This window comes from Archocentrus centrarchus, chromosome 18 (genome assembly GCF_007364275.1).
Source record: "Archocentrus centrarchus isolate MPI-CPG fArcCen1 chromosome 18, fArcCen1, whole genome shotgun sequence".
Lineage (NCBI taxonomy): Eukaryota > Metazoa > Chordata > Actinopteri > Cichliformes > Cichlidae > Archocentrus > Archocentrus centrarchus.
In genome coordinates this window covers 7,540,932-7,685,110 of record NC_044363.1, presented here as the reverse complement: position 1 = coordinate 7,685,110, position 144,179 = coordinate 7,540,932, and the positions used below count along the sequence as shown (strand labels likewise).

Genomic DNA, 144,179 nt, shown 5'->3' with positions numbered 1-144,179 from the left:
CACTAAAACTTCCAAAATGTTCAACTTTTTTGCTTTCCAGTCTGCAGAATATTTGACAGAAATTCTTGGGGCTCATGAATATTCTTTTGTTTGTTTGTTTTGTTTTACCTTTGTTTTGTTTTTTTGTGTTTTGTTTGTAGTTTGTTGTTTTGGGGGTTTTTTTGACACCTGAGATGATCTTTTGTGTTCTTTTTGGATGCCTTTTTTGTCCAGTTTCTTTCTTTTTCTTGAATCATGAACTCTTAACTGAGACAAGTGAGGCGTGCAGAACTAAAATTCACACACATATTCATACAAGTGCTTTTTTTTTACACACACACACAAACTTTTTATCCAGAACTAAGTTGTGTCATCTTCTGGTATGTGGAGGAAATAACTAATTTATGAAATCAACATCAAATTGTTTCTTATTATTTCCTGATGACCATTAGCTAATTAGCACCATTAGATAATTTGATTGTCTGTGATTCTAAGTTTTTTGTCTTACAATACAAAAGGCCTTGAGGCGACTGCTTGAAGTGATTTGGCGCTATGTAAATAAAATTGAATTGCATTTAATTGAATTGTGATTGTTGTCACAACCTGATTTATTTATAAGGCCATGAATGATGGGTGGGCACACAGTAGTTTTAAAAAACTCATTCATAACTTATATTTAGGTAACTTAAATACTAAAGAATGTGGTTTAAAATCCAGTAGGGTTAGTGGTGTAGGGTGTGCTTGAGTGTGGAGATGTTTGCAAATGCTATAAGGTGCAGAAAACAACATGAACAAAAAATTACAAACAACTACAGTACAATGGCAGAGAGCAGGAGGCAAAAAAAAAAGGGCCAGCTTTTATTTAACAGCTTTATGGTCTGGGATGGCAGGGCCGAGCTGTTCCCAGTTGGCACCCACAAGAAAATTGAAACGCATAAGAAAATTTGAGAGTAAAGGGCAGGAGCCGTCACATTAAACTGCATGTTATGAATTTATTTCTCTCTGAATGAGTCTGTTTTTATGGACTGCCTTAGCATCATTTTTTCAATGCGTGATAGCAGAATTTGAGATTCTGTGTTACCTTGTGATAGGTTCAGATCATTTTAAAAACTCAGAGAACAAACACACAACTCTTTTGAACTTGCGCAAGGAGGAGAGATCCGTTCCTTGAACTCAGCTCTCAGCTGAGCGGAAGTTGTCTGTCCCGGCGAACTGCTTCCTGCGCAGCGCTTTTATTCGGATTTTCACAATAAGATCACGTGGGTTACATCAAACACAGTTTACAGCATGTAATAAACAACATTCTTGGCTTTTTCCTTACCATATATGGTCGTAAGCATACTGTGACATGTGCGCATGTAACATGGCGTATACGAGACACGTATCCTATATGTGTTCTCTGCAGGCTGAGAGCAGCCTGCAGGTAACTACAACTTCCTTTGTAAGAAATACCACCACGTGTTCCCATTTCAAACATAAAAACAACAGTATCATATGCACATAAAACAACTTATAGAAAATATACAAACAGAAGATATGATAATTTATAATAAACAGAATGGAATTTATACCATAACTCCAACACCTTGTGCCTTGTTTAGTATGAAGTAATTCATTTATTAGTTGAGTTGAACTATTTCCACTTACAATGCAACTAATGTCCAAGTAACGAAGTTGGAGTGGGGATAGTGACTAATTATGTAATTATAATTATGTAGACTTCAATTTAAGAATACTCTTTTGCATGTACATGTTATTTTAACACAACAAAAATGGTGTATATTAAAATTTTTTTGAATTGCTAAAAAACATTTCCTGAGTCAACCATCCATTTCCCCAAAATCTGAAACACAAAACCCCAGAGTTTTCTGTCAAAATGAAACCATCACTACAAAATTCGGTTGCCTGTGTACAAAACCAAAACCTGCAGTCAGATCACGCACACAGCAAGTAAAAAATATATTCAAACAAACCATCTGTTACACACTACATCAAATAATTTAAGACAGCATCCAGGGCATGTAGTCAAAAGAAAATATTTATTTCAAGTGTGTACAGTGAAATACTGACATAGAGTGACATGACAGTGCTGAATGTAGACAAATAAAAATAAAAATCAATAGCAAATGAAAAGCACAGCACTATAGGACACAGATTCAGCCTGCACCATCATGTCTGTGTGAGTGGTCCAGCCACATCACAGGCAATTTGTTTGTTGTCAAATCGAGCCTTGACAGGACTCTACAGTAACATCGTCACAAGTGTGTTCCATTGCCTCCAATATATTCTCCCTGGTGTAGGGCTGGTGGTCAAACATCTTCCACCCCCACACAGAGAAAAACTCCTCTATTGGACTGAGGAATGGGTTATAAGGGGGATGGGGCGCTGGTTGTTTGCGAACCACTCGCATGTCTGGACGGCAGGGTGAAACTTCACACTGTCCCAAACTCTGACGTATACAGGAAGCACTGGTTGCTGATCCAGCTGTTCACACACACCCATGGAATCCTGTAGACCAGGAAGAGGTGTCTGGTGTTGTATGACCCCAGGTTAGCATGACCATGGAGGACCCCCCCCCCCCAAGTTACCAATGGCTGCACAGAGGCTGAGATTGCCACCCCGCTGGCCAGGGACTCCTACATGTGTAAAAAGGGAGATCCTGCCAACCGCATGTGTTCATTGTTTAATTTTCAGAAAGGGGGAGTGCACTTACTAATGTATATTGTCAGTGTATATTGCATTGTAATGAACATCACAGTACTTGAAGTGTGGCATACTGTGTGTCAGATGTTGTACAGCATGGAACAGTGCATGTCCTGATGATTGGGTTGCTCAGATTGGGTTGGACTCTTTGTCCTGCTTCCCTCATTGTCATCCCATGGATATGATATGATTTACAATGGCTGCCCACATCTCATTGGTGATGACAGTTCTCGGTCACCCTCATCCCCTTCCTCCTTGTATGTCACCTCTCACATGCACTCTTCCTCCTCTGCCTCTCTGGATGTGTCTGTCGATTGTAGATGCACATGTGACACCTGCACACTAAACTGTTATCCTGCCCAGTTGGTCTGTTCATATCTTTGGACACGTGTGTTGAATTGTGAGTTGCTGTGTGTAATAGATGACAGCAGTGTTGTAGTTGTGTTTACAACTCCAACATGCAACAGGGGAACATGCAGCATGGTCCAAAAGAGTGATGTTATTCTCCTGGAAGAAGTCCTTTGTCAGGCGGGCATTGTGAACTGCAGCATTGTCCTGTTGAAAAACCCAATCATTACCACACAGACGAGGGCCCTCAGTCATGAGGGATGCCCGCTGCAACATCTCCACATAGCCAGCTGCTGTTTGACACCCCTGCACAACCTGAAGCTCCATTGTTCCATTGAAGGAAAACGCACCACAAATCATGATGCCCCCCCCCCCCCCCCCCCCCCCCCCCCCCCCCACTGTGCTGTGCAGAAAACATCTCAGGTGGGATCTCCTTGTCATGCCAGTAATATTGGAAGGCATCAGGACCATCAAGGTTAAATTTTTTCTCATCAGAGAAGACAACTTTCTTCCACCTTTCAGTGTCCCATGTTTGGTGCACCCTTGCAAAGTCCAAACGGGCAGTTTTGTGGTGTTGAAGAAGACGTGGCCTTTGAAGATGTTTTTTGTTTCTGAAACCCTTCCCTCGCAGATGCTGTCTGATGGTTATTGGGCTGCAGTCAGCACCAGTAATGGCCTTAATTTGGGTAGAGGATCGTCCCGTGTCTTGACAGACAGCCAATCGGATCCTGCGGCTCAGTGCTGGTGAAATTTTTTCGGGTCTACCACTTGACATTTTTGTTCCATAACTCTCAGGATCATTTAAAAAATGCAAAATGACTGTCTTACTGCATCCAACCTCAGCAGCGATGGCACGTTGTGAGAGGCCTTGCTTATGCAGCTCAACAATCCTACCACGTTCAAAGTCTTGACTTGCTCTAGCTCTTGACGGAGACGGTCGCATTCCTCCTCTCTCCCTGCCCTCCCCATCTCTCCGCTTGCTGCTTGCTGTGAGAGCGTCTCTTACAGTGACGTGCAGTCAGGGGAGGCAGGTGAGGCACGGCCTCACCTGTCATCGTGGAAATATAAAATTAAAAAATAAATTAAATGGTTATATTCATTCAGTGATTTGTATTTTAAAGTTCTTTTCCATTTAACTACACCATTTTTAGATTAGTTTTTTCAAAATCGCTGAATTTTCGCATTTGCCGGTCAAATACTAAGAGACGAACGGTGAGGCACCAGCCCGGCGAGCCGCACCACGGATTGCGCAATCCGTGGTGCGGCTCAGTATAGTCATTGCCAATGACTACTAACTGTGCTGGCATGCTATGCAGTGAGACCGGATTACTTTCCCTTTGCATGTGGCTATTAAAATGTTCTAACACTTTTACTATATGAACTAAATTTCCATATTTTAGCTGGTGTATATAATGCACAGTTTTTTTTTTGTTTTTTTCATTAACAACTGTATGTGTGTGTAATGCATTCTTGTGTTGAGCGATCATGAAACTGCTGCGAAGAGACACTAGGTGAGACACGCAGTTCTCGTGCCTCATGGTAGGGGGCGCTGGTGATCCCAGGGACTCTACGACTCCTCGGCGGCAAGCTACCATAAACAGTTAGCAAGGCCAGTTAGTTTTTCCTGTTGCTTGGCCTTATGTTTAACATGGAAGATTACATAACTCAACTGAAAGAATTTTCTAAACTGGACTTTCAATCGAAGCAGAAGATAATAATTAAAGGAAGACCAACACCGGAGCTAAAAGGTTTGCTTCAGACTATGTTAATGTTAAACAAAACAACTGTTGCCAATCAAATGGTGAATAAGCTATATGTTTGTAAATCTGATGTGATGACGTCAGTGCCTCACCAGTCACGACCCTCACCGCACGTCACTGGTCTCTTACACACTGTCCGAATAAGAATAAGACTGAGAGCAACATGGATCTGAAAAACTGGGCCTTCACCACCACTGATCGAATTTTTTCCACTATGAGATCGGGGAAAGAGGAGCCTGCGTGTCCGAGTGGAACAGGATACGTCATCGATTCTTGGAGTTCGTGGAGACCTGTGTGCTTCTCAGCCCTCGAGGTCGAAGACGTGGAAGACGCCTACATATTTGGCCATTTGGTAGCGGTATCTTTTCTGTTTGGGCTCAGAGGATACCTGATTTACCGGGAAATTAAGAAAATCTGGGCGGCAGTTCAACATCTGCAGAGGCTGCCGACTCAGGTGGACGGGCTGTCCAGAGCCGTACAGACTCAGACTCAAAGCCTGTTGGACCTGAGCCGTAGAGTCCCACCCTAGTTGGTGGGTAGAACGTGCTCGCAGGCGAGAGGGGTTCGATCTGGAGATAAGGTTCAGTTCTGAACGGCGAGGACGGTAACTAATGAATTTGGAATATTGGATAACTGAATGGTTCCCCAGTGAGACTGAAGGCTGTTGAAAAAACAAGCAGCCTGTTCCAAAACAATATCTGCATTATCAGGAATTCGGCTCCCTAGCCGGCCTTGGCTGGCAACCATATCTCTCCAGGGCTATGTGTGACGGTCGCTCTCCCCCCTCAGCCCTCTCTGTGATTTGTGAAGCTGGAGCTGGTGTACCACGGCCACTGATGAACTTCCATGACTATCAGCGAACTGTTTTGGCTAGGAGCTGGCATCTGGGCTCCACAATGCCCCCACCCTCTCGTCTCCGTCTGCATCCCCTCCTGACCCTGACCCTACCCACCATACTGCTATCCTGGCTTTATATGTGCAATATGCTTTTGCTGAGGTGTTTTTTGGAACCTCGTAAGAAGAAGAAGAAGAAGAAGAAACAGCCTTTATTGTCCCACAGAGGGGAAATTTGGGTGTAACAGCAGCCGCAGTTATTATAAATATAAATAAAGATATAATAATTCACACTATTAAGAAAAGAATATATATAAAATCAACAAACAATATTAACCTTAATACTACTAATAATAACACTATATACAATGTACATGATGTGCCTGTGTGTTGAACCTTAACAGGCCGGACTATTTACAGTATATTATATATTATCCTACATTGTGTAGGCTATTGTGGTTTTTGTTGGGAGCAGTGATGGTTATAAAGTCTTACAGCTGCTGGGAGGAAGGATCTGCGGTAACGCTCCTTTGTGCATTTAGGATGCAGCAGTCTGTCACTGACTGCTGCATCCTAAATGCATGGGATGGGAGACCTTGTCCATCAGTGATGTTATTTTGGTCAGAGTCCTTCTGTCTCCCACCACCTGCACTGAGTCGAGAGGACATCCTAGGACAGAGCTGGCTTTCCTGATGAGCTTGTCTATCCTCTTCCTCTCAGCTGTAGACAAGCTGCTGCTCCAACATACTGCTGCATAGAAGATGGCTGATGCCACCACAGAGTCATAGAAGGTCTTCAGGAGTGTCCCCTGCACTCCAAAAGACCTCAGCCTTCTCAGCAGGTAGAGTCTGCTCTGACCCTTCCTGTAGAGCGCATCAGTGTTATGAGTCCAGTCCAGTTTATTGTTTAGGTGAACACCCAGGTACTTATAAGAGTCCACTATCTCAATGTCCACTCCCTGGATGTTCACCGGTGTCCGTGTGGTGGGTCTGCGCCTGCGGAAATCCACCACCAGCTCCTTGGTTTTAGCGGCGTTGATCAGGAGGTGGTTCCGCTGGCACCAGTCCACAAAGTCCTGAGTCCACTGTCTGTACTCTGAGTCATCCTCACCTGTGATGAGGCCAACTATGGCAGAGTCGTCAGAGAACTTCTGCAGATGGCAGTGTGGGGAGTTGATGGAGAAGTCTGCAGTGTAGAGGGTGAAGAGGAACGGTGCCAGCACAGTTCCCTGTGGGGCCCCCGTACTGCAGACCAGCCTGTCAGAGACACAGCCCTGTGTCCTCACGTACTGTGGGCGGTCAGTGAGGTAGTCCAGTATCCACTCGGAGATGTGGTGGTCCACTCCTGACAGTTCCAGCTTGTCTCTCAGAAGTCCTGGCTGGATGGTGTTAAAAGCACTGGAGAAATCAAAGAACATGATCCTCACAGTGCTTCCAGGCTTCTCCAGGTGGGTCAGAGCTCGGTGCAGGAGGTAGATGATGGCGTCATCCACCCCGATGCCAGGCCGGTAGGCGAACTGCAGCGGGTCCAACGAAGACGACACCATGAGGCGTAGATGGTTGAGGACCAGCCTCTCGAGGGTCTTCATTAGATGCGATGTCAGGGCTACCGGCCTGTAGCTGCTAAGATCCTTTGGATGTTTGGTCTTTGGTACCGGTACCACACAGGAGGTCTTCCACAGTTGTGGTACTTTCCCCAGCTTCAAGCTCAGGTTGAACATGTATCCCATGATGCCACACAGCTGATCTGCGCAGCACCTCAGGAGCCTGGAGCTGATGCCGTCTGGACCAGCAGCCTTTCGCACCTTGATCTTACGTAGCTCCTTCCTCACATGATGAGTTGAGAGGGACAAGATGGAGGTGGGGGATGGGGGTTGTGAGATGGAGTCCTCAGAAGTGAAGGGGGTGGGTGATGGCTGAGAGCTGAGAGGTGTGAGGTCCCAAGAAGAAGAAAGGTTGGCAGTCATTAAAGATGGTGGGGCTGACAGCAGGGGGGACTGGGCTGGGGGAGGGGTGGGTGGCTGGTCAAACCTGTTAAAGAACTGGTTCAGGTTGTTCACCCACTCTAAGTCTCCCACAACCCTAGGGCTTGGTTTGTGGCCTGAAATTGAGTTCAAACTCCTCCAAACCCCACTGATGTTGCTCTGCTGTAGCTGGTCCTCCATCTTCTTCCTGTAGATGTTTTTTCCATCCCTGATTTTCCTTCTCAGATCCTTCTGCACGGCTCTCAGCTCCTCCTTATTTCCTGATCTAAAGGCTCTCTTCTTCTCCTTCAGGAGAGCCTTTATTTCAGAGTTGATCCAGGGTTTGTTGTTTGAAAAACACCGTACTCTCCTGGTGGGCACAGTGTTTTCCACGCAGAAATTGATGTAATCAGTGATGCAGTCCGTGATGCTGTCGATGTCCTCCCCATGAGGGGCACAAAGCTCTTCCCACACAGTGGAGCTAAAGCAGTCTCTCAGAGCTTCTTCAGTCTCCTCAGACCATTTCTTCACTGTGTGTGTCACAACTGGTTCTCTGTGTACCAAGGGTTTGTACACAGGCTGGAGATGAACCAGGTTGTGATCTGAGCCCCCCAGGGGAGGCAGAGGTGATGAGCTGTATGCCTCCTTGATGTTGGCATACAGTAGATCCAGTGTGTTGGTATTCCTGGTGTGGCAGGTGACATACTGGGTGAAGGTGGGGAGAGTGGAGGACAGGGAGACGTGGTTAAAGTCCCCTGAGATCAGAAAGAGGGCCTGTGGGTGCTGTGTTTGGAGTCTGCTGGTAGTAGCATGGAGGACATCGCAGGCTGCAGCAGCGTTAGCAGAGGGCGGCACATACACAGTTATCACAATAACATGTGAAAACTCCCGAGGAAGATAGTACGGCCTCAAGCTAACAGCGAGCAGTTCAATGTCCTTACTGCAGAGCGTCTCTTTGATGGTTAGATGTCTGGAGTTGCACCATCTATCGTTCACAAACACAGCCAGACCCCCGCCCCTCTTCTTACCACTCTCCTTGGTTCTGTCGGCACGGATCAAATGAAAGCCGTCCATGTTTATGTGTGAGTCCGGGGTTAGCTCGGTTAGCCACGTCTCCGTCAGGCACATGAGGCTGCTCTCCCGGTAGCTCCTTTGATGTCGCGTTAGCGCCGCCAGCTCGTCCACTTTGTTGGGAAGAGATCTCAGGTTTCCCATGATGATGGACGGGATGACGGGCCTGTACCTTCTCCCCTGGCAACGACGACCTATGCCCGCACGTCTCCCGCGTCTCTTCCTTCTCAGTTCGCGGGGAATATCGAGTCGTTCTGCAGGAGTAGGCACAGCGGAGCTCCCGATGGAGATCAGCTGGTCCCGAGAGTAAACAATAGGAGCGTGGCCACTCTCGCAGTCTCCAAACATAAACACCATAAAAAGGGTAAATAAAAACAAAGTTTTCCAGAAAAAAGTCTGCTCCATCATGAGGAAAAAGAGCAGAAGATACAGAAACACAAAAACACATCTAATACTAAACAAAATGAGAAAAAACACGGAATGAGTGCGGAGCTGCTGAAACTGGCTGCCTGCTCGCGCGGCGCCGGAAGTAAGGTGTTCATTATGAACACAGTTTGAGATGATTTTTTTGAACCTACCTATCCCAGTGTATCTCTTTCTGTCTTCTGCTAAAGGTAGTGCCGTTGAGAAACGGATGCATGACCTCAGACATCTGTCCTCCCCTTCTGTGTTGTTTGTTTTTGGATGGGTGTTCTGTTAAGTGCAATTTCCCCATTGTGGGACTAATAAAGGCATTCTTGATTCTTGATTCTTGATTGAAAGTCAGTGAACTTTTTTGCTTTTGCCATCAGGAGGTCTTGAGAGTGTAAAGACTTGACAGAAAATGACATGGAATCCAAATTTTTGCACAGCTTTTGGCTTTTAAACGCTACGGTCTTAAATTTTTGATCAGCTGAAAAAATCCTGTTTGAGTGTAAATGCAGTTTTCAATAAATTCCCTGCTCAAAAGTTTTTGTCTCTTGTGCCGATTTCTTCTTTTAGCTTTGTAAAGCTCTACTTACGTAGAACCTTCTTAAGATCCAATAGTGCAAAATGCAAATTCTTGCAATTTTTTAACTGGTCTTAAGATTTTGATCAGGAGTGTATATACACGCACATACACACACACACACACACACACACACACACACACACACACACACACACACACACACAATCTTGCTGTGTTATGTTTTGATATATGTGTGTGTGTCTGTGTCATAAAACATACTCAGTAATAAGGGTGAAAAGCAGCAACCATGCCCCCGGGACCTAGAGGTAAACAGGGAAAGACCTAGGGGACCCGGGCCATCCACAGCCCACCCGCACCCGTACCCCTTTTCCACTGCCGGTGCCAGTGCTGTTCCCAAAAGAACCGGCAAAAAGCTTGGGAACCAGCCTGTGTTTCCACCGTGCTTGCAAACCACTCCTTTACATATGAGTGTCCTCGTCTGGACACAGAAGCCGAAGAGTGCAAACATGCTCCCCTTTCTTGTGCTGCGAACACATTTTACGGTCCAAACAAACTACTGCAGCATCTGTGTGCAGCACAGAAGTAAACACAGACAGAAAATACGAGCAAGACGACAAGTACACACTTTGCATCCTTTAATCTGTGATATGAGCTAACACAAAGCAGCAAGTTCAGCCTTAGAGCCCAACCTAATACACAGCCATGAAAATTGTTTCACTTTTCTCATGTAATACACATGTAATATGGTAGAAAACGTAATGTTGAGGTGGCAGAGTCACGCCCTTCTGCCGCTTTCGTCAGGCGTTCTTGGTTTCAGACCAGCTAGCTTGTGGGGCTCGAGTTGAACCACTGAACGGTTCAAATACTGGCACCGGCACCGAAACCCCGTCGTTGGAAAAGCGGCCCCTGGAAGTCAGGAGACCTGTGGCCCAAGACATTGGGCCACACACCCCGGGACACACAGGCACCCACATCCCAGGGGAGATAGCAACAATCAGTGGGGAGCGACAGGGAGGGTTAACTCCCGGGTGACACGTACCACAAGGGCCAAGACTCAGTAAGCCACAGGCCCAGCCCCAACTGTACACATGCACACACATATATACCAGTCGCACGCTCCTGCACACAGTCACAGACCTTACATGGACAAACAGGTATCAGCGCAGAGCCAGCAGTAACGAGAAGCAGCCAACCCAGTCCCGAACCAATAGCCAGACCACATCCCAGGCAGGGCAAAAAAAAAGACCCTACATGTGTGTGATGTGTTGTTTGATTGAGTGGGAGGAGGAGTTTAGTGTCTTTTGTTGTGTTTTTTTTTTCTCATTTTATTCATTGCACTTTTTACGGAAATATAAAGTATTAGACTGGTGTGTGTAATAAGTGGGTAATTTACAGCAGAGGGCAGAATAGTTCTACTTTTTTGTGTTTGTGAGACAGGAGAGAGAAAAAGGAAAGAATCCAGTGATCAAATAAACTGTGTCAGATATTTATCAAACATATCAAAAATCCTGGATAAATGTTCACGGTGAATATATAAGAAAAGAACAAGACCTGACAACAAATGCAGATGGCATCTAACCAGCTCGAGTGGTGATAAAAAATGAACAAAAATACAGAGTATGTATATGAGTAGTATATGTATAGAAGTGCAATAAAATACTCAGGGGGATTCAATAGTGCCGGAAGATAGCAGTGTATATCTTGTGCTCAGCAACAGTGGCTCTTCATTCTGACAGTTAAACACATGGGTTGAAAAAAACCCTGAAAGTGGCTGTGGCTTGTATGCTGCTCAGGAAAAGGAAGCACTACCCTGTCACTTCCATTGTATTTGACTTTTATTCAGTCAAATGGTGAGACACATGTGAGGTACAACATGGAGGTCACAGCGCGCTGCATCAAACTGAGTGAGTACTGATCTTAATTTGCATCTGAATCAACATCAAAATAAAAACCCTGTGTGTGTGTGTAATATACTTTTTTACACCAGTCAGATTTATTTATTTTTTCATCAACATCAACAACTATAGGTGAGTGTACACTAAGAGATTACTGAGTTAATTTTATGTGACCTCAGATTTAGGGGTAGTACAGTAGTGTAAGGGTTAACTCTGTTGCCTTAAAGCAACACACCTCTGGTACATCAGATGAAAAACACTGGGAAGCACTGATGCAGTTATCTCTAATGTACCTTTTTTTGTCTCTACAGTGGTGAAAATACTGTTGCTGCTCATGATTCCAGACCAGAAATATTGTACATATGCTGAAAAATGTAAGTGCAGGTTTGTTAATCAAATGGCCTTTCTGGTCACAATATTAGGTACACCTTTCTTGTTCCTGGTTGAATCCTCTTTTGCCTTCAGAACATTTTGAATTCTTTATGACATAGTTTCAACAAGCTGCTGGAAATAGTCCACAGAGATGTCAGTCCACACTGACATGACAGCATCGTGCTGCTGCTGCAGATTTGTTGACTGCACATCTACAGTATGATGTAAATCTCACGTTTTCCCACATCCAAAGGTGCTCCATTAGATTGAACTCTGGTGACTCTGGAGGTCATTTGAGTCAAACTGGTTCCTTGAACCAGTTTGAGATGGTCTGAGCATTATGACATGGCAGGTTCTCCTGCTGGAAGCAGCCATCTCTAGATGGGCACACTTTGGTCATGAAGCGATGGACAATATTCAGGTAGACTGTTGCATTTAAATGTTGATCATCTGGCACTAAGGGCCCCAGAGTGTACCAAAAAATATCCCCCATACTATTCCACTGTGCCCTTTTGGCACGATGACACATTCAAATGTTTCTGTATATGACTGATCTTTCCCTTTTCATGCTAATGTTTAAAAAAAAAAAAAAAAAAAAAAAAGGTTTGTTGTATTTTCATTGTCCTTTAGTTGCAAGTGGCTGACCGACCTTAAATTCACTTAAAAAAAAAGAGTGTATATCAAATGTCAGAAATAATCTTTTCACCTCTATTTATTTATTCTTGTGTGTGCAGTAGAAGGAGCTCATCTTCATGTTCATCCAAATACACTGCAGTTCTTTGAATATGACTCCATCTCATTAAACTGCATGGGCTTTCATGGCCCAGCAGAATGGAGAGTGATCAAAAAGCTCGCCTTAAATTCAACTCAGTGGGAAACATCAACAAGAACCTTGGACATTAAACCTGCCATTACATCAGACAGTGGAGAATACTGGTGTGAAAATGAAGATGGAGAGAAAAGCAAGTCTGTCACCATCACTATCACTAGTAAGTTTGGTAAACAGTAATTTCATATTTTTCAAAACTTTTTATATGCAGCTAAAGCTCCAGAAAAAATCAAGATGGGCTCCAATTAAAGATGTTTTTCCAGTCATCTTCACTTTGATTAGATTCACATGTGGACTTCATTATACATGGAATAAAAAAAAAGGTTCTTCGCAGTCTTTGTGATTTTGAATGATGTACTATCACCTGTTTTCAGATGTGACAGTAGTATTACATATGATATAATTGTTGTTTTCAAGGTGGTGATGTGATCCTAGAGATTCCTGCCTTTCCTGTCATGGAGGGAGATGATGTCACTTTGAGCTGTAGAAAAGAAGGAATTTCCTCCAATCTCGCAGCTGATTTTTATAAAGATGGCCACCACATTGAGACTGGATATGCAGGAAAGATGACAATTTACAATGTTTCCAAATCTAATGAAGGACTGTACAAATGCAGCTTTTCTCAGTCTCAAGGGAAATCGTTAGAGAGCTGGCTGGCTGTAAGGGGTGAGAAACCATCCTTTAACACAATAAACATATAATATATATATAAAAAAATACTATTACTATTTTTGTAATACATAGTGGTGCTTTGAGCTAAATATGTCAGCATTCAAACATGCAACATGCAACAGTTTACCAGTTAATGTTTAGTGGAGCTAATAACATTATTATTATTTTAAATTAAGTCACAAAACTTGTGTTAAATGAAACAAGAGACAAAGTTATTGCAGTTCATCCTCTGGAGACCATGGATGTCTGTGCCAGAGCCAATGTTTGTGACATCTCAGTAACAAAAAAGTTGTTGATAGTTATTGATTTATTTGATCTAGTTGAAAAAACAAACACTGTCTTTACTTGGGTCAAAGTAATATACATCATATTGCTATCCACAGATATAGTTGTCATACAAATAAGCAAACTAATTTATTGTATATTTACTGCATCGGCAGCATATATTTCTCCCACATCTCCAGAGACTGAAAAAGAGATTCCACAAGAGAGCTCTCCATCCAGGTCCACTGAGATCTCCATCCTGTTGCCAGCTCTTTTCATCCTTTTGGCTGTGGCTGTGCCAGCAGTGGTGGGACTGTTTTACTGCCAGGAAGACACAGGTTTGTTTGTTTGTTTGATTTGATTTTTTTATTTTTCTTGCCAAGAATTTCAAGTTGCATAGAAAAGTATATAAAAATAATGTTCACCTTAGATACCAGAAGAAGTTGAGTGCTCACTTTAGATGCACATATAAAGTTGGTCTAATGTAACACTATCCCAGTATCTCTGGCATATCTATCTATCTATCTATCTATCTATCTATCTATATATATATATATATATATATATATATATATATAAACTTTATATGAGAGAGCAAAATCATGAGTAGGAAAAGAAAAAGACACAATGGGAGATTATGATTTTAGATTTGTGGGGGTAATTATTTTCAAAAATCAGGCAGATGTGGTAGTTTCTCATTGGTTCTTACTATTTTCTTTTTTATCTAGGAGCAAGCTTTTCCTCTGTCATGACAGTAGTAGGTGAGTAATTCATAACAGTAAACCACACTGCATACCATTGTTATATAATTTATTTAGGCAAGATAATGGGATCATTAGTATTCATCTCTACTGCTACACGGATTTGATTCTCAGTTGACTAAATTACAATAAAAAAGCAGCACCATTAGAGTTATTTAAACTAAGAATTTATTGGAATCTTCCAACTTTACTCTGGTGAGTAGACTAAAAGTATTTGTACAGGTTACTATTTAGTGTACATATTAATTTTGCAAGTTTCTTTCTATCACCAAATACTAATTCTGTAAAAACATTAATGTTTTTATTTATTTATTTATTTCAGTGTATGAAAATATCCAGGTGTGTGATCTGCACATGGCTACCTATGACAATGACACGAAATACAAAAAGAAAAGAGGTACTATTTTGTTTATATTGTATCTGAGAAAACTATGGACATTTTAACTTACAGACTTCTGTCACAGTGTAATGCATAACTTATAGTGTTCTGTATTTGATTATGTTCTACTTGATAGCTCACTGACAAAAGAGTACAGAGCATATTAAATATGCTACAATGTAACTGATTTAGTTGTAGTCCTAAAATGGGCATGAACTTGTCTAGGATGAACCTCACTGACAGGTAAAGACCCATGACTGTAGTTTTCCACCTTAGAAAGATCCTTCAAAGGACTGTTACTGTGAATTGGTGCTAGATTAATAAAATGTAATTCAGTTAAAATATCCAGTTAACAAGCATTAACCAAAATATTGCACAAGAAAAAGAATTAAACAATTAAAACAATAATAAGAACAAAACATACAGAATGCCAAGGAATAAAAACAGGTTCACAAACAGATTTTGAAAATGTTGAGTGATGCTCAGATCATAATGTGAAGGAGCAGGTCATCCCAAAGTCTAGGGTTACAGCAAAGGTCCAGATCTCCTCTGTGCTTTAATCTGCTTCTTGGTACAACCAGAAGTATCTGGTTTGCTGAACTCAGTGACCTTTTAGGAATGTGCATAATTAAAAGATCGGGAAGGTAAGGAAGCTCTAGCCAATTGAATGAGTTTAAAACAGACAACAAAATCTTAAAATTAATCCTAAAATGCCCTGGCAGCCAGTGCAAACAAGCTAAAATAAATATTGTCTAGAATGTGCCCAAAGCAAAGATTATTGCAATAGTCAATCATTCATGAAATGAAGAAATGAATTATTCTTGAAGTCCATGAAGGAGCTGAAGGCTGTTTCTTAACCTCGGCACGTCCCTCAGCTGTTAGAAACTATCTCTGACAGCAGCTTTTATTTGTTTCTTTAATGTAAAAGAAGGTCTGAATAGAACCGCTTCTGTTTTTTGTTCATTCACATTCAGATTAGTGTCATCCACAATTTTATATCAGCAAGACAACAAGCAAGGTCTTCAAAGAGGTTGTTATATTATTTTTGAGGGGTGCATATATTTTTGAATCATTTGCATAACAGTGAAATGAAATATCAAATATTTTGATAATTGATCCTGATGGAAGCATATAAAGTGAAAAGAGTACTGGATCAAGATTAGACCCTTAGGGGACTCACATATGAGTGCAGCAGATGATGAAACACCTGCCAGTCTGACAGAAAATATTCTGCCTGTTAAATATGATTTAAATCATTCAAGAGCAGTTCCTGTAATGCCCAAACCACCATGATCTGACTGAATCTATTCAACATGACTCACTGTTCAGTTCTTAGTTCATTAGCTTTGAAGTAAGAGCTTCAAGTATCTTACAGCATCTTTTTAAAGATGGTAAACTTGGTAAAACAGCAGCTGAACAGCCTTGTTCTGTCTGTATCTGTTCATGCACCCAAAGATGCTTTTTTCAAGACACTATATGCTTTTAAATACACTCGCTGTGGTCAGCTATTATTACAAGTGCGCATCTAAATACAGATAAGTTTGAGTTGAGTAAGCTGAGTGGCAGATGTTTGACACTAAACAATGGAAACAGGAAATAAACTGTCAGTTAATGCAAGAAACCTCAAGAAGTGTGATAACAATATCATTTTGATAAGTGATTAAAGATTTAGTTTATTTAAATCATCACCATAGAGAGCAAAACTGTAAAAATAAAAGTACTATATAAACAAGGTTATAAAGTTTTGCTTGTTTGTTTTGCCTAAATTTATACAACTTCAAGTCTACAAACTTAAGTGTTAAGGCAAAAATATCAGATCCAATCAGAAACAGACTATTTTGAAAGACAGAGAGAGCACAGAGGTATGTGTCAATTATGACATATGTTTTTAATTTACAATCTTTTTGAATACAGTATACAAACAACAGGGCGTGTATGAATGATGGGTGATATTATATGAGACATTTTTCCAAGGCCAACTTTAAATGTATGTAAAGTGCAGTGAATGGTCATTCTATGATGTCCTGTTGGTGTTATCTTCATATATAATACTAAATTAATATATTATACTAAAATCTGCATTTCTGTTTGTCTTTCAGGTTAGAGACAACACATCTGACTTCAGGACGAGCTGTTGTGTGACTTTTTACAACTCCTATGGCAAGTTTTCTTATTCTGGGGATAAAAAACAATGTCCTGTTTAAAATATCTATCTTTGTTATGTTTAATGTATCTGTTAGCTCAAATATCTGGTCAGTCCTACATGCATTAAGTGGATCTAAGTATTATTAAATCAAATATATTTCTGTGATCCAGTTATGTATTTAGGTGACATATAAAATGCACATGTATTATTTAGAAAACAATAAAATTAATTTTTAGATCTTTAATTTAAAAAGTCAAATTCTTTAACAATATGAAAACAGCAGATAGGAAAGCGATATTTTTAAATTGATCAATTATCAAGACTTTTTTTTTAAAAACTTGAAAAGGAACAAACCATTACATTTTATTATATTTCAAACTATATGAGCTCCAGCTTTACAGTATCAGTTTTTTTATTTATAGCTGGTGGTTGTTTTGCATTAACTGATGTTACCTGTTCTGCGGTTACTGCTAATATAACCATTAGACTTCAGCTTAACCTGAAGTAGAGATGCAATGTGACACGTAACTGTATAGCTGTATCTTAATAAGATAGTAGAATAACATAATGCTCTCTGTGACCTGCCCTCTAAAGGCCAAACAATGTTTGTGAGGAAAAAATATGTAAATCTGTTTTTCAGAATTTTGAATTATGAAAACCTGTGAGTCCTCTGCATCTCTGTGTGTTGATTAACCGATAAAATAAAAAGTGTGAATTCACATTTGAATACTTTTGTACTCTCAAAGATATGCAGGCTTCTCTTTTTGTACTTGTGCCTCTGACCATCTTAAGAAATGAAGGTGTGCAGTGGGTGAATTTGGAGGCAGGCTGAAGTCTGTTTCCATTGCACTGTTGCTTCTTCACAGTCACCTTTCTGACTTTCTCAGAAAGGTTGCACTCACTGTCCAAATCAAAACACCTTAACACAATGAAACTGTTATCATGTGATGCCTGTAAAATAATGTTTGTCATGTGATTGATATTAGAAAATGCTTTTGGGTAAATGTATATATATGTGTGTGTGCAGGTCCACAAATGCTGCTTTTGCTTCTGCACGTGTTTCTTGTCTCTTACAAATAAAGTAAATATTTTTTTAAAAAGACTGTGTCTCTTGCCAAATCACCATGCAAGGAATATGCCTTAATGTTTAAATAAGTCTGTGTATGTGGTCAGTTTTTGATTTACATCTCCCTCATATTTGTGTGTACCGAAGAGAAATAACTCCATAGTGGCTTTGTTATTTAGGGAAATCGAGATATTCAGTGTGAGCAGTAAGAGGTTTTGCTTCAGTTGTCTTGGTAAGATGAAGTCTGTCTACTGTACCAGGTAATTTTCAATAGAGGGTATAAAAGGACTGCTCTCCAGCTGTTTATTCATGACTCTGGGTGAGAGAGGAGAAAACCAGGGGATAGTGTCACCACTGTATGAACATTAAAGGTCTTAACGATTTGCAAATCAATGTGCATGTCAGTGCAACAGCACTGATTTTGATTGTTATGCAATGGTACAGTTTCTAAGTCTGGGGAAACCTGAAGTCAGCTAAGACTCATTAAGTCAATTTGATGAGAGATGTCCAGGTTCATTGGTATTTGTCACAACAAATAAGCAAACAGGGGGTAGCATAGAGGTGTCCCACAGCATGAAGGTCCTGAGTTGGAAACCATCAGCCAGCTTTCGCCTTTTTTGAATCATGAAAGAAAATATGACTACCACCAGCCTGAACCACTGCTGCAAGCCAGGATGGATTCATCCACTCATCTGTGCAACTTGTAGCCTGAGTTTTCTATTCTTAGCTGTCAGAGTGGTGTTCTGCTGCTGTAGCCTTGTACCCCCCCCGATCCTTCCACCAATTTCTGTTACTCTACTCTCTCGTAGTCTCTTGAAAAAATATCATTCTAGATGAGTCTGGGTTGGTTTACATACTCAGACCCAACATTTTCCAGTGACTTCAGCAACTTTTGGAGCTTCTGCACCTTTCCCACCTCTGCAGGAGGTCATGATTGTCAGTACAGGTGTACAAATGAAGCAGTGTGCAGCAGTTACTGCTGCTTCCAAACAGTGATCTTTGGTGTATTTAAACTGCTGAAAATTACAATGAAACTGAAACACCTGTCTTTTTAGTGTGGGAGGTTTCATGGCTAAATTGGACCAGCCTGGTGGCCAATCTTCATTAATTGCACCAGTAAGAGCAGAGTGTGAAGGTCCAATTAGCAGGGTAAGAGCACAGTTTTGCTCAAAATATTGCAATGCACTCAACATTATGGGTGACATACCAGAGTTCAAAAGAGGACAAATTGTTGGTGCACGTCTTGCTGGCACATCTGTGACCAAGACAGCAAGTCTTTGTGTTGTATCAAGAGCCATGGTATCCAGGGTAATGTCAGCATACCACCAAGAAGGATGAACCACATCCAACAGGATTAACTGTGGAGGCAAGAGGAAGCTGTCTGAAAGGGATGTTCGGGTGCTAACCCGGATTGTACATAAAACCATAAAACCACGGCTGCCCAAATCACGGCAGAATTAAATGTGCACCTCAACTCTCCTGTTTCCACCAAAACTGTCCGTCGGGAGCTCCACAGGGTCAATATACAGGGCCGGGCTGCTATAGCCAAACCTTTGGTCACTCGTGCCAATGCCCAACGTCGGTTTCACTGGTGCAAGAAGCGCAAATCTTGGGCTGTGGACAATGTGAAACGTGTATTGTTCTCTGATGAGTCCACCTTTACTGTTTTCCCCACATCCGGGAGAGTTACAGTGTGGAGAAGCCCCAAAGAAGCGTACCACCCAGACTGTTGCATGCCCAGAGTGAAGCATGGGGGTGGATCAGTGATGGTTTGGGCTGCCATATCATGGCATTCCCTTGGCCCAATACTTGTGCTAGATGGGCGCGTCACTGCCAAGGACTACCGAACCATTCTGGAGGACCATGTGCATCCAATGGTTCAAACATTGTATCCTGAAGGCGGTGCCGTGTATCAGGATGACAATGCACCAATACACACAGCAAGACTGGTGCAAGATTGGTTTGATGAACATGAAAGTGAAGTTGAACATCTCCCATGGCCTGCACAGTCACCAGATCTAAATATTATTGAGCCACTTTGGGGTGTTTTGGAGGAGCGAGTCAGGAAAAGTTTTCCTCCACCAGCATCACGTCGTGACCTGGCCACTATCCTGCAAGAAGAATGGCTTAAAATCCCTCTGACCACTGTGCAGGACTTGTATATGTCATTACCAAGACGAATTGACGCTGTATTGGCCGCAAAAGGAGGCCCTACACCATACTAATAAATTATTGTGGTCTAAAACCAGGTGTTTCAGTTTCATTGTCCAAGCCCTGTATCTCTCATGAATGATGTCACTTCTTTTTTGAGTGAGAATGAATTCTCCTGTCACAGGTAGAAGTTGCAATCATGTAGTGGCAAAGTGACTTTGATATATTCTTTATTTATCAGAGTAAAAAAACTCACCAAGAGACAAGGTGGCATAGATAATGTGTTTTTCCAACTTCTGCAAAAAAAAAAAAAAATCATATTAATAATAAAATAACAAAGAAAGTTGTAGTTTACCGTGTTTACTGTAATCAAACTGCAATTGTACATATTTGTTTGATGAGATAAATGCTTTTTCTTGTATTAGCAATAATGAAGAAATAATGCATTTGAACTTTGGAGATTTACAGCAAGCTGATTTACAGCAGAGGGCAGAAAAGAGTGACTTTTCACAGGGCTGTGTGTGAAACAGCAGAAAAAAAGAATAAAGGAAGGTACAATACGACCAAGATTATGTGCACACCCCACACCCCTGTCATCTCAATGTCCGTAAGTCTGTAGAGCAAGGAGCCACAATCCTGAAACTTGGAGAGTGGAGGCCCTACTTCTGTCGAACCAGCCCTCAGCTTGGATTCAGGAGACACCCTCTCTATTTTTAAGATTAGGCTTAAACTTTCCTTTTTGATCAAGCTTATAGTTAGGGCTGCTTGTTGTGATTTGGTGCTATATAAATAAAATTGAATTGAATTGAAATACAAGCGGCAAAAATGAGCGTGGCTGCCCTCTTCCTTTGAGATAGGGTGAGGAGCGCAGCCATTTGGGGCAAGTGTGTGTGTGTGTGTGTGTGGGGGGGCGGGGGTCAAAGTAGAGCTGGTGTTTCCTCCGCATCGAAAGATGCCAGTTGAGGTGGTTCAGGCATCTGACAACAATGCCTCCTGGGCATTTTTGTGAGATTTTTTTGACCATTCTTCCAGAAGCACATTTGTGATGTCAGACACTGATATTGAACGAGGTGGCCTGGCTTGCAGTCTCCAGTCTAATTTATCCCAGAGTGTTCTATGAGGTCAGGCCAGTCAAGTTTTTTATTGCTCTTAGTGATGTGAGGTTGCTCCGCCATGGAAACCCATTCCATGAAGCTGTCGATGCACTGCCCTTGAGCTTATCTGAAGGCCAGATGAAGTTTGGAGGTCTGTAGCAACTGCCTCTGCAGAAAGTTGACAATTTCTGCACATTATGCACTTCAGAATCCGAAAAGACTCACAGCTTCAGCTAACCACTTAAAGAGGTATACCACAGACTACCAGAGAATAAACCAGATATTTCCCACTGAACTATTCAAAGTGTACTCTCAGTGGAAGGATATGAGAACAGCACCCCTCTGAGAGTAGACCCCAGCAACCTCCCTGAACAGGCTGCAGTAACCATCACTGTGGTAGACATCCAAGAATCATGTTTCAAATATGAAGAATTGCACAGCGCCAGGCCCTGACATGTCATACTACTGCGCTAAAGAAACTTACTGCACTCTGTGAGTGCCTGGCAGCACAAATGAACCAGCTGCTAATGGATAAGACTCACCTGGAGTGGCTGACTGAAGACCAGACAGTCCTGTTCCCCAGAGATCCCCAGAAGGGACCAGTCCCATCCAACTACTGGCCAATAACCTGCCACAGTACAACGCTAATGCTCCTGTCAGGCACCATAGCAGCTAAGATGAACAGAGACATGGCTGAATATATGAGTGGGGCCCAGAAATGAATCTGCAGTAACGCCAGATGAGCAAAATGCAATGACATCTGGAGAACCACTAGAAAGCTGGAAGCTGTAAGAGGTAATTGCATTATGATTGTCATATACAGGCGTATTACAGGTGATTGTTGCATTAAAGGCTCCATAACAAAAATAAATGTGCAAACTTAATTTTTTTCTTTAATATTATTTTTAAGTTGTTTGGCTGTCAAAGATATTTTTGAATAGGCTTACGTGACTTTATGTTGCACTGACAACACGTCTTCATGAGAGAGCTTCAGAGTCAGTCTATTTTAAAGTTGTAGCGGTTTAACCTAGTTTAACTCTTCCTGTTCCCACATCTAAAGAAACTGTTTACAAGAACTGAGCCTCTGCATATATGCACTCTATGGTCACTGCTACCCAGAGAATAGCCTGTATTTTCAGTTAGGTCTTTCTAAAGTATTTGCTTTTAGTTGTTCATAAAAGAAAAACCAGAATATGTGTATCAATTTTGTAGCAATTATTGAAAGGTGACACAACCTCTGACATACAGTATACACAATATTGTACAATGATGAACTCATAGCTTTGTTTACTTTATTTATTTACGTACAGTAATAGAGATATGAAATGAATTAAGGTAGAAGAATGACATTTAGTGCCTAACACACTGAAAAAAGTTTCTTTCAAAGAAAAGAAAAACTTACACATACAGTGACAGCCCGTCTGTGGTAAGCAAATAGCAAATAACCTGAACTTCCTCGTTTCACTTCATCACAGAAAGTTTTCTATCACTCTGGCAGCTTTCCTGCAGTTTCTCAGAACTAACTGTGTGCGATGTTGAGGAAGTAATCTGCATCAAATAGTTCATTCCTAATTAAATGTCACTGTTACAACACTGGATTTAGTAAATCTAAAATGTGTAAAATTGGACCTCAGGACATCATATTTTTTTACAAAACTGTCAACATTTGACAGTGTTTCTCCATCACATGATAAAACTCTGATGACAAATCTTAGTGATATCTTTTTTAAATGAAATGAATAAAGCTAAAGTAATTTAATTTCATTAGAGAACTGGACTGTGTCTGAATGCTGTCACAACTTGACTTGTAAAGGCATGACAAAAGGGGCTTTTAAACCATAGCTTTATCACTTTTAGAAAGTAAACACTGAAATAATTTGCTGTAAAATCAGTGGGATTCGTGGTGTGTGTGGAGATCTGTGTGGGTGCTGTAAGGTGCAGAAAACAGCATGAACAAAACAACAGGAACAATAACACATACAGTACAATGGCAGACAGGAGGTGGGTGTTCATCCTGGTGCCTGTCTGCTGGAGGGGGGGGTGGGGGGGAGCTCAGGCCTCATTCAAGGATGCTCCTTTTAAATAGAGGACATGAATATGAGCAGGACCACTGCAAGGTAAGTCAGAGCAGAAAGCAGTTGAGGGGACCCCAGGCATCCCAATTGTGGTGGCTCGTGGGGCTGGCAGGATTTGTTTATTGGCACAGCTACGCAACGTGCACACAGGGATCACCGTCGCCATCACACTAGACCATCACTCACTGTCTCCGAACAACCACCTTATCACAATTATAATAAAAAAACAAAACCGCACTCCACTGAGTGCAGAGATTGCAATGTGATAGAGTAAGGACAGTCCACATTGTCGGTCAAAAACAAATTTTTGCTTCTGTCACTGTGTAATAAGCAACACACTAAAACAAACCCAGTGGAGTCAGGTCAGTCAAAGGACCGTGACCGTCGTCGATGCAATCAGGAATAAAAGGCAGCTGCTGTACAATTTTCCATCCGATTGCTGGGAGTGTACACCTCCATGAAAGTCAGATAAATGCACCTTATTCCCCCGACTCCCTCCCTCATGCGATCCACCTTCCAGTCAACCGTGAACCAAATTGTTGTAAAAAAAAAGTAAACTAATAAATAAGCACACAGCAGCCAGAGGAAAGTTGGATCATGTTGCATTCAAGGCAAGTGTTTGAGTACCATGTGTGTGATCACTGTTGCCTCAGTTCATCGTGGCGATTGCGTTGTCTCGTGGCCACGCCGCCTTTGACAGTCACCATTTCTCCTCGGGTCAGAGTTGTAGCCTGGACTCAACCAGAGAACAATGGGCAGCATGAAAAGTGAGATTGTGACAGTGGGGATGGAGAGAGTCGTGACAATTGTGAACCGGCAGGAGACGGAGGGTACAATGAAGAGGGAGATTACGAAGAAGAAGAAGAAGAAGTGGAATAGGAGGCTGGAGGGCAAGATAAGGAAAGAGATTGCGACACAGATGAAGAGAGAGATTGCGACACGGAGGAGGAGGATGATGATGAGGGAGATTGCGATACTGAAGAAGAAGATGAAGAAGAAGAAGGGGAAGTGGAGGAGGCCAGAGAGCACAGTGAGGAGAGAGATTGTGACACAGAGGAGGAGCAGGACGAGGAGGAATCAATGTTGGCGTAGAATCGAGGGACAGTTATGTGGAGATCGACAGCTGGTGACCCATGGTTCAAGTAGAGTTTTGCCTGTACATGCTGAACTTCACCGGTGTGTACAGGTCAAGGGGCAAGATCTGCAAGAGCCTGTGGCACATTGAGACCAGGCGCTCGATATTTCACGCCACACCCATCAAGACGTTACGCATGTACTCCATGGCCCTGCGATTCGACGATTGCAACACCAGAGAGAACAGGCGCCTGGCCGCCGAGGACATGCTGGCGCCCATCAGGGAAGTGTGGGACGTGTGGTGCGAGAGGCTGCCACTGCTGTAGGAGAACAGCGGTGACGAGATGCTGGTTCCATTTAAAGGTGGATGCGTGCAAGGTAAAGTGTACTGTGTACCTTTATCATACTACAGAGGGAGGCAGTGTTTGACGCGATGTGTGAGGTTTACATAATGAAGCCATCCAAGAGAAAAAAAAAAGAAACTCCTCACCTGTTTGAGGCATCGTCCAACGCGAGGAGGAAGAGGTGTGTGTGCCCCAGGAGCAGGGATGCCAAGACCAAAACTCTATGTCGCGGTTTTCGCATGCATGTGTGCACCATGGTCTACTACTCAAACTGCACCTAGACCCTTGTTAGTGATAAACACACACGTGGACCATCACAGACCTTATGGAGGGGGTCCTTCACAATCCAGCCAGAGATACACTTGGGAATTCAAACACATTGGGAGCACAAGGGTTAAGTATGTCTAAAATCATCATGTAAATATCAGCTTTGTCTGAATGACAGAATGGCATTACTGTATCTACAGCAGTGTTAACTCTCCTGAAAAGAGCCTCAGTGACTTTGTTGAGTCCCTGAGTGTCCTCACAGAGGTTACAAATATCTCCTACGTGTGACTGATCTCAGCGCAGTGCAACAACATGAGGATGAGAGCACAGGAAACATGAACCACCTACAAGCTGCATCAAACACAGTATTAGTCTGAACTGGTTCCTCGTTCCACCCACTGACAGTGAACTGAAACACCGAGGGTCAACACAACACTGAAGCAGCTCAGCTTCTCTGGAAATTACTTTTGTAAAACTAGATTATTGGATTGCATAACTTTGTAAAACTATTTCATACTAAAATTGTTTTGCAGCAGTCTTTGTGTTTTGGTCTTCGGGCTGCAGCAAGACAATATGGAGGTCAGAGCTCTGTGTATGAGACTGTGTGAGTATTTTCTCTGTTTTCACATGACTGAAGAAAGCTATTAACATTAAAAATTTTACTTATATTTTTATTTCTTTTTACTTTAAGACAAAGTGGACTATATTTTTGTGGAACAATTTTAAGAGTTGTAAGAGTGAAGATGTTTCTTAGTAAATCTGTAATTTTCTGTTGTCTCTTCAGTGATGATCGTTATGATTCTGCTGGATGGACAGGATCAGAAAGCTGGTGAGTACCTGCTGTTTGCTCATTTATATGAACACTGTTTATCATGTTGGAGGAGCAAAAAATTTAGAAAAAAAAAAGTAGGAAAAATGTTCTTTGGTGATTTTAGTGAATCTCATCCTCTGGTATAATTAATCATCAGAAGTTATGATGCACTTCATTGTTATATTGACCCTTTTATCCCTTCATGGTTTAAGTTCACTGCAGCAGTTTCAGCAGTAAAAGTCTAAACTGAATCTTTCTTCTTTGTTTCAGATGCAGTTTCTCTGAGTATCGCTCCAAACAGATCGCAGTTCTTTGAATATGAATCAGTAACATTTTACTGTGAAGGAGTCGATCATTGTGAAATTGTGCATAAATTCAAAAGGAAATTAGAATCATGTAGCAAAACTGATAAGCCGGCACAAACGGGATCATCCTGCACCATCAAAACTGCTTATAAACAGGACAGTGGAGAGTACTGGAGTGAGACTGGAGGAGGGAAGAGAAGCAACATCATCAACATCTCTGTCACTGGTACGTTTGCAGTGAGACAACAAGATTTTAGGATTCCTTTTAATTAAATGTAATATGACATAAATATCAAATGCATGTTGTTTCAGATGGTTCTGTGATCCTGGAGGTTCCTGCTCTTCCTGTGATGGAGGGACAAACTGTGACTCTTCACTGTAGAAACAAAATCGCTTCCTCCAACCTCACAGCTGATTTCTATAAAGATGGACGTCAAATCCAGAGAAGCTCCAAAGGAAACATGAACATCTACAGAGTTTCCAAGTCTGATGAAGGACTTTACAAGTGCAGCATCTCAGGAGCTGGAAAATCACCAGAGAGCTGGCTGAAAGTCACAGGTGAGACACTGAGGTGTTTGAAATGAGGTTTAAATGCACGTGAAGTGACTGAGAGCTGATGCTCTTTAAAGCAGAGCTGCTGAATCTGTTTGTAGGAAGCATTTCTGAAATACTGGGAAATGTAAATGGCTGAATTAAATAAATGAAACATGTACTAAACGTTTAAGCTGTGTTGGAAGCTTTGAAGTTAATTTGCAAGATTTAAAATGTGTCAGTATGAAAAAGCTAACATGGAGATTTACACTGTTTATCTTTCCTTTCTCATTTCATCGTTTTCTGTCTTTCCAAACCATCATCCAGAGGAGAGCCCTTCCTCCTCTGCTGTCAATCCATGGATCATTGCCACTGTTTTATCAAGCGCTCTGTTGATGGCAGTGGGACTGTATCACTTTGTCAAATATTGCTCAAACAGAGGTAAAGAAAATAACACAAATATTATATTTCATGAATAACTTTGGGGTTATTGCTTTTGCACACTCACAATATGGCCTGTTAACACAAGTGTATGGTTCATAAGTAGCTGTAATCTGGAGTTACTGCACCTTAACGATTGGTAACTACTGCATTGCTCTGCCAGTCCTCAAAGGCAGAGGGTTCAGGCTCAGCTGAGGATCAAACAGGTCAGGACACAAACACTGTGTCAGTATTTTAGTTTAATTGTTTTTGTGTACTGAAACAGAAACTCACTGTGTTATCTATTATGAAAAGAGAAATCTGGCAAAGGTAATTTCCTACTGATTGTTTCATAAGATTCATGAGACAATGCTGACATGACCTCAGAAATATTTTATCACATGTTTGTTTGTTTTTTTTCTTTTTTACAGCAAGTGAAATGATAATAATCACCTCTGTCAGATCTCAGCCAGACAAAGTTTCTGAATTGTATTCAAAGTTTTGAATAGAAATGTAAATGTAAGCTCATGGCTTGACAAAAGAAATAATCTGACTGTTTAATATGTTTCTTTTTATTTGGGATTTCAGTCTCCATAGAGACCAGCACAGTGAATGCAGGCAGTGCAACACATGCTGCTGTAAGAAAAAACAGGGAGAACAAACGTATGTACTGAGCTTTTTCTTTTTTTAAGCAAGTGGCGCAAAAATATTTCTTTGAAGTCACAAGCAGGAAAAAGGATTCTTTAGTGGTATTGTCTGCATCTTTATTGGATGTGTCTGCTATTTATAGATGTGTAGCTGTTAGTGATAATTTCAGCTTCTTGAACCGAACAGCCAAAGTTACAGAAAACCCAACAGGCAAAACGACCCCCTATGAGCAGCATTTGGTGACACTGGGAAGGAAAAACTCCCTTTTAACAGGAAGAAACCTCCAGCAGAACCAGGCTCAGGGATAAATCGAGCAATACTGATTAGCTAACAGACAGTAAAACACCACTGTGCACCGAAACAGGAACAGAAAGTGATACAATACCACAGTGGGAGCCAACACCAAATGGGAGCCAACACCAAGTCAACCATGAAGCGCCTCTAAAAGAGGCTGTACTGTACATTAGGTGAAGGTTGTGATTTTCCTCATGCAGCTCAAAATGCTTACATGTGGTATACATGTACATGCTGGAGTACAACTTCAGATGTGCCTTCAGCTTCAAAATAAACTTCAGCTTAAACACAATAACTTTAATTTGTGAACAAAACTAATGAAACACTATACCAGTTGAATTTGTCACGTGTGACTGTGTGGCAGGCAGAGTTGGACCCAAAAGCTGGACAAATGAAACAGAGCTTAACTCAAAAAGAATATAGCCGACTAAACCTACAGTCGATTTAGTCGACTAAAATATAAAGAGCATAAAATAAGTGCTTTTTCTTCAGTTCCCTTGAATTAGTCATTATACACACACAAAATTTAACATTTATTAAAAGTTATGGAATATTATTAATAATATTAACATTAGCGTTTCACCTGCTGAGATAATACCAGCGTTTTACAGCAGGACACTATCTGAAAGGTACAGGGCAGTGTTCAGGACTAAGATTAGGAAAGGCTAATCCCCTGCAGTTCACTGGGAGAAGCACTTTACCCTGCATGAGACTGAAATGCTTACCTTTGCATGGAGATCTGGGTGACTGGTTTGCAGATGGTAAGATTTGACGGGTTTTTACCCGAGATAGTCGCCCCACATGGTTTACACATTGTTTTGTTTGTCACTGTATCAAAGGACAAATGTGTCCATACATCGGCTCTTCTCTTTCTCCCTGCTGATATTGTTTACATAACTTAGTTCTATCGGAAGTAAAGACAAATCACAGGCTAGTTTGGTCTTCCCGGGTTTAGAGCAAATTTGCGCTACTGTGCGTTTGATTGGATGTTTTCCTAACTTGTCCCGCCCTGTCACAAAATTAAATCAGTTCTGATTGGATTTTGTCCCTGCCAAGCATTTTCATCTCATTTTCATTTCTTGACAAAAGTGTCAATTAATTTCGTTATTGTTTTTATCCTTTCAGGTAGTTTTTATTTATCGTCTCGTTATCATCATGAAAAAAAGGGGCATTGACGAAAACTATGACGAAAATATATCGTCAATAAAATTAACACTGCTCAAAACAACCTTAATCCTGAAGTATCCTCTCATAGGATACAAAGCTTGTAATACAAAATGCAAATCTCCACCAAGCCTGGGAGAAAAGGGTTGTGTTTTTTTTTTTTTTCTGTTTCAAATCTGTAAAGTGTTGGGTAGGAGCCACGAAATGATAGCTTGGCATAAAGCTCTACTAATGTATCCAAAAAAACCTAGAATCTGTCATCAGGAGCTGATATTCTTGTCATCAAAGTGGAGCTGTCCTTTTTGCAGGGTATTAATTACTGAGCTGATGTACAGTAGGGGTGACACTGATTTCTCTTATCTTACTTTGTCAGATTTTCACCAAATTCCAAATCAAGCTTAATAAAAAGCAGGCAGGGCTCACCATCACTGATTTTGGTTATCTGCCTCTGTTTCTCTCCATCAGAAGATGAAGATGGATTGGCCACTAAACCCATTTACTACACCTTAGGCCCGAGTGACCCTCAACAACAAGGTGAGACTCTGATTATAACCATTCTAATAGTGGTGTTGAAATTGAACAACATCAGAAAAATCACCAAGTAACCTGTAAAAATCTAGGAGTAATAAATGTATCATTAAGTGAACATTTTGGCTACCAAGTAATTTAATTCCACCTGTTGGTGAATCAAAACCAGGAACTGAGGTGTATGCAGACAAATTTTTGTGTGTGTGTGGGTGTGGGTGGGGGGGGGGGGGGGGGGGGGGGGGCAAGAGGAGGTGAGGTAAAGGACCCTCACTAGTGCTGTGCCTCTGTTATTCATCATTTCATGCGCACAGCTGTTAAATACAGGAAATGCTGACTAGAAAAAATATTTCTCCGTATGGCTTAATCACTTTCTTAATTACATTCAAATAACAAATAAAAATAACAAAAACAACTTCCCATAACCAGTCAATAGGTAGCAGTGTACGGGATGATCCACAAGCATCCACTGTGTTGGATGATATGCAACTGTAACAACAAAACACATGCATTTACAAGAGAACAGTTTTTGAATAGAAGTCCACTGTCGTGACCACTATGCATGAAAGAGCTGAAATAAACAAGATATAGTCATGAAATTATTTTACACTGTATTTTTAGAGTCCTTTTGTGTGGATTTTATATAAAAAAAAGAAAAAAAGAAAAAAACATGTTTATTCACAGGTCATTTTATTCCACATTATTTTATTTGTTAATTCACTATCTATTTTTGTGATTTTATAGATATTTATATTTTCTTTACAGTATATGAGATTATGGTGAAATAACACATATGCAATGCAACACAAATTTTTGATTCATAATAGATCAAAAATGTACTGTTTAATATGCAGAATAGCAAAATATTTAAATCCTTTTCTTTCTGTTCTTCCTTTGTGTCTCACAGCTTGCAGAGTGAGAGCTGACTGAAGACATAATCACATCTGAGAGAGTGAAAACAACCCAGAATTATCATGTATTGTTTTTTGTAATTGAACAAGCTGTACATTTTCATCTGCTTTTGGAGTGTATGTGTATAAATTGTGATATCTTGTGTCCAGTCAGATAGATTTCTGACAGACTCACTTGGCTGTCAGTACATATAAATGCTTCTGTCTGTCATGTCCTCCTGATTGCCTTACACCTATGGTACTCTGAGGTCAAAATGACCCCAGATGATTTGACTGTCTTTTTTGACCCTGTATTACAACAGATGTTATTAAATTCAATAAAAATGTAAAATTCATTCAAATTGCTTTAAATTGATTCTAAACATAAAGTGCATATTATTGAACAGCTCCTTTTATTTTCAGATCATTTGATGAGTACAAAACATATTTTGATGGCAATAGATTACATTTTGAGTCGAAAATGACCCCAGTACATTACAAGGGTTAACCCTCATGAACCCTGCATGGGGAGGAGGGGGTCCTGGACCTGTTCCCTCTGTCTTGATAAGGCCTAGGGGTCAAAAACAAAACAGCACACCACCAAGAGTTTGCCACGCGATACTGTAAGGAATCCTGCCGTCGAAGAGCCACAGTCCACATCTTGGATCCCAAGCAAAGTTTGCTTCTGTCACTGCGCAATAAGCAACATACTAAAACAAACCTGGTGGAGTTAGGTCAGTCAACTGACCCTGAACTTCGTTGATGCAATCAGGAACAAATGGCAGCCGCCGTACCTTCCATCTAATCGCTGGGAGTGCACGCCTCCCCAAAAGTAATCAGATTTCAGATAAACACACTCCGCATTCCCCCTCTCTCCGACTCCCTCCTTCACACGATCCACCCTCCATTTAACCATGTTGTAAAAATAAATAAATAAGCACACAGCAGGCAGAGGAAAGTCATGTCACGTACAAGGCAAGTGTCCGAGTACTGGCGTGTGATGCAACCATCACCAATGTCAACAAATGTCGCCTTGGTAAATCACAGCAATCACGTCATCATCAATGGCCTCGCGTCAGAGTTATAGACTGCACTCAATCACTGAGGACTGGGTGGGGGATGGAGGGTATGATGAAGAGGGAGATTATGATACAGAAGAAGAAGAAGGGGAGGAGGAGACAAGAGGCCAGGATGAGACAGAGATTGCGACAGTGGGGATGATGATGGTTGTGATGATCATGAACTGGTGGGAGACGGAGGGTTTGATAAAGAGACAGATTATGATACAGAAGAAGAAGAAAAGGAGGATGAGGAGGTCGGTGGGCAGGAGGGAGATTGTGACACGGAGAAGGAAGATGATGATGATGAGTGAGTGAGACTGTGATACAGAAGAAGAAGAAGAGGAAGGGGAAGGCCGGAGGGCAGGATGAGGAGAGAGATAGCCACACAGAGGAGGAGGAGGAAGAGGAACCAATGATGGCATCAAATCGCGGGACAGTTATGTGGTGATCGACTCCATTCTCCTCTGATCGCCAACATCGTTCCTTGCGATGGCAGCAGCAGCAGCATATCTCGTCGTCTCCGTCGACCCCAGGTCCCATGTAGTGCGCCTGCTGTACTTTGAACCCCAACTTGAGGATCGGGTAATTGCAATGACAAACCTGGAGGCGAGTAGGAGGGCCAAGATGTGGAGGGGGATAGACAGCTGGCGACCCATGGGTCTAGCGGAGTGTGGCGCGTATGTGGGACTGCTGATTCTTGTCGGCATGTACAGGTCATGGGGCAAGGTGTGTGTCTGTGGCACGCCAAGACTGGGCACTCAATATTTCGCGTGACCATGCTCCTCAAGATGCTCTGTGTGTACTCCGTGCCCTGCAATTAGATGATTACGACACCAGAGAGGCCAGGTGCCTGGCAACCGGGGACATCAGGGAAGTGTGGGACACATGCTGCAAAAGGCTGCTGCACCTGTAGGAGCCCGGACTCGAGGTCATAGTGGACGAAAGGCTTGTTCTGTTCAAACATGACTCTGCGCGAGTTAAGGTGTACTCTTTAGCTTTATACTATGCAAGTGGTGTTTGATGTGGTGTGCGAAGAAAGGAAAAAAAAAAACTCCTCACCTGCTCTTTCACAACATGGTGGACGTGTCCGTGTACAATGCCTTTGTGATGTTGAGGGAGCTGAATTCTGATTGGATGCCAGGCAAGAGCATAAAACGCAGGCTGTTCCTGGACTGGCTGGGTCAGCGCAGCCGCCACCAGAAAGGGGAAGTAGAGGGTGAGGGGTAGCAGAAACAGCAACAGCAGTAGCACAACCATGCCGGGACCTTGGCGCCACTCGGTCTTGATGTCATTGTGTAATAGCGAGGTTAACGGCGAACCCGAGGCATCGTCTGAGGTGAGGTGTCAAGTGTGCCCCAGGAGCAGGGACGCCAAGAGCAAGGGTTTGTGTCACGGTTGTCGTGTGCATGTGTGCAACCATTGCGCTATTGTCTATTACCCAGTGCGCCTTGGCCCTGTGTTAGTGGTAAACGCATGCACACACACACACACACACACGTGCGGCCGGTGCGCCATTGTCTACTGCCCAATGTGCCTTGGCCCTGTGTTAGTGATAAACGCACGCACCCACAGACACACACACACACACACACACGTGCGTGCGGCCACGCTGGGATTTACTCTGTCATACCCCACACACACAGTCACGACAGAAGGGGTCAAAGTGAAGATTGTTTTGGTTTTTTGTTTGTTTTAGAAATAAATCTTGTTTATCTGCTTATTTCTTTTAAAAAAACAAAAAAATTTCTGAAAACTCTGTGGGGACTGATCAATGCAGGTCATTCTGCCGTAACAGCAGGAACTCTATTTGGTCATTTTCAGGTGTCAGTCTTATTGTCCAAGCAACCAGCTTTTAAAAGCTCACACCTAATAAAGTACTAATTAGTCTGTCATACTTTGTTTAAACACAAAGTTGTTGGACTATAATACATAGTCATCCTTTTATCAACTCAAAAAAAGGCTTGAAATGTTCGACCCAGATAACAAAGATTTAGGAGCAGATAATAAAACAGGGTCCCTTCTGTGACACAGTCTCAGCACAAGTTTATTTTTGCATCAGCGGCATCTATCAGTCACACAGGAAGAGGAGGGTCTAACCTACTTTTTATTTCTGTTGTATTGCAGTCTAATTTTCATACTGTGAGTAGCAAGGCACCATGGAGCTCCCAGCTCCCTGCAAGAAACTGCGTGAGTCATTTTTTTCTTCTTGTAAAATGTAGCAATTTAGTTACACAGCATTAAAAAATGTATCTCTTCCAGAGAGATCAATATCCATATTGCTTTGATAATATACGTACTGTTTGACAATTATTTTGATAATTATTCTTTAATTTCCCTGACAGAATCTTCCTAAAGGGGTTAATAAAGTTTAATCTAATCTAATCCACAGATATAAAACTTAAAACATTAAGTCTGAGACTGTACTTTTTTCATCTCTACAGTGACAGCTTTTTTGGTGTTACTGGTTTCACAAATTCGCCTTAATTTTGCACAAGACAGACGTAAGTTGTGACTGATTAATAAATAAATAAATAAAGAGTAAATGAATCATACAAATAACTAAACGTTAATGTCACTAACATATCACTATTCATTAGTAACTAAGTTTTTAGAGCCAGTTGCCTAAATATTTGTGTTGTTTACTTCTGAAATATTATCTGACTCACTAAGATTAGTCAAAGTAATCTGTTTTTTTTTTTTTTTTTCCTTTGCATTGTTCTTATTTTCATATTTCAAATGCAGCTTTTGCTCAGATTGTTCCAACTGGACTGCAGCTCTTTGAGTATGGTTCCCTCTCTATCAACTGTGAGGGTCTTAATGCTGAAACCGGATGGAGTGTGATGAGGAGGAGGAAGGGAGAAGTCAGTGCATGTGTCAGTAACTGGGTGACAACAACAGCATCCGTCTGTGCCATCAAACCTGTTTATCTCACAGACAGCGGAGAATACTGGTGTCAGAATGGAGGAGGGACGAGCAACACAGTCAACATCACTGTCACTGGTAACATGCATATTTATAAAAAATATTCACCGAAGTAACACATTAGCATAAAACTATGTAAAACATCTCATTTGTTTATTATAAAATTCTTGCAAAAATACACTGAGAAGTCAAAAATCGTGTTTTATGTTATGAATCGAAGGGCATTCGTAGGCTGCCCTCAAATATTCTATGTGCAAATATGCTGCAACATTTACCACCCAATGCTGTCGTATTTGATTTTTGGTGGATATCACTGGCTTTAGTTCTTATTTATTTATTTTCAGCATTCTGGATCATTAGAATCTTCCTTTAATCATGAACAAACTTGGTGACGGCAGAGCCTGAAGATCCCACTTTGGATTCAGGAGACGGGCACTCTCTTTACTTTTAATATTAGGCTTAAAACTTTCCTTTTTGATAAAGCTTATAGTTAGGACTGGATCCGGTGACCCTAAACCCTTGTAGTTACGTTGCAATAGGACATAGCTGCTGGGGGTTTCCCATGATGAGTGTTTCTTTTTCACTCACCTCCTCTCCTTCTCTCTCTGTTTATATACCATTCTGCATTTAATCATTAGTTATTATTAATCTCTGGCTCTTTTCCACAGTGTTTTTTGTCTCGCTCCCCAACCAGTCATGGCAGATAACTGCCCCTCCATGAACATGGATGTGGCAGAGGTTTCTTCCTGTTAAAAGGGAATTTTTTTTCCTTCCCACTGTTGCCAAGTGCTTGATCATAGGGGGTTGTCTGAGTGTTGGGTTTTTCTCTATATTATTGTAGGGTCTGTAACTTAAATATAAAGCACTTGGGGCGACTGCTGTTGTGAACTGGTGCTAAATAATTAAAATTGAATTCAGCTTAATAGGAGTGGCACTGGGAGTGGTCTCTTCTGCATACTTTCATTGAAACAAGTAGTTATTTAAGTTGCTTTTGCCTTCCTATCAGCTTTAATCAGTCTGGCCATTCACCTCTGACCTCTGGCATTAACAAGATATTCTCTCCCAGAGAAGTGGTGCACGCTAGATTTCCTCTAAAAATGGTTGTATGGGCCACAATCGTGACACAATCAAACTCAAATCAAATGTAAATAACCTTTCTTTCTCATTCTCAAGCTCAGTTTCAGGAGGTCATCTTGGCCATCTTCCCATAACTAAATGTATCAAGTTGCTGCCATGTGATTGGCTGATGAGATATTGGGTTTGATGCTCAAATAACACTCATACTTAATAAAATGGCTGGTGAGTTAACATTGTTCTTTAACTGGAATATTACGTCACCCACTTTCCCCAGTATACAATGCCAACCTGATAATCCTGAGCTCCCTCCCCAGGCACCATTCACACCTTTCTTCAGGTGACCTCAGTAGATCACTTGATAGAATGGGGGGAAACTCCCAAATTCCATCCATCCATCCATTCTCTTCCGCTTATCCGGGGCCGGGTCGCGGGGGCAGGAGCCTAAGCAAAGAAGCCCAGGCTTCCCTCTCCCCAGCCACCTCCTCCAGCTCATCCGGAGGGACCCCAAGGCGTTCCCAGGCCAGCCGAGAGATATAATCCCTCCAGCGTGTCCTGGGTCTACCACGGGGCCTCCTCCCGGTGGGACATGCCCGGAACACCTCACCCAAGAGGCGACCAGGAGGCATCCTAATCAGATGCCCGAGCCACCTCAAATGGCTCCTTTCGATGTGGAGGAGCAGCGGCTCTACTCTGAGCCCCTCCCGGATGGCCGCACTCCTCACCTTATCTCTAAGGGAGAGGCCAGCCACCCTTCGAAGGAAACTCATTTCTGCCACTTGTATTCGCGATCTTATTCTTTCGGTCACTACCCAAAGCTCGTGACCATAGGTGAGGGTAGGAACATAGATCGACCGGTAAATTGAGAGCTTCGCTTTTACACTAAGCTCCCTCTTCACCACGACAGACCGGTGCAGCGTCCGCATCACTGCAGAAGCAGCCCCAATCCGTCTGTCGATCTCCCGTTCCCTTCTCCCATCACTCGTGAACAAGACCCCGAGATACTTGAACTCTTCCACTTGGGGCAAGAACTCGTTCCTGAGCCGGAGATGGCACTTCACCTTTTTCCGGCTGAGGACCATGGCCTCAGACTTAGAGGTGCTGATTCTCATGCCGACCGCTTCACACTTGGCTGCGAACCGTTCCACTGCGAGCTGGAGGCCCCCCCCTGTTGAAGCCAACAGAACCGTATCATCCGCAAAAAGCAGAGATGAGACTCTGAGGCCACCAAGGAAGAAGCCTTCCACCACCTGGCTACGCCTAGAAATCCTGTCCATAAAAATTATGAACAGAATCGGTGACAAAGGGCAGCCCTGACGGAGTCCAACACCCACAGGAAACGAATCCGACTTATTACCGGCTATACGGACCAAGCTCTCACTGTGGTTGTATAAAGACTTAATGGCCCGCAACAACGGGCCAGACACCCCATACTCCCGCAGAACCTCCCAAAGGACACCCCGAGGGACACGGTCGAATGCCTTCTCCAAGTCCACAAAGTACATGTAGACTGGTTGGGCAAACTCCCACGCACACCCGAATATCCTTGAGAGGATAAAGAGCTGGTCCAGCGTTCCGCGACCAGGACGAAAACCGCATTGTTCCTCCTGGATCCGAGGTTCAACTAACGGACGGACCCTCCTTTCCAGCACCCTGGCATAGACCTTACCGAGGAGGCTGAGGAGTGTGATCCCCCGAAAGTTGGAGCACACCCTCCGGTCTCCCTTCTTAAAGATGGGGACCACCACCCCGGTCTACCCAAAACTACTTCACCCAAAACTTCACCCAAAACCACTTATTATAATGACCCACGCCTTCTTTTAAACCTTTGCGCATATGATTGTGCACATGAACATAGTGGTCACAACCACCTCCGGGGGACTACGCCCACTGATCGACTCTCCACCTTTTGGTCTGAGAACTGAAGAAGGCTTTCGGATGAACAGTGAAATGTATTGAAGAAACTTTAAGAAGTCCAGTTGCTTTTTTTCAAGCTCCAGGGACTACTATGACCTGGATGACTGAGAACATACACAGATATTCTAAATATAAGAAGATTTTTAGTTTTTTTTTTATTAAAATCGGGAGATATCTGTTAGGGTTTCTCAGTTTTCAGAATTGGTATTAAATGGAAAAAAATTTTGTCAAAGCATCTCACTCAATAATGTGTTTACAGTTACTAAAACATTTCACAGACACAGTTTCAGATTTTAGTTTATTTGAACAAACTACATTAGTCTTGGACTGATTCACGAAGTCACCAGTTTATGTAACATTCTCATAATTTTCTATTATCTTCCATGAAAACAATATTTCTATATTTTTTAGCTGGAGCAGTGATCCTGGAAAGTCCTGCTGTTCCTGTGAAGGAGGGAGAAGTCGTGACTCTCGTCTGTAGAAGTACCTCTACAGTGAGCTCCTCTGCCCACGTGGCAGACTTCTTCAAAGATGGCCGACACATCAACAGCAGCTCCACAGGAAAGATGACCATCAACAGAGTTTCTGAGTCTGATGAAGGGCTCTACAAGTGCAGGATCTCAGACTCTGGAGAATCTCCACAGAGCTGGCTGGCAGTCTGAGGTGAGACATGAAGATTATTTACTTGTTGGCTCAGTTATATAAGTTAAAAACAAACCTCAGTCAAATTAATAGAAAAGCAATAAACTGCAATTATGAAATGCAATTCTGATCTAAATACACTTCTTTTTAAGATTTCAGATGCTATAAAGAAAGGTTTACAAACCGCCCAAGCTGAACAGTTCTCGTGTAGCTGTTAAATACTGTGTGAAATTTTTTAAAAAGTAAAACATGAGCATGTTTTTGTGTGTGTACAGAGTATATGTTCTAAAATTAAATAGCTTAAGTTTAGTATTTTGTCCTTCTGTAAATGTTCTCTTTCCCTCTGCTATTTGTTTGGTTTTGTAACTAAAAGAAGCATACATTTAGTTTAGTTTTTCTTTCTTGCAGCTCTTCACAGAGAAACCCAAAGTGCATCAGTAAGCTCTTGCCATGTTGACCTGGTTTTACGGACTGTTTTCATTGTAGTCATTGTGGTTCTGCTGCTGCTCATTGTGAGACTTCTTCACCGTGGGAACATCAGAGTTACATGGAACTGACTCACTTTGCACAATCATTCCTGGAGCTTCATATCACACCAAATAAGAATAGTCTGGCGAGAAGTTTATGCTTCATGTTACTTTGTCAAAATTAATATATTTCTCTGCATCTGATGTTTGTCATGCCTCATTTTTTGATAATAGATAGCTGTGGTTTCATGATTTAATATATTTTTCTTTTCTACCTTAGAGTACAAATGTGACAGTTATTACTGGATATAATAAAAAGCAACAAGGAGTTTCAGAGTGTCTGTTCATTTCTGCAGCTTTCATCAGACTTTGTCACAAGTGAAAGAGACCAAAACCGCAGGTGAAAAAATTTATTTTTACACTACCGATGATGGTGAATGGACAGGGAAAACAGATGGTTTGAAAGAGGAGTGAAATCTATGTCCACTGTGAACAACCATCATTGAACAGAGGAGGTGGATTACATCACCAACTTTCCCCCGCTTACAGTGCTGTCCTGAGCTCCCTTCCCAGACGTCTCAACCCCCATTCACACCTTTGTTCCAGTGACCTCAATAGGCCACAGGAAACAATGGAGCGGAGTCCTAAATTGGTTTCAACTGAAACCACTGATTAAATATGACCCACACCCCCTTCACACCTGGGCACATGTGTTCACGCACATGATCAATAGAGGGTCATAACCACCTCCAGGGGACTACGCCCACAGGGGTTTAAATACCTGGGTCTCTCCACCATTTGGTTGAGAACTGAAGAAGCCTTTCGGATGAGAGGTGAAACGTCTTCAAGAAACAAAAAGAAGTCCAGTCGCCTTTTTCAAGCTCCAGAGACTACTATGACCTGGATGACTGAGAATCTACACAGACAACTACAACAGTCTGACTCCAGGGGACTGTGGCAGGGACTACGCACCATCACGGACTACAAAGCACCACACACACACCCGATGAGTGCCGACGCTTCTCTGGCTGATGAACTCAACATCTTCTTTGCGCGCTTTGAGTCGGGAAGCCGACAGCCCGCTGTGCTCCCGGCCGGAGGGGCGGAGACACTCACTGTGACGGAGTGCGACGTGAGGAGGGCGTTTAGACGTGTAAACACCAGGAAAGCGGCTGGACCAGACGGTATTAGTGGACGTGTCCTTAAGACCTGCGCTGACCAGCTGGCACCTGTGTTTACACTGATATTCAACCTCTCACTGAAACTGTGTGTGATTCCCACCTGCTTTAAAAAGTCCATCATAGTCCCTGTCCCAAAGAAACCACACCCCAGCAGCCCCAATGACTTCAGGCCCATAGCACTCACCTCTGTGGTGATGAAGTGTTTTGAGAGACTCATCAAGACATTCATCACCTCCTCACTGCCCACCACCCTCGACCCACTACAGTTTGCATACCGGCCAGACAGATCCACAGATGACGCCATATCCTTCCTCCTCCACAAGACCCTTTCACACATAGACACTGGTAAGGGGAACTATGTGAGAGTGCTGTTTGTAGATTACAGCTCAGCATTCAACACCATAGTTCCCTCCAGGCTGGTCTCTAAGCTGTTGGACCTGGGCCTGGGCCCATCCCTGTGCAGGTGGGTTCACAGCTTCCTGACCAGCAGACCACAGGTGGTACGAGTGGGTCACCTCACCTCATCCTCCCTCACCCTCAACACTGGATCCCCCCAAGGCTGTGTGCTCAGCCCTCTGCTGTACTCACTGTACACCCATGACTGCGAGGCCACGTCAGAGTCCAACGTCATCATCAAGTTTGCTGACGACACTGCTGTTGTGGGACTAATCTCTCACAATGAGGAGACAGCCTACAGGAGAGAGGTCTCCCGCCTGGAGAACTGGTGCCAGGAGAACCACCTCCTGCTCAACGTCAGCAAAACGAAGGAACTGATTGTGGACTTCAGCAGGAAGCAGCAGAGGGACTACCATCCACTTGCCATCAGTGGTGCTGAGGTGGAAAGAGTGGACACTTTCAAATACCTGGGAGTGACCATCTCACAGGACCTGTCCTGGACTCATCACATAAACATCACTGTGAAGAAGGCCAGACAGCGTCTCTACCTCCTCAGGCGGCTGAGAGACTTCAAGCTCCCACTCAAGGTGCTCAGGAACTTTTACACCTGCACCATCGAGAGCATCATGCGTGGGAGCATCACCACCTGGATGGGAAACTGCACCAAGCAGGACTTCATGGCCCTAAAAAGGGTGGTTCGTTCAGCTGAACGGACCATCAGAACCACCCTCCCCAACCTGCAGGACATTTACACCAAGCAGTGCAGGCTGAGGGCCATGAAGATCCTAAAACAGCCCAGCCACCCCGGACACTCTCTCTTCTCCCTGCTCCCATCAGGCCGGCGTTACCGCTGCCTGAGGGCTAAGACTGAAAGGTTGAAGAAGAGTTTTTACCCACAAGCCATCCGTCTGCTCAACTCTGAGCCCTAACTGGACCATTATTGCACAATGTAAATATTATAATTTATAAAAGTGTGTATAGTGTATAGTACATAGAGTATAGTGTATAGTGTGAATTACTTTTTTTTAATTTTTATTCTTCTTATTTATATGTGTGTGTATATATGGTTGCAGGTACAAAATACATTTCACTGTGCATTGTACTGTGTATAACTGTGCATGTGACAAATAAACACTATCTTATCTTATCTTATCTTATCTTATCTTATTATAATTTAGAACATATGTTACACGTTCTGAGCCAGTGGAGTTGCTCAAAACAGAGTTGAAACCAAAACGCTCTGCTGAAGGCGTCACCTGCATACCTGCTCCTCCCCCCTGCAACATATCCAAGACACTCCAACTTGTAAAGCAGAAGAAATCATTGTGTTAGAGGCTATGATTAATAGAGAAATAGATGGTTAGAGTGGGTGTTCTACTCAGCTGAGAGGTTAAATGCGTCAAAAAATGTGTTCTCATACACCTCAGAAAGTATATAGCTGCGCCCCTGTGCAGAGGCACTTCTTCCTACTTCGTGCAAAGTATACAGTTTGAAACACACCTATAAAAGACAGCTCAACACACTGCCACAATGAGCCTTTTCCATGATGTTTCACTGAAATGTTAAAGCTCCCTTACACGTAAATAAATCCTTCAAAATTCTTTGTTCTGAGTGCTTCGTGTTTCCTGGACTTTGATCATTTTCCTAACAAAGTAAGACTGATAAAAAAAAAAGGTGCGATGGGTGAAAACAGAGAGGAAGACTGAAAAGAGGAAAAAAGCCGATCTGTGTCTGTTTAGATGTCTTTAAATAATGCACAAAGACACAATGCGTAAAGTTTCCCAATTCAATGCATTTAAAGGCATGATTTGGATAATTGTAGGATCCATTTCCTTAAAAGAAACATACTAAGAAAAGTGTAAGAAATATTGCTCTTAGGTGCATTTGTTTAGAGAATCTTTATGCAACTCATCACCACGGCCATTCCTTATCTGAGAAAAAGAGTTTCAGTTAACTCACAGCATCAGCAGCTATTTTAAGATGTTGTGGTTTATTAAAGAGAATTACTGGATGGTAATGTAATGGTCTACTGACCTGAACATTAGGTAGACGTTATGTTTTTTTTTTTCTTTCCAATCTTCTCTCTATCAATGCTGATAAAAATAAAACAACAAATGTTTCCAGTATTGTGCTGCCATCAAGTGACCAAGCACATTAATGACAAATGTATTGTCATTACTTTTCATAAACATTAATTTATCCACTCTTTGCCCACTCAGGCTCAGAGACAAGTTGCTGCCCCAAGTGGAGTTTAAGTATCTCGAGGTCTTGTTCATGAGTGATGGATAAGAGAGCAGGAGATTGACAGATGGATCTGCAGTAATGAGGATGCTGGACTGGTCCATTGTGGTGAAGCAGTAGCTGAGCATGCATGTAAAGCTGTCAATTTACTGGTCAGTCTACATCCCTACACTCAACTATGGTCATGAGCTTTAGGTAGTGAGCAAGATCATGAATACAAGCAACAAAAATGAACTTCCTCTGATGGGTGTCTGACCTCTCCCTTAGAGATAGGGTGAGGAATGTAGCCATTTGGGAGGGGCTCAGAGTAAAGCTGCTACTCCTCCACATCGAAAGGAGCCAGTTGAGGGTTCGGGCACCTGACTAGGATCCCTCCTCTGACCTCTGGCATCAACAAGGTGTTGTCACCCAGAGAACCCTCAAAGCTCTTTATATGAGCGTTATGTAGGTCAACCACGCAAGGTCATTAGACATGCACAGGAACCAATGAAGCTTGTGGGTTTTAGCGGGAGTGTTTCATGTGATTAAGGCAAACGTTGGGACACGAGTCAAGAGTGAGTCATAGGCGGATGTCAAAGAACGAATCTGTCCTTTTTTTCAAAATAAGAAAAAATTGTTCAGACCCACTCAGAGAACTGGTGCTCACTAGATATAATTTTAGTTTCAGATCATTCCCTGTAATCCTTAGAAATGGTTGTATTGGCTACAGTCATGACACATGCCACAATCAAACTCAAGTTACCTTTCTTCACCGTCTGATGCTCAGTTTTATTTTCAGGTGGTCAACTTGGTCATCTTCACATGCCTAAATACATCAGGTTGCTGTCATGTGATTGGCTGATGAGATATTTGCTTTAGTGGTCAAATAACATGTATACCTAATAAAGTGGCTGGTGAATTAACATTGTCCTTTAACTGGCATATTACAAGTGAAGACATTTATAATATTTCAAAGCAATACAGTGTTAAGTTTTTAAGTTGATATTTTTTATCAATAAAATAGGCTTTCATTATAATTTGTGCAAAAACAATAACTCTGCATTCAGTATTCCAGTTATGTTTTCCTTTAAATATCATTTATATTCCAGAATGGGTTTTATTATTTATAGGAATATTCTCAATATAGTCTCAATATATATGGATTACAAATATAAGAATATTTTTATTTGTTTCTATTATTGTAAAACTGGAAGTATTTGTTTGGGTTTATCATTTTTTGTTGTTTACAGTTTTGTTTCTTTGTCTATTTCTATATTTAAGTTACTAAAACATTTTCCAGACAGTTTCAGGTTTTAGTTAATTCGAGCAAACTGCATTAGTCCTGGACTGAGAACTCACCAGTTTATTTAACACCATCAACAATCTCCATCATTATCTTCCATCAAAACAGTATTTATATTTATATATTTTGTAGCTGGAGCTGTGATCCTGTTCATACAGGTGAAATAAAATATTTTTAAAAGATGTGCTTTTTATCTCATACACTACTGATGGTGGTGATAATTCAGGGTTCTTAGATACAAAAACACCAGGGGAACAGACAGAAGTTGGTGAAAGGTGTCACTGGTCTATGCTGTTTCATTTAAAACGTTTAAAAGGTATTAAAATCTTTTTTCCAACAGAAAAGGTTCCAAATTTGGTTCTGCATGCCTTAAAGAAAAAAAAAGTCTGAAGGCCAGTATATTTTTGTACATGGAGGCTTGTCCATATTACTTCCCTTACAAAACAATATTTGAGCACAATATTTGGAGGGTACTGACAAAAGAAATGGATGTTGTCACCATGTCACACCCACTGATAGAGAAACTGCAGTTTGGGGCATTTTTACATTGTGTGATTGTGATTGTGCTAATGCTCAGTTATAAACTCCATGTTGTTTTAGCTTCATTATAATGTTCTCCTTGGTTGAAATAATTCATTTATATTCTTTTTCATACATTCCTATTTATAAATATAATTTTTGGCAATCTGCTATATCCAGAAATATAGACTCCTGGAGATCAAATAAAGACGTCATTGAACAAACTCAACTCTAGCAATTTTTGAAGCATGCTGTTACTGCTTCTGAAATATGAAAATAATGTCATTACATGCTGCAGAATAATGGCAAAAAAAAAAAAAAAATCAGATTTTAACATTAATGAGCATGAGCCTTTCTTTGCCTTTCTCATATTAACTGGTGAAATTGATTAATGTGACAAATACTGAAAGTTAGAAGCTACCACCTGTTTTCTTTTTATCCTTTACATCCCTTTTAAAATATAACTTGGTCAACCTCACTGGTCTTCCTGGGACCCAGTGTGCAGTTACCACTTAACTTTTTGATAAAATGGCTAAATGCCACAGTTATTGCCTGCTCTTTGCCCCTGGCTCTCTGGACTCTTGCCCTTTGGCCGTGGGGGCTCCGTCTGTGATCTCCCTTCTTCCTCCTCTGCACACGGTTGCCATCAGGATGTGTGGCCTCAGGTCTTCGAGCTCCTAGTGGGCTGTGTGGATGGCCTGGGTCCCGTGGGTCCTTCCCTATTCGCCTCTGGATCGCGGGGGGCATGGTTGCAGTTTCTTGCCCTCATTATTGAGTATACACACACATTACTGCAAACAGCAAAATTGTGAGTATGTGTCTGTGTGTGTGTGTGTGTGTGTGTGTGTGTGTGTGTGTGTGTGCGTGTGTGTGTGTGTGTGCGTGTGTGTGTGTGTGTGTGTGTGTCAGAGGTGGGAAGTAACGAAGTACAAATACTTCGTTACTGTACTTAAGTAGATTTTTCAGGTATCTGTACTTTACTTAAGTATTTATTTTTCTGACTACTTTTTACTTTTACTCCCTACATTTTTACGCAAGTATCTGTACTTTCTACTTCTTACATTTTCAAACAGACTCGTTACTTTTTAACGTCAGAGAGAAGTTTGCATTTCCGGTCAGTGCGCCGTCAGTCATCAAGCGATCTGAGCCTAAATGGAGGAATAATAACATATAAGAGACAATCGTACTGGCGTATCCACCATCACCGGGGCTTATCTCGTACAAAGGGATTAAATACGCAAACCCATATAATTAATGTATCATTTATAGCGCTATAATCGGGCCGGACCGAGTCCGTAAGTTGCGCTGCGGCACATAAACAGCTTAGCTAGCGCTACTGAAGAGGAGCGAGCATGAAGGGAGTAACGTGTGGCAGGTAAATGCAACGTTTCTAAATGCTCAACAAATATCAGCAAACACACAAAGTGTGTGCAGTTTGTCACACAGTGTGTCTGCTAGCTAAAAGAAGAGCTGCTGTATTTCAGGGAGAGCAAAGAGAGAGAAGTTCACTCAGAGATGGAGAAAGAGGACAGGAGAGGAAGAAGAGAGGCTAGAATTAAAGGTAAGGACTGGAAAATAAACTGAAGTATGCTGACGTTGTGTAATTCAAAGATTGTATGAAAATACTGTAGTTTAGTGTGTAATAAATAGGTTAGCTTGTTGTACTGTATTTACAGTAAAGCTCTGTGTTGGACTGGAGCACAGTGTTTGTGTTCATGGTCAGAGTTACAGGTTACATCAGTGCAGCAGAGATGAGTTTGAATCAAAGCTGCTGATGCTGAGATTCATTCACTGAATCCAACATTTCTACAGCCTGTATGCTGTCAGTGTAGGGGATGGAGATCAGCTCAGATAGCTGTGAAATACTGGGTTACATCTTTGTGAGTTCAGTTCATCCACACAGAGCAGTAAACCTCAGAGCAGCAGCAGCAGGTCAGCTGATCACAGCCTGCACACCAACATCATTTACTGCAGTTCACAATAGAAAGCTGTGATTCTTCTCCCCATGCAGAGCCACTACAGCTGATCTTAGGGTTCCTCCACCTGCTGAATCCCACTGTAACCCCTGAGTATCCTCATGTTGGTGTTTAGGTGGAGGCACAGTCACCCTCTACTATGGAGGACACAGAGAACAGAGCTGTGTTTAAATTCCCTTTAACAGTTTGTGTCCTACATAACAGTTTCAAGCTGAGTGCATTCATTAGAATTAAAATTTAGATTGGAATAACATTTGTATTCTCATGTACTATTTTATATTATTACAATAATATATAATGAGGTTCGGTTAGTTTTACACAAAAATAGCAGGTAGAAACATCCTCCAAAGAGCTACTTTTACTTTCTTACTTTGAGTACATTTCAGAGCCTGTACTTTTTTACTTTTACTTAAGTAGAGAAGTTGAACCAGTACTTCGACTTTTACTAAAGTATTTTTTAACATAAGTACTTGTACTTCTACTTAAGTACAGAATGTCAGTACTTTTGCCACCTCTGGTGCGTGTGTGTGTGTGTATCTACTTTTCTTCAAATATTTTTTTTTCCTTTCTTCCCTTTGTTTCTCTTCTTCCCCCCAGATTTTCTTTTTTTTCCCCTCCTCTTGTTCTTGCCCTTTCCTTGTTGCCTGTCAGACTTGGCATAAATAACTAAATAAAAAAATAAATAAATAAAAATACAAACATTAACAAGAATAGCCTATAGAAAACTTATAGAGCTGTTCTTGTAAAAGCAAATATGTTTGGTACATCAGTGTATTCGGATCATCATTCTGATTGCAAAAAATGCCAGACATGACAGGCTTAAAAAAAAAAAAAGAGTCACAGCTGAGCTAAACTAAGTTTAGCAACAGGCACCTCAGCGTGACTGCAATTGTTGCTGCTTTGAATGTTAATTATCTGAAGTCTTCACCCCTAAATGTGTTGAACAGAGTTCCACATATTTCTGGAGCATATCTCAGCAAGAGGCAGGATACACCCTGTACAGGTCACCAGCCTGTCGCAGGGCTAACACAGAGAGACACACTCACATTCACACCTATGGGCAATTTAGAATCCCCAATTAACCTAACCCCACTAACTGCATGTCTTTGGACTGTGGGAGGAAACCCACACAGACACAGGGAGAAAATGCAAACTCCACACAGAAAACCCCGGGCCAAGGTGGCATCAAACCCAAACCAGTCCTACATGTTTGCTTAGTATGAAAAAATTATCCTGGTCAAAAATAACTCAAAGATTCAACATCCATTTTGTGTGTGCACACACAAAAAAATCTGTAATCAAAGATTACATAAAAGCAGATGATATTTATTAGTTAATACAGTCATTAGTCTGAAGAATATTAAAACTACAGGTAATATGATTTTGATTTTTATTATACTTCATGCAAAATTATCCAATAATTCCAACTTTAGAAATATGAGAAATGGCTTTTATACTTTTGTAGTACTCTAGAAAGTAATCAGCGGATTGAGCTATTAGGAAACTAATAAATCAGTGAATCAACCCCATACAGTGGATTTCAGGCTGCTCAAGAAAGGTCAAATAAACTTACTTACTTACTCTTTGGGCTGGATGCTAAAAATTTTTTACCATAATTAAATTTATTTATTTATTTTTTTTATTTCAAACGAGTTAAAAATAAATTAGACTGAAATTTACTGATGTTTTTGGAGTTGGGTGAGTTAGTGTCCTCTGCTTGTTTTGCTTATGAAAGACAGGTCTGGTGTTTATCGATTATGCAGATGCTCAGTAGGTGCCGTCATCTGCTCGAGAATATATTCCACAAATGTCCACATCTGTTGAAGTAGTCATCTCCCATCAAGATTTTCCAAAATAAATGTCTTTATGTATAACTGTTTATTTGCATCTTAAAATATTATTTCTGCATGAGGAAAATCAAATTCACTAATATCTGCAGAACAATAATTGTTTGCTTTTTGTTCTCCAGAACTTAGCAGACACCTGACCTGAGGTCAGATTCTACAGTATTAAAACCATTAATATAAGACACAGCTCATGAGGCTGCTCACAATTCAACTCTCTTTCCTGCATCATCATTCTTTTGATTTTTAAAAAGTTGACACATCTCAAACCATTGCCATGTTTTAGTGATGGCAGATGTTAGTAGGACTTAATGCACCTTAGAGACAACACAGAAAATGGTAACATAAAGAAACATTTTAATGATAGTGGGTTAATATACAGATAATATACAGATAGAATATATTTCATCTCTCACAGTATAATTTTTACTTAGACATAAACACAATTCAAAAGATTAAAAGGATCAGAAACTAAAAAATAAATGAAGAAATATTTGGCAGCACACAGCAAAAATAATGACAGAAACAAGGGGGGGGGAGCACAGCTAAACCCATGTTGCATTTGTTATGTGATACTCTGCCCTTCCCTGAGGAAGGGAAAGATTTAGGAAAACTGGGAACTTAAACTTTTCTTTCTCTTTTTTTTTTCAATTTGGTAAACATCATGAATTTAGCAACAGATCAAAGAAATAAAAAAATCATGGTGTCTCTATAGACACTACTTCATTGTTTCCCTCTTCTGAGAGGTTCAACTCAGCTTGTTTTTTCTTCTTTTCCAGTTTCTTCAACTGTTCATGGATTTTTTCCTTGTCCTTTTCTAGCTTTACCTTCCTTTCTGTCATTTTGAGTATGTCGTACTCTGTTGCCTCCATTAGTTTGTCTGTAATCTCGAACAGTTTTTCATGTTCTTTCATTCTCACATTCAAATCATCTTGCGATTTTTCAAGCTTATTTTGTTTGTCTGTGAATTTGTCCAGTATTCCAACATTCTCCATGTCCTTCTTAATCGCTATCATCTCTGCTTTGTCCTCCTGCAGTAGTGAGCTGAGTTTGTCTCTCTGGTCCTTCAGATGTTTCTTCTGCTCCATCAGTTTTGTAATAATCTGCTGGACATGTTTCAAATGCTCCTCGTGGTTCTGAAACTCATCACCAAGTCTTTTCTTTTCCTCAGCGTCTCTCAGTGATTGCTCCTTCATCCTCATCTCACTTTCATTTACTTCATTTTCATGACTTATGGTTTCTGTTTGAATAAAAATACCAGAAACAATGCTTAAATTTAATGAAACAGAAAATGAAAATGTAATTAAAAAGAAATTATGAATGATTTCCCAATTTTTGTCAGGAAAAATCAAATCAGAGGAATAGAAAAAAAAACTCAAAACAAAACAAAGAATAGCGTTTAAGACCACCAGTGTTAGACAATAAAAAAAATCATGAAACAAATTATTTGAATAAATATGAATATAAGGAAACTGTTTCTACCTTATCTATTGTTATAATTTTGGCCATAAACACATACTTGTTTAGAAGGTGGAAATAAAATTAAAATTAATCATATCATTACAACCAGATTGGATGTAACTGACAAATTAACTGCATTCAATCACAAACCAGCCTTTCACTTTAAAGTAAGTTACTGTAAAATAATTAAAATGGAGCTGATCTGTGCTTGGGGAAAAAGTACAATGAAGTTTGAACTCACCAGTTTTCTTTTGTTCCGTCTTCCTGATTGTGAATAATACTGAAGTTATCGTGCTAACTGATATTAAACAGACAACCAAGTTGACGATAATGCGAGCAGCAGTGTTAGACTGGACCATAAAGAGATTGTCTGTAAAAATAAGGAGACATAATGTGCTGGACTCTACTTTCTGTCACTGTAATTGAATGTAAGTCATAAACCATTTCTCTACCTGAAACATGGATGTGCGCCTCTTTGATTTGGCTGATATTCTTCTGTTGGACTCTGCAGGTGAAGCTGTAGCTGTGTCCTTTCTCCACAGACACTTTGCTGCTGACAGTATAGAGACCATCAGAACCTCTGACAGTCTTTGTAGGTTCAGCAGAAATGAGTTTGCCCTCACTGTTCAGCCACAGCAGCTGAGGCTCTGGATACCAGCCATTAGATTCACACTCTAACACAACTTTATTTTTGACTGTGGAGAGTTCAATGAGTGGTGAGGAAACAGAACCTGCAAAGAAAATGAATTATGAGAACTTGTTTAAGTGTAGTTGCCAAAAAAAAAAAATCTTTCAGTGATCCTGTGGCCAACAATGTATTTTTCCTCTTTCTCTTGTTTTTCTTTAATGCCAGAGTGGCCCAATCAAGTGCCAGCTGGACTTGGACAACACCTTTCCTTCATAAAAATGCCCCTGTGCTTATTGTATTTAGCCTTGTTTACTGTCAATCAAATACCCAATATTGTCCATCTGGTTGTCCTAAGAGGCCTGTATACTGGTCCAAGGAAATGTGACAACACTTTTTTTTTTTTTTTTTTTACATTTTTTAGTTACAAAAACAAAATATACTGTTGGGTCAAATATCCATCCATCATCACCATAGTCAGTATGGATGTCTTGTTAAATTGGGTGCCAATCAAAATATCCCTGTTTATTCCATTTGTGCTGCTCAAAATTCCTTTATATTGGCTGAAATGAACCTGTAGCTATCCAAGTAGTCCTTTTTTCAAGTAAAGTGCCCCTCTGATCTATCCAGATATTGCTATACTGAGCTTTGTTGGTCAGCAGAAGGGCTGCTCTAGTTGGGATGTTTTGTTGTTGTTTGGTCATGTGCCTCTGGGTTGGCAAAAAGCTCACTGAGTGGGTACATAAATCCCCTCTGATTCTAAATTCCAACATCGTTTGTCTTGTACCTCTTGTATTTGTCCTCTTGCCCTTCTTAATATCCAGAAGTGGGAAGTGACAAAGGACAAATTCTTTGTTACTATAATTAAATAGATTTTTCGGGTATCTGTACTTTACTTGAGTATTTATTTTTCTTACTTTTTACTTTTACTCCCTACATTTTTACCCAAGTATCTGTACTTTCTATTCTTACATTTCCAAAACATGCTCGTTACTTTAGGTTTAGGCAGTGATTGATTATGATGTGTGGCAGCATCTGTGTGTGTCTACACCGAGCGACAGGGCAGGGCAGAGGGCACAGACACACCACACAGTAGAGGGAGAGGCTCCTGCAACGCTTGCTCGGAGACCACAAAGAGCTGGAGGAAGTTGCGCATTACATATAAGCTACACACGGGAATAGTGAGGAAAATGAGTGATAGAAAACGTAAAACACAAAAAGTGTGTGCAGTCTGTCACACAGTGTGTCTGCTAGCTAAAGAAACAGCTGCTGTATTTCCAGAGAGAGCAAAGAATGAGCGATAACTTCACTCAGATGGAGAAAGATGTAAGAAAGAGGAAGGAGAGAGCAGCAGCAGCAGGTCAGCTGATCACAGCCTGCACACCAACATCATTTACTGGAGCTCAAAATACAAAGTTGTGATTCTTCTCCCCATGCAGAGCCACTACAGCTGATCTTAGGGTTCCTCCACCCTCTTAATCCCACTGTAACCCCTGAGTATCCTCATGTTTGTGTTTAGGTGGAGGCACAGTCACCCTCTACTATGGAGGACACAGAGAACAGAGCTGTGTTTAAATTTCCTTTCACAGTTTGTGTCCTACAGAACAGATTCAAGCAATTCATTAGAATTAAAATTTAGATTGGAATAACGATTCTATTCTCATGTAATATTTTATATTATTACAATAATATGTTATGAGGTTCAGTTAACGTTACAGAAATAGCAGGTAGAAACGTCCTCCAAAGAACTACTTTTACTTTCTTACTTTGAGTACATTTCAGAGCCTGTACTTTTTTACTTTTAATTAAGTAAAGATGTTGAACAAGTACTTTGACTTTTACCAAAGTTTTTTTTCACACAAGTACTTCTACTTAAGTACTGAATGTCAGTACTTTTGCCACCTTTGTTAATAACCCAGTTGCCACATGTAGCTACTCTGACTGTCAGATTGCCAATAGATCTCTGTGGTCATTTGTTCTTCTCTGTCCAAGTGTCAATGTGCACAGGCCAAATGTCAACTCAGAGCTATTCTGCTTCACTCAAATTAATGTACTTCTATTCTCAACACATACAGTATGCCCCTGTGGATGATCCAGTTTCTGTTGGGGACTAACTAAAGGTTCCTTTATCCCTCTGATTATTCTGAGTACCTTTTCAGTTGGACCCAAATACCCACAATATCTATAGTGATTCTTGTCTTTCTTAACATTTAAATTACAAAGTGAAGACATTAATCTAAATTAAATTAAACTTACCTACAGCTAGCTGAACCACAGATTCTGCACCATATGTGGGTACAAGGCACTTGTATGTTCCTGCATCTGAGAGTTTCACTGTGGAGAGTTTCAGTGAAATGTCTCCACACTGCAGTTTGCTGACAGAGAGTGATGTTCTTGTTGTGTACAATAAATTCTGCTCAGTCAGCAGCTCCACTCCTTCTTCGCTCTTATAGACAAATCTAGGTGTGAGGTCCTGTCTGGACCATTCCACAGTCAGTTCACCAGCATCCACAGCAGGTTCCAGGTGGCATGGCAAAATGATATCATCACCCATCATTGCCACTACTGGCTGAGTTGGACCAACCATGTGAGACTGACCTAAGAGGAAACACCAGAAGTCTGATTAGGTGGTTTTCTGACTTCAAGATTTGAGCAAAAGACAATAAAATCAATTTAGGCCAGTACCAGCATTCAAAGCCAGTGTATCCAGTACAAGTACAAATGGATGCATGGTTCATTGTTTGATTTGGATTTAAAATACTTTATCTGGTAACTACTGTAATAGGTTTTGTTTGAAGACTTACCAACCAAGAACAAGTTAAGTCAAATAATTTTTAAAATTTACAAGCTGTTGCTTCAGATGTTTCAGTTTTCTGTGAAAATGGAGATGACTTTAGATTGTAGACTTTTGTAATGATTGTGTGAATCTTACCTTCACAGCATCGTGTTAGAAGGAGGAGAACACCATGATGTAAAACCAAGAGAAGGCTCACTTTAATAGGACTCATTCCAGATGCCTGGAATCAGTAAAAATAAATAAATCATCATCATCTTCATCTCTGATATCCAGAGATGGAACAGTCAATTTGTGAATTTATACATAATCACAAAAACAAACAAAAACAGAACAGTGAGCCATTCACTGATGAGTATTTTATAGAGTAGAACAAATAAAGAAGAAGGGGTGGATCCCAGTTGCCATAGGGGGAGAGACAGGATACACACTGACACAGCACGTCTTTGAACTGTGGCAAGAAGGTGGAGAACCAGGAAAACATGCAAACTCCAGATGGTGGATTTGAAACCAGGACTTTTTTGCTGTGAGGCAACAGTGCTAATCACCTCACGACCGTGCTGCCCCCTGCATAAAGATGCTATATATTTTGGTTGACCATGATCTTTTTGCAATCAGATAATTTTATTGTCTCCAAAATGCTGTTAATGTGGATTCTGATTCAAATTGAAGGATTCTCAGTAGCAACTTAAAGCAGCATGTAATTAAAAGTGGACATTTAAAAATACTGAAGACCATACAAGTATGCAAAAATTATAATTATGTTACTTTTACACATTACTTTTACTTTTACACTGCCCATTTGTAGCGACAATACAAAAGAGGCAGCATGCAGAAAAATTATGTAGCATACAATGACGCTTTGAGGCTACTACTCAAACTACCTAGATGGAGTAGTGTAATGCCAAATGTTTCAATTCAATTCAGTTTTTTTTCTATAGCGCCAAATCACAACAAACAGTCGCCTCAAGGCACTTTGTATTGTGGGTAAAGACCCTACAATAATACAGAGAAAACCCAACAGTCAAAACGACCCCCTATGAGCAGCACTTGGCACTTGGGAAGGAAAAACTCCCTTTTAACAGGAAGAAACCTCCAGCTGAACCAGGCTCAGGGAGGGGCAGTCATCTGCCGCGACCGGTTGGGCTGAGGGGAGAGAAAAGACATACTGTGGAAGAGAGCCAGAGATTAATATTAATTAATGATTAAATACAGAGTGGAGTATAAACAAAGTGAATGAAAAGAAACAGTCTATTGTGGGAACCCCCCGAGCAACCTAGGCCTATAGCAGCATAACTAAGGGATGGTTCAGGGTCACCTGATCCAGCCCTAACTATAAGCTTGATCAAAAAGGAAAGTTTTAAGCCTAATCTTAAAAATAGAGAGGGTGTCTGTCTCCTGAATCCAAACTGGGAGCTGGTTCCACAGAAGAGGGGGCTGAAAGCTGAAGGCTCTGCCTCCCATTCTACTCTTAAGTATCCTAGGAACCACAAGTAAGCCAGCAGTCTGAGAGTGAAGTGCTCTGTTGGGGTGATATGGTACTATGAGGTCTTTGAGATAAGATGGGGCCTGATTATTCAAGACCTTGTAGGTGAGGAGAAGGATTTTAAATTCTATTCTAGATTTAACAGGGAGCCAATGAAGAGAAGCCAATATGGGAGAAATCTGCTCTCTCTTTCTAGTCCCTGTCAGTACTCTAGCTGCAGCATTTTGGATCAGCTGAAGGCTTTTCAGGGAGCTTTTAGGACAGCCTGATAATAATGAATTACAATAATCCAGCCTAGAAGTAATAAATGCATGAATGAGCTTTTCAGCATCACTCTGAGAAAGGATGTTTCTAATTTTAGAAATATTGCACAAATACAAAAAAGCGGTCCTACATATTTGTTTAATATGTGCATTGAAGGACATATCCTGGTCAAAAATGACTCCAAGATTTCTCACAGTGTTACTGGAGGCCAAAGTAATCTTATCCAGAGTAAGTATCTGGTTAGACACCATGTTTCTAAGATTTGTGGGGCCGAGAACAAGAATTTCAGTTTTATCTGAATTTAGAAGCAGGAAATTTCAGGTCATCCAGGCCTTAATATCTTTAATACATTCCTGCAGTTTAACTAATTGATGTGCGTCATCTGGCTTCATTGATAAATGTTTGTAAATGTTGCTGTACCCACATGTCCTGCTGTGCTCAGAAAAGTTATATACAGGTATATGTGTAGATTAACTGTGTCATGCAATGGCATAATTGCAGTTTTAGTAAACCCTGCACTGAGTACACTCAGATTTACCTCAAGATTGTGGAATCCCTGCCGTCATCATTTATTTGTGACTCAGTGAACATTGTTGTGCGTTTTTTTTTTTTTTAAGAACCTGTTATCTTATTTATCTTTTTGTATGTGTTTTATTTCCCTCATTTTACATTAATATGGACCATCTTTGTGTCTGGAATAAAGATTGATTGATTGATTTCTCCTACACAACAATCAGTGTTGTAGTTTCCAGCACTCACCCTAGATACAGGGGTTGGACAATGAACTGAAACACCTGTCATTTTAGTGTGGGAAGTTTCATGGCTAAATTGGACCAGCCTGGTGGCCAATCTTCATCAATTGCACATTGCAAGAGTAAGAGCAGAGTGTGAAGGTCCAATTAGCAGGGTAAGAGCACAGTTTTGCTCAAAATATTGCAATGCACACAAAAGAGGACAGATTGTTGGTGCACGTCTTGCTGGCGCATCTGTGACCAAGACAGCAAGTCTTTGTGATGTATCAAGAGCCACGGTATCCAGGGTAATGTCAGCATACCACCAAGAAGGACGAACCACATCCAACAGGATTAACTGTGGACGCAAGAGGAAGCTGTCTGAAAGGGATGTTGTGGTCTAAAACCAGGTGTTTCAGTTTCATTGTCCGACCCCTGTATATCCTTGTGATAACAGATGTTTATGAGATTTTATATATTATAAGCACCTATTAGAAAACATATATATATATATATATATATATATATATATATATATATATATATATATATATATATATATATATATATACATATATATGTATGCAACAAACAGCCAACTACTTTATGATGTAACTGTCTAGTCTAAGTAGCCCAGCTATCGTCATAATGCCCTGGTTCCTCAACACCTGACACAGACCTTGGTAATCAACACCTACGCCCTGCCAGTTGTCAGATACCCTGCTGGGATAATAAGCTGGACAAAGGAGGAATAGAAGCCACTGATGTCAAGATAAGAAAGCTCTTTACAATGCATAGAGGGCTTCACCCCAAATCCAGCACCCTGAATTACAGGAAGATGACCACAAAAGATCTGATGCTTAGTACCTCAGGCAGCAGAAACCTGAGAAAGAAGAGGAGCAACAACAGGAACCATCATGGAAGGACAGGCCTCTGCACGGCATGTACCACCAGAAGATAGAAGAAGTGGCTGACAGAAAAATTCTACCAATGGCTGGACAAAGCTGGCCTGACAGGCAGCACAGAGGTGCTGATCATGGCAGCACAGGAACAAGCTCTGAGCACAAGCTCGATAGAGGCTGGGGTCTACCACACAAGGCAAGACCCCAGGTGCAGGCTGTGCAGAGATGCCCCTGAGATCCAGCACATAACAGCAGGGTGCCAACAAAGTTGTTGCACATGTATCATTAGCACCCCTGGTAGGTGGTTTTGTGAATAGTTCTGACATGTAGCGACATCACAGGAAGTTGAAACAAGCAGGAAGTTTATAGAACTTCACGCATGGTCTCAATGACTGCCACTAATCCACATGCACCAGCCTTTGTGGCGTTGTCTGCATGTGTACTTGTTATTTGACACTTACTCCAGTTCTGTGCTCATATTTTGTAACATTGGTGAAGTTTGGTCAGTAACTTTGATAAACTGGTGAACCACATGTTCAGTGTTTAGTCATGCTTAGTCTTGCAATCAAAGTGCTGCATATTATTGTTGATTTAGCTTATCCTATGCTGTGTGTACAGTGTATATAGAAGATGTAATTTAAAGACTATACTTTACAATTATAATTGTCACATTTTTATTTCAGTTTCACACTTTCTACATTATTAAACCTGTGGACAGAGAGCAAATGTCTCCACAGTCTTAATGGAAGAAAGGTGTTGGACATGGCTGCCAGTTCCTCTTCTGAACAGTGTACAGAAGGAAAGCTGGTATATAGAAGGAAAACATAGTTCAGTTGTCTATGGTTATAAAAACCTACATACCTGTTGTACTGCTCAAAACTGCCACCACAGCTAAGAGAAAAGTAGGTCGCAGAGTCAAAGCAACCAATGTAATGGAACAATGTGAACCCTCAACCAACACTGTTAAACAGTAACATATCTCACTTTGTAGTTCACACAATATGCCGCATTTTTTTAATAACATTTAATTTTAATTCACTTTTGGTTTTTTTTTCAGTTATGGCTGTGTTTTAATAGTTAGATACAATTCAACATTTCCTGATCTGGATCACCTGTTTAGGAGTTTTGAACAAGGACATTTGTTCTGTAGAAGGAGGCGAGTGCAACAATGTGTACAAGTGAAATAAGACTGAGGACAGTTTGATCTGTTAGTGAGTATGTTGGAAAAAGTCTGTGAATGTTACAATCATTATGCTTTTGTCATGCAGCGGACTATCTTGTTCCACCGGTAACTGTCACCATTCCCCCACGTTGTGTACTCTCTTCATGAAGTTATACCTGTTTTACCAGGAAGAAGGCCTCTGCTGTTAGTGTGTTTCAATGAGTCACAGCAGAGGAATGCAGTGTGATCACATTCCAGAGATGTAAGCAGCTTCTTACATATAAAATACTCTGTTATAAACTCGGTCTAAGATATAAAAGACATTTTTCTTGCAATTTAATTCAAGGAACTGACGTGTCGGACCTTATCTAGAGGAACCTAGGAAAAATCTGGTAATTGTAAAAAGCACAAAACAGACATTAAGTTGAAAACAAAAGGCATAAAGAAAAAGGCACTTACAGAAATATGGGCTGGAAGTGGCTGAAAGTTGGGTTGAAGAGGCAGGAAAAAGGAACGAGTGTATCAAGAAGGGCAAGAGAATAAAAGAGGAAAAGAAAGAAAAAAGTAACACAGGAGGGAGGGTGGCCGTCTCTGCCACCTCACCAAAACCACTTCTTCCTGAGCCTAAACCTCCCCTTACACACCCATGGTCTAAAATAAATGAATAAATAAATCACTTCAAGAAACAAAGAGTAAAAGAAAACAAGGCATTTTTTCCTAGCAGACAGCACTCCAATGGCTGTAATGTACCATGGAGAGGATAAAGGGAAAGCTTACAACCCCAAATCAAAAAAAAAAGTTTGGATAATAAGGATTCCCCACACACATTCATTAGACGTAGATCTTGAGCTGCTGTATGTTGGACTGTTGCATTACAACAGTTATGCAGCTTCTGCTGAGTCCATTAAAGTGAAATAGACTAAAATCTTTCATATTGTTGTATTTTTAAATCTATATATTGTTTTTCTTCTGTTTCACGGAATGAGATCATTGATTTGATTTTTGACTGTGTGAAAAACTGAAGGTTATTAAAATAAATCAAACTTTGAAAAAAAAATTCCAGAAAGGTGATAATATACACAGACAACCAGAATGCATTTTCTACAGATAAATTGAATCACAAACAATGTTATGTCTCAACAGGAGGGATATTCAACAATATATACATTACAATATAACCCAAATTTAGAAAATATACTTACTGTAGTCAAAGGAAGACAGACAGGGACTGTGAAACAAACCAATCCTTTAATCCTCACACTAAAAGGGCCAAAAGTCACAGATTCAGGAGATTATAATTTAGGAGGATATGTTACAGGTGCTGAGCCAGTGGATATGCTCAAACTTGAAACCAAAACTGAAGACGTCACCTGCATTCCTGCTCCTCCCCCAGCAACAGATCCAAGACACTCCAAATGTCTTGGATATGTGGTTAGAGAGGGCGTTCTACTCAGCTGAGAGAATCAATCAATCAAACTGTGTCTTCTGCTCTGTGGCTGGACCTCATTTAACCACAGTCCCATGTCCACTTGACCTGGACACTGACTCAAAAGGATTACAATATGTGACCCAAGTATTTAACCAAAAATCATTTGGAAAAAGTGGAAACTAAACAACGCTGGACTATCTTGTTCCACCAGTAACCGTCACAACCCCCCCAATTTGTGCCCTCTTCAGGAATTTATACCTGTTTTACCAGGAAGAATACATCTGTGTTAAGTGTGTGGCAATGGTTTGTAATGAAGGAATGCACTTTAACCTGGAAAATTGTGTTTGCTGCTAAGAAGTGAAGTCAGAAAGGGTAATTTGATCACATTCCAGAGCCGTCAGAAAATGCAGAGGCACTTCTTCCTTATCTCGTTTCCAAAGTATACTGTTTGAAATACACTTCTAAGAGACAGCTCAAGACACTGACCCAATGAGCCTTTTGCATGATGTCTCAACAAAAACTTTCTCAGCTGGCAGATGTAGATAGATAGATAGATAGATAGATAGATAGATAGATAGATAATAGTAATAATAATAATGATAAAATTACATAAAGATTAGACAACCAGTACTAACAATATAGACTAACAACTTATACTAACTAGAGAGAGAGCGAGCTTTATTTGTCACATACATATACATGCAGTGAAATTCATTCTCTGCATTTAACCCATCACACACATGGAGTATGTAGTACACACAGCACAGCATGGAGCAGGGGGCAGCCAAAGGGCGCCCGGGGAGCAACCTGGGGGGGTGGGCTTGCTCAGGGACCCACAGTGATGCCAGCCCGAGGATTTGAACCAGGGTCCTCTCAGTGATGAACCCTCTTCTTCTCCCCTAGGCCACCACTCCACTATACAAGCTATGCTATTTTATTACACTATACTATTATACAAACTATACTAAGCTGTAGAGGGGTTAGTGCTTTGAGACAAGGAAACAAAACAAAGAACACAGGGATAATACAACTAAGTACATTTATTTGAGTGTAGCACCTGACCCTATAGTAGAACTATGGGAGAGGCCATGGGTTTGTCGATTTATTGGCTTACCATACTAACCTGTATTGTAAGGAAATAACAGTTCCAATCATACAACATCTAGGAGATGAGAAAAAGTCTGTAAGATTATGGAAATGTCGTGATTGGTGCCTTCACTTAACAGATTAAAATCCTGGAATTTAATCCCACTAAGAAATTGTGTTATGCAATATTGAAGCACAATATAATATACCTGTTTTACTAACCAGGGAAAAAGCTTACATGAAAGATAAACACACACACACACACACACACACACACTCTTAACTCCAAAAAATACAGTATTTAGTTAACAGAAATTAATATTTTCAAGGCTCTAAGGGTTCAGATAAACCAAAATAAAAGTAAAAAATCAGTGTCAACTGAAATTATCTCTTTAGAGCTCATTTAAAAGATCCAAATTACTTATGGAAACAATATTTCTAAGAACTCTCACACACACACTCATCCTGCAACACTATATCACAGTCCTTCAAAATAAAACATTGCAGGCTTGTGTCGAAAGTGAAAGGCACTTATTCTCTGGTATCAACAGCGGTCAACCTGCACGTTTGATGTACATCTGTGGCATCTCTCTACAAATAAAATTTAAAGCGGTCCAGTCAGACAAAATTTCATCAGGCCAAGGTCCGGAAGTCCAACTATTTAATGTGGATGTTTTATATATATATATATATATATATATATATATATATATATATATATATATATATATATATATATATATATATATGAGAGACTATTAACTATTAATAACTCGACAAAAGATACCATTTAAAAAATTGCATTCAACAACCAACTGTTCACAAAATAGCAGCACTACGTGTTTAATGTGTGTAAGGAAACACATGAACATCAAAAGAAAAGCATGATCTCCAAAACTGAATAAACCCTCCAACAAACTTCAGCGTCAGTGCAGAAGACGTGGTGTAAAACATCAGAACACAGCAAATTTTGGACAAAAACAAACTGAACTCTTTGAAGGAATCAAAGCTCAAATCCAGCTGCATCCTGATGTTCTCACCACATGAAGCCGCTTCTGTTTTGGAGCTGCTCGGAGAGCTAGCTTTGCGGCCTCTGTACACAACCTACTTAAGTGGCCAACCATTTATGCTTGTGTAGCTGGATTGTGTGTGTTAACTACCTTGCGGTCCCGTGCCGGCTGGGACTTTTTTGGTCCTCGCTCTTTGTGCTCATTTTTTTGGCTGCAAACATATTTGTCCCTGTTTTTCCACTTTCATCCATTTCGATAGTTTCAGCAGTCTCCCTCCAGGAATTTGCTGACATTTGTGAGTCCTTATATTGATGCTTTGATTATTATTCCTGATTGTTATTCTCTCACTGATAAATTCAAACACTGCAGCAAAAAGTAGCCAGAAACGCACAAGGACTGAACAGGTTAATCACAACCTTGTGGGCTGTGTTGACCTGACATGTAGTTCGATTTCTCCGGAGGCGCACGTCAGGTTACGTTGAAGGATCAGTGCGGTTTCTCAGCAGACTGCTGCCATTACTTTGCGGACCGATGCAGTGAGCACGCACAGGCATGCACAGAGTTGCCCGATGGCGCTCCCAGCTTAAACTGTTAGAGCGGAAAAAAATTATTTCATATGAATCCACAAGGGTTTTTTTAAATAAAATTACAAAAACAAAGGTCATTTTATCTATAATTTCTGTTAGTTTTAGTTAGTTTTGTTAACTCACAATATTGTTTTTGCTTTTAATTATAGATTTTATTTATTTCAGTTAATGAAAATGTTTTTTTTTTTCAGTTTCAGTTTTCATTATTTAGTTCGTTACAAAGTTTACCAGCCGGCAGGAACCAGCTTGGTGGTATCATGTGGTATAGCCAAACTCGCATGCAATTGGTCAGTGGGTTTCCTTGGACGCTTCACTACTACCGCAAGGATTGTAAAAGTTGTGCCGGTAAACCAGAAAGCGCGCAACAAGATTTTAATTAAGTGGTTATTTCTGTTTTGGTATTAGGTTCAGGTCCGCTTGAGACATCATTTCGGTCCGGATCCGGACCGAGGTCCGCCTATTGGTGATGGCTGCTCTATGAGGTCAACTTCACGTCCTGCCCTCACAATCTCTTGAATGGACAGAAAGTTAAAAAACAAGTCTGATGCTTAATAGGGCCAGGTTGTACACAATGCAAAAAAGGTTTAAAGTGCACAAAAACACTTTTAATTTTCATCCTACTTTAATAAACAAATGAAATTATTTTTTGTCTGCTGTTGTTTTAACATGACATACTTATGAACTTTATTGAGCACATTTTAAAACTAGTTACCATTATTTGCTCAGTGATTACTGTAAAAATGACTGTTAAAAAAATGTTTGCATAAAAACAAAACAAAAATGTGAAAGAACTATATTGGTGTCAGAGTCTCCAGGATTACATAAAAGGAGAGGAATACTGATTAGTAAATTCATTATTCAAAAGAAAATTAAAACTACAGACAATTTGATGGGTTTTTTTATACAAAATTAACAAATATCATGATTCCAGCAATGGAAATGTGATAAATGGCTTCTATTCTTTCGTACTAGTCAAGCAGCTAAACTCATGTTGCCTTTGTCAGGTGCTACTCTGTCCTTCACTAAATGGAAAAAAAGATGTAGGTACACAACTGAAGAACAGAATAGAATAGAACAGAATAGAATAGAATAGAATAGAATAGAATAGAATAGAATAGAATAGAATGCGTTTATTGTAATTATACAGAATGTACAATGAGATTGGAGGTTGGCAGTTGGTGAATATTGTGATTTTAGCAACAGATTGAATAAATTAAAAAAAAAATCATTCTGTATTCTCAGACATTACTTCATTGTTTCCCTCTTCTGATTTGTTCAACTCAGCTGTTTTTTTCTTCTTTTTCTGTTTGTCCGTCAAGTGTTTAGGAATTTTTCCTGTGTCCTTTTCTAGCTTTACTCTCCTTTCTGTCATTTGGAGTATAATCTCCTCTGTTGCCTCTAATAGTTTGTCTGTAATCAGTAACAGTTCATAATGTTCTTTGATTCTTGGCTTCAAGTCATCTCGTGATTTTTCAAGCACCTTCTTGTTTGTAAATATTGAGAAATTCTCCAAGTCATTTGTGATCGCTTTAATCTCTGCTTTGTCCTCCTGCAGTAGTGAGTTGATTTTGTCTCTCTGCTTCTTCAGATGTTCCTTCTTCTCATTCTGTGTTTTAATATTCTCCTGGACATGTTTCAAGTCTTCCTCGAGGTTCTTCAACTCATCACCAAGTCTGTTCTTTTCCTCAGCTTCTCTCTGTGAATGCTCCTCCTTCCTCATCTCTCTTTCATCTATGAATGAAAGACAGATTAAATGCTTTCCCAAATTTTGTATTTGTCAGAAAAAACAAAGGAACAAAGAATAGGTAGTGTAAGGCCACCAGTTGTAAGATAATAAAAAAACAAAACAAAAACTTAAAACACATTATTAGCCATAAGGTAGCCATACCCTGTGTCTATCTTATGTTATAATTTTGGCCATAAACACACATTGTTTGAAAGGTGGGGATAAAATTTTAGAAATCAACACTTATGACACATGATGTCAGATCTATGAGAGTGTGGCTGGACTCTGAATGTAAGAAGTTAATGTGAATTCCTGTGTATGTAGCTGACAACATACAGCAACAGAATTGCATTTTTTAATGATTTATCACAGTAACCATCATATCACTACAACCAGATTACATGTAATTGACAAATTAAATTAAATTCAATCACAAACCAACAGCAGACTGATAGCAGATTGACTCCATCTTCTTGCCTTTTTATCACCATTTTGTCTCTTTGGAGACGACAGCTAAATCTGAGTCAGTGCAGACTTGGTCCTCATGTTTAGCACAACTATATCATGGTTTTAATAATTTTGGTCAGGCTGTGGTCTCCATCTGCTGTTTTCTCTACTTTTAGCATAAGGGTGTAGGATTAGTTTCTGTGTGTGTGACACTTTTACCTGAAGCAAATTTGGACTTCTTCACTTTAAAGGCAGTTACTGTAAAATAAGGTATTAAAACAAGAGCTGATGATGATTTGTGTTTGGGGAAACAATACAGTGAAGTTTGAACTTACCAGTTTTATTTTGTTCTTGCCTCCATATTATAAATAATATGGAAGTTAATATTCCAGCTGATATTAAACAAACAACCAAGTTGATGGTAATGTGAACAGTAGTATCAGACTGGACCATAAAGAGATCATCTGTGAAAATAAAGAGTCATAATGTGCTCGACTCTACTTTCTGTCAGTGTAATTGAATGTAAGTCATAAACCATTTCTCTACCTGAAACATGGATGTGTGCCTCTTTGATTTGGCTGATATTCTTCTGTTGGACTCTGCAGGTGAAGCTGTAGCTGTGTCCTTTCTCCACAGACACTTTGCTGCTGACAGTATAGAGACCATCAGAACCTCTGACAGTCTTTGTAGGTTCAGCAGAAATGAGTTTGCCCTCACTGTTCAGCCACAACAGCTGAGGCTCTGGATACCAGCCATTAGATTTACACTCTAACACAACTTTATCTTTGACTGTGGAGAGTTCAATGAGTGGTGAGGAAACAGAACCTGCAAAGAAAAGATTGTGAGAACTTGTTTAAGTGTAGTTGCCAAGGGAATTAAAAGATTCTTTTATTGGCCATTTTTTTTTTACATTTTATTCTAATTTCAGATGGCCTAATTAAGTGTCACCTGCTTGAACAATAATACATTTCCTACATAAAAATGCCCCTGTGCCTATTGCAAGTCTCCCTTGTCATTTAATTGCCCAATGTTGTTTTTTGTTTGTTTTCTTTTTTTGTCAGGCCAAATATCCATGTAGTCAGCCATCATTACCATAGTCAGTATGGATGTCTTGCTTGTGACATTGGGTGCCATCCTGGCTGGTCAGAAATCCTTAATTTTGGCTGAAATTACCCTGTAGCCATCCAAGTAGTGCTTTTGTCAAATCAACTGTCCCTCTGGTCTATCCAGAGATCCCCATACTGAGCCTTGTTGGTCTGCAGAAGGGCTACCCCTCACTGAGGCGTTTGTTCTTATGGGGTCATGTGGCTCTGGGCTGGCAAAATGCCCACTTACTGGGTGCACAAATCGCCTCTGATTCTAAATTTCAGTATTGTTTGTCTTGTATATCTTTTGTTTGGCCACTTGCCCTTCTTAATAACCCAGTTGCCCATGTAAGTACTCTGATTGCCAGATTGCCAGTAGTCATTGTGGTCTTGCCTGTGGTCATTTGGTCTTGTCAGTGTGCTCAGTCCAAATGTCAAGTAAGAACTATTGTGGGTCACCCAAATAAATGTAATTTCCTTTTTTTTTTTGTGTTTGTTTAGGCCACAGCAGCTTTATTGACAATAGAGGGTGGCAGGAAGGTTGGAGGGGGACACGCAAGAGCAACAGGTCGGGACATGAACCTGTGCTGCCTGCTTCTTGCCTTGCGGCATACCTGGTCGCATGCTCTACCACTGAGCCACCCAGGTGTCCAACTTCTATTCTCATCACATGTGGATATCCAGTTTCTACTGAGGAAGACCAGGAGGGAAAGATCTGAAGGTTCCATTGTTCCTCTTATTATTCTGAGGTCTGTTTTTCCTGCCTTTATTGAATCAGTTTTTATCCTTTTGCTTGGTGGCATGGTTCGGTAATCTGTCTCTTAAAAATAAGAATTACTCTTTTTTCCCCTCTCTCTTTCTCTCTCCCTTTTTCTTTTCTTCTTTTCTTTTTCCTAAGCCTGTCAGCTCTGGCAAAATTTGTCACACTGTATGCTAAAAATAACTCAAATACAATAAAGGAGCACACACTAACAAGAGGAGCCTATAGAGAACCTATAGAGCTCACCTTAAAATAGCAGATATGTTTGGCACAACAATACATTGAGATCACAGTTCTGTTTGCAAGATCTGCCAGACATGACAGGCTTAAAAAAAAAAGAACAATTACATGAACCAAAAAGAGAAGAGAAGAGAATGCCTCTATTGTCATTATACAGGGTGTACAATGAGACTGCAGTGGTGCAGTGACCTGCAGTTAAATGTAGAGTCTCTGTACTCCAGGCAGGAACAGAGGATTTCTAGATCAATCTTAAAGGACACTTCTCACCCTTTGCACTGTGATTTCTAGCTTCTCCATCAGCACGCAGATATAAAATGCTCAAATGTAAATCCAAGAATTATACAAAAGTTTTGTTTCAATGGCCCACAATATCTATGCTGATTTTTGTCTTTCACAACATTAATATTACAAAGTGAAGACATTAATGTCAATTAAATTAAACTTACCTACAGTTAGCTCCACCACAGATTCTGCACTATATGTGGGTACAAGGCATTTATACGTTCCTGCATCTGAGAGTTTCACTGTGGAGAGTTTCACTGAAATGTCTCCACACTGCAGTTTGCTGACAGAGAGTGATGTTCTTTTTGTGTACAATATGTTCTGCTCAGTCAGCAGCTCCACACCATCTCGCCTCAGATAGACAAATCTAGGTTTGAGGTCATTTCTGGACCATTCCACTGTCAGTTTAACAGCATCCACAGCAGGTTCCAGGTGGCATGGCAAAATGATGTCATCACCAATCATTGCCACTACTGGCTCAGTTGGACCAATCATGTGAGACTGACCTAAGAGGAAACACCAGAAGTCTGTTTAGGTGGTTTTCTGACTACAAGACTTTAGCAAAGACAACAAAATCAATTTAGGCCGGTACCAGCATTCAAAGCCAGTGTATCCAGTATAAGTACAAATGGATGCATGGTTCACTGTTTGATTTGGATTCAAACAACTACTAACTACTGTAATAGGTTTTGTTTGAAGGAAGAGACTTACCAACCAAGAACAAAAACATATTTAGGGGCACATAAAATGCTAAAGTTTTGTAATCGTGAAGTTTTTCAGGAGTATTCATGAGTTTGCAAACTCTGACACAAGAACCATTCAGGGGGCACGATTCTAATGTCAACATCAGGCTGAGAAAGATCGGAGGTAAACCTACAGTATCAGTGCTCCACTTTGCATTTCTTAATCTGGCATTAACTAAGTAAACTTTGGAAGTGAACTAATCAATTTAACTAAATCTACATACACGACATAATCTGGTGGAAACAAACACTAGGTTATCAAATAATTTTTAAAATTTACAAGCTGTTGCTTCAGATGTTTTAGTCTTCTGTGAAAATGAAGATTACTTTAGATTGTTGAATCTTACCTTCACAGCATCGTGTTAGAAAGAGGAGAACACCATGATGTAAAGCCAAGAGAAGGCTCACTTTTACAGGAATCATTACAGATGCCTGGAAACAGTAAAAATAAATAAATCATCATCCCTGAATAAATAAAAACATAGATGATAAAACAAAAGAAAAACTGAAATATCTGTCAAACTACTTCCAATTGAAGTGACAAAATGGTTCTTTAAAACTGTGACAGATAGCACAGCCTTTCAGTAACAATGTGATTTTATATTTTTATTAAATGTCAAATGAAATAAAAAAAATTGCAGTATTTGTAAGAGGAAACATTAGACTAAATGAATGTTCAAGAGAGACACCAGGATATGTTTAATTATCAGTCATATGTTGAGAGATCTGTGCAGATCTGAACTTCTGCTATCAAACCTAATCTCCAATCTCATTGTACATCCTGTATAATGACAATAAAGGCATTGTATTCTATTCTATTCTATTCTATTCTATTCTATTCTAATGGAAGGAACAGAATATTCTGGGAGAGGAGGATGATCACTTTGAGCATGTTTTTTCCTTTCTGTCTCATTCTGCTTGTTTTTCATAGACATTATACAGCTGATTATTGTGTGGCAATAAGTCGCAGTGAAGGAATACATGTTAACCTTCCATACACTCACTTTATCATTTTTTACATATTAAAAAACACTGGCATCAATAGTTAAGTATTTCTTACACATTGTAACCCCCCCCCAAAAAAAAAAAAATAAAAATCTCCCATCCAGTTGGCATCCTTATAAACACACACCACAACAAACCACAAAACAAAATATAGATACAAAAAAAAGGAAAAAAAAAGGAGACCCAAACTAGTGTACCTTAACCACTGTAATCATAGCACCAATATTATTCTTAGTATTAAAAGGACAAGAACAGCACTCAAGGCGAAAGAGGAGCAAAGGGCAAACTTCTGATGTGATGCGTAAACTGTAACCAGGTTTTGTCATATTTATCCTCCAACCCACGTATTGTATGCCTAAGTTTTTCTAGGTCCAATCCCAACATCACATCCCTAATCCAATGTATATATGCTGGGGGGAGCGGGGAGGCGGGGGTCCTTCCCCTTCCAATTCAACAGTATCAGACGGAAGGCATGCAGTGATGCATGTTCATCTCAATAACAAGTTGGACTGGACTACAAACACAGACGTCCTGTATAAGAAGGGCCAGAGTCGACTCCACCTGCTGAGGAGACTGAGGTCCTTTGGTGTCTGCAGGACTCTGTTAAAGACCTTTTATGACACAGTGGTAGCATCTGCCCTTTTCTACGCAGTGGCCTGCTGGGGGGGTGGATGCACCGAAAGGGACAGGAGCAGGATCGACAAACTGGTGCGGAGGTCTAGCTCTGTGTTGGGATGTCCTCTGGAGTCTGTGATGGTGATGGGTGAGAGGAGGATGTTAGCAAAGCTGACATCCATCATGAACAACCCCCATCACCCTCTGCATGAGACCGTGGGTGAGCTGAGCAGCTCCTTCAGTCAGAGACTGAAACATCCTCGCTGCAGGAAGGAGCGCTTTCGCAGGTCATTCATCCCAACAGTAGTTAGACTGTATAACACATCATAATGTCTTGAGTCACTTTGACACTTTACCTCCTCTGCCATCACTTTATCCTTACAGTCCAGATACATTTTATTTATTACACTCACCCATATAATGCATACCGTGTATGCTGTGTACCTTACCGGCTACAAATGTATATAATATTTTGATATCTGTATATAGTGTTTTGATGTATATGTGTGTATATGTACATGTGTGTATTGACTATATATTTTCTGTATATAGTGCTTATGTATATGTGTATAGTGTTTTTCTATTTTATTTTATTCTATTCTATTTTTAGTTTTCTGTACTGAGCTGCTGTAACGCGCAAATTTCCCCGTTGTGGGATCATTAAAGTTTTATCTTATCTTATCTTATCTTATAAGCGATTGCATTTCTACTATACTTTTTTTTTTTTTTTTTTTCCTCTTCAGCTCTCAGCGGAGACGGTCGCACTTTTCTTCTCTCCCCAGCCCTTCCTTTTTGCCCTGCTTTGCTGCTTTACAGCCTCTCTTCACACAACTTCCAAACTGGAATGTATAATTATGTATCTGGTCAGCTGGTCTCTCATCGCCATTGTTTTTGATAAATTTTTCACCATGAGGAGATTGGGGGAAGGAGAACCCTATTCCCTCTTATCAATTGACATCCAGCTGGCTCCGTTATGGACTCCTGTGTGGTGTGGAAGATGACGTGCCTGGCCGTATTGTCAATGGAATACACACACATTCGGCTTATTGACACTGGGATTTCCTCTGAATTGGACCTGGAGATACCTGGCTTGTCGCTGCAATTCAGGAAGTCTAAGCAGCTGTCTGGCCTTGGTAAGGCTGCTTATGACGGGAATGCGGGAAGGGTACAGACTCAAACTCAGTCTCTGCATATCTGGAGCTGATTCAGAGGGGTAAGATCTTGGAGATGTATGTATCTGTTTCTGCACGGCGAAGGAACAAACCAAGAAGATTCGGATGAATTGGATTTTTTCGCCACAGAGAGGTGCCAGTAAGACTGAAGGCTGTCAACAAATGAATCAGTACAGTCTGTACCAAAACAAGTCGTAGAATCAGGAATTTGGCTCCCTGGCAGCCTTGGACTGCCGCTTATCAAATTGTCTCTGGGATGTTTGTAAACAGATGCTCTACACCCCCGCCGTCCTGTCTTCTTCTGACCTGTGTTGGACTGATCTCCCTGACCTAGGTGCTGATGAACTCTACATCTTATCAGAACTGTTAGCTGAGGAGGGAGTTTGAGTCAGCCCCACAGACCTGTAGTTATACTGTAAAATAGTCTTAATTGAGCCTGTTATTTCTATTCCCAAGTAAGTAAATTTGTCATTTTCGACTTTAAAAGGCAGATAATCATAAGTGATCTGTCTAGCCAGATTATTCAATGGAAATAATAGGGATTTTGATCATTTCACTTTATATCCTGATATGCAACAAAATTTTTGAAACAGGCAGAGGAAATGTGGCATACTCTCTACTGGATCTGATATTTGTAAAAGCAGGTCATCAGCATAAAGCAAAATTTTATGATATATTTCTCCCCTACATATATCCCTTATCCCCTGTCATCTGATCTAATGGCAATTGCTAGTGGTTCAATTGCAATGTTGAACAAGAAAGGCGACAGGCAACAACCTTAGCTTGTACCTCTGTGAAGCGAAAAATATTTAGAAATCAGACCATTTGTTCTAACTGCTGCCATTGGCATTGAGAGTAAAACTTTAATCCACTTACAAAAAATGTGCCCTAATCCAAATTTTTCTAAGACTGTAAGTAGATAGGTCCATTCAATTCTATCAATCGCTTTTTCAGCATCAAGACTTAGGATGATTTCAGGATGTACTGTTGAATGCGGGGAGAGTATCACATTAAATAACCTTCTCAGATTAAAAATGATTGCCGACAGGGGATAAAACCTGTTTGGTCCTCATTGATAATGGTGGGAATAATTGGGTCTAGTCGTTGTGCAAGGGTTTTAGTTAAAATTTTATAGTCACAGCACAGGAGACTGACTGGCCTATATGAACTACACTGTACAGGGTCCTTACTTTTTTTTAGCAATACTGAAATTGTAGGCTGAGTAAGCGTTTGCGGTAATTTACCATTTGCCAGTGATTCATCGTAGACAGCTTTTATAATAGGTACAAGTTTAGGGGATAATTCCCTATAAAACTCTATAGGGCAGCCGTCTGGTCCTGGAGCCCTTCCTGTTCCAGACAACTTAATGGCGTCCGCTATTTCCTCTACTGATAATGGTTGTTCTAAGAGTAATTGAGCATCTGGGTGAAGGTTTGGGATATCCAGAGAATCTAAGAACGAGCAGATTTCTGATGAACCAATATCTACTTCTGATTGATATAAAGTAGAGCAATATGATTTAAATTGGTCATTAATGTCTTGGGGGCTATGTGATACCGATACCAGTCCCTGTATCGATGCCTGAGATTCTCTGATCAGCTGACTGTTGTCTAAGCTGAAGTGCAAGGAGCCTCCCTGCTCCATTTCCATGTTCATAGTAAACCTGTCTAGCTTTAAGGATATTTTCCCTGCTTTCCATGCCATAAGGGTATTAAATTTAGATTGCAACAGTATTGTTTCCTTAAAGTACAACAGACTGAAGGCTTTCATGTTGATGTTCATGAGATTAAATCTATAGATCAGTTTTTCTTCTGTTTAATTTGCCTTAACAGAGAAATCAGCAGACCTTTATCACACAGATTTAGTTCTCATCATTTTGTAGATTTGTAAATAAATCCATCCATCCTCTTCCACTTATCCAGGGTTGGGTCGCGGGTTGCAAAATTTAGAAAAAAGAATCTATAACCATTATTTGATTCATAACAAGGAATGAGATCATTGATTCTCTTGATTTTTTAAATGTGTGAACAAACTGAAGGTTATTAAAATAAATCAAACTTTGAAGAAAAATTCCAGGAAGGTGACAATATACACAAACAGCCAGCATGGTTTTTCTACAGATACGCTGAATCATTGAGTCATAAGCAATATTGTGTCTCAATAGGAGGGATATACAACTGTAAATACATTACAATATAACCTGAATCCTGATTTAAAAAATATACTTACTCTAGTCAAAGGAGGACACACAGAGACCGGGAAACAAGACAATCCTTTAATCCTCACGCTAAAAAGTCCAAAAGTCACAGGTGCTGAGCCAGTGGAGTTGCTCAAATAGAAATGACACTAAAACCCTCAACTGAAGGTGTCACCTGCATTCCTGCTCCTCCTCCCAGCAACAGAACCACGACACTCCAACTTGTCAAACAGAAGAAAAAAGAAGAAGCCGTTGTGTTAGAGACTGGGATTAATAGGGAAATATGTGGTTAGAGTGGGCGTTATACTCAGATGAAAGGTTAGCTCTAACTGTGTTGTCTGCTCTGTGGCTGGACCTCATTTACCAAGGTCCCATTTCCAGTGGACCTAGACACTGTGTGACCCAACTATTTAACCAAAAACTATTTGGAAAAAGTAGAAATTGAACAACGTTGGACTATCTCATTCCACCAGTAACCGTCACCATTCCCCCACATTTTGTGCCCTCTTCAGGAATTTATACCTGTTTTACCAGGAAGAACACTTCTGCTTAAGCGTGAGGCAATGAGTCACACTGAATGAATGCACTTTAACCTGGAAAACTGTGTTTGTTACTAAGAAGTGAAGTCAGAAAAGCAGTGTGATCACATTCCAGAGCCATCAGAACCCGCAGAGGCAATTCTTCCTTATCTCATCAAAGATGGCTCAAACACTGAACCAACGAGTCTTTTGCATGATGTCCCACTGAAATGTAAATGCACCTTTGCAACTAAATAAATGCTTCATAGTTTTCTTAACAGAGTAAGATGGTGCTAAAAAGGTTGTGATAGGTGAAAAGAAAGAGGGAGGCAGAAAGGAGAAAGAAGCAAATCTGTATGTGTTCAAATGTCTTTATATGATGCATAAAAACACAATGTATAAAGTTTTCCAGTTCAATGGATTTAAGGGCATTAATTGGGGGGATTGTAGGACTCATTTCCCGAAAAAAAGCATACTTTTAGCATACTGTACATTCAGCACATTTGTTTAGGGGCTTTTTTATGTAAATCACCAGTCCTCATCTGAGAAAAAGAGCTTCAGCTAACTCATAGCATCATCATATGTGTATCCCCTCTAGTCTTTGGTAGGAAAAAAGAATAATCGCCAAAATTCCCCACATTTTGGAAGGAAGCGTAAGGTATGGCAACTGGCTCCGCCTCCTCGTCCTCCTCCTCTGCGCTCTCCAGGGTGGGGATACAATTTATGTCGGGGATAACTACTTTGGCACAACACCTGTCTGAGAGCATTTTGAACGGGAAATGGGATCCGGGGAAGCGGCCCTCTCACTTGCACGGCCCCAGGGACCCTCCCTGAAAAACTGTAAATATTTCAATGGGCGTCGGACCATCTAAAATATAAAGTTAAATTTAAACGTCAGTTGTTTTTATTCAGAAAATCCACTCCCTTTGCATGTGGTTTCATTGATTTAAGGCTGACTTGCCACTTCCAATATGGCGGACTAGCCAACGTATCGCAGTGACACAGTCCATGTCATGCTGTTTCTGTAAACTGCTCAGGTATCAACAGTGAATCTGTCTGTTTTCACTCCATCTCTTTTTATTACCTGATCACTGCTAGCGCCCACAGATGAAGACAAGCATATGTCTATGAAGACGAGGCTTCTGCTTTACTTTGAGAGCATGGGAAATCTCCAACATGGACTTCAAATGCTGTGCAAATCTGTCAAGATCATATTTTTTCCTCTGAGATTCGAGTCGTGTATTCATGTAAGCTGCTTGTATTGGTGAAGCATATTGTCTTTCAAAACCAATCACATATAGAATATCGATAATGCGTTACAGACATTTCCAGTTCCCACGGTCCCTGAATGCAACAGCTGGGACTATGTTGTTCAGCCACTGTGTTGAACTGTCAGTCAGGATTCCACACCCCCGTCATCTGAGGCTCCGCCCCCCACGCCAAAACAGGGCCAAAAGTTTGAACGCGAAAAAAAAAAATCTGAAACTGCAAAAAAAAACCTTGAATCTGAAAAGTAGTTTTGAAAAAACATTTTTTCCAGTTTGACATCTTTTTTTCAGTTGCAAACTATTTTTTTCCTGTTTAAATTTTTTTTTCGGGTTCAAAATCATTTTTCAGTTTCAAATTTTTTTTTTCGGACAAACTTTATGGCCCCAATTTAGCTCCGTAGAAAAGCGGCCTATGTGCGTGTGCACGCTCACCGTGCTGGTTCAAAATGTAATGGCAGCAGCCTGCAGAGAAAGCAGCAGAGTCCCGTATGGAATTCCGTTGACTACGATAGCACAGATTGAAGCGAGTGTCTTGTCGTGAATGATGAAAAATGTGCGGAACACTCCTGAGTCAGGAAAAAAACCACCAAGATCAAAGTCCACCTGAGAAGAGCACACAAAGCAGCTAAAGAAACTGCTCTGATCCTATGACAGACATCACCAATAGGTGGACCTCAGTCCGGATCCGGACTGAAATGATGTCTCAAGCGGACCTGAACCTAATACCAAAACAGAAATGATGACTTAATTAAAATCTTGTTGAGCGTTTTCTGGTTTACCGGTGCAGCTTTTACAATCCTTACGGTAGTAGTGAAGCATCTAAGGAAACCCACTGACCAATTGCATGCGAGTTTGGCTGTACCACCTGATACCACCAAGCTGGTTCCTGCCGGCTGGTAAACTTTGTAACAAACAGGGTTATTATAGTTAACGAAAATGAACTAAATAATGAAAACTGAAACTGAAAAAAACATTTTCATTAACTGAAATAAATAAAATCTATAATTAAAAGTAAAAAACTGTATTGTGAGTTTACAAAACTAACTAAAACTAACAGGAATTATAGATAAAATGACCTTTGTTTTCGTAATTTTATTTAAAACCCTTGTGGATTGATATGAAATCATTTTTTTCCACTCTAACAGTCTAACCTAGGAGCACCATCGGACAACTGTGTGCGTGCTTGCCCGATGGTTCTAGTAGGGGCAGGTAACCGCATCGGTCCGCAAAGTAATGGCAGTGGTCTGCCGAGAAAACCCCCCTGATCCTTCAACGTAACCTGACGTGCGCCTCCGGAGAAATCGAACTACATGTCGGGTCCACACAGCCCACAAGGTTGTGATTAACCTTTTCAGTCCTTCTGCGTTTCTGTCTACTTTTTGCGTCAGTTTGTGAATTTATCAGTGAGAGAATAACAATCAGGAATAATAATCAAAGCATCAATATAAGGACTCACAAATGTCAGCAAATTCCTGGAGGGAGACTGCTGAAACTATCGGAATGGATGTGAGCACACCCGTCGCTATGGGCGGGCCCTAGTGGGTCGTGCCCGACCACTGATACGCTTGGGCCCACCCTGGCCCGCCCACCCAAGCCAGATCACTAATCAAGCTAATACTAGTGGTGCCCCCCTGTTGGATTTCATAAGCCCCCCTTAAGACTGAGATCTGGCGATGGAACTGGATGTGAGGAAATGAAGAAAGTGTAAAAACAGGGACAAATATGTTTGCAGCCAAAAAACTGAGCACAAAGAGCGAGGATCCAAAGAAGTCCCAGGTGGCACGGGACCGCAAGGTAGTTAACACACACAATCCAGCTACACAAGAATAAATGCAGACATGAGGTCGAACACTTCCGTAGGTTGTGTACAGAGGCCGCAAAGACCCTACAAGTCTAATCAGCGAGCATCTAATCAAGCTAGCTCAAAAACAGAAGCAGCTTAAGGTGTTGAGAACATCAGGATGCAGCTGGATTTGAGCTTTGACTCCTTCAAAGAAGGAGGTGGATTACGTCACCAACTTTCCCCCGCTTACAGTGCTGTCCTGAGCTCCCTTCCCACACGTCTCAACCCCCATTCACACCTTTGTTCCAGTGACCTCAATAGGCCACATGAAACAATGGAGTGGAGTCCTAAATTGGTTTCAACTGAAACCACTGATTGAAATGACCCACGCCTCCCTTCACACCTGGGCACATGTGTTCACGCACATGAACAATAGAGGGTCATAACCACCTCCAGGGGACTACGCCCACAGGGGTTTAAATACCTGGGTCTCTCCACCATTTGGTTGAGAACTGAAGAAGCCTTTCGGATGAGAGGTGAAACGTCTTCAAGAAACAAAAAGAAGTCCAGTCGCCTTTTTTTCAAGCTCCAGAGACTTCTTAAAGACATTTGCAGAGGAATTAACTCCAGCTTGGCACCAGCTGTTTCAGCTCTCAGTTGATACACAGACTGTGCCAGAAATCTGGAAAAAATCCATCACACAATACCAGTTCTAAAAAAAGGCATCTTCTAAGGAGGACAATGATAATAGACCTGTCACACTCACCTTAAATGTTTTTAAATTACTAGAGACACTCATGATTAGTGAGGGTGAATCGGTGAACCCATAGGTCGAAGCTTCATGGTGCTTCATTTGTTATACAGCACCATCAAGTGGACAGTAAATGTAAAACAGACAGAGTGATTATACTCTGTGGCTTTGGTGTGTGAAGCTTCAAACTGAATAAATGAATGTTTGTCATTAATAAATGAAAGGTGAAAATGAATTTCCTAGTTTTTAAAATGTTTTATCTTTGCTTATATACTGTGGTGCACAGCATTTATGAAGGGCTCATATATAAAATGAAATGTTTTACAAATATATTTATGACTGTGCAACATTGTATCTACATATTAATCAGCGCATTCCTTTATTGCCCATTGTGGCAGATCTCTTGGGAAAAAAGACATTTTTAATGTCAGTGATAATTAGGGCAGCACAGTGGCGTGGTTGTTAGCACTGGTGCCTCACAGCTAGACTGTCATCTAGATCAGTGTTTTTCAACCAGTGTGCTGCGGCACACTAGTGTTCCGTGGGAGATCGTCAGGTGTGCCGTGGGACATTATCCAGTTTCACCTAATATGCCATGAGTGTCTGTGCTGTAGTAGTGACTGGGAGCATAATCATGTAATACTCTTCCATATCACTAGACTAGATGGCAACAGGTAGCCAATTGCATTGTACATAGAGAGAAAAGAATTTAGCCGCGTTTCCATGCAGAGCGACTCGCCGCGATTTGACGGCATCTCCATTAGAATCAAGTACACTTTGCTGGTCCTTTTTCCGTACTCACTCACCCGAGGTTCTAAGCGATCCGAGGTGATACAAAGTATCGTCACTAGTGGAGGCATGAGAGCGATGTTATGGGGTTATTGCAGTCAACTACTTTTATTTTGTTATTTATTTTGTCACCACAATCATTTTAAACCCCCACAGCAAGAAAGTGGAGGCGCAAAGCACCGGTTGAATGCCCAGACCAACAGTTTGCAGCGGTAGTTTTGCAACATGAGAGCCATCTGAAACGCACACACAGCATACATATATATATAACGCTATACTGCCGGGCGACCGCCGCTGAAGCACCATTGCCTGCCCCTACTAGCCAAACAGCTGGTTAGCACAGAGCCTGAGGCGGCTGATCAATGAAAATTTGAGTTACCGTAATAACGCGACAGCTTGTCCTATCCAAAAAATTCAGTTTCTGAAAGCTGAGAAACTGCACCTCACAACCAACATAGGGTATTACTGTGGTGTTATTACGGTAATTGTTGCCGTAAGTCTGTGAACGGCGGCACTTTTGAAGTACACTGAGCCGATTATGACATGTTCTTATAATTAATCATAATTATAATTGCTTATAATTAACAATGATAACCTTCATCCATTAAAACATTGTACGGGGACTTATGCATGATGATGATATTAAACTGGCATTAGCTGTGAGCTTGCCTCTATCTCATGTATTGTTGTGTTGTGTTATTCCTGGTAATAGAATACGAATACCTTTATTAGTCCCACAATGGGGAAATTACAGTTAACAGAACACTCATCCAAGAGAAATACAAACAACAGAAACAAACAGGGGGGACAGGTGTCTGAGGTCATGCAGCCATTTTACCGGCGCTACCTTTAGCAGGAAAACAGAAAGAGATACAGTAGGATAGGTAGGTTCAAAAAAATCATTATGAACACCTTACGAGGTTCCAAAAACACACCTCAGCAAAGCAGCAGCACATTTAAAGCCTGGAGAGCACTAGGGTGGGTAGGGGAGGGGCTGCCAGCGGAGACGAGCAGGATACTGTGATGGACACACAGCTTCCAGACCAGCAGTTCATGATAATGTTCATGATAAGATGGTACAGTCAGCCTTGGTTGCCACGATACCAGTTCATACAGGTCACAACACGGGGCGGGGGGGCAGAGCATCTGTTTACAAACATCTCCAAGAGGCGATTTAGATAGACAGCATCCAAGGCTGCCTAGGAGCCAAATTCCAAATACTGCAATTGTTTTGGTTCAGGCCGTCATAACTATTTACTGACAGACCTTACAGTGTTCTGGTTACCTCTCAGAAGTCCAATAATCCGAATTTGGTTCTACTCCGCCATGCAGAACAGACACTCCAACACTCCGCCAGATGTGATCCACTTCGATTCAGCTCTACTGAGTCTGATTGAGTTCGTACTGTTTCTGCATCCCTCATAGGCAGCCTTACTAGGGCCTGAACAGCTGCCCTGAAACCAGGTATCCCCAGGTCCAATTCGGGAACAATTCTGGTATCAATATAAATGCTACGTCCACACAGTGCAGCCAGGAATGTTATCTTCCATCCCCACAGGAATCATAACATAACCAGCCGGGTATGTAGCCGGGCCCGAGGAAAGAGGGTTCCCCTTCTCCCAATCTCCTCGTGATGAGAATTTTACCATTAATAGTGTTGAGAGACCAGCTGACCAGATCCATAATTTAAATTCCAGTTCGGGGATGTGTGAAGAGACGCTGTAAGCAGCGAAGCAGCAAAAAGCAGGGGTAGATAGGGAAGGCTGGGGAGAAGAGAAAAATGCATCCGTCTCCACCGAGAGCAGGAGGAAAAAAAAAATGCTTTTGGACAGAATTAAAGTTTGCAAAACACTTTGCAGTTTTCTACTATAAGACCACATTGTTGTGGCATTTGTTATGTTTAAGCTGTGTTTATGAAGTGGACATGTTAAGGCAGTTACTGGGCTTCGGTTAATTGGTCACTCTAAATTGCCCATAGGTGTGAAGGGTTGTCTGTCTTTCTCTGTGTTGGCCCTGCGACAGGCTGGCGACCTGTACAGGGTGTACCCTGCCTCATGCCTTATGTTATCTGGGATTGGCTCCAGCCCCCCAGTGACCCTGAACAGGATAAGCAGAAGAGGATGGATGATAATTTTAACCCTCATTAATAAAGAATATATGAAAGTTACTTTGCCAAGAAGTGATTGCAGCTTCTACCATGTGACAGAAATGTTCTTTATGACTCAAAATGAATTGATATCATTCATAAGAGATGATGTTTGAGATATCCTTGACAGATTATAGGCCCGCAAATCATTTATAACAATATAAATACCTGCAATAATTTTTTGGTCAAATACTGGAAATCACTTTTTCGCATAAATCTGGCTATTCAGATGACAACTCGCTCCACTGCCGCTGTGTGGCAGTATGTACAGTTTGTGTACATGCAGTGCAGTACACATTCACATGGGAGAAAATAAAACATGGGAGAAAAAAAAAAGTACTTTAAGTTAGAACTTTTATTTTATGAATATGTTTAATATAGATGAATACGTATGTGTCCTCCGTCACTGTGGTCGTTTATGAGCTGAGTGGCTGAGAGGAGAAGGGGGTGGCGCAGCGCTGTGTGTGTTTGTCATGATCGAGTGATGCAGTGATGGCATCAGAGAGACAGTCAGTCGGGTTCATTCCTTCATGCCTGTACAGTTTTGGTTACGGCCAACAGGAGCTGCGGAATTATAAATTAAAGGCAACTTTTGCTGGCAACCTCTCGCCGATTCTGTCAACGTCCTGATGGACGCTGCTACATCCAGATTAATGCAGAAAGTTTATAAAATTTTTTAAATTAAAAACAACAAAAGTACATTTCTTTTTTTCCTCACATTTTTTTTTCTCCCATGTCCCTTGCGGGGTTCCGTAGTTTTTAGTACTTCCTATCACATTTCAGTACCAGAGAACCAGGTGAAATTAAATTAACATTTTCTTTGTATACTTTTGTGCATGTGTGTGTGTGTGTGTGTGTGGGGGGGGGGGGGTCTGAAAAAGTGCATGCTTTGGAAAATGTTGACAATTGTGAATGACCCCTTAGAAGAGCACAAACTGTGACAATTATTAGATACAATAAAAAGTAAAAAGGAGTTTCAGTGTCTGTTCTACTTGCAGGTGTTATCACTTTGTCACAAATGAAACAGACCAAAATCACAGGTGAAAAAAAAAATCCAACAAATCCAAGTGCTTTATATCTCAGATGGTGATAATTTATGGTTCTTAGATACAGAGGTGGGAAATAACGATGTACTTAAGTAGATTTTTCAGGTATCTGTACTTTACTTGAGTATTTATTTTCTGACTACTTTTTACTTTTACTCACTAAATTTTTACACAAGTATCTGTACTTTCTACTTCTTACATTTTCAAAACAAGCTCGTTACTTTAGGTTTAATGCGTCTGAGAAACGTTTGCATTTCCAGTCAGTGCGGGAGCCGACTTTTGATTGCGAGCGTATTTTTCTTGGAAGTCGGAACAACAGGGAACAGACACCCCACACGGTAGAGGGAGAGGCTCCTGCAACGCTCGCTCGGAGACCGGAAAGAGCCAGAGGAAGTTGCGCTTTACATAGAGGCTGCACGCCAGAACGGTGAGGAAAATAAATGACAGAAAACTTGAACGACAAAAAAAGTGTGTGCAGTTTGTCACACAGTGTGTCTGCTAGCTAAAAGAACAGCTGCTGTATTTTAAGGGAGAGCAAAGAATGAGCGATAACTTCACTCAGATGGAGGAAGATGTAAGAAAGAGGTAGAAACGTCCTCCAAGGAGCTACTTTCACTTTCTTACTTTGAGTAGATTTCAGAGCCTGTACTTTTTTACTTTTACTTGAGTACAGAAGTTGAACCAGTACTTCAACTTTTACCAGAGTAGTTTTTAACACAAGTACTTGTACTTCTACTGAAGTACAGAATGTCAGCTACCTCTGCTCGTTACTGGCATTCATTACTGGTAGAAAATGAATATTTAACTCAACAAAAGCATAACAAAAATAATCCCCAAAAGATAATATTTTACATAAAATAGTCAGCGTCACTTCTATTTGCATTACAGTTCAGTAATATAACTCTTGTCCACAACATTCACAGATGCATCACATCTACGTGAATTCCTCACGATTACCCATAATCCTTTGCCAGTACTGGTCAGTGCAGTCACATTTCACACAGTGCTACTGTCCCATTTAGCATTGTTTAACCTGAACTGTATAACTGTTAGACTTCCTTCACAAAAACCTTACGTGTATAGTTTCACATTGTTTTGATAGATTTTATGATGAAGTATTTTCTCCTGCTGAAACATAAAATTTTTAAATGTAAAATAGATAAAAATTTACACTCACTTTGACCATTCAGACATAAGGTGAGGTTTTACACTGGAAATCATTAAACGTATATAGCCGGTTTCCCAGTCATGGATTAAGGGTGGTCCTAGACTAAAAAGGAAAAAAAGCAATGAAGACCAAAGTAGGAAAAAGTATTTATTCCAGGATTAGACATAATCCCTCTATGGGAAACTGGGGGGCCATACAGATTAAAAGAAAATAAAATAAAGAAAAAAAAAATGCACACAAAGTTCCTAATGCTATGGATCCAAAAGCAGATGTGCTGGTTATGGCCAATACTGGGAGAACTTCATTTTTTATTTATTGTTTGCTGAGATGTCCTACATTATTTTCTGTCAGATTATAATTTAATATTTTGATTTTTGCTATATATTTCTTTAAAATTTTAAAACTTTTTAGACACTTTATTTATTTACTATGGACTTCTTTCATACATATTAAAATTTGGGATAAAAAGATTCTATTGATATCACGTTGAAATGTTCTGAAAAATGGCACTACAGCATGTAAAAATGTAAAGATAAGGTCAGGCAGACTTGTTCTAGGGTAGGAATTCAAAGGTTAAAATCATTAATAAAAATAAATAAATAAACAGGTCATAAGACTGCCCATAAACTTCAAATCACTTTTTCCACTGAATCATTATTAATTAATTGTTTTTTTTTTTCTTTTTCTAAAAGTTGACAGATATCAATCCATTGCCATGTGTTCGTGATGGCAGATGCTAAAGATACTTCATACACCTAGGACACAAATAACAGGAAAATACACAGAAAAAAAAAAAAAAAAAAAAAAAAATCACTTTAATGATAGTGGGCTAGTTTCCATGAACAGATCTTCCTCCATCTCTCACAGTATAATTCTTACTTACACACAGACACAATTCAAAAGATTAAAAAGATAACAAACTAACAAACAAATGAAGAAATATCTGGCAACACATTTAAAAAAGACAGAAATGAGGGAAAAAGCACAGCTAAACCCATGTTGCATTTGTCATGTGTTACTCTGTCCTTCCCTAAAGGGAAAAAGATGTAGGTACACAACTGAAGAATAGAATAGAATAGAATGCCTTCATTGTCGTTATACAGAATATACAGTGAGATTGGAGGGGAACGGGGAGTGTAAAGTTAACATGCAACTTTTTATAAGAGTTGACAAACATTGTGATTTTTAGCAACAAATTGAATAAATAAAAATCCTGCTGTATTCTCAGACAATAGTTCATTGTTTTCCTCTTCTGAGATGTTTAATTCTTCAAGTGTTTACGATTTTTTTCTGTGTCCTTTTCTAGCTTTACTTTCCTTTCTGTCATTTGGATTATAATGTTCTCTGTTGCCTCCATTAGTTTGTCTGTAATCACTAACAGTTCTTCATGTTCTTCCATTCTCTTCTTCAAGTCATCTTGCCATTGTTCATGCTTCTTTTTGGGGGGCTTCTTCAGCTTACTTGTGACCTCTTTCATCTCTGCTTTGTCCTCCTGCAGTAGTGAGTTGAGTTTATCTCTCTGGTTCTTCAGATCTTTCTTCTTCTCATTCTGGTTTTTAATGATCTGGTGGATATGTGTCAAGTCTTCCTCATGGTTCTTCAACTCATCTTTAAGTCTGTTTTTTTCCTCACCTTCTCTCTGTGAATGCTCCTCCATCCTCATCTCTCTTTCATCTATGAACAAAAGAGAGAACAGATACTTTCCCAAATTGTTGTATTTGTCGGGTAAAATCAAATCAGACGACATCACTTAAGAACAAAATAATACACACGACTGTAAGGAAGACATACCCTGTATCTGCTTTGTCTATTGTCATAATTTTGGCCATAAACACACACTTGTTTAGAATGAAGGATAAAATGTTAGAAATCAACATGTATGACACATGTTGGAGTTCTAAATTTGTGTACCACCACTATTAAAGTATAAACAAAAAGTTATCTCTTTGAATCATTATTTAAGAGACTGACTATAAAGTTACTGCCCTACACCCACGCTGACGATTGTAAAACAAAAATCCTCTCAAAAACCAGTTGACTTTCTAACATACTTGATAATTCACTGTAACTGGAAGTCCAAAATAAATTTATGAAGGACATTTGAATTAACATCTTTTGTTCATCTTCTTCTTCTGGGGACCTCAGAAAAGTACTGACAGTTCTGCTCCTGTAGATGAGACAGGTAGCAATCTGAAAAGTCGTATATACCTCCAGCTACAGGATGAGACCATCCGTCAAGAGTCCAATTACTCTTAGACTGCCAACACATTGCAACCAGTCTCAGTCAAACTGCAGTGATGAGAGTAACTTTGCATGTCTGGAACATAACGCTCTACAGTAGAGACTCCAATCAGCTGGTTACCAGCTGGTTATATTCCTTTATGAAGGCAAAGTTTTTGAGCAAATATCAGATCTATGAGAGTGGAGCTGGACTCTGAATGTAAGAAGTTAATGTGAAATCCTGTGTATGTTGCTGACAACAGACAGCAACAAATCGGCATTTTTTGATGATTTATCACAGTAACCATCATATCACTACAACCAGATTACATGTAATTGACAAATTAAATTAAATTCAATCACAAACCAACAGCAGACTGATAGCAGATTGACTCCATCTTCTTGCCTTTTTATCACCATTTTGTCTCTTTGGAGATGACAGCTGACTCTGAGTCAGTCCACACTTGGTGCTCATCATTTGCACAACTATTGCATGGGTTTAATAATATTGGTCAGGCTCTGATCTACATCCACTGTTTTCCCTACTTTTAGCATAAGGGTGTAGGATTTGTTTCTGTGTTTGTGACACTTTTATCTGAACCACATTTGTGCTTCTTAGGTCTTTAATTTAAAGGCAGTTACTGTAAAATAAGGCATTAAAAACAGATCTGATGATGATTTGTGTTTGGTGAAAAAGTACAATGAACTTTGAACTCACCAGTTTTCTTTTGTTCTTGCCTCCATATTATGAATAATATGGACGTTATTGTGCCAACTGATATTAAACAGAGAACCAAGTTGACGATAATGTGAACAGCAGTATCAGACTGGACCATAAAGAGATCGTCTGAAACATGGATGTGCGCCTCTTTGATTTGGCTAATAGACTTTTGTTGGACTCTGCAGGTGAAGCTGTAGCTGTGTCCTTTCTCCACAGACACTTTGCTGCTGACAGTATAGAGACCATCAGAACCTCTGACAGTCTTTGTAGGTTCAGCAGAAATGAGTTTGCCCTCACTGTTCAGCCACAACAGCTGAGGCTCTGGATACCAGCCATTAGATTCACACTCTAACACAACTTTATCTTTGACTGTGGAGAGTTCAATGAGTGGTGAGGAAACAGAACCTGCAAAGAAAAGAATTATGAGAACTTGTTTAAGTGTATTTGCCAAATTAATTAAAACATTCTTTGAGTGACCCTCTGGCTAAATTATTTTTTAAAATGTTAATCTAATGCCAGAGTGGCCTAATCAACAATAATATTTTTCCTTCATAAAAATGCCCCTGTGCTTATTGCAAGTCTTCCTGTCCAATTTAATCGTGTTTACTGTCATTCAAATGCCCAATATTGTAGTTCTGGTTGTGTAAAGAGCATTCTACACTGACCCAGGGATATGTGAAATTAACATTTTTTTTAATGTTATTTCATTGTTGGTCCATATATCCATGTAGTCAGCCGTCATTTCCATAGTATGGATGTCTTGCTTGTGACATTGGGTGCCAACCTGGCTGGTCAGAAATCCTTAATTTTGGCTGAAATTACCCTCTAGCTATCCAAGTAGTCCTTTTGTAAAGTCAACTGTCCGCCTGGTCTATCCAGATATCCCCATACTGAGCCTTGTTGGTCAGCAGAAGGGCTACCCCTCACTGAGGCGTTTGTTCTTATGGGGTCATGTGCCTCTGGGTTGGCAAAATGCCCACTGATTGGGTGGACAAATCCCCCCTGATTCTAAATTTCAGTATTGTTTGTCTTTGTTAACTGGCAAGGGCCCGGTGACGGGCCGTTTGTAGTCCCTTTTATATGGCAGGCTAGACCCTCCCATTTTTATTGACACGTTATTCGGCCAATCATGTAACTGGCTGCACCAAATCACCTGACAAAGCTACGTGATGCCCTCTGAGTATTATTGGCTCTGGGAAACCCATTTCTTAACATGATTGGCCGAATGAGGTGTCAGTCAAAATGGGCGGGTCTAGCCTGCCATATAAATGCACTTCATTCGGCCCGCGGACCAGACGCAGCTGGTTAATAGGCTATGAAATGGTTTGTTCAGAGCCAATAATAACCAGAGGGTGTTATGTAGTTGTTTCAGGTGATTTTTTTTGCTGCCAGTTAAGGGGTTATGGAAATTATTAAAGTAAAATTTTCCATCACAGTCTTGTATCTCTCTTTTTTGTCCACTTTTTTGTCCACAGTTGCCCCATGTAGCTACTCTGGTTGCCAAAATGTCTCTGTAGTCCAAGTGTCAGTGTGCTCAGTCCAAATGTCAAGTAAGAGCTATTATAGGTCACCCAAATAAATGTATTTCTATTCTCAAAACATGTGGAGGATCCACTTTCTACAGGTGAAGACCTGATGTTTCCTTTATCCCTCTTATTATTCTGAGTACGTTTTCAGTTTAGCCCAGATACCCACAATGTCTGTGCTGCTTTTTGTCTTGACATTTAAATTACAAAGTGAAGACATGAATCTAAATTAAATTAAACTAACCTACAGTTAGCTCCATCACAGATTCTGCACTAAATTCGGGTGCATGGCATTTGTATGTTCCTGCATCTGAGAGTTTCACTGTGGAGAGTTTCAGTGAAATGTCTCCACACTGCAGTTTGCTGACAGAGAGTGATGTTCTTCTTGTGTACAATGAATTCTGCTCAGTCAGCAGCTCCACACCATCTCGCCTCAGATAGACAAATCTAGGTTTGAGGTCATTTCTGGACCATTCCACAGTCAGATCACCAGCATTCACAGCAGGTTCCAGGTGGCATGGCAAAATGATGTCATCACCAATCATTGCCACTACTGGCTGAGTTGGACCAATCATGTGAGACTGACCTGAGGAGAAACACCAGAAGTCTGATTATATATATTTTTTTCTCACTAGAAGATTTGAGCAAAAAAACAACAAAATCAATTTAGACCAGTACCAGCATTCAAAGCCAGTGTATCCAGTAGAAGTACAAATGGATGCATGGTTCACTGTTTGATTTGGATTCAAAATATTTTATCTGGTACCTACTATAATAGGTTTTGTTTGAAGGAAGAGACTTACCAACCAAGAAAAAACAAATTCAGGGACACACAAAAAGCTGCAGTTTTGTAATTGTGAAGTTTTTCAGGTGTAATCATGAGTTTGCAAACTCTGACACATGAACCATTCAGGGGGCATAAGTCTTATATCAACATCAGGATGAGAAAGATCGGAGGAAAACCTACAGTATCAGTGCTCCACCTCCCAAAAGTATAAATATTCAGTTTGCATTTCTTAATCTGGGATTAACTCAGTAAACTTTGGAACTGAAGAACATAATCTGGCGGAAACAAACATTAGGTTGTCAAATAATTAAAAAATGTTCAAGCTGTGGCTTCAGATGTTTCTGTGAAAATGAAGATGTCTTTAGATTGTCGACTTTTGTAATGATTGTGTGAATCTTACCTTCACAGCATCGTGTTAGAAGGAGGAGAACACCATGATGTAAAACCAAGAGAAGGCTCACTTTTACAGGACTCATTCCAGATGCCTGGAAATAGTAAAAGTAAATAAATACATAATTATCCCTGAAAAAATAAAAGCATAGATAATTAAACAAAAGAAAAACTGAGATATTTATCAAACCACTTCCAATTGAAGTGGTTCTTTAAAACTGATAGTTAAATAGTACAGCCTTTCAGTAACAATGTGACTTTATATTTTTATTAAATGTCTAATGAAATAAAAATTGCAGTATTTGCAAGAGGAAAAGTAGCCACCCATTCATTGCATCATGGTACATATACTGTGAGGGGACTATCCCCACCCACAGCAGTGGTTTATCCATCATTTCATGTTACAGTGTATCACAAAAGTGAGTACACCCTTCATTTTGTCAGTGCTGTCCCATGAAAGGATATACTTTCATATATAATATATATTTAATATATTTATGCATAGACTGCTTTATGTTCTCGGGGTCACTGGGGTGAGGGTGAAACCTGTTAGATCTTGGGTGTGCATTTGTGGCTTTTGGAGAGTTGCCAGAGTGAGCGCTGCTGCTCATGACACCTGTAACACTGTGTAATACTTCAGCAGTGTTTTATGACAGGTACATTCCTAAAATGGAGTTCTGTAGGCCCCCACCCTTGTGTTCTTGTGGCCAAAAGGGGGGGCATAAGACTTGGCTAAGAGGGGTGATACTGATGATGTTATCTTAGCAGATGTTTGAATAAAAAGATTCATCATGGTGACGTCTGTTTGAACTGTCATAAACCAAGAGGTACCCCTGTGATGTGTGAGCCGTAAAGAGTGGGCGTATTCGAACCAAAAGACAATTGGATGGGATTCAAGTTTCATGGGCTGAGACTTGATGTAAATTAGGAGAGGTCAAAGGCAAGTGGGTGGTTACCATCTTTAGGATATAAATGCCAGCCAGCTCTTTGTCTGGGCTCTCTCTACTGACTTTTCTCTTTTCTGTCCTCTTTTTCTTCCTCTTTCCGCATCTTTCTCTGTCTTTGTGTTTCCCTCTTCTCTTCTTCTCTTCTGTGTGTGTAGCTTCGTCTCAACTATGTTACTGTCTGCATTTTAGTTTTTGTTGGTGTTCTGTGTAACTAATATGTCTGATAAACAGCCTGCACCAAAACCTGCTCCTCCCAGTGAGTTTTTGGATTTAATTGGGTTTCAATTTTCGGCCAGAAGGAACACGGAGACCCTAAAATATGTCACCCACATTTTTGGCGTCAACAAACAGGATTTGAGGTAGGAAGATGTCAGCAGACACTGCCTGCTTTTCAGAGAGCACCAAAGCCACAGCAAAAATTAATTAAGCAGAGTTTTTCTGCATAAATTTGGTGCTGTCTGAGAGCAGCAGAGGCTCTGCCCAGGCCTGAGGGAAATAAAAACTTATTAACTTATTAACTGTCATCTTACCTTCAAGTAAAGAACTTGTGGGAAACTAAGGGTCTTAATTGATTTGAAAAAAGAGAAATTGTTGAACTATTTATATTAATGATCACTGGTTGAGCAGGCTCCTGTGCTGTGTCATGTCTTGCATGTGAGTGAGTGACATTCAGTCAGCAGAGGCAGGTCAGGCCGCCTCTGTCATCAGTAAAATACCAACAATGATAAGAGAAAATACATTTGACCACGTGACTGTTCTATAAAACTGTTTTATAAACCTGTTTTCTCCATCATTTCAACACTTTAATGGTGAAAATCGCAGAATTTATGCATCGCCTGTTCAAACACATGGAAGAAATGCAGGGTGAGCCAGTGCAGTGCTGTGGCTCACCTCTGGTGGCGCTGTGTCACATACAATAAAGGAAGGAGGCAGTTGGAGCGTGCCCATTGCTGTCTCTCTTCATATGCTAATATACATGTTTGATTACACATGTGGTGCACATGCTGATGTTCCACAGTCTGTCTAATATACTGAATGAATGTGTGTGATCGGTCATAAATGCACAGTGAAAATATGCAGGGGGAGGCAGAAAGTACGATAGGGGGCAGTGCTGCCCCCATCTTCAAATAAAGGTAAGATAATAAATGTTTTTCTCTTTTAATTTAAAAAGAGACCCCCCCCCCCCCCCCCCCCCCCCCCAATGGAAAAAAAAAAGTTTGATCTTACATTAAATATTTGTTTTTCTTGCCATCATCATTGAACAGTATGGAGTTGATTAAAGCATAATTAATCATTAGTATAATTAAAATTGAAATCTAAGCTTCTATTTTGGGTTCATATATGTAAACATCTAATTCCAAATGAGTCAGATGTCACACCCCTCACAAACCTCACCGCACATCACTGGGCGCCATGTGTATGTGTGTGTCTGTCTGCTGGTGTGTGTGAAGAGGTCAAAAGGTTAACCTGTAGCTGAGAGCTGGGGGGTTAGTGTTTGAGGAGTGATTTTGAAGTAAAAATCCTTCACGGAGATTGTCACTGTTCTCGTCTCTGTCCAAACAAGCTGTTTGGATGGAGACAGAGTCAAGCAGCTCAGGCTGGAAGGAACAATGTGTGTGAGTGATTGCAGCTGCTGTGAATGGTGTTTGTTTGGTGTTCTGTTTTTGTTAGTCTGTCTTGTTAGTGTTGTGTTGTGTAGCGCTTTAGAGATTGAAAAAGGAACTCGTCCACGGAGGTTACCGCTGATTTTTTTTGCGATCTAACAAATGGTTCTAGGCCGGAAAGAAGTCGGGTCAGCTCAGGTTGGGGGAGATAATCCCCAAAGTGTGAGTCAGCATAAGCGCTTGGGGACTTCTGGAGTCAAATCAGAGGTTTTTTAATTAACAAGGCATAATGACTCGGTTTGGAGGAATGGAATGAGAGAGGCAGCTTGTCTCAGTGGTTACCGTTGTTTTCTTTTGGATTCACAAATTAATACTTATGTCCATGTGATGTTTCAGTTTTTCTTTTTTAATAAATTTGCAAAAATTTCTACATTTCCGTTTTTTTCTGTGAAGATGGGGTTCTGAGTGTACATTAATTAGAAATAAAATGAACTTTTTTGATTTTAGCAAATGGCTGCAATGAAATAAAGAGTGAACAATTTTAAGGGGTCTGAATACTTTCCGTATCCACTGTATATAAGTGATATTTAGACTGTAAAGTCTAAGATATAAAAGACATTTTTCTTGCAATTTACTTCAAAGAATAGACATGTCTGACCTCATCTAGATAAACCAGGGAAAGAATGGTGGGTGCAAAAAAAATCACACTTTAAGTTTAAAGCAAAGGGGGAAAAAGCAGTTACAGAAATATGTGCTGGAAGTAGCAAAATGTTGGGTTAAAGCGGCAGGAAAAAGGGAAGACAGTATAGAGAAAGGCAAGAGAGGAAAAGAGAAAAAGGTAACACTGTGCTTCCTCCTCCTCCTACTCTTCCTACTCTTCCTGAGCCTACACCACCCCCTACACACCCACAATCTCAAAAAAAAATTGTAATGTTGTAATGTACCAGAGGAGGTAAAGGGAAAGCTTGCAACTCCAAATCAAAAAGCAAAAGGACAAAAAAGGGATAACATAAAAGTCTGCTGCTTCAAATGCAATAAATGGGGACACTGGAAAACATCTAACACAATAATAGAGATTGATTACACGTAGAATTTAAGCCACTCTTTGTTGGACTGTTGCTTTACAACAATTATGGAGCCTCTGCTGAGTTCATCAAAGTAAAACAGACTGAAGTCTTTCATGTTGTTGTGAGATTAAATCTATAGATCAATTTTTCTTCGGTTTCATTTGCCTTAACAGAGAAATCAGCAGACCTTTAACACACAGATTTAGTTCTCATCACTTTGTAGATTCGTAAAGACAGATTTTTTTCAAAATCAAGAAACAAGAATCTATAACCATGATTTGACTCATAACAAGGAATGAGATCATTGATTCTGTTGAATTTTGAAGGTGTGAAAAAACTAAAGGTTTTTGAAATTTAAAAAAAATGTAGCAAGGTGATAATGTACAGAAATAGTCAGAATGGCTTTTCTACAGATACACTGAATCACTGAGCCATAAACAATGTTATGTCTCAACAGGAGGGATATACAACTGTATATACATTACAATATAACCCAAATTGTGATTTAGAAAATATACTTACTGTTGTCAAAGGAGGACAGAGAGACTATGAAACAAGCCAATCCTTTAATCCTCACGCTGAAGGGGCCAAAAGACACAGATTGAGAATATTATACTTTAGGAGCATATGTTACAGGTGCTGAGGCAGTGGAGTTGCTCAAACAGAAATGAAACTAAAACCCTCTACTGAAGGTGTCACCTGCATTCCTTCAAAGTGAACAACATTGAACTATCTTGTTCCACCAGTAACCGTCAGCACTCCTCCACATTTTGTGCCCTCTTCAGGAATTTATACCTGTTTTACCAGGATGAACACCTCTGCTTAAGCGTGAGGCAATGAGTCCGACTGAACGAATGCACTTTAACCTGGAGCATTGTGTTTGTTACTAAGAAGTGAAGCCAGAAAAGCAGTGTGATCACATTCCAGAGCCATCACAACCTGCAGAGCCGCGTCTTCCTTATCTCATAAAAGATGGCTCAAAAACTGCCCTTTTTGCATGATGTCACACTGAAATGTATCTTTGCATGTATCTTTGCAACTAAATAAATGCTTCATAATTTTGTTAACAGAGTAAGATGGTGCTAAAAAGGTTGTGATGGATGAAAACAGAGAAGGAGGCAGAAAGGAGAAAGAAGCAAATCTGTGTGTTCAAATGTCTTTATATGATGCCTAAAAACCCTAATGTATAAAGTTTTCAAGTTCAATGGATTTAAGGGCATTTTTACTAATAAAAGTGTAACAAATATTGCTCTTCAGCACATTTGCTAAGGGGCTTTTTTATGTAAATCACTACGGTCAGTCCTCATCTGAGAAAAAGAGCTTCAGTTAACTCACAGCATCAGCAGCTACTTTAAAAAACGTGGTTTATTAAAGAGAATTACTGGATAATGGTAATGTTTTACTGACCTGAACATTAGGTCGAAAAAGAGAATGTCGAGTACAAGGATGAAAGCAATCATTTTGCCCGGCTAATGCAACTGCTGCTTTGAAATAAGAGTATGTAAGTATACACACACACACACACACACACACACACAGACACAGATATCAAATAAAGTTTCATGTTGCAGATGAAAATCCTGCCTTCTGCTACAGGATCAAAGTCACTCACATTTGTCCGAGGGCTGGAATTTTTCTCTGCAAACATTGTGAGAGCCAGATGCTCTCCTAAAATAAATTCAAATTAATATTGTATTCTAAGTAATATATAATCATTTGATATAACAATTTTCCTTTCAAATTTATACTGTTTTTTTAATGATGTGCAAGTCTTGCACTTAAATGTTCTTCTCTGTTATATTGACGGTTGTTATGGAGACAGCACAATTGTGTGCAGTTGTGCTCATTAGAGATATGATGATCACGGGAAACAATAAAATATAATAAGAGAGCAGCCAGTTTATCTCTGCATGATCTACTTTTCAGAAGCGTTTTTGTTGTAGATTTTTTTAAAAAGAATATAGAAACATGAAGAGTTCAGATGCAAAACCTTCCAAATCTGCCCACACTTCGCTATTAAAAGAGTTTTTTTTATAATCTGGATCTTATTTTAAATTTTAGTCATTTCATTTCACAGGCAATGGTGGTGCCTTTTTTAAAAAACATAAATATAATAATTCACCTACTTTTTAATAAATAATACTTTGTTTTGAGGCAAAACCAGCAAAATCTACAGTCCGTCCTCTGCCCAGTGTAAACGAAGGCCCAAATATCAGACTATGATAAAAAGATTTCAACATAAATTGGCACAGTACAACCACAAAGGCACAAAATGGCAGCATGTTTATGTCAACAGTAACAGAATAGTAGATACTAGGCCGCAGGGTTTGTGACAACCGAGGGACGGACACATGGAGGGGCTGTGACCACATGTGGGTACACACCAAGCTGCTAAGCCGCCTATCCGTCAGGACCCCCCCACAAGCAGATAGTGTGAGAGACCTGTGCAGGCTGGGGAGTACGCTTAGCAGCCAGTAACGATCCTTCCACAGGTTCACCGACAAAAATCTTGTTCCGACTTTTACTTCCTTGAGGTAGACAAGTTTGATCGCCGAATATTTTGTCTACACAAAACAAGGTTAGACTCACCTTTAGCTGTGTTTACAATCTGACCACCACCGACAAAACATCCCGATCGAGATCAAAAATACAAGTGGCAGAAATGAGCTTCCTCTGAAGGGTGGCTGGCCTCTCTCTTAGAGATAGCGTGAGGAGTGCAGCCAGTCATGAGGGGCTCAGAGTGGAGTCGCTTCTCCTCTTCATCGAAATGAGCCAGTTGAGGTGGTTCAGGAGGCCTCCTCTGACATCAAAATGGTTTTCCCACCCAGAGAACTGTTATGTGAAGGACAGGAATTTAATCTCTGGAGCTTGAAAAAGGCGACTGGACTTCTTTTTGTTTCTTGAAGACGTTTCACCTCTCATCCGAAAGGCTTCTTCAGTTCTCAACCAAATGGTGGAGAGACCCAGGTATTTAAACCCCTGTGGGCGTAGTCCCCTGGAGGTGGTTATGACCCTCTATTGATCATGTGCTTGAACACAATAGAGGGTCATAACCACCTCCAGGGGACTACGCCCACAGGGGTTTAAATACCTGGGTCTCTCCACCATTTGGTTGAGAACTGAAGAAGCCTTTCGGATGAGAGGTGAAACGTCTTCAAGAAACAAAAAGAAGTCCAGTCGCCTTTTTCAAGCTCCAGAGACTACTATGACCTGGATAACTGAGAATCTACACAGACAGACAGGAATTTAATTGATTCTAATGCGGTCACAAAAATTCTCAGACTGAATGGAAAAGGAAGTGACTGGGCCTGATACTGTCCACTTTCCTGGCTTTCCTGGCTTTGTCACAACCTGGCTCAAGGAATGTGACAAAAAAGAGAAAATGTCTGCAGATTCTGGCAATGCTGCTTTCTGTGTTGCATCCAAATTTGGGTCAGTTCCACCCACTAAAAAGACAGAAAACGCAGCCAAACCCAGTTGCCGTCACACTTCTTAAAGACATTCGCAGAGGAATTAACTCCAGCTTGGCACCAGCTTTTTCAGCTCTCACTTGATGCACAGACTGTGCCAGAAATCTGGAAAAAACCCATAATTCCAGTTCCAAAAAAGACATGTCCTCAGGAGAACAATGATAATAGGCCTGTCACACTTACCTTAAATGTTATTAAATTACTAGAGACACTCATGATTAGTGAGGGTGAGATGAAGCTTCACAAAGTATTGAAGCTTTCTATTCAATCGGTGAACCCATGGGTCGAAGCTTCATGGTGCTTCATTTGCTCTACTGCTCCATCAAGTGGACAATAACTGTAAGACAGGCAGAGTGATTATACTCTGTGGCTTTGGTGTGTGAAGCTTCAAACTGAATAAATGAATGTTTGTGATGCCGATACAAAAATTCTGAACTTATTAACATGGTGTCTGTGTTTATAATACAATGGTGGGGTCAAGAGGGAAAGCAGAAACAAATTGGGGTGAATCCTGTGATATGAATGTGATTGTTTTATTTGGTTTGTAACTGTGCTTATGTCACTATGGACAGTTTATTTGAGGGATGAAGGGATGCCGTACGAGCACTCAGTATGTACACAAAACAGGTTTTCAGGTCTCCAGTGTTGTGTCAAAAAGTGATTTCCTATCGTTTTTTAAATGTTTTATCTTTGCTTATAGACTGTGGTGCACAGCATTTATGAAGGGCTTATATATAAAATAAAGAAAGGAATTATTTTGCAAATATATTTATGACTGTGCATCATTGTATCTACATTATAATTAATCACGTCCTTTTTGGCTACTCTTTATAGAACTGTAATCTTATATTTATTGCAATTTCTGCAGCCCTCGTGGATCTCTTGGGGGAAAAAAGACATTTTTAATATCAATGATAATTTTAACCCTCATTAATAAAGAATATATGAAAGTCACTTTGCCAAGAAGTGATTGCAGCTTCTACCATGTGACAGAAATGTTCTTTATGACTCAAAATGAATTGATATCATTCATAAGAGATGATGTTTGATATATGCTTGACAGATTATAGGTCCGCAAGTCCTTTACAATAATATAAATACCAGCAATAATTTTTGGGCAAACACCGGAAACCACTTTTTGGCACAAGTCCGGCTATTCAGATGACAACTCTCTCCACTGCCGCTCTGTAGTGAGGCAGCTCATGCAGTGCAGTCCACATTCAAATGGGAGGAAAAAAAAACATGGGAGAGAAAAAAAAAGTACTTTAAGCTTGAGCTTTTATTTTATGAATGTATATAATATAGATGAATAGGTATGCGTCCTGCATCACTGTGGTTGTTTGTGAGCTGAGTGGCTGAGAGGAGAGGGGGGCGGGGCAGCAGTGTGTGTGTTTGTGGTGATCGAGTGAAGCAGTGATGGTGAGACAGACAGTCAGGGTCATTCCTTCGTGCCTGTACAGTTTTGGCGTGGGTACAGTCAACAGGAACCTCTGAATTATAAATTAAAGGCAACTCTCACCGATCCGTTAAAGTCCTGATGGACGCTGCTGTATCAATATTAATGTGAAAGCACATGGCCTAAAATGAAAATGTTGATAACTGTGAATGACCCCACAAACTCTGACAATTATTAGATACAATAAAAAGCAAAAAGCAGTTTCAGTGTCTGTTCTCCTTGCAGGTGTTATCAGACAAGTGAAAGAGACCAAAACCACGTGTCATGGCGTGCAGGGAAAGGAAGGACCCAACTGCAGAGGCAGACGTAAAATGTTAGAGCATTTATTTGTACAAAGCAACAAAGTTTTTGAAGGGGAAGGTCCGGGGATAGGCAGGCTCGTCTCCAGCACTCCGTCGGTCTGACAATGCGTTCACTGGCCCTCGGAATCCTTGGCTCACACACAAACAGAACCCGGCTCAACTCTGGTAGGGGCAACGAGCCAGCAAGGACTGAAGACCTCCTTTGGCTTAAATACCCATCAAGTGAGTCTCAGGAACAACAGGTGAGTAATCAGTGATGGAGAACAGGTGTGCAGCACACGGCTGGAAGAGGCTGGCCAGAGGGTGGAACAGATGTCGAGCCTGCCCAAAGAACAACAAAAACACACCCACACAACACACTGCTGGCCCGGAGAGGGCGGGCTCTATGACAACAGGTGAAAAAAAAACCAAACAAATCCAAGTGCTTTATATCTCAGACTCTGATGATGGTCATAATTTAGGGTTCTTGGACACAAAAACACCAAAGTAACAGACAGGAGTTGTCACCATGTCACTGATTTGTTGACTTGTGTTTTTTTTTTGTTTTTTGTTTTTAACATAGGAGTCAATGGGGATTAGCTCAGTCTAGGAGCATATATAATATTTCAGCAACTGTAGTTCCATCAAAAATATTGTCTTGTTACTGGTGTTCATAACTGGTAGAAGACAAATATTTAAGTCACTAAAAATATAACAGAAATAATTCCCAACTGATATGTAAAAAAAAAAAAAAAAAAAAAAAAAAGCAAGCTCCACTTCTATTTGCCTTACAGTTCAATAATATGAGTCTTGTCCACAACATTGACAGATGCGTCATCTCTACGTGAATTCTCCGTTACACTGAGGATTAGCATGTGCAGTGACATTTCAGACAGTAGGTGGTGCTATTGTCCCATATAGCATGTCTTAACCTGAACCTTATAACTGTCACACTTTCTTCTCCAAAACTTTATGTGTATTGTTTCATATTGTTTTGATTTATTGGTTGCATAGGAGAAGTCAGACTTTCACCTACTGTAACTTATAAATTGCTCTCCAGGATGCAGCTATGGCATTTTTGTCTTAAAACAAGATTTTCTATTTCTTTGTGGGTCTGTGGACTTTTTAGCTACTTTATTTATTTACTATGGACTTCTTTCATACATATTAAAATTTGGGATAAAAAGATTCTATTGATATCACGTTGAAATATTCTGAAAAATGGCACTACAGCATGTAAAAATGTAAAAATAAGGTCAGGCAGACTTGTGCTAGGGTAGGAAATAAAAGGTTAATATCATTAATAAAAAAAAAAAAAACAGGTCATAAGACTGCCGATAATTCAACTCACTTTTTCCACTGAATCATTATTAATTAATAAATTATTGTTTTTTTTTTGTTGTTTTTTTTGTAAAAGTTGACATCGATCCATTGTCATGTGTTCATGATTTCAGATGCTAGAAATACTTCATACACCTTAGACACAAATCACAGAAAAAGACAGAAAATGGTAACATTTAAAGAAAACAGTTTAATGATAGTGGGCTAGTTTCCATGAACAGATCTTCCTCCATCTCTCACAGTATAATTCTTACTTACACACAGACACAATTCAAAAGATTAAAAAGATAACAAACTAACAAACAAATGAAGAAATATCTGGCAACACATTTAAAAAAGACAGAAATGAGGGAAAAAGCACAGCTAAACCCATGTTGCATTTGTCATGTGTTACTCTGTCCTTCCCTAAAGGGAAAAAGATGTAGGTACACAACTGAAGAATAGAATAGAATAGAATGCCTTCATTGTCGTTATACAGAATATACAGTGAGATTGGAGGGGAACGGGGAGTGTAAAGTTAACATGCAACTTTTTATAACAGTTGACAAACATTGTGATTTTAGTAACAGGTTGAATAAATAAAAATCCTGCTGTATTCTCAGACACTAGTTCATTGTTTTCCTTTTCTGAGATGTTCAACTATTCAAGTGTTTACGATTTTTTTCCGTGTCCTTTTCTAGCTTTAGCTTCATTTCTGTCATTCGGATTATAATGTTCACTGTTGCCTCCATTAGTTTGTCTGTATTCCCTAACAGTTCTTTATGTTCTTTCATTCTGTTCTTCAAGTCATCTCGCCTTTGTTCATGCTTCTTTGCTCTTCTCTCTGTGTTTGATTTGGGGGTCGTCTCCAACATCCTTGTGACCTCTTTCATCTCTGCTTTGTCCTGCTGCAGTAGTGAGTTGAGTTTGTCTCTCTGGTTCTTCAGATCTTTCTTCTTCTCATTCTGGCTTTTAATGATCTGGTGGATATGTGTCAAGTCTTCCTCATGGTTCTTCAACTCATCTTTAAGTCTGTTTTTTTCCTCACCTTCTCTCTGTGAATGCTCCTCCATCCTCGTCTCTCTTTCATCTATGAATAAAAGAGAGAACAGATACTTTCCCAAATTGTTGTATTTGTCGGGTAAAATCAAATCAAAGGACATCACTTAAGAACAAAACAAAAACAACAAACAACCAAGAATAGTCACTTAAAGAACATCAATTGTAAGAAGATAAAAAAAAAAAAAAAAAACTTAAGACAAATTATTAGAATATATGAATAAATACGTCAGATCTATGAGAGTGTGGCTGGACTCTGAATGTAAGAAGATACTGTGAAATCCTGTGTATGTTGCTGACAACAGACAGCAACAGATTTGCATTTTTTGATGATTTATCACAGTTAATCATCATATCACTACAACCAGATTACATGTAATTGACAAATTAAATTAAATTCAATCACAAACCAACAGCAGACTGATAGCAGATTGACTCCATCTTCTTGCCTTTTTATCACCATTTTGTCTCTTTGGAGACGACAGCTGACTCTGAGTCAGTGCAGACTTGGTCCTCATCTTTGGCACAACTATTTCATGGGTTTAATAATGTTGATCAGGCTCTGATCTACATCCACTGTTTTCCCTACTTTTAAGATAATGTTGTAGGATTTGTTTCTGTGTTTGTGACACTTTTATCTGAACCACATTTGTGCTTCTTAGGTCTTTAATTTAAAGGCAGTTACTGTAAAAAAGGCATTAAAAAAAGCTGATGATTTGTGCTTAGGTAAAAAGTACAATGAACTTTGAACTCACCAATTTTCTTTTGTTCTTGCCTCCATATTATGAATAATATGGAAGTTAATATTCCAGCTGATATTAAAGAAACAACCAAGTTGACGATAATGTGAACAGTAGTATCAGACTGGACCATAAAGAGATCGTCTGTAAAAATAAAGAGTCATAATGTGCTCGACTCTACTTTCTGTCAGTGTAAATGAATGTAAGTCATAAACCATTTCTCTACCTGAAACATGGATGTGTGCCTCTTTGATTTGGCTAATAGACTTTTGTTGGACTCTGCAGGTGAAGCTGTAGCTGTGTCCTTTCTCCACAGACACTTTGCTGCTGACAGTATAGAGACCATCAGAACCTCTGACAGTCTTTGTAGGTTCAGCAGAAATGAGTTTGCCCTCTCTGTTCAGCCACAACAGCTGAGGCTCTGGATACCAGCCATTAGATTTACACTCTAACACAACTTTATTTTTGACTGTGGAGAGTTCAATGAGTGGTGAGGAAACAGAACCTGCAAAGAAAAGATTGTGAGAACTTGTTTAAGGGAAGTCGCCAAAACAATTAAAAACATATTTTGAGTGACCGTGTTGCTAACACTGTATTTGTCTTTTTTTTTTGTTGTTGTTTTAATGCCAGACTGGCCAAATTAGTGTGACCTGCTTGGACAATAATACCATTTCTGCATAAAAATGCCCCTGTGCTTATCATAAGTGACCCTGTGCTTGTCCTATTTAATTTTATTTACTGTCATTACATTTCCCAATGTTGTCCTTCAGGTTTTCAAGTCATTTAAATTACAAAGTGAAGACATTACACTAAATTAAATTAAACTTACCTACAGCTAGCTGGACCGCAGATTCTGCACCAAATTTGGGTACAAGGCATTTGTACGTTCCTGCATCTGAGAGTTTCACTGTGGAGAGTTTCAGTGAAATGTCTCCACACTGCAGTTTGCTGACAGAGAGTGATGTTCTTTTTGTGTACAATGAATTCTGCTCAGTCAGCAGCTCCACACCAACTCGCCTCACATAGACAAATCTAGGTGTGAGGTCCTGTTTGGACCATTCCACAGTCAGTTTAACAGCATCCACAGCAGGTTCCAGGTGGCATGGCAAAATGATGTCATCACCAATCATTGCCACTACTGGCTGAGTTGGACCAATCATGTGAGACTGACCTGAGGAGAAACACCAGAAGTCTGTTTAGGTGGTTTTCTCACTTCAAGATTTGACCAAAAAAACAACAAAATCAATTTAGGCCAGTGTATCCAGTATAAGTACAAATGGATGCATGGATCATTGTTTGATTTGTCTTCAAACTGCTTTATCTGGTAACTACTGCAGTAGGTTTTGTTTTAAGGAAGAGAAGAAAAACTTTCACCAACAAGAACATATTTAGGGGCACATAAAATGCTGCAGTTTTGTAATTGTGAAGTGTTTGAGGTGTTTTCATGAGTTTGCAAACTCTGACACAAGAACCATTCAGGGGGCACAATTCTCATGTCAACATCAGGCTGAGAAAGATCGGAGGTAAACCTACAGTATCAGTGCTTCACTTTGCATTTCTTAATCTGACATTAACTCAGTAAACTTTGGAACTGAACTAATCAATTTAACTAAATTTACATACATAACATAATTTGGTGGAAACACCATGAAGTTGTACAATAATTAAAAAATTTACAAGCTGTGGCTTCAGATGTTTCAGTCTCCTGTTAAAATGAAGATGACTTTAGATTGTAGACTTTTGTAATTATTGTGTGAATCTTACCTTCACAGCATCGTGTTAGAAAGAGGAGAACACCATGATGTAAAACCAAGAGAAGGCTCACTTTAACAGGACTCATTACAGATGCCTGGAAACAGTAAAAATAAATAAATCATCAACCCTGAGTAAATAAAAACACAGATAACTAAAAGAAAAACTGAAATATCTGTTAAACCACTTAAAAGTGAAGTGACAAAATGGTTCTTTAAAACTGATAGTGTAGTATCTGGTGCACAACATGTTTGTAATTTCTGTGTGTTTTTGCTGTTTTGCTGAGTAAGGACAGTGAGGCATGAGGAGCCCCTCTGGGGTGAAAAGGCCTAGGGCCATAAGTTTCCCTGATTACATATGTTCATGTCAAAAAGTTAGGGATAATATGTATAGATAAGCTTTCTGTGTGTTGGGGCTCGCATCAGTCCTATAGTGAAGTCATGTGCATTAGGAAACAGATGTCAGGAACGTGGGCAACAAAAAACAGGATATTTGATGGTTTATTAGCTGAAACATTGACATGCTCGAGGAGTTTGACTTAAGCCTCTCCCGTTCATCATGGACGAATGTACAGACATTGTTCTTTTTGTAATAAACTACATTATTCTTCAGGTTCTGTCTACAAGAATTTCTCCAACACTCACAGCAGGATGGAAACAATCCCACCACATTAATAGTTAGATAGTACAACATTTCAGTAATCATATAAGAGATTTTGCTTTGTTATTTGGATCCTAGACAATTTGATTTAACCCATTTTTCCATTCTCTTCTGTTTACGATGTTCATGGTCGCAGGGGGGCTATAGCCTATCCCAGCTGTCATAGTGTGAGAGACAGGGTACACTCTGGACACGTCACCAGGGCTAACACAGTAACATACCTATGGGCAGTTTAGAACAACCAATTAACTTTACGTCAGTAACTGCATGTCGCCATACTGTGAATGTTATTTCATATTTTTATTATATGTCAAAAATTTACAGTATTTGCAAGAAGAAACATTAGACTAAAAGAATGTTTAAGAGGACAGATATGTTTAAATATAAATCACATGTTGATAAATCTGCAGAGATCTGAACTGTTACTAGCAAACCTGCAAAAAACAAGAAGAGATGGAACAGTCAAGTCTGGCTTTGTGAATTCCCACAACATTGCAAAAATAAACAAAGAAAGAAAATCTCTGCAAAGCATGCCGTAAGAAAAAAGAAGAAAAAGGGTGGAGGGTGGAGCCTATCCCAACTATCATAGGGTGTGAGGCAGGGTACACCCTGGACACATCACCAGAGCTAACACAGGGAGAGACATCCATTCACACCTACGGGAAATTTAGCAAAATTTACAACAATTAACTTAACCTCACTAACTGCATGTCTTTAGACTGTGGGAGGAAGCCCTACATAATCATGCTATATATTTTGGTTTCACAATCTATTTGCAATCAGATTGCCTTAGTGTCTTCAAAATGCTGTTAAAAGATTCTAATTTTAATTGCAGGACTTCTGAGTAACAACTTATTCCATTTAATTCACTTTGTTTACTTCAGTCATGGCTGTGTTTTAACAGTTAAATACACGTCAACATTCCCTTCCCTGGATCACCTCTTCTTCCTGCTCTCGTCTGAGACGGTCGCACTATCTCTCTCTCCCTGCCCTCCCCATCTCTCCGCTTGCTGCTTGCTGTGAGAGCGTCTTTCACACACTGTCCGAATAAGAACCAGTAATTCGGCTCCTCCGCCGGCCTTGGGCTGGCAACCATATCGCTCCAGGGCTCTGTGTGCGGCTGCTCTTCCCCCTACTCCGTGTTGTGATTTGTGAAGCTGGATCTGGTGTACCACGGCCGCTGATGATATTCCATCACTATCAGCGAACTGTTTTGGCTAGGAGCTGGCATCTGGCTCCACAATGCCCCCACCCTCTCGTCTCCGTCTGCATCCTGACCTCACCTACCGCTGCTATCCTAGCTTTAAATGTGCAAATGTGCTTTGCTAAGGTGGTTTTTTTGGACCCTGGTATGGTTCTCATTTTGAGCACTGTACCAGATGACTTTTTTTAACCTAACTACCCCATGATGTGTGTTGTTTTCTTCTCCTGCTAAAGGTAGCGCTGCGTGTCGGCTGCATGACCTCAGGACACCTGTCCCCCCCTGTTGTTTCTGTCTTTGTATTTCTTGGATGACTGTTCTGGAACGCCAAATTTCATTATATATTTTTGCATATATATGACAATAAAGAAACCTTGAAACCTGTTTAAGAGTTTTAATCAAGGACGTTCATTTGTAGAAGGTGTCGAGTATAACAAAATGTGTATAAAAAGTGGAATAAGACTCAGGACAGAGGTTGATCAGTTAGTATGTGGGAAAAAATCTGAGTGTTATAATTATTATCCTTTTGTCAGGCTCCACTACCAATAGAAATGCTGTGTGCTGTGTCAGGTTGTTTGAAAGAATGTGTAACTCTCTCCTGTGAGCCTTTTGCATGATGTCTCACTGAAATGTAAAAGCTCTCTTGCAAGTTTCCTGAAATCATTTTCTTAACAAGACGTCCTTTGAAGCCGGTTCTCCACATCTCTCTTCTGTTCTTTCAAATACATCACTGCTAAGCCATGCATGCAACTAAAAAGCCCTCCACCTGAGCCCGTTAAAGGGGTCGTAGGGAATTTTTGTGAGGCCAGTGACAGGGAAGGACACGGAGAGAGTAACGAGATCTAAGAGAACAGTGAACTCCAGGAACTGAATGCACTCAGGGTAAGGAAGAATCTTAACTGTGTGATGAACTAGGTCTAACATGTGAGCCATTTTTTTTTGCAATTTTAATTGCAAAAAAAAAACCAAATACACATGTTGCACCTTATCTATAACCTATAGCTATAACAAAGAGCACTGTGTCTAAGATATAAGAGGCCTTTTTCCTTCTAGGGATATAAACGTGGGCAGCATGGTGGCATGGTGGTTAGCACTACTGCCTCACAGGTAGAATGACACCCAGAAGGTCTGGGTTCCCACAGTGCAAAGATGTGGAGTTAGGTTAACTGGTCTGTCTAAATTGGTGTGTATAGTTGTTTGTCTGTCTGTGTTAACCCTGTGACAGGCTGGCGACCTGTACAGGGTGCATCCTGCCTCTCGCACTATGTCAGCTGGGTTAGGCTCCAGGCCCCCCACAACCCCAAGCAGGATAAGAGGATGGATGGATGGAAATAAATGTACTGGACCTTATCTAGACAGTAAAGTCTAAGTTATAAGAGACATTTTTCTTGCAATTTACTTTGATGATATACATGTTGGACCTTATCTAGATGAACCTAGAGAGTGGTAATTGTAAAAAGATTGAAATAAATTTTAACCCTATAATGCCAGGTCGCTGCTGAAGCACCCATTACCTGCCGTGAATAGCTGGTTAACACCGAGCATATCACCATTGTGGCCCTCACACCAGTAATCAGGCTGGTTATCCAGACCATCTGCCCCCCACTTTCGACACCCATTAGTTTGCATATCGTGCAAACAGATCCACAGAGGACGCCATTGCTGTTGCTCTCCACTCTGTGTTGAGCCACTTGGAGCAGCAGCAGAGCTACGCTCGCATGCTCTTTGTTGACTACAGCTCAGCGTTTAACACAGTCATCCCGGACATTCTCACCACCAAACTGCACACCCTGGGCCTCCCCCCTCTCACATGTTTCTGGATCAAGGACTTCTTAACCAACCGGCCCCAGACTGTGAGACTTGGCCCCCATCTCTCCTCCACCCGCACACTGAGCACTGGCTCCCCACAGGGCTGTGTGCTGAGCCCCCTCCTGTACTGCCTCTACACCCATGACTGCAGTCCGGCCCACAATAACAACCTCATCGTCATATTTGCTGACGACATCACAGTGGTCGGACTCATCTCAAGGGGAGATGAGGCAGCTTACAGAGAGGAGGTCCTGAAGTTGACAGCCTGGTGTTCAGAGAACAACCTGGTACTGAACACCATGAAAACCAAAGAGATCATCACTGACTTCAGGAAGCGCAGGACTGATCCAGCCCCTCCTCTACATCAACGGCGAGTGTGTGCAGAGGGTCCACACCTTCAGGTGTCCTCAAATCTGCTGATCTCTCTTGGTCAGATAGCTGTTATCAAGAAGGCTCAGCAGCGACTTCACTTCCTGAGGGTCCTCAGGAAGAACAACTTGGACTCAAACCTGCTGCTGACCTTCTACCGCTCATCCAATGAGAGCCTGCTGACGTACTGTATCACAGTATGGTACGGCAGCTGCACTGAGGCGGACAAGGTCAGGCTTCAGAGGGTAGTCAAGACAGCACAAAGAATTGTTGGCTGCCCTCTCCCCTCCCTGATGGACATCTACACCTCCCGCTGCATCAGCAGAGCCAAAAACATCATCAAGGACAGCTCACACATCAAACTTTGTGTATAATATCACCTTTTTTTTCAGGCAGCCAGAATGCCTTTTCTAAAGATACCCAGAATCACTGAGTCATAAACAATGTTATGTCTCAACAGGAGGAATATACAACAGTATATACATTACAATATAACCTGAATTGTGATTTAGAAAATATACTTACTCAAGTCAAAGGAGGATAGACAGGGACTGTGAAACAATACAATCCTTTAATCCTCACTCTAAAAGGGCCAAAAGTCACAGATTCAGGATATTATACTTAAGGATCATATGTTAAAGGTGCTGAGCCATTGGAGTTGCTCAAATAGAAATGAAACTAAAACCCTCTACAGAAATCATCACCTGCATTCCTGCTCCTCCCCCAGCAACAGATCCAAGACACTCCAAATGTCTTGGCTATGTGGTTAGAGAGGGTGTTCAATCAGTTGAGAGAATGAATCAGTCTAACTGTGTTGTCTGCTCTGTGGCTAGACCTCATTTAACCACAGTCCCATTTCCAAACGACCTGGTCACTGAGCCAAAAGGATTACACTGTATGACCCAACTATATAACCAAAAACCATAAGGAAAAAGTGGAGATTGCACAACACTGAACTATGTCGTTCCACCAGTAACCATCACCACTCCCCCACATGTTGTGCCTTCTTAAGGAACTTTATACCTGTTTTACCAGGAAGAGCATGTCTGTCTTAAGTGTGTGGCAATGAGTGGTAGTGCATGAATGGAATTTAATCACAAATGTTGTGTTTGCTGCTAAGAAGTGAAGTCAAAAGGGCAGTGACCACATTCCAGAGCCGTCAGAACCTGCAGAGCCATTTCTTCCTTATCTTGTTTTCAGAGTGTACTGTTTGAAATACACCTTTAGAAGACGGCTCAAACGCTGCCCCAATGAGCATTTTGCATGTTGTGTTACAGAAAAGTAAAAGCTCCCTTGCAAGCAAATAGTTCCTTCATAATTCTTTGTTCTGAGTGCTTTGTGTTTCCTGGACTTTGGTTGTTTTCCTAACAGAGTAAGACACTTATTAAAAAAAAAAAAGTTGTGATAGGTGAAAACAGAGAGGAAGACAGGAAGGAGAAAAAAGCAAAACTGTTTATGTTTAGATGTCTTTATATAATGCATAAAGACACGATGCATAAAGGCTCTCAGTATAATGCATTTAAGGGCATCATCTGGGGAATTGCACGAGCCATTTCCTTAAAAGAAACATACTAAGAAAAGTAATAAATATTGCCCTTAGGTACATTTGCTTAGCGGCTTTTTTATGCAAATTCAATTCAATTCAGTTTTATTTATGTAGTGCCAAATGTATTTATACTGTGCCAAACTAACAGCACAGTGTTGTGGTGGTGCTGCCTCGCAGCTAGAATAACATCTAAAAGGTCTGGGTTTGATTCCACCTTGGCCCTGGCCGCTCACTGTGTGGAGTTTGCATGTTCTCCCCGTGTCCGCATGGGTGTCCTCCAGTTTCCTTCCACAGTCCAAAGACATGCATTTACTGGGGTTAGGTTAACTGGTCACTCTAAATTGTCTATAGGTATGAATGGTTGTCTGTCTCTTTATGTTGGCCCCACGGCAGGCTGGCATTCTGTGTGGTGTGTACAATCCACCCCTCGCGACCCTGAACAGGATAAGTGGATAAGAATTGACGGATGGAATTTGCTGTTCGCTCAGAGTCAAATAAGTGTCCATCAAATTTAGGCAGTAGGCTGAGATTTTTTTGCAGCATCAAACTGAACTCCAGAACCTGCAACTGGTCTATTGGAACATCTCAACTTTTCCAGCTCCAGCTGCATGTGTAACAGCTCCCTCTGCTGCTCAAAGGTCAGTGCAGGTGGACCAGACTGATCACTAGCACCCTGATCACTAGCTGCCTGCCTGCAAAGAATCCCTGCCTCCACAGGACCCTGTTTTAAACCAACCTTAACAGAATCTTTCAACTTTTTATCAGCTATGTCAATTTTGTAATGGTCAGTTATCACAATTAACTGTTCCTCAGTACACAGTTCCAATGACAGTTCTGAAGGAGACTGAACAAAACTATGCAAAACAGAAGCCATTTTCAACAAATTCCACAACCAAAAAGCAACCCACCTGCTGCCAGACTGGGTTTAGTATAATTCAATTCAATTCAATTCAGTTTTATTTATATAGCGCCAAATCACAACAAACAGTCGCCTCAAGGGTGTGTATAGGAGACACACCCCACTATACCCCAAAAGAGCTAATAAACTGCACCCTATGCTTCATGCAGTCATGTGTGTGGTGGTGGTGGGGTGGGGGTCTTATGCACACAAACCCAATGGAGTGAAAAAAAGTAACGAAAAGTTGGTCACCCTCTATCTCCATGGAGGTGCTCCCGAGCCGATGTTAGGGGAAAGGGAACAAGGAAGCTCTACCCACATTCACTGCCACCTAAAAAACAAAACACCACGAGCGTCCCAATGACACTCGCTGATTAACCTCAAATGGGGAGGACTCCTACCAAACACAAACCTAGTACAGGCCCAAAGTGAGTCACAAAACCAAATAACAAATGATAACCACACAAAAGGAACCAATGCCCACTGCTCACTCCAACAAAATGGCCCAACCAAAATCTCCCCTGAGCAAACAGCCTGGGAAACCAAACCAAGACCTAACAAAACACGCAAACAACCAGAGTAGCCAAACAACAATGAAACCAAACATTTAACGAGCTCCCACTTGTCACAGCCTGGCTCACAGCCCATGACAAAGAATGAGGGGAGGCAAAGATATGGGCCAATCAGATTAGTTTTATTGAAAAATATACAAATCAGAAAGAAAGATAAATATGGGATGTGAATATGTCAGTATGTCCAGTGTATGTGTGAGTGGACTTGTATCTGGGAATCTGGACTTTTTTCTGAATTTTGCAACCCCAAACCAAACTAAAACAAAAGCCAAACCAAAGTTACCTGGAGGAGCAGAGAGGGGAGAATGGTTAGAGCTCTGTTTAAATTACTGAGTCCAGGTGGCTCAAATTACTCAAGGCCCACCTCTACCTGCTAACCCTGCAGGAGGCACCGCCCCTGCAGGTCAGAGGAGGGCCCGTGATACCCCCCACAGTCCAGAGACATGCAGTTAGTGGGATTATGTTAACTGGTGTTTCTAAATTGCCCTTGGGTGGGAATTTATGACAATTGTAGGTGTGAATATGAGAGCGAATGGTTGTGCCTCTTTCTTTGTTAGCCCTGTGACAGGACCTCTATCCTGCCTCTTGCCCTTTGACAGCTGGGACAGGCTCCAGGATGGATAATGGATGGGCAAAGGATAGGCCAAGGTTCTATCATGGGCCACCATGTCATTTTAAATAGAATAGAACAGAATAGAATAGAATGCCTTTATACTATGGAGGACCAAAACTGACATAATCAGAAATAAAAGCAGAAATATATATATAGTGTATATATCTTGTTTTTCCTTTTCCTTATACACGCGTTTTCATCAAGAAATATATAAATTTTCTTTTTCCTTTTCCTTACACATGCGTTTTTCATCAAGAAATGTAAATATAGTGTTTTTCCTTTTCTTTACACGCACGTTTTCATCAAGAAATGTATAAATTTTCTTTTTCCTTTTCCTTACACATGCATTTTCATCAGGAAATGTATATATTTGTTTTGCCTTTTACTTATACAAGCCTTTGTTCTTTTTACATTTCCTCGTCCGCTTTTCCTTTACCACATGTATTTCTGCCTGCTCTTTTTCCTTTTCCGTATGCATTTCTGCCTCATTATGCAAATAAGGAGGGTTGTCTTCTTGCTCCAGCTCCTCTACTATTGGTCAATAAACAGGAAGGAGCAGGATCCATGTGCAGATCGATTGTGCATGCCTGCGCCTTTGGCTATATGTCTATGGCCATGGGACATGTTTCGCAGCAGCGCGGGCGAAGACATCGAGGAGTTTACGGAAACTGTTGTGGGATTTATTGGGAAAGTTGGTGATGACACTTCACTTAGGAGGACCCTCAGGACTTTTCCCAACCAGAAGCCATGGGTGGATATATCTGTCCGCGACGCCCTGAGGTCCCGCACCGTTGCCTACAACTCCGGCCTCGCCTCTGGGAACATGGAGGACTACAAGGTTGCATCATACAACGTCCGCAGAGCGGTGAAAGAGGCAAAACATCGCTACGGCCGCAGACTGGAACAGAAACTACAACAGTCTGACCCCAGGGGACTGTGGCAGGGACTACGCACCATCACGGACTACAAAGCACCACACACACACCCGGTGAGTGCCGACGCTTCTCTGGCTGATGAACTCAACATCTTCTTTGCGCTCTTTGAGTCGGGAAGCCGACAGCCCGCTGCGCTCCCGGCCGGAGGGGCGGAGACACTCACTGTGACGGAGCGCGACGTGAGGAGGGCGTTTAGACGTGTAAACACCAGGAAAGCGGCTGGACCAGACGGTATTAGCGGACGTGTCCTTAAGACCTGCGCTGACCAGCTGGCACCTGTGTTTACACTGATATTCAACCTCTCACTGAAACTGTGTGTGATTCCCACCTGCTTTAAAAAGTCCATCATAGTCCCTGTCCCAAAGAAACCACACCCCAGCAGCCCCAATGACTTCAGGCCCATAGCACTCACCTCTGTGGTGATGAAGTGTTTTGAGAGACTCATCAAGACATTCATCACCTCCTCACTGCCCACCACCCTCGACCCACTACAGTTTGCATACCGGCCAGACAGATCCACAGACGACGCCATATCCTTCCTCCTCCACAAGACCCTTTCACACATAGACACTGGTAAGGGGAACTATGTGAGAGTGCTGTTTGTAGATTACAGCTCAGCATTCAACACCATAGTTCCCTCCAGGCTGGTCTCTAAGCTGCTGGACCTGGGCCTGGGCCCATCCCTGTGCAGGTGGGTTCACAGCTTCCTGACCAGCAGACCACAGGTGGTACGAGTGGGACACCTCACCTCATCCTCCCTCACCCTCAACACTGGATCCCCCCAAGGCTGTGTGCTCAGCCCTCTGCTGTACTCACTGTACACCCATGACTGCGAGGCCACGTCAGAGTCCAACGTCATCATCAAGTTTGCTGACGACACTGCTGTTGTGGGACTAATCTCCCACAATGAGGAGACAGCCTACAGGAGAGAGGTCTCCCGCCTGGAGAACTGGTGCCAGGAGAACCACCTCCTGCTCAACGTCAGCAAAACGAAGGAACTGATCGTGGACTTCAGCAGGAAGCAGCAGAGGGACTACCATCCACTTGTCATCAGTGGTGCTGAGGTGGAAAGAGTGGACACTTTCAAATACCTGGGAGTGACCATCTCACAGGACCTGTCCTGGACTCATCACATAAACATCACTGTGAAGAAGGCCAGACAGCGTCTCTACCTCCTCAGGCGGCTGAGAGACTTCAAGCTCCCACTCAAGGTGCTCAGGAACTTTTACACCTGCACCATCGAGAGCATCATGCGTGGGAGCATCACCACCTGGATGGGAAACTGCACCAAGCAGGACTTCATGGCCCTAAAAAGGGTGGTTCGTTCAGCTGAACGGACCATCAGAACCACCCTCCCCAACCTGCAGGACATTTACACCAAGCAGTGCAGGCTGAGGGCCATGAAGATCCTAAAACAGCCCAGCCACCCCGGACACTCTCTCTTCTCCCTGCTCCCATCAGGCCGGCGTTACCGCTGCCTGAGGACTAAAACTGAAAGGTTGAAGAAGAGTTTTTACCCACAAGCCATCCGTCTGCTCAACTCTGAGCCCTAACTGGACCATTATTGCACAATGTAAATATTATAATTTATAAAAGTGTGTATAGTGTATAGTATATAGAGTATAGTGTATAGTGTGAATTACTTTTTTTTATTTTTATTCTTCTTATTTATATGTGTGTGTATATATGGTTGCAGGTACAAAATACATTTCACTGTGCATTGTACTGTGTATAACTGTGCATGTGACAAATAAACACTATCTTAATCTTAATCTTAATCTTAATCTTAATATATATATATATATATATATATATATATATATATATATATATATATATATATATATATATATATATATATATGAAAATAATATTTTCACTATTCTTTTGGAGTTTATTGACTTGACGGTCCTCTGCTTGATGCTTTGTTTTGCTTATGAACGACAGGTTTGGTGTTCACTAATTATGCAGAACCTCACTAGGTACTCTTATCTGCTAGACAGGTACAAGAAAACTGTGCCACTGACGTGCCGGCTTTCCAAATAAATTCCATTTTCACATATCACAATTCTGTTTATGTAGCCATCTTCCCTCAGTGGCATCAAGATTTTCCATGATAATTGTATTTATGTATAATTGTTTATTTGTATCTTAAAATATTTCTGCATGAGGAAAAACAAATTCACCAATATTTGCATAACGACAGCAGTTTGCTTTTTGTTTTTCCTACCAGACAGCTTACCTGAGGTCAGATTCTACAATATTAAAATCATTCATATAAGACACAGCTCATGAGGCTGCCCACAATTCAGCTCTCTTTATTGCATCATCATTCTTTTTATTTTTTGTAAAAGTTGACAGATATCAATCCATTGTCATGTTTTAGTGATGGCAGATGTTAGTAATATGTAATGCACCTTAGAGACAACATGGAAAATGGTAAAGTACAAAACCACTTTAATGATAGTGGGCTAGTTTCTACATACAGATAAAATATCTTCCATCTCTCACAGTATAATTCTTACTTACACACAAACACAATTCAAAAGATTAAAAAGATCACAAACCAACAAATAAATGAAGAAATTTCTGGCAACACACTGCAAAATAATGACATAATGAGAAAAAACATAACACAGCTAAACCCATGTTGCATATGTTATGTGATACCCTGTCCTTCCCTGAGGGGGAAACAGATTTATGTGCACAACTGAAGAAACTGGAAATGTAAACTTAACATGCATTTTTTTTAAACAGTTGTCAAACATTATGATTTTAGCAACAGATTGAGTAAATAAAAAAAAGAATATCATGCTGTCTTATTAGACACTACTTCATTGTTTCTCTCTTCTTTCTATGCGTTGTTCAGCTCAGCTCTGGTTGTTCTAAATCTCTTGTTTCTTTCTGTTTCTCCTTCAAGTGTTTAAGAATTTTTCCCTTGTCCTTTTCTAGCTTTACTTTCCTTTCTGTCATTTGGAGTATAATGTCCTCTGTTGCCTCCATTAGTTTGTCTGTAATCCCTAACAGATCTTCATGTTCTTTCACTCTCTTTTCCAGGTCATGTTGTGATTTTTCACGCTTCTTTCTTTTTTTGTCTGCGTCCATTTTTGCGTTCGTCTCCAACTTCTTTGTGACCTCTTTCATCTCTGCTTTGTCCTCCTGCAGTAGTGAGTTGAGTTTCTCTCTCTGCTTCTTCAGATCTTTCTTCTGCTCCATCAGTTTTGTAATAATCTGCTGGACATGCTGCAAGTCTTCCTCATGGTTCTTCAACTCATCGTCAAGTCTGTTCTTTTCCTCACCTTCTCTCAGTGAATGCTCCTCAATCCTCACCTCTCTTTTATCTATGAATCAAATAGAGACAAATGCTTTCCTAAACTTTTTATTTGTCATGGAAAATCAAGTCAGAGGACATCACTCAATATTGAAACAAAACAAAGAAACAAAGAATAGACAGTTTAAGGCCATCAATTATAAGATAATAAAAAAAAAACAAATGATAGGAATATATGAATATATTTGACTATAAGTTAGCCATACTCTCTACTCTATCTATTTTATAATTTTGGCCATAAACAAACACTTGTTTGAAAGGTGGGGATAAAATTTTAGAAATCAACATGTATGACACATGGTAGGAGTTCTAAATTTCTGTACCTGTATTAAAATGTAAATAAAAATAATCACTTTGAAGCATTGGTCATGGGACTGGCAGTAAGGTTACCGTTCTAAAACAAAGTTGCAGATTTTAACAAAAATCCTCTCAAGAACCAGTTGACTTTCATTTCAAAGTAACTTGAAATTTCAGTGAGACTGGAAGTCCAAAATTAAATTATGAAGGACCTTTCAAGTAATTTTTTTTTGTTCTTCTTCTTCGGACCTCAGAAAACTACTGACAGTCCTGCTCCTGTAGATGAGACAGGTAACAATCTGAGAAGTCATATGTACCACCAGCTACAGGTTGAGACATCTCTCACCTGCTATTATTCCAATACATCATGGAACGCCAGCCCCCACCCCAGGCAATGCCCAATACGTTTTATTTTGTATTACTGGTATAATAAGATTATAGTGGGTTTTTTCATAAAATGTCTTTACCTTGGTCCCCTAATAGCTCAGTCACACAAAGAGAATGATAACCTCCTTGTGACTAGGAAACATCACTGGTTGTCTGAGATGGGATTTTTTTTTCCCACATTCAGCAAGTTGTTGTAGCCACCGCCTTGTTGTCTAGAGGCTGAGGGTGTTGCATGCTCAAGTTTTGACTGCAAGGCAGTTGAGCAGAGTGCTGGTGGTCCCTCAAGACAATCACAGTCTGATTTGGACTTAGTCCAATTAGTTTCAGACAGATTGGTAAAGGTTTGCAAATAATTACAATTTAATTTATAAATGCAGACAGACTGCAACCAATCTCAATCAGTCTGCACTAATGCATGTCTGGAACATATCGCTTTACAGTAGAGGATTCCAATCAGCTGGTTACCCTTCCATCCATCCATTCTCTACTGCTTATCCTGTTCAGGGTTGCAGGGGGGGGGGGGGGGGGGGGGGGGGCTTGTCATCGTCCTGGGCCTGCGGCCCAGTGTTATAAGTTTCGTTTTTGTCTAGGTCTGTTTTGTTTTTTCGGTTGCGTTCTTAGTGTTTCTTATAGTTTAATTTTTGTCAGATTGTTGTTTGGGTGTTCTGTTCTATTTAGTTCCCCTTCCTGTTGTTTCTTTGTGTAATGTTTGATTCCCTTTGTCAAGTTTTCTGTGTTAGGTCTGCGTATGTTATGTTGGACAATTCCTGTTTTATTTTGGTAGACTCGTGCTTGTGTATTGTGGTCAGTTTTGCTTCCCCATGTCTCGTTGGAGTAATTATGGTCAGCTGTTATCCCATCTGTTGTTACTCCCCTCATTAGTCCTTGTGTATTTATTGTCTGCTCTTGTCTTTGTCTTTCGTCGGGTCCTTAGTCAATGTATACGTCCAGATGGATGTGTTTGTGTGCTCTATGTTTTGTATTTCAAGTTTCGAGTTTGAGTTTCAAGTTTTCAAGTTTTTCAGGTTTTCTTAGCTGGTTCCAGACCAGCCATGTCTCAAGTGTAAAGATTAAATTCAGCTCTCGCCTTCTGTCCTGCTCTGAGGTCCTCCCTGCCTTGCCAGCCGCAGCATCCATGACAGGGCTGGAATCTATCCCAGCTGTCATAGGGCGAGAGGCAGGGTACACCCTGTAATTAACAGATACCTATATATTAGAATTTATAGGGTGTAATAAACTGATTTGAATTTTAATGTGAATGTGTACTGCACTGCATGCATGGAAAATGTACACGTGGCCGCACTGTACACAGTGGTAGTGGAGCAATTTGTCATCTGAATAGCCGGTCTTGTGCCAAAAAGTGATTTCCAGTATTTGCCCAAAAAAATTATTGTTGTATTGGTATTGGTATTTATATTGTTGTAAATGACTTTCGGACCTATAATCTGTCAAGCATATCTCAAACATCATCTCTTATGAATGATATCAATTCATTTTGAGTCATAAAGAACATTTCTGTCACATGGTAGAAGCTGCAGTCAGTTTCTAGCAAAGAGACTTTCATATTGTAGTGATTCTGGTAAAGTTAGATGGTTCTGTGCAGATGTTTTGTGATTTCCCACTGTGTTAGTGGTCCTTGAACATATGCGTGCCATCGAGGGAGAATGAGAGTCAGAGGGAGTCTCGTTTTATTGTTGTTTTTGGCGTGGTTACAGCACACAGCAACCATTTAATTGTTAATAAAAGGGCAACTCTTCTTCAACATCTTAACAGACGCTAAAATATATTATTTATTAATGAGGGTAAGAACAAGTAGTTTCTTCATTTTATATATAAGCCCTCCATAAATCCTGTGCACCTGTATATTTACCAATATAAGCAAAGAAAAAACATTTATTAAATAAAAAAAATTAAAAAAAAGGAAATCACTTTTTGACTCAACACCAGAAACCTGAAAACTCCGCTGTCACCGTGTTTTGTGTACATACAGCACTCGTACTGCGTCCCTTCATACGCTGTGGCATCATCCGGACCTCTCTTTCGCACCGAGGGGGACAGCACACACACCCCCGGACCTCAATTCGTCCTTTAGCGACTTTTGAGACAGTCGACAGTCTTGTTGCACATAAGTCGGCAACAGTGCCAGCCGCCGATCGCCAGATTATGCACAAATATACGGGCCAGCATAGATGAAAATAGGCGAGGAACATGTAGAATAAAATCCATCATCATTTTCTGAGGTTTACTGCACACGGTTTCCATTTTTGCAACAATGCTTCCACTTCTTGTTGAATTTATCTCCGGCAGCTTTGGCTGCTTTCCACACCTGCTGCGCCGCACTCGCAGCTTGTTCCTGTCTAATATCGTCAGTAGAGTCATTTTGTGAATCGGTGATGGCCTATTTTAGAGAATTCAATGAGGCCTTTGAACTGATCTGCCAGACCTGAGGCCATATCGCTGCAGACCCCTGAATGGTGCAGATGACTCGGCCATCTGCGGTCAGGCGGCAGTGCTCAAATTACAGAGACCGAGCGACATTTTCTAACTATTTGAAAAGCGTACGCTGGGTGTTAGCCCCTCCCCCCATCGTATGCTTTGTACGCTCTGGAAAACGGCGTTATTTGTGAAGCGTCCCTTAATGTTGGTCAGGCTGTGGTCTCCATCCACTGTTTTCCCTACTTTTAGCATAAGGATGCAGGATTTGTTTCCGTGTTTATGACATTTTTATCGGAAGCACATTTGTAATTCTTAGTTCGTTACTTTAAAGGCAGTTACTGTAAAATAAGGCATTAAAAAAGAACTGATGATGATCTGTGTTGGTATCACTCCCTTCCTCTAGAGGGCTCCACTTTTTGTTTACGTTTTGTGCTTTCTGACTGGCAAGGAAGTAAACGGCAAGATAGCCTCTTCAGCTACAGAGAGCCAAACGAACAAAATGAACCCAACAAAGATTAAACCTGTCACTTAAATATCAAATAACATTGCCCCAACATGGTAAGTTGATCTGATTAATTTTAAACATCTGTTTAATTGTGTAAATGGACTTTGTGTTGTTTTGAAGATGTAAACTATCGTTGATTTGCATAAAGGTTAAATACGTTTTCCTGCATGGGGTTCAATTGAGATATGTCACTGTAATTAATCAGAATGTCCATGAAATGCACAAATTCGGTTTAATTTTGTGTTTAGATCTGTAAGATCATCATAATGTGTAATCTGATGTATTGTTGCATTTGTTTAGAGTTTAAACTAAAGATTTGTGAACAGAGTGATTGATAGAGTATGAAGCTAAGTTTATTGACAGTTTATCAACCTGGAAAATTTAATGTTGAAGATTATAATGTGTTTAAATGCTAAATTTGAATCTCAGAGTTATATGTGATTAATCTAGCACAACCTTAAATGTGACTTATTCAAAAGGTTTATAGTGAAAGGTTCTAAATTTGTGCTTATTTCTAGTATGATCCTAAATATTGTAATTTTGTTTTGTTTACAGTTTAACCAGCTGTCATTAGGCTGTGTATAACCAGAGGGCAATAAAACAACAACAACAACAAAACAGCAAGTTTATGTTATTCGAAACAATCTGTGCTTGGGAAAACAATACAATGAAGTTTGAACTCACCAGTTTTCTTTTGCTCCTGCTTCCATATTATGAATAATATGGAAGCTATTGTGCCAATTGATATTAAACAGACAACCAAGTTGATGGTAATGTGAACAGCAGTATTAGACTGGACCATAAAGAGATTGTCTGTAAAAATAAGGAGACATAATGTGCTGGACTCTACTTTCTGTCACTGTAAATGAATGTAAGTCATAAACCATTTTTATACCTGAAACATGGATGTGCGCCTCTTTGATTTGGCTGATATTCTTTTGTTGGACTCTGCAGGTGAAGCTGTAGCTGTGTCCTTTCTCCACAGACACTTTGCTGCTGACAGTATAGAGACCATCAGAACCTCTGACAGTCTTTGTAGGTTCAGCAGAAATGAGTTTGCCCTCACTGTTCAGCCACAGCAGCTGAGGCTCTGGATACCAGCCATTAGATTCACACTCTAACACAACTTTATCTTTGACTGTGGAGAGTTCAATGAGTGGTGAGGAAACAGAACCTGCAAAGAAAAGATTGTGAGAACTTTTTCAAGTGTAGTTGCCAAATTAATTAAAACATTCTTTGAGTGGCCAACAATGCATTTTTCTGCTTTTTATTTTTTAATTTTCATGCCAGAGTGGCCTTATCAAGTGTAACTTGCTTGGACAATAATACCTTTCCTTCATAAAAATGTCCCTGTGGTTATTTCAAGAGCCTCTGTGCTGTGTGTTATTTAATCTTGTATACTGTCAATCAAATGCCCAATCTTGTCCTCCTGGTTATCCTAAGTGTCCTGTATACTGGCCTGTGAATATCAACTTTTTCTTTTGTTATAATTTATTGTTGATCCAAATTTCCATGTAGTCAGCAATCATTACCATAGTCAGCATGGATGTCTTGCTTGTGAAAATGGTGCCGATCTGGTTATTCAAATTAAACCTGTTTATTCCATTTGTGCTGCTCAGAATTCCTTTAAATTGGCTGAAATTACCCTGTAGCTATCAAAGTCAAATGTCCCTCTGGTCTATGCAGATATTCCTATACTGAGCCTTGTTGGTCAACAGAAGAGCTGCTCTTGCTGGTTTGTTTGTTCTTGTGGGGTCATATGCCTCCAGGTTGGCAAAAAACCCACTCAGATGGGTGCAAAAATCCCCTGTGATTCTAAATACCAATATTGCTTTTCTTGTACCTCTCTTTTTTTGTCCACTTGCCCTTCTTAATAACCCAGTTTCCCCATGTAGCTACTCTGATCACCACTAGGCCTCTGTAGTCATTTGCTCACGTCAGTCCGAGTGTCAATGTGCTCAGTCCGAATGTGAAGTAAGACCTATTCTGGGTCACCCAAATAAATAAGCAGTCATCCCTCGTTATATGGCAGGTCACTTATTGCAGCTTCACTGTATTGAAGATTTTTTTTTAATTACTAATTCTATTTTGTGGAGTTTTTACTATATTGCAGGATTTTATGGTATATAGGTATTTATGTAACAACTCATAACTATATTCATCACTCGAACAAAGAGATAAGTTACGCATTTAGCAGAAATAGAAGAAACAACTGAGGGTGAAGATGCTGCATCACCTTCATCACCATCAGTACTGCACAGCTACATAATTCATCTTCTTCATCATTCAAGATATAGTGAAAGAGTGGGAAAGGTTTACAGGAGTGTGGGAAGGGTTTATAAAGCCTTAAAATAAATATAAATAATAAAATAAATATGTAAGTTATCACGCCACTACTTCGTGGATTTTCAACTCTAACGGGGGACTCTGGACTGTAACCCCTTCGATAGGTGAGGGATCAACGTACTTCTGTTCTCAACACATATGCCGCTGTGGATGATCCAGTTTCTGTTGGGGAAGACCAAAGGTTCCTTTATCCCTCTTATTATTCTGAATTCGTTTTCAGTCGAACCAAAATACCCACAATATCTGTGCTGACTTTTGTCTTTCTTAGCAGTTAAATTGCAAATTTAAGACAGTAATGTCAATTAAATTAAACTTACCTACAGCTAGCTGAACCACAGATTCTGCACCATATGTGGGTACAAGGCATTTGTACGTTCCTGCATCTGAGAGTTTCACTGTGGAGAGTTTCAGTGAAATGTCTCCACACTGCAGTTTGCTGACAGAGAGTGATGTTCTTTTTGTGTACAATAAATTCTGCTCAGTCAGCAGCTCCACACCATTTCGCCTCACATAGACAAATCTAGGTGTGAGGTCCTGTCTGGACCATTCCACAGTCAGTTCAACAGCATCCACAGCAGGTTCCAGGTGGCATGGTAAAATGATGTCATCACCAATCATTGCCACTACTGGCTGAGTTGGACCAATCATGTGAGACTGACCTAAGAGGAAACACCAGAAGTCTGTTTAGGTGGTTTTCTCACTACAAGATTTGAGCAAAGACAACAAAATTAATTTAGGCCGGTACCAGCATCCAAAGCCAGTGTATCTAGTATGAGTACAAATGGACGCATGGATCATTGTTTGATTTGGATTCAAACTACTTTATCTGGTAACTACTGTAATAGGTTTTGATTTAATGAAGAGACTTACCAACCAAGAACAAAACCAAATTTAGAGACACATAAAATGCTGCAGTTTTGTAATTGTGAAGTTTTTCAGGTGTATTCATGAGTTTGCAAACCCTGACACAAGAACCATTCAGGGGGCACGATTCTTATGTCAACATCAGGCTGAGAAAGATCGGAGGTAAACCTGCAGTATTAGTGCTCCACTTTGCATTTCTAATCTGGCATTAACTCAGTAAACTTTCAAAGTGAACTAATCAATTTAACTAAATCTACATACACGACATAATCTGGTGGAAACAAAGACTAGGTTATCAAATAATTAAAATAATTTACAAGCTGTGGCTTCAGATGTTTTAGTCTTCTGAGAAAATGAAGATGACTTCAGATTGTAGACTTTTTCAATGATTGTGTGAATCTTACCTTCACAGCATCGTGTTAGGAGGAGGAGAACACCATGATGTAAAACCAAGAGAAGGCTCACTTTAACAGGACTCATTCCAGATGTCATCACCATAGTCATTATCATCCCTGAATATATAAAAACACAGATCATTGAACAAAATAAAAACTGAAATATCTGTCAAACCCCTTTAAACTGAAGTGTCAAAATGGTTCTTTAAAACTATGATAGTTTGCTGGGTAATATTTTTTATTAAATATCAAATAAAGTAAAATTTGCATTATTTGAAAGAGCAAACATTAGACTAAATCGATGTTCAAGAGGACAGATGTATTTAAATATAAGTCATATGTTGAAACATCTGTGAAGATCTGAACTTTTTCTAGCAAACCTGCAAAAAACAAGAAGGACTTTTTACAAAATTTACACATCCAGAGATGGAACAGTCAAGTCTGGCTTTGTGAATTTCCAAAAAATTGCAAAAGCAAACAATCAAAAAATGGCGAGCCATTTTCTGATGGGAGTTTCTCAAAGAGTGATTGGTGGAGTCTGCATAATATGCCCTGAGAAAAAAGAAGAAAAATGGAGTGGGAAGGTGGAGCCTATCAAAGGTGTCATAGGGCAAAAAGCAGAGCACACCCTGTACATATCACCAAGGCTAACACAGAGACATACAACCTTTTACACCTATGGGCAATTTAGAACAATCAATTAACATAACCTTATCAACTGCATGTTTTGGGAATGAGGGAGGAATCTGGAGTTCCCAGAGAAAACCCATGCAAACTCTACACTGATGGTGGATTTAAACCCAGGACCGTTTTGCTGCGAGGCAACAGTGCTAACCACCACACCACTGTGCTGCCTCCTACATAATAACAATATATATTTTGGTTTCCACGACCTGTTTGCAATCAGATAACTGTCTACAAAATGCTGGTAAAAGATTTGAATTCTAATTCAAATTGCAGGGCTTCTCAGTAGAAAGCTATAGCAGCATGTAATTAAAAGTACATATTTAAAATACTTATTAACATACACGTATTCAAAAATAATTATGTTACTTTTACTCCTACACTACAATTAATGCTGTAGTGTACAGCACTCACCTTAGATATATGCCTCCGATAGCAAGTGTTAATGAGATTTTATGTATTATAATCACCTGCTAGAAAACAGAGATATATATAAGTATATAATAAGAAGGAACAAATTATTGTTGAGCTTTCTATGGTTAAAAAAACCTACATACCTGCTGTACTGGTCAAAACGGTCACCACAGCTAAAAGAAAAGTAGGTGGCAGAGTCAAAGTAAGTAGGCTGAAATGAAACAATGTGCACCCTCAACCCAACCCTCTGTTAAACAGTAACATGTCTTTGCTTTATTGTTCCTTCAAACTGCCTGATATCAAAGGTCTTTTTTTTTTTTCATGGAATGGGAATGGGTTGGAATTAGTCTGTAATTTCCCTTTAATTCACTTTATTTCGTTTGTAGCTGTGTTTTTTTTTTTTTTTTTAAAGCCTGTCATGTCTGGTAGTTTTCGCAATCGGAATATGATCCGAATGCTCTGGTGTACCAAACATATTTCCTTTTCCAAGAATAGCTCTATAAGTTTTCCAATAGGCTACTCTTGTTATTGTATGTATTTTAATTTTTTTTTTTTTTTTTTTTTTTTTTTTTTTTTTTTTTAAAGCCTGTCATGTCTGGTAGATCTTGCAAGCAGAACTGTGATCTGAATGCGTTGTTGTGCCAAACATATTTGCTATTTCAAGATGAGCTCTATAGGTTCTCAATAGGCTCTTCTTGTTGATGTTTTAACCCTTTATTTTATTTATCTGAGTTATTTTTCCACATACTATGTAACAGCCAGAGCTGACAGGCTGAAGAAGAGGAAAATAAAGAGAAGAAAAGGGGAGAGAGAAAGGGAGCAAAAAAAAAAAAAAAGGGGAAAGAGCACAAGTCTATTAATCAGATAGTTCATCACTTTAACATATAAAAAAATACTATCAATACTTGCAAAAATAAATTTGTGCGTGAAAAACAAAACTAACAAAGCATGTTACGCACACCAACAATTTTGTTGAGTTGTGATTGAGTGGGCGTTTGTGTCTGTGTCATGTTTGTGTCTGTGTCATGGAACGTACTTACCAATGAGGGCAAAACGCTGCAGCTCCACCCATCAGAAGCCAGAGGCAGGTACGGAAAGCCCCCGGAAACCCAGGCCACCAGCAGCCCACCAAGAGCCAGGAAGACCCCCGGCCACTCAGTCCAAAGACAACCGCACACCTACCCCAGCAGACGGGAGAGGGTGGTCTCAGACGGAGCCCCCCCAGTCGAGGAGCGAGGGCTCCAGGGAACCCAAGGCGATGAGAAGCCAGTCCCCCCCCAGCGGCCAGCCCCCTGCACTGGCCGGCGGCAGGGCCCCCGGGCCCACGGCACCCAAGGACCGCCCGACCCTCCACAGAGCCCCCCCCCACGCCGAAGAAGCCAACGCAGCCCCGCACCGCACCCCCAAGGGGGGCAGGCCAGCACCCACGCCAGAACACCCAGCCCCACCCAGGAACCCCAAGGCACCCCCATCCCAGGGGGGTGCCTTGGGGTGTATTTTAATTTAATTTTATTTATTTACACCAGGCCTGACAGGTAGAAAGGAAAGGGTAGGAAAAAAGAGTGAGAAAGAGAAAAGAAAAAAAACAAAACAAAACAAAACAAAGGGAAGAAAAGAATAATCAAAGAATGATATACACACACACATACATACACACATCCACATATCTATACACATGCACATACATACACACACACACACACACACACACAATCCTGCTGTTGCTTGAAAATAATGTGTGTATGTGCCTCTGTCATGGAATGTACTCACCAATGGGGCTAAGAAACTGCAACCACGCCCCCCGTGATCCAGAGGAGAACAGGGAAGGACCCAGGGGACGCGGCCTATCCACAGCCCACTAGGACCTCAGAAGACGGGAGGCCACACATCCCGATGGCAACTGCGCACACACCCCAGAGGAGGAAGGAGGGAGACCCCAGACGGACCCCCCCACGGTCAAAAGGCAAGAGTCCAGAGAGCCAGAGGCAATGAGCAGCCAACCCCCACCGCAGGCCGGCACCCCCCGACATGAGCCGAGAATGCGGTCCCAAGGCCCCAGGCGCCTGAGAACCGCACGACACCCAGCAGAGCCCCCCCCATGCCAAAGAGGCCCGAGCCACCCCCAGGCCACAACCGCCAAGGGAGCGGGCCAACAGCCACGCCAAGACATCTGACCATGAACCCCGGGACCCACGGGCACCCGACACCCCAGGGGCGGCAGTCGTAGCTGTGTTTAAATACATTTCAACATTACCTGCTCTGGATTACCTGCTTAGGAGTTTTGAACAAGGACGTTCGTTCTGTAGAAGTGTAACAAAAGGTGTATCAGAAGTGAAATAAGACTGAGGACAGAGTTTGATTAGTTGGTATGTTGGAAAAATTCTGAGTGTTATACTCCTTATGTTTTTGTCATGTTTAACTGCCAGTAGAAGTGCGGTGTCAGGTTGTTTGAAAGAATGTGTAACTCTCTGCTGTGTCCTGACCTTGATGGAGGGAGCAGTTTATTCTTGGAGAGCATAACAGGCCTGGTTAATGATCACTGTTTCTTTCTTTTCTGTCTTATTCTTTTTGCTTTTCATAGAAGCATTACAGCTGATTAGTGTGTGGTAATGAGTCGCAGTGAAGAAATGCGCTTTAACCGTGAACATTATGTTTGCTGCTAAGAAGTGAAATCAGAAAGGCAGCGTGATCACATTCCAGAGCTGTCAGAACCTGCAGCGGCACTTTTACCTTATCTTGTTTGTAAAGTACACTGTTTGTAAAGGTCTGTCCTCTGTTTAAGTAGCAGCCAAATGAGAAGATTGCAAAAAGGTGTGCTTAAGCAGCAGAGCGGGAACCCAAGAGGACCCACCCACTGAAATACAAAGGTGTGGTTAACATGCACACAGACAGAGGATGGTGCTGGATATTACTGTATATTCTCTGAGCACTGAAACACACCAAGCACACATATTTTACATTTATCTCTGTGAATAAATGGGAAAGGCTCAATTTTTCTTGGAAAACGCTACACTCTGAGTCCACCTTTCTCCTTTTAGACAGACAGTGCTACAGATTTGACAGCAACAAACAAACAAGCCAAAAATAAATAAATAAATAATAAACAGTGACACCCAGTGAACCAATATGGAATAGCAGTTCCATTTCTTGAAATTTTTAATTTAACAATTTTTCTGTACTTTTTACACATTGAAAGGTTATCCCAAGGGCCAGATTGGACTGTTTGGTGGGCCAATTTTGGCCCACAGGCCGTAAGTTTGACCCCCTTGATCTAGGCATACTCGAGCAGTTAGTTTGTAAACCTCAGTGCTCTGAGGTCTATGAACCAATTCTGTTAATTAACAAGGCACCAAACCACTGAGACTCTGAAAAACAAGTACTAAATGGATCCCGAAATGGATTGAAAGCCAGTGTAAGGAATTACAGTAGCCTAAACAAGAAGTAATAAAAGCAAGAATTATTCTCTCAAAGTCATGTAGCAGGAGCTAGGCCTTCACCTTACTGAGGGGCCCTAATTGAAGAACAGAAGAAGAACAGAATTGAAGAATTAAGAACAGAGCAAATCTGTTTACAAGAGAACTTTATTGTCATTATACATACAACAAAATTAATCATTGTACATACAACGGAATTCTGTTCAAAACAGCCATCCAAGAGGACCAATAAGACTAACATAGGGGAGACAGCTGTCCACAGCCGCTGCCACTGAGGGCGCCGCCAGCTCAATCAATCCCAGGAAGAATAGAAATACATACAATAGGGTGGTTAGGCTAAAAAAATTCATCTGGGTCCAAAAAAAACACCTTAAGCAAAGCATATCGCACATTTAAAGCTGGGATAGGGCAGGGAAGGGGGTGCAGACAGAGACGAGGGGGTCAGGGCATTATGGAGCCAGATCCCAGCTCCCAGCCAAAACAGTTCGCTGATAATGATGGATCACTGCATGAAAATGGGGTTTTCGACAGTTTCTGGCATGTAATATTGCCGCGCACCTTGAGATTTAGGGCTCTCAGCAAAAGGCTTTGGTCAGAACAGAAAACTGTAGGGAAGCTGTCAGTGCTCCCTCAGCTCCCCCCTCTCCTCAGGTCTGGGGCAGGCTTTCATATGTAAAGGAGGTTTCTCTCAGTCATACAAATGCAAATCAAGTACTCACCAGTGGTCACCAGTACTCTCCAGAGTACTATGATGTGTATATGATGTGTGCGTATTGCATATTGCTTTATAAAATAAAATTCAAAAAAATTCAAACTTGTGCCTCACAATTTGTTTCTCATAATTAAATTCACTTTACTTGAGGTTATTAGCATGGCATAAATACAAAATAACATACAAGGTATATCACAGAAATAGTAATTAAAAATTATTTTTATTACTGGGTTATTATTTATTAGGGAGGGGCTTACCCAGGCCTGTCTTTATAAAGGCCAATGGGGGACAGATCTACCAACCAATCACATGTGAGTGATGAATTGTGATGTCATTTTTTTCATCCAGTGACTGAGAAGGTACGTTGGTCTGTTGCCACTGCTTCAGCTTGCAGCGCTGCTATTCATATGTAAAGTAGAGTCATTAACACCTCCTGCTGGCCGGTTCCCCCGTACCTTTACCCCCCGCTGCTTCTGGTGGTACGTAAACAACTGTATCCGACTCAGGCGAAAGCGTAAATGCGCTGCCCCGTAAGCTGTCGAAAGCTGTCGTGTACCAGCAGCGCTCGTGTCAGTATACGGGGTCGAAAATTCCTCTTTTCATGCAGTGGATGTTTGTCAGTGGCCGTGGTACGCCAGATCCAGCTCAGCGAAACACAGAGAGGGCTGTGAGGAAGAGCATCTGTTACACATTGTCCCGGAGAGATACGATTGCCAGCCTCAAGGCCGGCCAGGGAGCCGAATTCCTGATAATGCAGATGTTGTTTTGGAACAGGCTGCTTGTTATTATCCAACAGCCTTCAGTTCAGTGGGGGACCCACTCAGTAAATCCAATAATCCAAATTATTCAGTTACTGTCCTCGCTGTGCAGACCCGTATGTTATCTCCAGATCTAATCCCTTTCGCCTACGAGCACGTTCTCAGCTGGACTACGCATCTAGCTTGCGGCTCAGGTCCAGCAGGCACTGAGTAATTAGTAATTTTATCAAATTTTAAAGCACCATCAAAAATCACACCAAGGTTCCTTGCAATGGGATAACAGTAAGAGGCTAGAAGACTAATAGCACTGCCACAGCCATCTAAAAGTTTGGGTTGCCCAAATAAAATTTCTGTTTTGCTTTTGTTCAGTTTAAGGAAGTTTATCTTCAACCACAATTGAATGTTTCTAAGACAGTTCAGTAGTGCCTGGATAGAAGCATGGCTGTTAGATTGTAAAGGTAAATATATTTGTAGAAAGAAATGAAAGGAGATGTTATGCTTTTTAAAAATGGAACCCAAGAAAAACATATCTAAAGCAAAGAGAATGGGAACCAGTAGAGAACCGTGAGGTGATGAACTTCCTCTTTTTAACTCATGGAGGCAGTGTTGTGTAACAGATGTCTGCCGATCACAACCTATGCTGTGTGATGCTGTACGCCAGGGGTGCCCAAACTCGGCCCGTGGGAGACTTTTTGAGATAACCTGGAAAGCTGAAATCTTCCTCCGATGCCCTGTTCTTTGTACATACAGCACTCCCTTTGTATATATGGACTTCACTTCAGCACCGGATGCAGCGGTTAGTGCTGGTGAGTTCAACAACAACAACATGTTGCTGTTTGACACTGATGATGCTTCACCTCACTTGTCAAATACAGGTAAAATATTTAGAATTAATAGTCAGCTACAAGGACATTTTATTTGGCATTCTTGTTGGACATGGACACTTTTCAAAAGGACATGTTACTTTAAATTCAGAGCAGTTGTTTCTCAGGAGGCACAAACCTGCTGGTGGTTCAGTCACCACCACAGGAAGAGGAAGTTCTGAGAACCAATATATGTTCAATTTAGTCTGACACTCACACAGTCAGCAGCAAGACAACATGGAGGGCAGATTTCCCCCCTTCAGCCTCTGTGAGTATTCAGCTCGTCTGTTGATAAAAAGATAATGAGTCAGTCATTAAGAAAATTTATGTGTAAACTAAAGGGAAAAAAATTAATACTAAAATGCACCCATGCATTTGCATTCATTCATCATGGATGCTTATAACTACTCACTGGTAAACAAATAGGACTTATCAGTAATGAAGGAGAAAATATTAAAAACAAGTCAAAGATTTCACCGGCTTTCTCCATCTTTGCAGTGATGCACATGCTGGTGCTGTTGGTTACAGTAGTTGAATTCAGTGATTCGCAAACACACAGTAAGTAGTACAATAAATAAATATGTCCATATATGTATATATATATATATCGTTTGACAGCATTTCAATATTATATCAGTGCTTAAACCTTTTGTTTATCCGAAAAATTACAACAGTAGGAAAGCTTATATTTTGGAGCACATAAGCAATAACTGATATTGAGTGTGAAATTATATATTTTTTAACTGAAGACATTTAATTTTAAAAGACAGAAATAAGAAAGCATTTTCCTCGATTCTCTGTCTCTGATTCAGCTTTTCCTCGAGTTGATCCGAGCAGACAGCAGTTCTTTCGATTAGAAACTATCACTATCAGCTGTGAAGGCCTACATGGATTCAATGGATGGAGAGTGATGAAAAAGATAAATGGAGATATTAGAACGTGTATTTCAACCTGGGAATCATCTACTGGACCTTGCGAAATTACTAACGCATATCCGTCAAGTGACAGCGGAGAATACTGGTGTGAAATGGGAGGACTGCAAAGAAGCAACTCTGTCAACATCACTGTAACTGGTACGCACAGAGAAAACATTAACTATGCACATTTGCTCAATGAGCTCTTACATTAGTTGGTTTGGTATATCACATACAGTAATGCACAATATACTATTTAGTATTAGTAGTGAAGGGAAAAAAATTCCTTGTATAAAAAAAAATCATAATTACAATGAAAATAATATAATTGAATAAATGTGTACTGTGATAAGTGTAAATATTATATAAAGTTTTAAATGTTTCTCTTGAAAAATTATATTTGATTGATAATCTTTAGCATTGAAAGCTTTTTATCCACATAAAATAGTTTTCCAATCATGTGTCATTCATATTCAGATGGTTCTGTGATCCTGGAGAGTCCTGTCGCTCCTGTGAAGGAGGGAGATAATGTGATCGTTTACTGTAGAAAGAAACAGACAGAGTCCAGCTTCACTGCTGAATTCTATAAAAATGGCGTCTCCATTGGAAGCAGCTCAGCAGGAACCATAATAATGCCCTCTGTTTCCAAGTCTTTTGAAGGGCTCTACAAATGTAGCATCTCTGAAAAAGAAGAATCACCAGGCAGCTGGCTTATTGTCAATGGTGAGATATACCTGTGTTTTGATATAAAAATTATGACACTTTGTTTTTTTTACCTAATTCAGCTGCATCTTTGGCATTTAAAGTTTAGAGATTTTGCTAAGCTATACAATATAACTTTTTTTTCATTATATTATGATATTGTTGACTATTAAATGGATTTATATGACATTAGAAACCTTGAAAATAAAATCACTTAACAATTTTAAATTCTTTGAGATAGTAATTGCCTCAGTATAATTAAAATGAAAACTACATCAATAAGAATCAAAATTCATAATTTTTCACCAGCTATTTCAAATAGGTCCATTTTCTAATATAATCTTCATATAGTATGTTCTGTCCTCCATTATATAAATATTATTTATAATGATACATATTGTATACAGCATATATTGGTTAGACAGTTTTTTTATTATTGTACTTTCTGTTTTACCTCTTATATTTTTTTTATCTTTTTATTTCTGTTTATTTTACCTCTTATAGTTTTTTACTTTATTGCATCTTAGATATTGTTTGCACTCTGTAAAAAATGTTTGCCACTGCTACACTGAATTTCCTCATCGTGGGATTAATGAAGCAATTTCTTGTTTTTTCTTATCTTTTTATCTCTTCTGAAGCACAAGAGCCTCAGCAATCCAATCATCAATTCATCACATTTAATGTGCTGCACTCCATTGGTTTCATCTCATTGTTGATGACTTTGTTTCTGACCGTGGGACTTTTACGATGTCAGAAACATAAATGTAAACAAACATCATCAGAGGTACTGAAAATAAAAATAATTTATAGATTTATATTGACATTTTATCTGTACAGTTATGGCAATGTTGTTGATGATGATGATGATGAGTACATTCATAATGTAAAATAACTTTGCTAAATCTGTTGGAAAAGTTCCTGTTCCACTTGATTACCGTAGTTGTTTTACTGAAGATTAATATATACCAACATGTTTGGCATTTATCATGTACATTGATTAAATTTTCTTTCATTGTCTCCACAGAAAGCACGATCCAGTTCACCCAAGGTAAATCACTTTGCTCTTTACATATTTCTCTGTATGCTCCAGATTATCAAACACAGTTTATCTCTCTAAATTGTGCAAATATAACATAGAGAACTAAATTTAAAAACAAAGTCAAGCATATGATTGCTAGAGAAAACCGGTGTACTTTAAAATATAAGTTGATACATCATCAGTAGCCAGTGGGTCACTGACTGGTCTCCAGAACTGTAACTGTAGCGCTTAATTACCAAATTTTATATGTAATGTCTTTGCTTATATTTTCTGAATAGAGTGTAGTCAATAGGATTTATGAAAGGCTTAGATATAAAATGAAGAAATGACCTGTTATTCAAGTATGTTTATGACTCTGCATTATTGCACGTACATTATAATAAATCCAGTACTCTTTGGTCACTTAAAATATCTTTATAGAGTGTACTGTCATATTTCTTCTGATTTCTGCTGCCGTACCGGCTTACTTTCACCCCTGGTGCTAACGTCTAAGAGAATTCCTTCTATAAAAAAAATCAAAACAAAAATGAGGGTAATATATCTCTCCAGGATCTCTGTGCTCCTTAAAATTAAACATCACCTTATTTCTCACCATTAATAGAACTACTGCCATGATAATTACTGTATTTATCTTACCAAAATTAATGTTTATCAATAAATTTGTGTCCTCAGGTCAATGAGAGTACAACCACCTGACTGTCCACAGGAGGAAAGAGGGCTTAAACCAAATACAAAGAACCTTTCTATGAACATGGACATTTATATAGTTTCAATAAAAAGACTTTTACCCTTTATATTAAATACACAATGAAATTTGTACAATTAATTTTGGGAGGAAAAAAATTACAGTTTTCATATTAAATATATTTAAGAAGATGATTTGGAAAGGTGTATATGTTTGCTGTGGCCCACTTGCTATTTGATTTTACATGCTTCTGCAAACTCAAAGCAATACTAGCGATTACAAAAATGTACTTCATGGAATAAAAATATGTTGCTGTGTCGGCTCTGTCTGTTCACTGAAGATGGTCTAAAATAGCTGCTGCAGCTTTTAAACATGCCGCGTGAACCACACTGTGTGACGAATGATGATGTAAGTGTTGCACACTATGGACACAATGTCAAATGAATAATTATTTGTATCATATAAAGCTTGTTCAACAATACAGTGTGACAAGTAAACATATCAGAGTTGCATATTGGATTTGGAAATGATGCATTAATTATCATAATAAAACTCTAAAGTGTTTCTTTTTTTTTGCATTTTTGGCCACAGCGGGCCAAATGGGCAGTGGAGATGGACAGAAAATGGGGGAAAGATATGTGGGCAAATTGGCGACGGGCTGGGACTCGAGCCCACGCCGCCCGCACCACAAGGCGGCATATGTGTTGACAGCTTCACCACTAGGCCACCCAGGCACCCCAGGAAGTGTTTTTTGTTTTTGAGATTAAATGTGTTCTGATGAGGAAAATCTTCAGAAAGAAAACAGTTACAGTGTATCACAAAAGTGAGTACACCCCTCACATTTCTGCAGATATTTAAGTATATCTTTTCATGGGACAATACTAACAAACTGACACTTTGACACAATGAAAAGTAGTCTGTTTGCAGCTTATATAACAGTGTAAATTTATTCTTCCTTCAAAATAACTCAATATACAGCTATTAATGTCTAAACCAGTGGCAACAAAAGTGAGTACACCCCTAAGAGACTACACCCGTAAATGTCCAAACTGAGCACTGCTTGTCATTTCCCCTCCAAAATGTCATGTGACTCGTTAGTATTACTAGGTCTCAGGTGTGCATAGGGAGCAGGTGTGTTCAGTTTTGTAGCACAGCTCTCACACTCTCTCATACTGGTCACTGAAAGCTCCAACATGGCACCTCATGGCAAAGAACTCTCTGAGGATCTTAAAAGACGAATTGTTGTGCTACATGAAGACTGTTATATAAGCTGCACACAGACTACTTTCATTGTGTCAAAGTGTCATTTTGTCAGTGTTGTCCCATGAAAAGATATACTTAAATATATGCAGACATATGAGGGGTGTACTCACTTTTGTGATACACAGCGTATAGGCCAATTATAGGCCAATCTCCAACCTTCCTTTTCTCTCAAAGATTCTTGAAAGAGTAGTTGTAAAACAGCTAACTGATCATCTGCAGAGGAACGGTTTATTGGAAGAGTTTCAGTCAGGTTTCAGAATTCATCACAGTACAGAAACAGCATTAGTGAAGGTTACAAATGATCTTCTTACAGCCTCTGACAGTGGACTCATCTCTGTTCTTGTCCTGTTGGACCTCAGTGCAGCTTTTGATACTGTTGACCATAACATTTTATTACAGAGCATACTATAGGTATTAAAGGTTCTACACTGCAGTGGTTTGAATCATATTTATCTAATAGACTCCAATTTGTTCATGTAAATAGGGAGTCTTCTTCACACACTAAGGTTAATTATGGAGTTCCACAGGGTTCTGTGTTAGGACCAATTCTATTTACATTATACATGCTTCCCTTAGACAGTATTATTAGAAAGCATTGCATCAATTTTCATTGTTATGCAGATGATACTCAGCTTTACCTATCCATGAAGCCAGATGACACACATCAATTAGTTAAACTGCAGGAATGTCTTAAAGATATTAAGGCCTGGATGACCTCTAATTTCCTGCTTCTAAATTCAGATAAAACTGAAATTCTTGTTCTCGGCCCCACAAATCTTAGAAACATGGTGTCTAACCAGATACTTACTCTGGATGGCATTACTTTGGCCTCCAGTAACACTGTGAGAAATCTTGGAGTCATTTTTGACCAGGATATGTCCTTCAATGCACATATTAAACAAATATGTAGGACCGCTTTTTTGCATTTGCGCAATATTTCTAAAATTAGAAACATCCTTTCTCAGAGTGATGCTGAAAAGCTCATTCATGCATTTATTACTTCTAGGCTGGATTATTGTAATTCATTATTATCAGGCTGTCCTAAAAGCTCCCTGAAAAGCCTTCAGCTGATCCAAAATGCTGCAGCTAGAGTACTGACAGGGACTAGAAAGAGAGCAGATTTCTCCCATATTGGCTTCTCTTCATTGGCTCCCTGTTAAATCTAGAATAGAATTTAAAATCCTTCTCCTCACTTACAAGGTCTTGAATATTCAGGCCCCATCTTATCTTAACGACCTCATAGTACCATATCACCCCAATAGAGCACTTCGCTCTCAGACTGCTGGCTTACTTGTGGTTCCTCGGATACTTAAGAGTAGAATGGGAGGCAGAGCCTTCAGTTTTCAGGCCCCGCTTCTGTGGAACCAGCTCCCAGCTTGTATTCAGGAGACAGACACCCTCTCTATTTTTAAGATTAGGCTTAAAACTTTCCTCTTTGATCAAGCTTATAGTTAGGGCTGGATCAGTTGACCCTGAACCATCCCTTAGTTATGCTGCTATAGGCCAAGGCTGCTGGGGGGTTCCCACAATAGACTGTTTTTTTTCATTCACCTTATTTACTTTGTTTATACTCCACTCTGCATTTAATCATTAATTGATATTAATCTCTGGCTCTCTTCCACAGCATGTCTTTCTCTCCCCTCAGCCCAACCGGTCGCGGCAGATGACTGCCCCTCCCTGAGCCTGGTTCTGCTGGAGGTTTCTTCCTGTTAAAAGGGAGTTTTTCCTTTCCACTGTCACCAAGTGCTGCTCATAGGGGGTCGTTTTGACTGTTGGGTTTTCTCTGTATTATTGTAGGGTCTTTATCCACAATAAAAAGTGCCTTGAGGCGACAGTTTGTTGTGATTTGGCGCTATATAAATAAAATTGAATTGAATTGAATTGAAATTGAATTGAACTGTATATTTATTGAATCCACTGAGAAAATATTCCACTACAGTGCTTGTTTTTATACACCTGTGGCTGTGGAAGTGATTAAAACAACTGAATTCAATGACTTGGATGGTTGAGTGAATAAAACCCTCTAAAATACAAGAAACTGAATAACAGGCATTATGTAATGGTTGTAGGGACCTTTTTGACAAATTACATGTTTTATGTTTTGTTTTTTGTTTTTTTTGTTTCTTTACATCCTTGTTGGTGATGTTATATACTTTTACAAAATAGATGCTTCACAGTCATTGCAGCTATTTGTCAGAAAGCTCAGACTTGCTGGTGACTCTGTCAGAAACACAGGAAGGGGAAGTTCTTACATGCAACACATCCTCAGTTCAGTCCTCAGTGCACAAAGTCAGCAGCAAGACAACATGGCAGTCAGAGGTCCCGGCATCAGACTCTGTAAGTACTGAGCCTGTCTGTCTATAAAACAATAGAGAAAATGCATGCATGAACTAAAGGGATAATTAATAGATCCAAAATGCACCCATATAGATATAAATACAAAAAAACATTAAAACCATGTTAAATATTTAACTGCCTTTCTCCAGTGATGACCATGATGCTGCTGCTGTTCATTACAGTAGCTGAATTCAGTGATTCTCAAACACATAGTAAGTAGTTAAATATTTATGTTGATGTATTTCTAATAAAGTATATAATGGACTCATGACAACCTGGAGGTTTCTACAACATGTGCAGTTATTTGGGGCTACAATAGAGCTACAAATGGGTATTAAATTAAGCTTTTAAACTTTTAAACAAAATAATTGATTGCATTCAAGGAAACATAAAAAATAGTGAATGCATAAGTACAGTATATTTACTGTATCAGTAAATATGATAATATTGTTTTATTTATTTTTATTTGAAATACTCAAAACAAGACTAGGGAGCCTGTTTTTAAGCTATAATTAATCTTGAATTTGAAATCATTTTCTTTAAATGAACTAAGACATATATAAACATTTTGCTTGGTTCTCTGTCTGAGATTCAGTTTTTCCTCAAGTTGATCCGAGCAGACACCAGTTCTTTGAAAGAGAATCTCTCACTATCAGCTGTGAAGGCCTGAATGGACTGAATGGATGGAGAGTGATGAAAAAAAGAAAAGGAGATATTCAAACATGTGCTTCAACCTGGGAAACATCTACTGGACCTTGCAAAATTATTAACGCATATCAGGCAACTGACAGTGGAGAATACTGGTGTGAAATTGGAGGAAAAGAGAAATCCAACTCTGTCAACATCACTGTAACAGGTACACAAACATTAACTATGCTGTGACACATTCAGTCACTCGTTTCTTTGGTATATCATATACAGTCATGCACAATAGACTATTTGTCTGTAATAACTGATTTATGTTAATTTACACATATATTTTTTTAACATGTTAAAATAGTTTTCTGATCATGTGTCATTCACATTTAGATGGTCCTGTGATTCTGGAGAGTCCTGTCGCTCCTGTGAAGGAGGGAGATAACGTGACTCTGTACTGTAGAATGAGAGACAAAGACTCCAACTTCACTGCTCAATTCTATAATAATGGCGTCTCTATTGGAAACAGCTCACTAGGAAACTTGATGATCCCCACTGTTTCCATGTCTTTGGAAGGGTTCTACAAATGTAGCATCTCTGAAGAGGAAGAATCACCAGAGAGCTGGCTCACTGTTCAAAGTAAGCTGCATGATGATGTAAAAATAAATTGGAGATTCTGCTCTGTACCTAAACTATATTTAAAACTTTGTACAAATATTACAATTTGTGAACAAGAGTGTAAATCATAGACAATACATATTATTTGATGAATGTATGGCACAATTGTACTGAATATTATTTATATTTTTTTTTTTACATCAATGGACATTTTTTACAGTAACTTAAAACCTTATATTTATGTCTAATACACATATATAATGATCAATCTCCAGGGCATCAGTCCCACCTCTACCTCATGCTCTGCACTGGTTTCATTGTGTTTTTGGTGGTTGTTCTGCTGCTATTAGTGGGACAGCACCGAAATCACAATATTGTTTATGCAGATGTTTTTTTTTTTATTATTATTCTCATTTCTACTTTACATTTTATCCTAATATTTATTGTATCCGACTTACTGTTTTGATCAGTATAATATGTTTGCCACTGCTGCACTGATATTACCCATCATGGGATTAATAAAGAGATTTCTTATTTTTCTTATCTTTTTATCTCTTCTCAAGTGCGAGAGCCTCAGAAATCCACTCATCATCCCATCATATTTAATGTGTTGCGCTCCATTGGTTTCATCTCTTTGTTGATGGCTTTGCTTCTGACTGTGGGACTTTCACGATGCCAGAAACATAGAGAGTCATCAGAGGTACTGAAAATGAAAATAACAACTTATAAATTTATATTGACATTTTATCTGTTTAATTATGACACTGACGTGTGTCCTTTAGGTCACTGAGTGCACAAACACCTGACTGGCCACAGGGGGAAAGAGTGCTTAAACAAATACAACGCAGATATATTTGTGGAGAAGCCTCCTATGAAAATGGACATTTGTATAGTTTCAATAAAAAGATATTTTTACCAGTTATATTACATACACAATGATAGCTGTGTCATTCATTTTGAAAAAAAAAATTACAGAAGTTATTTTATTGTTTTATTGTTTATTGTATTATTTAATTGTACACACTTCTGCAAACTCAAGGAAATACTAGCGATTACAAAAACGTACTTCATGGAATAAAAATATCTTGCTGTGTCGGCTCTGTCTGTTCACTGCCAGTGGTCTAAAATAGCTGCGGCAGATTTTAGACACTCCGTGTGAACCACACGTGTGACAAATGATGATGCTAGTGTTGCACTCTATGGAAACATTGTCAAATGAAAAATTATTTGTATCATATAAAGCTTGTATCAACAATACAGTATGACAAGTAAACATATCAGAGTTCCATTTTGTAACCGAAAATGCTGCATTAATTATAATAAAGCTGTGAAGTGTCGTCTTTGAGGTTAAATGTGTTCTGATGAGGAAAATCTTCAGTGATCAACAGAGAGAAAACATTTTTGTTTACTGAATCCACTGAGAAAATGTTCCAATACAGTGCTTGATTTTACACACCTGTGGCCGTGGAAGAGATTAGAACAACTGAATGAGTGAATAAAACCCTCTAAAATAACAGGCATTATATTAAGTCATAAGAAATTTAAGAAAGAAAGAATAAATAAACACTGTGCTGCTCCATTGATAAGACATTTTTTGTCTTGAAGTGAAAAAAAACAGAACAGTATACAGTATAGATGCTTTAAACTCAGAGCAGCTCTTTGTCAGAAAGCTCAGACTTGCTGGTGACTCAGTCAAAAACACAGGAAGAGGAAGTTCTTACATGCAACACATCCTCAGTTCAGTCCTCAGCATGGCAGTCAGAGGTCCCAGCATCAGACTCTGTAAGTACTGAGCCTGTCTGTCTATAAAACAATAGAGAAAATGCATGTATGAAATAAAGGGCTAATTAATAGATCCAAAATGCACCCATATAGATATACATATAGAAAACAGTAAAACAATGTTAAATATTTAACTGCCTTTCTCCATCTTTCTACTGGTGAACATGCTGCTGCTGTTGGTTACAGTAGCTGAATTCAGTGATTCTCAAACACACAGTAAGTAGTTAAATATTTATGCTGATGTATTTCTAATAAAGTATATAATATATTTAATATGTCTCATGACAACCTGAAGTTATTTGGGGGCTACAATCGAGCTACAAATGGGTTCTCAATTTTTAAAACTTTTAAACAAAATAATTGCATTCAAGGGAACATAAAAAACAGTGAATCCATATGTACAGAATATTTACTGTTTCAGTTGATATGGCAACATTGTTAATTTATGTTTATGTGAACTATTAAAAACAAGAATAGGGAGCCTGCATTTAAGCCATAAACAAGATGATTTTGAAATTATTTTGTTTTAAATTACTAAGGCATTCATAAACATTTCCCTTGATTCTCTGTCTCAGATTCAGTTTTTCCTCAAGTTGATCCGAGCAGACAGCAGTTCTTTGAAAGAGAATCTCTCACGATCAGCTGTGAAGGCCTGAATGGACAGACTGGATGGAGAGTGATGAAAAAAATACATGCAGATATTCAAACATGTGCTCCAACCTGGGAAACATCTACTGGACCTTGCAAACTTACTAACGCATATCAGTCAACCGACAGTGGAAATACTGGTGTGAAATGGCAGGAAAAGAAAAAAACAACTCTGTCAACATCACTATAACTGGTACACAAACATTAACTATGCTGTGACACATTTGGTCAATCGTTTGTTTGGTATATCATATACAGTCATGCACAATAGACTATTTGGAAATTTAATATTACCAGTAAGAAAAACTTTTTTATAAAAGTACATTGTAATCACCATAAAGACAACATGAAACAGATTTACTGAATGTGTAAATAATAAGTGTAAATATTATATAACTTTTCCATATTTCAGCACATTTTTTAAACATATAAAATTATTTTCCCATCATGTGTCCTTCACATTCAGATGCTCCTGTGATTCTGGAGACTCCTGCCGCTCCTGTGAAGGAGGGAGATAATGTGACTCTCCACTGTAGAAAGAGAGACAAAGACTCCAGCTTCACTGCTCAATTTGATAAAAATGGCATCTTCATTGGAATGATCTCAGCAGGAAACACGATAACACTCCCTGTTTCCAGGTCTTTTGAAGGGTTCTACAAATGTAGCATCTCTGAAGTGGGAGAATCACCAGAGAGCTGGCTCACTGTTCAAAGTAAGACTTATTAACATTTTACAAGAAATAGGAGATCCTGCTCTGTACCTAAACTAGATTAAAAACTTTGTACAAATATTAAAATTCATGAACAAGAGTGTAAATCAGAGACAGTACACATTATCTGATGACTGTATGACATAATTGCATTGAATATTGTTTTTCTTTTTTGCATTAATAGAAAATATTTACAGTAATTTACAACAATAATTATGTCTAATACACACTACATACAATTATCTTTATAGCAAATAAAGATCAACCTCTAAGGCAGTGGTCACATCTCTACCTCATGTTCTGCACTGGTTTCATTGTTTTTTCGGTGGTTGTTCTGCTGCTATTGGTGGGGCTGCGCCAACATCACAATATTGTTTATACAGATCATTCTATTTTCTGTTTTACCACTTATACTTCTTAAAATGTATTGTATCATAGTCAGTGTTTGCCACTGCTACACTGAATTTCCTCATTTTTGTTCTAATAAAGGGATTTCTTAAGCGCGAGAGCCTCAGCAATCCACTCATCAACTCATCACATTTAATGTGCTGCACTCCATTGGCTTCATCTCTTTTTTGATTGCTTTGCTTCTGATCATGGGTCTTTCACGATGTCGGAAACATAAACAGTCATCAGAGGTACTGAAAATAAAATAATTTATAGTTTTACATTGACATTTTATCTGTTCATGTATAACAATGGTGATGATGAGTACATCCATAATATAAAATCACTTTGCTAAATACATTGTCAAAATTCCTGTTCCACTTGATTAGTTGTTTTAATGAAGATTAATATATACCAACATGTTCATCATACGCACTGATTAACATTTTCTTTCATTGTCTCCACAGAAAGCACGATGCAGTTCACCCAAGGTAATTCACTTTCCTCTTTACATATTTCTTTAGATGCTCTTGATTATCAGACACAGTTCATCTGTCTAAATTGTGCAAATATAACATAGAGAACTAAATTTAAAAACAAAGTCAAGCATATGATTGCTAGAGAAAACCGGTGTACTTTAAAATATGAGTTGATACATCATCAGTAGCCAGTGGGTCACTGACTGGTCTCCAGAACTGTGACTGTAGAGCTTAATTACCAGATTTTATGTGTAATGTCTTTGCTTATATTTTTTGAATAGAGTGTAGTCAATAGGATTTATGAAGGGCTTAGATATAAAATGAAGAAATGACCTGTTATTCAAGTATGTTTATGACTCTGCATTATTGCACGTACATTATAATAAATCCATTCCTCTTTGGTCACTTAAAATATCTTTATAGCGTGTACTGTCATATTTCTTCTGATTTCTGCTGCCCTCTTGGGCAGATATCTCTTTAAAATCTGGCCAATCACAGTTTTTACCCTGATAAATAAAGACTATATAAATGTCTGTCTAAATTGTGCACATATAACATAGAGAACTCAGTTATTGAAAATCAAAAATACATTTATATATAAATTTAAAAACAAAGTCAAGCATATTATTTCTAGATTAAACCAATGCAGTCAAAAATATGAGTTGATACATCATCATCAGTAGCCAGTGAGTCACTGACTGGTCTCTAGAACTGTGACTATAGCCTTAAATAATTTAATTATCATATTTGTATAACTTAATGTTTGGGGGAAACAACACATTTTTAAACAAATGCAACTGAACAGTTACATAAACAAATCCAAATTTTCCACATTACCACGATGATCCACAGTGTCTGATTATTTTATTTTTTTACACTGCAGTCAGGAGACTTTTTTTTTTTTTTAACACCAGTATTGATTTCACCTTTTAGAAAGGTACTCCATTGAATTTGGGTAAGACAAGTACTTGTTTAGGATTCGGCAGTGACAGATTTCAACCATCCAGCAGGCTGATAATATCACAACTGGGTGGTGCTAACTTTTTATTCTCTCTATAAAACATTCAAAACAAAAATGAGGGTAATATATCTTTTTGGGATCTCTGTTCCTTAAAATTAAACATCGCCTTAGTTCTCCCCATTAATAGAACTACTGCCATGATAATGATTTTATTTATCCTACCATAATTACTGTTTATCAATATATTTGTGTCCTTAGGTCAGTGACAGCACAAACTCCTGACTGATCACAGGCGGAAACCAAATACAAAGCACATACATTTGTGGAGAAGCCTCCTATGAACATGGATATTTGTATATATATATACATATATATATATATATATATATATATTTTTTTTTTTTTTTTTTTTTTAAGACTTTTGCCAGATATTTTACATACATGACGAAAGTTGTACAATTCATCCTTCCATCCATCCATTCTCTTCCGCTTATCCGGGGCCGAACCTAAGCAGACAAGCCCAGGCTTCCCTCTCCCTAGCCACCTCCTCCAGCTCATGCGGTTGGACCCCAAGGCATTCCCAGGCCAGCCCAGAAATATAATCTCCCCAGCGTGTCCTGGGTCTACCACGGGGCCTCCTCCCGGTGGGACATGCCCGAAACACCTCACCCAAAAGGCAGCCAGGAGGCATCCCAATCAGATACCCGAGCCACCTGAATTGGCTCCTTTCGATGTGGAGGAGCAGCAGTTCTACTCTGAGCCCCTCCTGGATGGCTTCTCACCTTATCTCTAAGGGAGAGGCCAGTCAAATGACTGAATTACCTCCACAGTCTGCAGTCAAGTTCTCCAGAGTCCTGCTAATGACTTCTATATGTGATTCAGGTGTGCTGGATCAGGGACACATCTAAAACCTGCAGGACACCGGCTCTCGAGGCCTGGAGTTCCCTACCCCTGGGCTATACGGACCAAGCTCTCACTGCGGTTGCATAGAGACTGGATGTACAGATACCCCATACTCCCGCAGGACCTCCCAGAGAATATCCAGAGGGACATGGTCGAATACCTTCACCAAGTCCACAAAGCACATGTAGACTGGTTGGGCAAACTCCCACGCACACTCAAATATCCTTGAGAGGATAAAGAGCTGGTCCAGCGGTCCGCGATCAGGACGAAAACCGCATTGTTCCTCCTGGATCCGAGGTTTGACTAACTGGCAGACCCTCCTTTCCAGCACCCTGGCATAGACCTTACTGGGGAGGCTGAGGAGTATGATCCCCTGAAAGTTGGAGCACACCCTCCAGTCTCCCTTCCTAAAAATGGGGGCCAATCCAATGGCACTGCCCCAGATCTCCATGCGATGTTGCAGAGGTGTGTCAACAGCCCTACAACATCCAGAGCCTTCAGGAACTCAGGGCAAATCTCATCCACCCCAGGAGCCCTGCCACCAAGGAGTTGTTTAACTGCCTCAGTGACCTCACCCCCAGTGATGGGCAAGTCATCTACCTCGTCCCCAGACTCTGCTTCCACTACAGAAGACGAGTTAGTGGGGTTCAGGAGGTCCTCGAACTATTCCTTCCACCATCCGACTATAGCCTCAGTTGAAATCAGCAGCACCCCACCCGCACTATAAACCGTATGAGTGGAGCACTGCTTTCCCCTCCTGAGTCGCCTGACGGTTTGCCAGAATTGCTTCAATGCCGTCCGAAAGTCTTTTTCCGTAGCCTCACCGAACTCCTCCCACACCCGAGTTTTTGCTTCGGCCACTGCCCAAGCTACATTCCACTTGGCCTGCCGATACCTGTCAGCTGCCTCCGGAGTCCCACAGGCTAACCAAGACTGATAAGACTCCTTCTACCGCTTGATGGCTCCCATCACCTCCGGTGATCACCATCTGGTTCAGGGGTTACCACCACGACAGGCACCAACCACCTTGCAGCCACAGCTCTGAGCAGCAGCCTCAACAATGGAGGTGTGGAACATGGTCCATTCAGACTCAATGTCCTCAGCCTCCCTTGGAATGCTGTTGAAGTTCTGCCGGAGGTGGGAGTTGAAGATCTCCCGGACTGGGGCTTCTGACAGGCGTTCCCAGCGCACCCTCACAATACGTTTAGGTGCACCAGGTCTGGCCAGCATCTTCCCCCGCCACCTGATCCAACACCACCAGGTGGTGATCAGTTGACAGCTCAGCTCCTCTCTTCACCCTATTGTCCAGAACATACGGCCACAGATCTGATGATATGATTATAGAATCGATCATTGACCTGCGAACTAGGGTGTCCTGGTGCCATGTGCACTTATGGACATCCTTATGTTTGAACATGGTGTTTGTTCTGTGCAAATCACAGTATGTCCATAAGTCCAATAACAAAACACCATTTGGGTTCAGATCGGGCAGGCCATTCGTCCCAATCATGCCCCTCCAGGTCTGACTGTCATTACCCACGTGAGCGTTGAAGTCTCCCAGCAAGACAATGGAGTCACCGGATGGAGCACTCTCCAGCACCCCGCCCAGTGACTCCAAAAAGGGTGGGTACTCTGAACTGTCATTTGGCACGCAAGCGCAAACAGCAGTTAGGACCCGTTCCCCGGCCCGAAGGCACAAGGAAACAACCCTCTCATCCACCAGTGAAGACTCTGACGTGCAGGCAGCAAGCCAGGGGGATTCAAGAATACCCACCTATGCTAGCCGCCTCTCACCGAGGGCAACTCCAGACTGGAACAGAGTCCAGCCCCTCTCCAGGAGACTGGTTCCAGAGCCCGGGGCATGCATTGAGGTGAGCTCAACTATATCTAGCTGGTATCGCTCAACCTCACACACTAGCTCAGGCTCCTTCCCACCAGAGAGGTTACATTCCATGTCCCAATAACCAGTCTCAATAGCTGGGGATTGGTCTGCCCGGGGCCACCGCCCGACACACATTGCACTTGACCCCTACGACAAATCCTGCGGGTGGTGGGCCTACAGGAGGGCAGGCCCACATAACCGGCTGGGCACCACGGGCTCATATCCGGGCACTGTCGTGTATTTTTATCTTGATGACATCAGTATTTTCTATCAATATTTTTATATCATGTATTTTTATATATATTAGTCACACACTCTAATTAATGGTCACATTATATATTATTTGTCACCTATATTGTCACTCACACACTGAAGCTCTGCATGCTGTAGACAGGTAAAAATGCTGAGGCCATCTGCCGCGACCTGGGATTTTGCTATGCTAGCCCCCACCTTTGTGAGGAGCTTCACCTTTTACACAGTGCACTTTTGACCCAGCTTCTCCCGAGGGGAGGGCGAGTAGCCGGAGTGTGTCCTGAAAGGGAGGGGTAGAGGCGCACCTGGACTCCTTCCGTGGGAAAGTTGGGTGTCTTGCTAGCCCCCGAGATCAATTCATAGAACTGTTGCCTAAAGAGCATCTTAATATGTCCCCTCCGCCTGATAACAGCTGGAGGAGGTGTGAGGTTGGTCTATAAAAAGCAGAGGCAAAGTTTGGAGGGAGCACTCTTCTTTGCTCTTCCTCTCACCCGTGTTTGCAGCGGCTGCAGGCTCTCACTCCCGAGAGGGCTTCTGTTTTTTATACTCTGTTAAACTCTGGACGTTTATTTCTTTGCTTTTCTACCACCTTGCAACAGCACCAAGGCACTCACTCTCGGGAGGCTTTTTGCTTTCTTGCATTTTGTTTAACTTTTTGCTATCTTGTACTTTGTTTAACTTTGTGCTTCAATAAATCCTGGAAACGAAACCTGCTCATCTCCAGTGAGTTTCTGTGAAGTGTGGAGCTTTTCTCAAGGTGCATTTGCTCCCATTGGTCTCCCCTCCGCCTGGTAAGAGCAACAGGGGGAGAGAGCCGCAAATAAAACCCAACAGCACCAGACGCTCTCCCTCGAGCTCCCTCCTCAGACCTGGCTCCAGGGTGGGGCCCAAGTAACCCTATCCCAGGCAGGGTAAACTGTTCCCTCATTGCAGCCATAGGGGTCTTCTGAACCGCTCTTTGTCAGGACCCTCACCCAGGACCAGTTGGCCATGGGAGACCCTACCATTGGGACAAGCCCCCGGGCAACATAGGTTCTGGGATCACTGGGACACACAAACCCCTCCACCACGAGGCGGCGATTCACAGAGGAGAGTACAATTTATTTTTGGGGAAAATTTACAAATAGTTTTCATATTAATGTATGTATTTCATATTAAATACATTTAAGAATCTCATTTGAGACATTATTTTACTGTATTACAAAAAAGTAGTTCATGGAATAAAA

At 40.3% G+C, this 144,179-nt stretch overlaps 8 protein-coding genes and 2 pseudogenes across 8 annotated transcripts in view; 6 read left to right on the top strand and 4 right to left on the bottom strand.

Annotated features, from left to right (window-relative positions):
* The window catches only part of LOC115796650 (high affinity immunoglobulin gamma Fc receptor I-like), a 14,254-nt gene extending 4,607 nt beyond the window's left edge, over window positions 1–9,647 (top strand). Inside the window, exon 10 of the mRNA XM_030753012.1 lies at window positions 9,640–9,647. Within this exon, the coding sequence (XP_030608872.1) occupies window positions 9,640–9,647 (8 nt within the window). The remainder of the gene's footprint in view (window positions 1–9,639) is intronic.
* A 249-nt stretch (window positions 9,648–9,896) lies between these two features.
* On the top strand, window positions 9,897–17,001 carry LOC115796649 (Fc receptor-like B). Its single transcript, XM_030753011.1, has 9 exons — window positions 9,897–9,915; window positions 11,404–11,514; window positions 11,817–11,879; window positions 12,612–12,866; window positions 13,124–13,372; window positions 13,819–13,980; window positions 14,371–14,403; window positions 14,726–14,800; window positions 16,882–17,001. Exons 1-9 carry the CDS (start codon window positions 9,897–9,899, stop codon window positions 16,884–16,886), a joined length of 972 nt encoding a protein of 323 aa, XP_030608871.1. The 3' UTR covers window positions 16,887–17,001.
* An 8,562-nt stretch (window positions 17,002–25,563) lies between these two features.
* LOC115796648 (Fc receptor-like B) lies at window positions 25,564–27,740 on the top strand. Its single transcript, XM_030753010.1, has 5 exons — window positions 25,564–25,603; window positions 25,784–25,828; window positions 26,081–26,341; window positions 26,428–26,673; window positions 27,655–27,740. Exons 1-5 carry the CDS (start codon window positions 25,573–25,575, stop codon window positions 27,738–27,740), a joined length of 669 nt encoding a protein of 222 aa, XP_030608870.1. The 5' UTR covers window positions 25,564–25,572.
* Window positions 27,741–33,798: 6,058 nt separating this feature from the next.
* On the top strand, window positions 33,799–38,760 carry LOC115796647 (low affinity immunoglobulin gamma Fc region receptor II-like; annotated as a pseudogene).
* A 9,720-nt stretch (window positions 38,761–48,480) lies between these two features.
* On the bottom strand, window positions 48,481–58,959 carry LOC115797575 (butyrophilin subfamily 3 member A2-like). The gene is made up of 7 exons (XM_030754175.1): window positions 58,905–58,959; window positions 58,737–58,794; window positions 53,128–53,212; window positions 52,452–52,793; window positions 50,023–50,301; window positions 49,812–49,940; window positions 48,481–49,349 (listed from the first exon to the last, which is right to left on the bottom strand). Exons 3-7 carry the CDS (start codon window positions 53,201–53,203, stop codon window positions 48,808–48,810), a joined length of 1,368 nt encoding a protein of 455 aa, XP_030610035.1. The 5' UTR covers window positions 53,204–53,212; window positions 58,737–58,794; window positions 58,905–58,959; the 3' UTR covers window positions 48,481–48,807.
* Window positions 58,960–62,816: 3,857 nt separating this feature from the next.
* Window positions 62,817–72,112, bottom strand: LOC115797576 (butyrophilin subfamily 3 member A2-like). The gene is made up of 6 exons (XM_030754176.1): window positions 71,951–72,112; window positions 67,277–67,361; window positions 66,351–66,692; window positions 64,366–64,644; window positions 64,155–64,283; window positions 62,817–63,377 (listed from the first exon to the last, which is right to left on the bottom strand). The coding sequence occupies exons 2-6, from the start codon at window positions 67,350–67,352 to the stop codon at window positions 62,872–62,874; spliced, it is 1,332 nt and encodes a 443-aa protein (XP_030610036.1). The 5' UTR covers window positions 67,353–67,361; window positions 71,951–72,112; the 3' UTR covers window positions 62,817–62,871.
* A 10,105-nt stretch (window positions 72,113–82,217) lies between these two features.
* Window positions 82,218–105,421, bottom strand: LOC115797579 (butyrophilin-like protein 2). The gene is made up of 7 exons (XM_030754180.1): window positions 105,292–105,421; window positions 100,740–100,824; window positions 99,805–100,146; window positions 99,202–99,480; window positions 86,099–86,440; window positions 84,326–84,733; window positions 82,218–83,061 (listed from the first exon to the last, which is right to left on the bottom strand). The coding sequence occupies exons 2-7, from the start codon at window positions 100,813–100,815 to the stop codon at window positions 82,649–82,651; spliced, it is 1,860 nt and encodes a 619-aa protein (XP_030610040.1). The 5' UTR covers window positions 100,816–100,824; window positions 105,292–105,421; the 3' UTR covers window positions 82,218–82,648.
* A 6,773-nt stretch (window positions 105,422–112,194) lies between these two features.
* Window positions 112,195–121,200, bottom strand: LOC115797577 (butyrophilin subfamily 3 member A2-like). Its single transcript, XM_030754177.1, has 7 exons — window positions 121,133–121,200; window positions 120,990–121,048; window positions 119,901–120,008; window positions 118,950–119,291; window positions 117,182–117,460; window positions 116,971–117,099; window positions 112,195–112,671 (listed from the first exon to the last, which is right to left on the bottom strand). The coding sequence occupies exons 3-7, from the start codon at window positions 120,004–120,006 to the stop codon at window positions 112,196–112,198; spliced, it is 1,332 nt and encodes a 443-aa protein (XP_030610037.1). The 5' UTR covers window positions 120,007–120,008; window positions 120,990–121,048; window positions 121,133–121,200; the 3' UTR covers window position 112,195.
* A 6,056-nt stretch (window positions 121,201–127,256) lies between these two features.
* Window positions 127,257–130,857, top strand: LOC115796646 (Fc receptor-like protein 5). The gene is made up of 5 exons (XM_030753009.1): window positions 127,257–127,314; window positions 127,563–127,829; window positions 128,148–128,393; window positions 129,397–129,420; window positions 130,688–130,857. The coding sequence occupies exons 1-5, from the start codon at window positions 127,257–127,259 to the stop codon at window positions 130,855–130,857; spliced, it is 765 nt and encodes a 254-aa protein (XP_030608869.1).
* Window positions 130,858–133,665: 2,808 nt separating this feature from the next.
* Window positions 133,666–138,106, top strand: LOC115796645 (Fc receptor-like protein 5; annotated as a pseudogene).
* Window positions 138,107–144,179: the final 6,073 nt, after the last annotated feature.

Coding starts and splice junctions, on each gene's coding strand:
- LOC115796649 (XM_030753011.1), top strand. Junction 13,373..13,818: donor GAGCTGGCTGGCTGTAAGGG/GTGAGAAACCAT, acceptor CTGCATCGGCAG/CATATATTTCTCCCACATCT. Junction 13,981..14,370: donor TTACTGCCAGGAAGACACAG/GTTTGTTTGTTT, acceptor TTTTTTATCTAG/GAGCAAGCTTTTCCTCTGTC.
- LOC115796648 (XM_030753010.1), top strand. CDS start 25,573: ATGGAGGTCAGAGCTCTGTGTATGAGACTGT. Junction 26,342..26,427: donor CATCAACATCTCTGTCACTG/GTACGTTTGCAG, acceptor ATGTTGTTTCAG/ATGGTTCTGTGATCCTGGAG. Junction 26,674..27,654: donor GAGCTGGCTGAAAGTCACAG/GTGAGACACTGA, acceptor TTGGGATTTCAG/TCTCCATAGAGACCAGCACA.
- LOC115797575 (XM_030754175.1), bottom strand. CDS start 53,203: ATGAGTCCTATTAAAGTGAGCCTTCTCTTGGTTTTACATCATGGTGTT. Junction 52,794..53,127: donor TCTAACACGATGCTGTGAAG/GTAAGATTCACA, acceptor GTTTCCTCTTAG/GTCAGTCTCACATGGTTGGT. Junction 50,302..52,451: donor TGTGGTTCAGCTAGCTGTAG/GTAAGTTTAATT, acceptor TTTTCTTTGCAG/GTTCTGTTTCCTCACCACTC.
- LOC115797576 (XM_030754176.1), bottom strand. CDS start 67,352: ATGATTCCTGTAAAAGTGAGCCTTCTCTTGGCTTTACATCATGGTGTT. Junction 66,693..67,276: donor TCTAACACGATGCTGTGAAG/GTAAGATTCAAC, acceptor GTTTCCTCTTAG/GTCAGTCTCACATGATTGGT. Junction 63,378..64,154: donor GCAAGAACAAAATAAAACTG/GTAAGTTCAAAC, acceptor TTTCATTCATAG/ATGAAAGAGAGATGAGGAAG.
- LOC115797579 (XM_030754180.1), bottom strand. CDS start 100,815: ATGAGTCCTGTTAAAGTGAGCCTTCTCTTGGTTTTACATCATGGTGTT. Junction 84,734..86,098: donor TGTGATGGAGCTAACTGTAG/GTTAGTTTAATT, acceptor TTTTCTTTGCAG/GTTCTGTTTCCTCACCACTC. Junction 83,062..84,325: donor GCAAGAACAAAAGAAAACTG/GTGAGTTCAAAG, acceptor TTTTGTTCATAG/ATGAAAGAGAGATGAGGATG.
- LOC115797577 (XM_030754177.1), bottom strand. CDS start 120,006: ATGATAATGACTATGGTGATGACATCTGGAATGAGTCCTGTTAAAGTG. Junction 117,461..118,949: donor TGTGGTTCAGCTAGCTGTAG/GTAAGTTTAATT, acceptor TTTTCTTTGCAG/GTTCTGTTTCCTCACCACTC. Junction 117,100..117,181: donor GGCGCACATCCATGTTTCAG/GTATAAAAATGG, acceptor TTATTTTTACAG/ACAATCTCTTTATGGTCCAG.
- LOC115796646 (XM_030753009.1), top strand. CDS start 127,257: ATGCACATGCTGGTGCTGTTGGTTACAGTAGTTGAATTCAGTGATTCG. Junction 127,315..127,562: donor CAGTGATTCGCAAACACACA/GTAAGTAGTACA, acceptor TCTCTGTCTCTG/ATTCAGCTTTTCCTCGAGTT. Junction 127,830..128,147: donor TGTCAACATCACTGTAACTG/GTACGCACAGAG, acceptor ATTCATATTCAG/ATGGTTCTGTGATCCTGGAG.